The 106142-nt window shown below is 41.2% G+C and overlaps 2 protein-coding genes across 8 annotated transcripts; one reads left to right on the top strand and one right to left on the bottom strand.

Moving 5' to 3' along the window:
• Positions 1-13173: 13173 nt before the first annotated feature.
• On the bottom strand, positions 13174-36091 carry micu1 (mitochondrial calcium uptake 1). 3 transcript variants are annotated; one of them, XM_058058829.1, is made up of 13 exons: positions 35953-36043; positions 31319-31374; positions 30928-31095; positions 30093-30261; positions 27305-27467; positions 25901-25944; positions 19699-19813; positions 18494-18576; positions 17824-18024; positions 17031-17168; positions 15358-15466; positions 13870-13959; positions 13178-13780 (listed from the first exon to the last, which is right to left on the bottom strand). In XM_058058829.1, exons 3-13 carry the CDS (start codon positions 31092-31094, stop codon positions 13620-13622), a joined length of 1440 nt encoding a protein of 479 aa, XP_057914812.1. In that variant the 5' UTR covers position 31095; positions 31319-31374; positions 35953-36043; the 3' UTR covers positions 13178-13619. The 3 variants fall into 3 exon arrangements, with proteins under 3 accessions (XP_057914813.1, XP_057914812.1, XP_057914811.1); XM_058058828.1 differs by lacking the exon at positions 31319-31374 and having other exon boundaries at positions 13180-13780; positions 35953-36091; XM_058058830.1 differs by lacking the exons at positions 25901-25944; positions 27305-27467; positions 30093-30261; ... (1 more) ...; positions 31319-31374; positions 35953-36043 and adding an exon at positions 20509-24762 and having other exon boundaries at positions 13174-13780.
• A 4536-nt stretch (positions 36092-40627) lies between these two features.
• On the top strand, positions 40628-105002 carry mcu (mitochondrial calcium uniporter). 5 transcript variants are annotated; one of them, XM_058058170.1, is made up of 10 exons: positions 40842-40990; positions 67655-67768; positions 77337-77358; positions 95223-95286; positions 98462-98632; positions 98990-99094; positions 99165-99325; positions 99864-100067; positions 101466-101582; positions 101668-105002. In XM_058058170.1, exons 2-10 carry the CDS (start codon positions 67704-67706, stop codon positions 101746-101748), a joined length of 990 nt encoding a protein of 329 aa, XP_057914153.1. In that variant the 5' UTR covers positions 40842-40990; positions 67655-67703; the 3' UTR covers positions 101749-105002. The 5 variants fall into 5 exon arrangements, with proteins under 5 accessions (XP_057914152.1, XP_057914151.1, XP_057914153.1 ...); XM_058058171.1 differs by having other exon boundaries at positions 40843-40990; positions 67658-67768; XM_058058169.1 differs by lacking the exon at positions 77337-77358 and having other exon boundaries at positions 40628-40990; positions 67658-67768.
• Positions 105003-106142: the final 1140 nt, after the last annotated feature.

Raw genomic sequence — 106142 nt, 5'->3', positions numbered from 1 at the left:
AACTCCCGTGCAAAGAGGATAGTCTAGCAGTAGACCCCCTATATTATTGGATAAAATAGCACAAATTAAACGGAAAATTATCCACAGCATGTATTAGGGAGTTACAACAAAACATAGAAAAGAAATGTAAGCAAAACGAGAAGAGAATGAAAAACAAAGTGAGTTGTTTGGTCTTGTTGAAGGTCAGGTTATGAGGGGCTTGGTAAGTCAGGATAAGAATAAAGATAGACAGATGGTACGTAAAACATGGGAAGTGTGAGATGGACAGAGTTGGGATAATATTGTGAAGGTTCAGAGTAAGTTCAGACAGGAGGAGGAAAAGATTATGAAATAAATAAGACAGGTGGAGGAGAAAATTGAGCAGGCATCATTCTGGCAGAAGTCAGAACTTAAGAAGACGCTGAAAAAATTAGAAGATTCCAGGCGAATAATTCATTCAATGGGGATGGCAAGCTTGGCTTTGGCCGCCCTGTACATGACGCGGGAAAAACAGTCGAAGGCGAGAAAGGCCCTAGTGGTCACGCCATCGGCACCCCCGCCCAATTCAAACCCTCCCAGTGGAATCTATCCTACTCTAAGATTCCAGGGAGAAGTCGACATTAATGGGGAGGAGTTAAATAGACACGTTCTGACCCTACAACAAGCAAGGCGCCATCCCCCAACAGACATAGGCAGCCCCGCGCCACAGGTTGGCGACCCGTCAGTGGAGACTGGCGGTGCGACTTCCTGCACGGGCGCAGCGCAAAATATGTCCCTTATAGATTCGGCCAGACACAGTAAAAGCATATCTAAGATTTTAAAACAAATTGACATGTCTAATGTGTTGCCAGAAGGCAGTACCAGGCGCCGATACACTGCTGAGACAGATTACGGCAGGCGCCAGCCGGCGACACCTACGGCGGAACGGGATACCCAATCGGAAGATGACATATCCCTAACGCCGTCTTCACCAACCCCTGTGAGAAGGGACAACACAGGGGCTCGATCCAAAACAGTTATGCCTTTAAAAGTTGACGTGGCGAGCCAGCACACGGTATACACACCTTTTACCATAACAGACATTGACAGCATGTGTCGTAAGTTGCCTCCACTAGCCCATGGAGCAGACCCATGGATCAACGAGGTATTGCGCCTCACAGCTGGCCTCAGTTTGGCCTGGGGAGACGTCCGCTGTCTGTGACCACACTGTTTCAGACAGTGCTAGCTCGTCAGTGGCTAATAAATTAAAAGATGTTCCTAATCTGTCAGTCGAAACAGAAAAATCATACAAAGCGATCTTGTTACACCACATGCGCAGGCACCGTCAGGAGGAGGACGAAAAAGATAAAACACAAAAGGATTTAGCAGCACAACTGTTGAAATTATAATTGGCTAAAGAACGAGAGTTCACCTCAGATAAAAAGAGAAAAACATAATGTGGCAGGGGCGTGGTGGCATGTCTAACCGAGGTGGGAGAAGGGGTGGACCGTCTCAGGGCTACACTAGCTGTTTCGTGTGCGGAGCTCTTGACCACTGGGCACGTGATTGCCTCACCTGCACTGGACAGTGGCCACCATCAGGACCACCGCAGTCGCTCCCATAACAACAGCAGCAGCAACCATGGGCTCATCAACCGCAAGGCATGCAGTCACAAGGAGGCTCACATGGGCGGGGCGGCCCATTCCACCGACCTCAACAACAGCAAGCAGCTTCTCAACCTTCCCCTGTTGGTCAATACTACCAAGACCAGGACGGTGGTGCCAACTGGTTTGAACTTGATTGGTCGTGACATATTGACTGCTTCTAATGCTACTATTTTGTGCACAGACTCTGGTTTAACCCTGACGTTGCCAGATGGCACGACAGTGGACTGCAACAACCAAAGTACAGGAGGACAATACCTGCTCAAAGAACTGCCGGCAACCACAACAGCCGACATTTATTGGTGCCTTCTGACTCAGACTTCGTCACCGAGCAGTGTGGTGTCAGTCTATGAGACGTGGAAACCATGGATCCTGTCCAAGGCCACGTATATGCCTCCCACCACCCCGTTACATTGCACATTGTTTTACAACACACAACAGGATAGGACATATCAGGAAGAATTTGAAGGTATGGAGTAGTGGTTAAATTATTTCTCGTCTTTTTGCAGGTCCTGAGGGGGTGGCGGCCAGCATCTATTTTGTTAAGTTGGAACAGGCCTGGTACAAAGGCACACCTGATTCGGTGCCACACATCTCTTTGGCTGTGGCCCCAGGACATGAACAACGGTCCTTGGGTCCCATGGTGAAACGGTTGTTGGCAGCTAAAGACTGGACGCCGCTCCCTGAGGTACCGCAGGTACAACACTCACCCTCGGAGTCGGCGTATCGTGTGGTGTGTCAATGCACAGACGTGTCCGTTGTTCAACATCGCTTGATTGACAGGTACGAGCTAAAAACACTGACAGATCACGAACACTCCGGACCCATGTTGGACACCATCCCGGAGGGGGTGTGGTCCAACGGTCCATTTGACGTAGGTTTTTGTGAGTTGAAAGTATTTTGCTTTCACCTATCATGGCCAACGGTTCCAGTACACCCGCATGCCCCAAGGTTTCAAGAACAGCCCTGGTTTGTTCAATCATCAGATGGATGGACGATCTCCTCCTCGCCACTGACTCTGCTGATTGTTGTTTGCAGGCCACGGAAGCCGTGCTGCTGTGCCTGTACGAATTGGGTTTCAAAGTCTCACGCAAAAAGCTACAATGCTGGAGGAAAACTGTCTCCTTTCTGGGTCGTGTTCTCTCAGCTGCTGGCTACGCCATGTCGGACGCCCATCGTGCGTCCATCCTCAGGCATCCCAAGCCTTCCACGGTGGGTGAAATGCTGTCCTTTTTGGGACTGTGTGGTTACAGTTGACAGTACATCCCCTGCTACGTGGAACGCACTACACCCTTGCGCGCGTTAGTGCGTGCCAAGGGCTCTAAGCATGCCAACGTCAGGCTGGACTGGGACTCGGAGCCTTTGTGACCCTAGTTCAGTCGCTGGCCTCTGCTTTGGCTCCGCAGACAACCGTTGTGTACTCGTTACACCGTGGGGGTCGCGACTCTCATCCAAAAGACCACCCTGCCCCGGAGGATGTCTCATCTCTTAGGTCGCTTCGGTCTGCATTGGATGCAGCCCATGAGGGGGGAGGTGGTGAAGATGTCGCTGCCCTTGGCGATATCCCGAGCCCTGGGGGCTCCTCCTCCCCAACCAACAACTGAGGCGATTTCTGCATTAACTAACACACACACACACACACACACACACACACACACTGATAGTTCAGCACCTGATTACACTGATACTGCACAACATACATGCAAGTGGCAAACTATATTACATGACACTTATGATAAGCTTCCTGGCTTTGTTTTGACATTTTTGTTATTAGCTATAGCCCTTTATCTCACTCTGTGTTCTTTTCGTCTGTAGGTGTGGTCGGAGGCCCAATAACTGCCACGGTGGTCCCAGACGGAATGGTGTCCACCAGTGCTTCTAAATGTTACAAGAGAGTTCCAGACGAATATAAACTAGTCAATCAGATTGCGTCAGGTTTTGAGTCAATTATCCTTTGGATCACCGTTAATAAAAATGTTGATTGCATCAATTATGTGCATTACAATCTACAGCGCCTCTCCAATCAGACCAAAGAAGGCTTCAAGGCGGTAAGTGAACAGTTGCGGGCCACGTCTTTGATGTCCTTTCAAAATCGTATCGCTCTCGATATGTTATTGGCAGAAAAACATGGTGTGTGTGCAATGATTGGTACGGAATGTTGCACTTTCATCCCAAACAATACGGCACTGGGTGGTCGTTTGTGTCGTGCAATTAAAGGTCTCACAGCTTTGAATAAAATCACATGAAATCATATGTCGGTGTGGACACCAGCCCGTGGGACTCGTCGATGAGCTATTTTGGTAAGGGGAAAGAGTTGGCCTCCGGCATTATTATTACAGTTTTAGTGTTTCTTGTTTTGGATGGTCTTTTCGTTTGTTCGTTGTCAGTTTGCTGTTGTCTCTCGTGTTCCAAGTGCCTTTTCCAGCTCATCCTGTCCAGGGTGATGGCGGCCAATACCAGTTGGCCCGCTTGCATCCACTGCCCCCACAGGGTGACCAGGTGCTTCTTCCCTAACTCTGATCCGGTATTTCACCTTGTGGCCTCTGTTGAGGCCATGAGGGGGATTGAAGGATTTCATATATGTTTGTCTCCTATTCTTTACATCTCGTATATGTTTGTCTCCTATTCTTTGCGTCTCATATATGTTTGTCTCCTATTCTTTGTGTCTCATGTATGTTTGTCTCCTATTTCTTGTGTCTCACTCATATAACTATGCACTACATTTAATCAAGTACAACCAAGTAGCCTTGGGCAAATCACAGGACACATAATCGCTTTCAGGCACATACAGTTCCGGAGCTCTACTACACATCCACAATTTTGACTAACAACAGATAACGGGAGAGCATGACGTCGGCAGCCATGGCCTGTCGATAACGGCTGGCTCCACCGCTCCACCCCGCCCGTCCTGCGTTGGTGAGAAGACGTCGGCCGAGGAGAAGAGGGGGGCCACCTGTGATGCGCCAGAGATCTACCGACATTTCTTAGCATAATAAAAACCGGGCAGGGACAGTTAGCTGTACTCATTTGTTCTGACCTGTAAGTAAAGCCTACGTCTCTGCAGGTGTTAGGGGAAGACTATGAGCCCGGAGCTCCGTGTAATCTGACTGGTCTGAGAGTAAACCATATAACTGACAAGTTTGTTGTCATCTCTTGCCTCCAACACGACACCCACAGGAATCACTGACCTAAGAACAGGTGGTCAAATTCCAACACTATATCACCACAATCTGACAGAAAATAAGAAAGTTACAGGGGATTTAGTGTTTTGGAAAACAGGACCATCAGCATGTTGGTTCTTAAGTAGTGGTTTACAGAAGAAACAGCACGCTAAGCATACTGCATTTCAACGCCTGACAAGGATTTCAATTTAAAAAAAATTGTTTGTCTTGACAGATTCAGACAGCAGCTCAGAAGATGAAGCTCCAGCAAAGCCAGCTACTAAAGCAGCTAAAGCCAAGCCTGCTGCGAAGGCTGCTGTTCCTGCTACCAAGGCCTCCACCACTGCAGCAGAAAGCAGCTCAGACTCTGACTCCTCATCTGCAGATGAACCAGTGAAAGCAAAGCCAACATCATCTAAGCTTTCCGTCCAAGTCACTGAATTTGCTACTCATGCTGGAAAGCCTGTTCCAGCTAAGGCAGGCCAATGCAGTTCAGACTCGGACTCTTGAACCACCCGCAAAAGCCAAGACACGCACAACTAGACCTGCTGCAGAGGCGGCTGTTCCTCCGGCAAAGGCTGCAAAGGTGGCTGCAAAGGCAGCTGTGAATGCTGCTGCTGAGGCTGCTGCAAAGGTTGTTGTGAAAGCTGCCGCGAAGGCTGCCACAAAGGCGGTCATGAAAGCCGCCGCAAAAGCAGCCGCCAAGGCTGCAGGAAGCAATACAGACTCCAGCTCCTCTGAAGATGAGGAAGAACCAGTGAAAGCCAAACCAGCAAAGGTTAAACCTGCCTCTGAAGCTGCTGAAACAGCCACTGTAGCAAAAGCTGTTGTGCAGTTCGGAGTCAGACTCACCATTTAAGGATGAAGAGCCAACAAAAGCTAACCCAGCCACAGCTAAACCTGCTGTAAAGACTGCTGCTCCTCCAGCGAAGTTTGCTGCTGCTGCTTCCTCATCAGAGGAACCTGACAAACCTAAAGCCAAGCCAGCTGCAACTAAAGCAGCTACTCTTGCAGAGAGCAGCTCAGGCTCTGACTCCTCTGATGACGAAGCTCAAGCCAAGACTAAACTTGTGGTCAAAAAAGCTGCAAAACCTAAAGTGGCCAAGAAACCTACCACAGCTCCAGCAGTAGAGTCCAGTGATGACACCTCTAGTGACGAGGAACCTACCAAAAAGGCAAAAGTGGTAGCCAAGCCCGGAGCTACAAAGGTAGCCGTGGCAAAGAAGGCTCAGGAGACCAGCTCAGACACTAAGAACAGCCCTGCCAAGACTGTTGTCGCCAATGTTAAATCTCCCAAAGCTGTATCAGCTAAGCCTGCAGAGTCAGCATCCAGTGAGAGCAGTTCAGAGGAAGAAAAAGAGGTCACGAGAAGAACTATTGTTTAAAACCTCCACACATGCTGCATATACCAAGACACCACCAGCTGCTAAAGCCAAACACCGCAGAAGCTTTTCCTCAGACAGCTCAGCACCCAACACTCCCAAAACAAAAAGAAGTGAAGAGATTGAGAACGCCGTACAAAGCCATAACTTGGTTGACAAAATAAAACAAACAATTCCATCCTCCCCAATGCATGCTGGTACCAATAGAAAGCCAAAGGATGACGTGTCATCTGAAAGTGAAGAAGAGGAAGAGACAAAAACCAAGACACCAAAAACCAAGAAGCCAACCGCTACACAGATTCTGAACATGAATAAAAGAGTAAGAGCAACAGGTTTTATGAAGAGTTGTGGAAAATGTTTTAAACTGTGTTTCAAAACACATATGAAAATATGAGCTGGAAGCCTCATATTACAAATATACAACATAAGGTTCAATATTTGTACTTACTTGTTCAATATTTCAATATTGAACAAAGCAAAATTTGTTCAGAAATCCACACTCTTTATTGCTCTCTGGTTCTACCATATCTTACTTATTGTGTGGAAATATGGGCTAATAACTATAAAAGCAATCTTCACTCGCTAAATGTACTGCAAAAAAGGTCAGTAAGGATAATTCATAATGCCGCCTACAGAGAACATACTAACTCCTTATATCTAAATCACAAATACTTAAACTTGCTGATATAGTTAATTTTCAAACAGCTAAAATAATGCATAAGGCTAAAAATAACCAATTATCTAAAAATGTCATCCAATACTTCTCTGCAAGAGAGGAGAAATATGATCTCGGGGAAGAACTACATTTGAAACACTTCTATGCTATGACTACGTTATGCTAGCCATAGCATTTCAGTATGTGGAATCAAACTATGGAATGGATTGAGTAAGGACCTCAAACAATGCACAACGATGAGCCAATTCAAGAAACAATACAAGCAGTTGATGTTTGCTAAATACAAGGATGAAGAGTCTTGAACCAGTCATGATGTGCTATACATATCACTATATTGACACTTACTATGGTACCCATTATGGCATTGGATGGTCATATCACCTCCTACTTCGGTACGGGACAAAAAAAAACTATTAGGAAAGCAGGAAGTGAACAAATGTAACAGTTACTGATTGTAAAAGTACCAGATGGAGGGGTAGGATTTAATAAGCTTTGCTTCTTCCTACTCCTTTTGGACATGTGGAACTGTGAACTAATTATGGGATGCACTCAATTGTAATCTGATGCATGTTCAAATGAAATCAAACCATAACCATTACCAAACTTCATAAGCTAAATTAAAAAATGGACTAAGTAACTAAATGCACAAATATGAATGCCCTTCCAAATGGACTGGCTAAAGAAATGCTTCACCAATGGTGTTTTACACCACTGCCACTTACTGGCTCAAAAGTAGACAAACATCAAGGCCTGAAACCTGTACCATGACGATGTCTACAACAACTGTAGTATTTTCATTTAGCAGGAAACAAGTCATAAATATAAATTGTGGTATTGTGTTTTCAGTCCAACGTACAGTTTGAACGAATACGGGACGAAGACCTGGAGGATGATCCCTGTTGCACAGCTTATTCTCTTGATGTTAAGGTAAGCTGATAAAGTATTTTTGGAACTTCTCCTTTAGAATACTGTCTTGAGCAGGGATTGGCAACCTGCAGCCATCCCTTCAGCCTCCTTGTTGTGGCTCCCTTGGTTATTTTCATCTGTCACATTGTTTGATGCGGAAGATCAGCCTTCACGACTGTTTGATCGCCTTATTGTCAACTATCTCATGTCTTTCTGCAACACACCATGCACACTCACACAATTGGAGCAAATACTTCCAACGTCACGCATGATTATTCGCTTTTATTTGCCAAACATTTAAGATAATTTCTATGTAGTCATATTAAATATGCACCACCTAAGCGTCAGAAAGGAAGTGACATGGATGTCTATAGGTCACATGTTTGTAACCCAGCAAGTGGATTGGATAACAACAAACTGATTTATGAGCATATTTAAGTCAGTCATTCATTTTCTACCGCTTATCCTCACAAGGGTCGTGGATATGCTGGAGCCTATCCCAGCTGTCTTCAGGTGAGAGGCGGGGTACACCCTGGACTAGTCGCCAGCCAATCACAAGGCACATATAGACAAACAACCATTCACACTCACATTCATACCTAATGACAATTAGAACATTTAAATGCTAGGAGTCCACAGTTTGCTGTGGCACCTAGTGTCACCAATAAAATGCCTAGTGGCGTGCAGTGGCTCAAACTGCCTCCCACCTGGCTCGTGGTGGCCCGTAACATCGGCAAAAATTGAGTTTGACGGCAAGAAAATTTGAAATGTTTAACATTTTTGTTGCGTCACTTCCATCAAGCAATCAGTGCAAAGTGTCCACCAAGTGGAACCAAATGTTGCAAACAATGCGCCTGGAATCCACTGGAATGTAATGGCACAATCCAAGTTGCGCCAATGATGGTAGGAGTCCACTGGGCCGGCGCCAGTTGGTGGCAGTTTGCGCCAAAGGTTATGTGATTGGCGCGTAGTGGCTCACTGTGGCACCGAATTAACGGTAACATGCCAAGCAAACATTAATTTGGCGCCACAGCGAGCCACTATGCGGCAATCATATAATTTCTGGCCCGAACTGGCACCAACTGGCGCCAGTGGACTCTCTTCATTAGGGAAGCTTGTGCCAAAATGTATTGGCAGAGGTACAGGCGAGACAATTCTAAAAGTTAGATAGGATGGAGTATTATGGCCACATTGAAATAATCGAGAATAATTTACAAAAAAATCAGAATATTATTTTTCCCCTTTTCATAGCTGTCTCAGGCAATTCCTGTTAGGAGGGAATATTAAAGTAATCAGATTTTGAGAATAAAGTCGTAAGTTCACGAGAAAAAACTTGTAACGAGACAGTTATGGAAAGGGGTGACTTAATGTGACCTTTGGCCTTGGGCATGTGGTAGGGACGGGGTAAGAAAGGCGAGACTGTTTGTCTGTTTTTGGTCAATTGCTCTGTTTTCAACTTTCAATGATGGCTTCGGGGCTGCACAGCGGTCGAGTGGTTAGCGTGCAGACCTCTCAGCTAGGAGACCAGGGTTCAATTCCACCCTCGGCCATCTCTGTGTGGAGTTTGCATGTTCTCCCTGTGCATGCGTGGGTTTTTCCGGGTAGTCCGGTTCCCTCCCGCATTCCAAAAACATGTTGGGTTAATTGGGGACTCCAAATTGTCCATAGGTATGAATGTGAGTGTGAATGGTTGTTTGTCTATATGTGACCTGTGATTGGCTGGCCACCAGTCCAGGGTGTACCCCACCTCTCACCCAAAGACAGCTGGGATAGGAACACCCCCGTGACCCTTGTGAGGATAAGCGGTAGAAAATGAATGAATGAATGCTCTTTCTCGTAAATTTACAACTTCATTCTCCAAATTTCAGATTTTTTTTTTAATGCGGCCCTAAAACTCCCGTGGTAGTTTCGTGTATGTCAGCGACAGCCTTTTTGGCTCCTTTCGCCTGAACTGTACAGCACCTGTGTGAAGCAAGGCTGCCACTGACTTGATGTTCCCTCTGCTGACAGACATCGAAGCAGCATATAACCTGCTAGGTTGCTTAGGATGCTAAGGATGCTAAGGATGCTAAGGATGCCCACATATTGCCACTAGGTGTTGCTTTCGCTTCATGTATGAATTTTGTTTTGTGTTTTCTGTTTGTAATGTCTTTCTTCAACTTTAATGTGAATACTGGAGAGAATTTGTACTCATTTTGCCTGAAACATCACATGGACGAAACATATGTTTTATAATCTGTTTGAAGTCTTATTCCATTTCACCCCTAGGACCTCATGTATCGATGTTAAAAGGAACTTTTTGTCTTTCCTGATGATTGTTAGACATGAACCATTCACCAGTGGTTAAGAACTTGCTTCTGTTGAGATGACTGTACAGTTTTTTTTCTATCAACCCTAACTAATTAAAAGATTAACAATATCAAGACTTGCTTGCCATTTAATTGCCACTTAATCATCTTCGTTCCAGTTGGGACTACAGATGTCAAGAGCGTCAGCCTTGCCGTCATTTAGCAGGTTTCTTGGGACTGCATGATGGTAGAGCGTCTAAAGTAGGATGGAGGTGCTGAGTGAAGACTAGACCCAGTTGACCAGCCAGGAGCCTTTTGTGGGAGGATTGGTAGTAGTGATCCATTCATAGTGTATTGGCATTAGATCAATATGATCGATATAAGAGATATGAGATCAACACATGACAGAAAGGGTTAAAGAAACAAGCTACACATGTTTAAAGTCATAATCAGTAAATCACATTGTTTTTTCTGTAATCCTGCTATCCACTGTGGGCTCCCAGTTGTGGAGCCCTCGCGTGGAAGTCACTGTACCGTGTTGGTGGGCATCCATAATCTTCCACTTGATTTATCGATCATCTATTATATATCATACCTTATATCTTCCCAGCATTTCATTCCCGGCGAAGTCGGACTATGGCGCCAAGCCATACTGGCTAATCACATCACTCGCCACCAGATCCAGCCTTCAAGGTCAATATTGTTGAGGCAAAATGAGCACAGAGAGACAAAAGAATTTTAAAAATCCAACAAAATAAATTATCCCAAAAATGTGAAGAAAAGCAGCAGAGGAAAACTGACTGACCTGAAGCATTCATTCATTCATTTTCTACTGTTTATCCTCACGAGGGCCGCGGGGGGTGCTGGAGCCTATCCCAGCTGTCTTGGGGTGAGAGGCGGGGTACACCCTGGACTGATGGCCAGCCAATCACAGGGCACATATAGACAAACTGACCTGGAGCAGTACTTGCATATTAATGATGTCATAATAACTGGACAGGAAATAAACACGAATGCTCACATCTTGATATGGAACAAACTGGTGAGTGTCAAGTAAACAAATTTCTGCCTGCTGGCTTTCCCACTTTTCCCAACATCCCCATATTTCCAGAATGTTTCCCACTTTTCCTGACATTCCTTTCCAGCAATTCAGCAACTACTTCCACATTTCTCAACGGATTCCAACCGTTCCGACATCAACATGGACACTTTCCTGCTCATTATAGCCCCCCCCCCCTTCATCAAGCTTACATTCACACTTATTGTCTCCTTACATTGCATCTCGTAAAATGAAATAAAATAATGGGCCAAAACATTTTAAATAAACCATATTTTCCTGACATTTCCCTCCTGTTTGTAATTATAACATTTGTGTGTTTCGTTCCTTTCCCCGAAATTGTGAGATGGGGTCCATGGAGGGCATCCATCTTGCTGCTAAGCTTCACTAGGGTCATTGAAGTATCCCACATATCGCAGCTGTCTTCGGGCGAGAGGCGGGGTACACCCAGGACTGGTGGCCAGCCAATCACAGGGCACATATAGACAAACAACCATTCACACTCACATTCATACCTATGGACAATTTGGAGTTACCGATGATGTAATACAAACTGCAAATGAAAGTGAAGGAATTTTTTTTTTTTGCTACGAAATCATCCACGCAGAAGCCAGATAAAATAACGTTCTATAGCTCTTTGTGCGCCATCAGAGGTATATAAACAAATGGCCATTGTAGTAGATGGCCAGTGTTATCAAGAGTTGTTTCTTACAGTATGAACAGCAGCTTAGCTAAAGGAAGAATTCTGTCATTCTTGTTCGTCTGTGGTGATGGTTTACTGCACTCTAGTGAATGCGCTTGCTGCCTCTAAATTATTAATACTCCATTCTAAGTATGCCAGATTGCAGATCACCCTAGGTGATCATCATAGGAAGTATAGGATTGTGATAGATTTCAAAATGAAACCTGCTGACCTCTCCCCAGTCAGACTTGTCAAGTAGGGGGAATGAAGCTGCTCTTACGGTGGGTGCTATGGTGTGTTTCAGGCTCCAGTTGTTCTGGTTAGACTTATATTGTCTACGCACACAATGCTGTTGGTCACACATTCATAATATTCTGATATGGAGGGATACACAACTGGACCTGAAACAATGAAAGCAGGTTCAGTGTGAGACATTTTTTGAGTCTAGACAATATTGTGGGTGGCATGCAAAAACACTAAAGGATTCGGGGGCCATTTTTATATTTTTCATTTTGTAAAACAGATAAAACAATCCAAGCAGATATGCTAAGATGTAATTCATATGTATTTAAAAATGAATATCAGAATCAGCACCTTCAAGTCGAGTCCATGGTTCTTTCCAGGAATAGGGTGGAGTGCCATCTCTGGCTCCGGGATGAAATCCTTCTCCAAATGGAGGAGTTCAAGTACCTTGGGGTCTTGTACACGAATGAGGGATGGATGGAACGTGAAATCAACAGGAAAATTGGTGCGGTGTCTACAGTAATGCGGACTCTGCATCAGTCCGTTGTGCTGAAGAGGTAGCTGACCCAAAAAGCAAAGCTCTCCATTTTCCAGTCAAGCTACATTCCGATTCTTACCTATGGTCATGGGCGGCCAAAATGAGTATTCTTTGTTGGGGTGGCTGGGATCTCCCTTGCAGAGCTCTGCCTCTGCACTGAGAGGAGCCAGATGAGGTGGCTTGAGCATCTGGTCAGGATGCCTCCCAGACACCTCCCTCCCTGGGGAGGTGATCAGTACACAACTGTTGGTAGGCCTCAGAGAAAACCCGGGGCACGTTGGAGAATGTCTCTCAGCTGGCCTTGGAACGCCTCAAGATCTACCTAGAGGGGCTAGACAAAACCTGCTTAGGCTGCTGTCTCAGCGACCCGACTTCGGATAAACAAATGTTTTCCAGTTTCCATTTTAATTCTATTTTTTATAATACACCACAAGCCAATAAAAGGCCGGCCCTGGTCCGCACCTTGGACACCCCTGGTGTAAACCAAGTCAATATGTAAAAGTGTTACTTAAAAGTCAGACTCCCTACAGAAGTGACGTCTTTGCCGCCCCACAGGTTAGTCTTGCTTATTCCCAGCAGGAAGAAGTCCTATGCAAGTATAACAAAAAAGCACAGTATTTTATCAAATACAAACCTTTAATTTGCATAACATTAATCTTAAAAAGTGTTTCAGTGAGCAATATAATGAGGAGAATATACATTTTGAACATATGAGAGTGACATCCTTGGAGTGGTAGAAGTATCTTGGGGCTAGCTATGAACACAAAAAAAATAGTATTTAGTGGTGACATAACAGTTTCCATTTGCTGTTAGCATTTAACAAAGTGTCACATGCGGTTGAATGCAATGAACAATGGCGACAAATATAAGGTTGTATATGCTTCTTATACAAATATGCGTGACAAACTCATGCATGGTTCAGGTTTACTGTTGGCCTGAGTCACACCAACATGACCAATGGTGCTGCTCAAAGCTGCAGTCTCACTTCTATTGTTTCAATTTGTTGGAGAAAAATGTCTCTAATGGTGCTGTTACTCCCACTCGCACGTCACCTTTGGTCCCCATTATGTCTTTGGCATTGCAAAGTCCCAGGCAGTATCCTGGGCACACTTCCACATGGCGCGCACAAGGCGAGTGAAGCCCATATCCTTGGGTTTCTCCAGCCCACGCATGAGCCGTTGTTTCATGATTGCGATGAATTCCTTATTACTGAGCTCGCCGTTCCCTGAAGAAGAGAAGTAGGGGAGAGTGGTCCATATTTCAGAGTACAAAAAAATAGCAAGAGGACTGACGTTTAAACGATCAGTCGCTTACCGTCGCAGTCAAACAGCGCAAACACCACATCGCACACGTGATCCGACAACTCCACCTTGGCTACGGTGCGGGCCACCTGTTTCATGGTTACTAGGAGACGGAGAACCACAGACTGATGAACTCATTAGTGAAGAAGCATAATAGTGTTTTGTGGATGACTGTCAGGACACTGAATATCTGCCTTTGCATCAAAAGCAGGGAAATGCTGCCATTGACAGTGAGCACAATCTGATAGGTATGCAAACGAGAGAGAGAGAGACTGAGAATGACTGACAGAGGATGATGAAAGGGTATTAGGAGAAAAAAAGACATTAACAGGGAGTGGGGAAAAAAGCCTCAGGCAAGATGATACAATATTAAAAATCTATTTAATCTAATTTACAGTCACTGATGAAGACTGGGAAAGAGCGAAGTTGGTGAAATGTTTGCCATAAAATGAATAAAAAGGATCCCGTTAGCAGCCTTTTTTCCCACCTCCAAGAGAGTCCATGAGTGCACCTCCACACACACAAAGGGGGTGTAGTTTAGCATTATCACAATCATCTGATTGGGGAGGAATAAGAAAAAGCCAAAAGCAGAAACAATAATTGCTCCTTCAGACTTGAAAAGAGGGAATGCAGTCAGACAACTCCGACGGATTGAAATCATGTGCAGACACAGCTGGCCACAAAACCGTAGACAAGAATACACAATTGCTATCACTCAGCGAGTTCCTGTATATATACACAAGACATGCGGCTGAATGTACACGCTGGAAACAAGCACCTTAGGTGTGGACACTGTGCTCATTTCTATTAGTGAGTGTTTCGGCAGTGAATCACAGCCAATAAGTGTGTAGACAGGTAACATATGGAGGAAAAACTAAAAAGTCTCAATCAGTACACTGAAAGGGGAATAGTATGTTGACTCATTAAGCAGATGCTAAAAAGGCGTCAGTCAGCCTCCGCACTTGGAATAAATAGACTTGATTAGGTGTGTGTATATGAATAGACACACAGTGACAGAATGATAAGACTATATCTTGATTCGCTCTGCATCTAAGTAGGAGTGATGTCGGCTATGTGGCAGTATTTTTTCATTAAAATCTGAAAAAGACGTTGCAGCTGAGTGCAAAGCTTGTCATTCACAAGTTTCCCATGGTGGCACAGAACCAGGGAAGTTTAATACGACCAACATCATCATGCAATTTAATGACGCTTAATTAAGTACCTCAAACCTCGTTATATTACACTAAGCTGCCACTACATTGTAGATAAAAGTATATACCAGGTACATCATTATCGCTCATTCACGCTCATTATTGTTTTTGTGTGAGTAATATTACTTGAGCAAACATTTTGTAATATTCCATGCTAAAAACTGATGGACAAATTGAAGAGCACAGGAAGAAAAGGGAAGAGATAATATCTGGCAGGGAATTCTTCCACATAAAGGAAATGAAAGTGCTCCAATGAGGAGAGAAGGGGGAGAGGAAACGTGTGTGTGTACCTTTATCTATGGACGCTCCAGCCATGTGGTAGAAGCTCAGTGCTGTGTCCACATCATTGACATTCTTCAAGAACGTAAAGAAATTCTCAACTTCCTCAAAAGTAATGCCCTGCACAAAGAAAAACACGGCTGAAAATAACTGAAAACTCACACAACATGAAAGCAGTCATGACCAGGTCGCTACAATGTGATGAAAAGGTCATCCAAATATTGCCAAGAGCTGCGAGTACGGTACAGCTCAGCAGTGTGACACAAATGGGCAGAGGCGGTAGCCATGCATGGATGAGTAATGTGCCACAGAGTGTCAGCAGAACAGGCCCACATGCATAATATAAATCGACTGCCACACTGCTCAACTGCTCATTTGCAAAGACAAATAAACAATTCAGGTTATAAACGTAGGTTAGGTAGGCAAAGGAAGAGAGCGAGATGGTCAGATGAGAAATTATTGACCTCAATTCGAGTCTTCTCAGCTAATTTGCAGCATTGACCGTCACACTTGCCTTACCCAGCTCAACCTGCCATCTGTGAAGACTATTAATGTGATGTATGCTATCTTTAAAAAGAAGGAAATGTGACGCATTCTTCTAGAACAGCAATATAACATGCTTAAAACAGGGCATTGAAGTGAAGCAGATCTAACATGAAACCACAGTCCATGGAAGATGCTAAGGGGGAGAGAAGAGAGCATGCACATCCTAAACTTGACTTGAATATTTTGCGTGTTTTTATGCCTCCTGTTGTTGTCAGCAGTCAATATATACGCTTTAAGCTTCAACTTCCTGCTTGGTGTAGAAATGTCTGGGTGGAATAAAGTTAAAATTCTCTTATGTAAAAAAAAAAACCTTCTGGTGTCTTTTTGAAATTCAGTGGAATAAAGTGAAGAAGCAGTCGAGAAAAGAAAAAATGGGAAAACCCTGAGGCAAACAGAGGAGGCAAACAGATGAAAAGAGACTCGCCCTTGTGCTGCGTACTCTGAGTACAGATGTTCTGCCAATTGTCATAAGCAGATGATACAGGGCGAGGAGTGGGACGCTCTGTTAGGTTGAATTTGGCTTTTTTGTGAATATATTGTTAAAAATAAGAATCACATGACATCACTATCACTAAAGCGAATGCACCAAATGCATGACAATTGACATCCATGTGACTAACTTATAACATGCATTACATACGTAGTGCTAGGTGGTTATACAGAGTAAATAAGTGGTCAACGAAGAGGGAGATAAAGAGACACCACGACTTAAGCGATTGCAATGAGAGAAGACCGGCGGGACAACTGGTATGTACCAACTACTGTTCTTAATTGGATGCTCTTCTTCGTTGATTCAAGGTTATCAACTGAACCTGAAAAACTCCTGTAAATAGTTATAGGTAATAGGTATAAAACTCCAGAAAAACTACTGGGGTTCAGTTTATAAGGCGTCCTCGATGATCTTCTCGGCCTTTTCCAGTGCAGGTTGGCTTAAGTCAAAAAGAACTTAACATGCTATGCAGGTGGACAACATTGTCTGTGTTAGCTCCCGTTATGTTCTCTCCTACACGCTCAAACATCTCCCTCTGGCACATACAGGTTGTCATGCATCTCCACATGCAGGTGAATTAGTGGAAACACCAGCGGGTTACTCTCAGAGATTCATGTAAACATAAATCAAACATACACACATCTTTACCTGTGCATCTTTAAACATCTTCTTCAATCCCTTCTGCATCTGCTTAAGTTTACGAGATTGAACACCACTGTAGGCCAGCAGCATGCCCCCGAACTGTCTCTCGGAGATTCGTCCATCCATTGGATCATTCCTCTCAAACTGGATGGGGATGCAAGCGTAAGAGAGAGAGAGTGATGAGGATTGAGTGCCATGCACAGGAACAAACAAATTCTTCGGTTGGCACGGGATGATGAGAAACAGTAAATTCCGATGTCAGGCTTCAAGTTGAATCGGGCACGGGAATGGAATGGGGACATTAAATCTCAGTATGCATTTTTCACAATGTTCCAGCGAAGCATGTTTTAGCAGTAGTAGGCCTTGGCTCTGTCAGGTCAATCCTGACGATTTATATCTACAGCTGCTTGACAGCCACATGGTGGCCTTCCTTCTTTCACTAAGAATGTGCCGACCTCTCAAAATGCTAATTCGTAGCACCTCCGAGAAGCAGCTTGTTACAATGCAAAACATAAACCAGAAAGGAATACTTGACCGTTGATCCTTCATACAACAATGGAGCGTCTACCTTTTAGAGGATAAAGATCTACAAAAACACAAACTGCAAAAATGCTATTAAAAAAAGAGTGAGGAAAAGTGTTCAAAATTGGAATACACAAAATATGTAAGCAGTTGAACCAAAGTGGCGTCATTAGCACGTCATTGACACCATGTGCTAAGATGACACCAGCACAGATGATCTGTTTGATGATTGTTGATGTGTTTGAGTGGATTAATAGCCTCGATGTAATCACATTACCTCTAGTTTAAGCACATCATGCTGCAGCTTCCTCTGGAACTCTAGGAAGCTGCCAATGGTGAGTTTTCCCTTCAGGTCTCCACCAAAGAAGTAAGTGGTGAGTGCTGAGCTGCAGCCTCCTGTCTTCAGAGTGTTTCCTGTGGTGGAGCGGTCGCGGTGTCTCATGCCCATGCTCGTTTGAGAGCGGATAATACTCTGGACCTGGACATTGAGACAGTGAATGGATAACGACAATACTATAAATGTAACACTGATACTGCTTACTGGCACTATCAGGGGTGTTTGGGGGTTGTGACTCTTCTTGGCAACAGTGGCCCTGTAATATGAGTCTATTATACATGGCTGGTATTGAGACCATACTTCACTTTGTTCATACAAATATCAACAAGAACTCTACAAAGCGAGTAGAGAGGAGGTGAACATAACGGCCCATCTGTCAAGGATCTCTTGCAATAAATCTTTTTTTTTTTTCTTTACATCATGAACATTACTACCATTGCCTATATTTGTTATTCTTGTTAAAAGGTTGTGCCCCTCAAGTTGTAATTTGTTTAACTGGTTAAAATGATAGAAACTTTATTCCTTTTAGTGATCCCATATAGCCTCATGTTTTTTTGGATGTGGCAAATGTCCTCCCGTTTAAGTGTGTGACAAGCATTTAGAAGCAAACCTGTTCAAACTCCTCCAGGTCCACCTCTCCATCACCATTGAGATCAAACATCTTGAAAGCAATCTCAAAGTTCCTCTGGGGAGCTGGACACCACAGGACAAACAGACAAAGGGAAACAAAGTCTGAAGTCAATGTAACACAATATTGAACAATATTGAAATGATATGTCACACAGTGGCAAAATTGCATATACTGTAGAGTAGGGGTGATTGATCGTGAGCTCAGGTTTGCAAAGGTAGTATGGGTCGATTGCATACAATTCTCTTCATAGATGTCATATGACATCAGACAGCTGACCTCCTTATTTAACACCCCCCAACTCCGAATATACATGTACAACGTACATAAATACCACTTTATAAATATAGTACTAACTCTTTGGGACTTGGTCATTTTGACTGAAAAATGTGGGCACCCCTGTTGTAGCGTTTATTTGCCTGTTGTAGAGTTCATCCATGCCTGATGATGCAAAGATATATAGTATGCCTTGTCCTTCCCTATATGAACAATGCTTGCATTAATGATATACCAAGTTGTATTGACTGGAAACACTGACAGTGTGCAACATAGTGACACCGTCCAACATTAGTCAATACAGCTTACCGCAAGCATGCACTAAATCAATTTATTATATACTCATAAAATACAAATCATTTGCTGGTAATAATTCATTCTAAACTGTTCTATTTATATGTAAATCATATTAATATAAGGTTTCAATGCAATCTTTCTTGTAAATAATCATACAATAACAGGCTTTTACTGTGTGCTGAAATGTATGGTGTGGATCACAGCATGAAAATGGGACAAATGTATGCAATTTCAAGATGTGACAGTGTGTTCATTATGTAATGCTAAATACAGTATGTCCTTCAATGGTGGCCGTGTTAAATGGATTGAAACCAACCAAAAAGCCGTCTGCTTAAAAATGACACGTCCTTGGAAACTTCAGCAAAGACTTTCAGCGTATGAACAGATTAGAATAAATAGAAAAGCTAAGCTGGGGATACAATTTTTGTAGATATTGGAAATGAAAAAGTCAGCCTCATCGCGGTGAAACCTTGAGCTATTTCCAAATTGTTTCAATTCTAAAGGCTGAACAAACCACCAATTAATATTTTTGAAAGAGACAAGATTGGTTTGTTATTTAAACAGTACGAGAGGCTGAATAGGGCAGGTCAACAAACAAAACAATGTACACTTACTGGACAGCACAGTGGTGAGGAAGATATAGTCGGAGAAAGAGATGAGGCCACATTCTCCCAGAGAGTAAAAAATGCTGTCTTCATCTGCAAACTTCTCCCTCTCCTGGGCTATCTTCTGCTCACCGTGGGCAACACAAGGACAACATTATATTAAAAATGCTGCATCTTCAAGGGGGTTCCTAATATGTATCTGTGAGTTACACTCAACACAAGCTACCCTCAATGATAACAAAGAACAACTTTTCAACCAAGAAAACAGTGAGCATTAGAGTGAAATGTAACAGTGATGTAGTGCAATGTCAGTCATGCAAGTGCTGCATACACAGTAGGCTATACAGGCAGGTGAAGGTGGTGGTGACAAATTAGTCCATGTACAAACACATCATACACCAGAGGCTGTACTCACAGAGTGAAAACTGACAAAACAAGAGAGGAAACATCACAAAACTGCAGCACAAACACACTATTAATAAAACACATCTGGATCACAAACCAAATGTATTCATTATTATACAAACATTGATTTTGTTTTCTCACACCAATGCACACACTCACAGACACGCACACACACAGGTACACAGTTAACTAATGTTATTTTCCTGTTAGCATGTGTATATTCAGAGCCTTGCATGACAAGTGTGACCTAAACACATGCACACTGCACACTCAGTGAGGAAAAGGCTAGATAGACAGTTTCCCACAAGTGGGACACTCCACCAAACAAGAGTGGACAGATAGACAGAGCATGCCTCGGGAAGGGTCGTGGCGTTGGGGTTGGTGGATTTACAAAATAAGCCCTGGTGGAGTTACCTCCGTCTGTAAGAGGTCCATTTCAGAGGAGGAAGGAGGAGGAGAAACAACTGTTAGAGAACATTGTGACCTCTGCTGTCTTTAGCAGGGCCTTGAACGACAAAGACACGCATATGTATTCATACTGTCTTTCCTATACACTCACACACACGTATACGCTCACCAAAACAGCTGGTTCAAAGCAAAATAATAAACAGGGATGCCACCTCTCACACATCATTGCCCCAAGCTTCATTTTAGTGGATCACATTATTACTGTGTATGTATTTTTAAGTATGGATTTGATGGACATTTGATTATAAATATTCTGTGGCATCCACTCTAGTAGAATAACATAGCCAGATGCATCCACACATAACTGATTGCCTCAACCTTAGGTAACCAATTTATTGAGTACAAGTCAGAACTAATACAGTATAGAATACAGAAGGTGTGCAGTTTTGCTAAATAAATATTCACACACTCTCCCTCCTTAACAAGAGAGCCACAAATGGTGAGTCCATCATCAGCATCACCCTTTTAAGGGATATTTAACAGAGGATAAAGGGATGCTTTAATGCAGTGCATTTGTTTTATCTAGGTGTACCTACCAATTTTTGTATCTCTCTCCAACACAAGAGTCTACAATAACAGTATTGTGATTGATCCATTCACTGTCACAGGATAAATGGAGATGGAAGTCAGCAAGAAAAGACAGAAAGGTGAACGAGAGGGAAAAAATGCTGTGAGGTGATTCCCTGTGTGGGTGTGGGTCAAGGAACAAAAGCTGGCAAAGTAAGGGAAATAGATAAAAGAGAGTGGGAAGTGGAAAGTCAAAACATAAAAGAAAAAGATGAGGGGTTGGGTTTTGGGCCGCATGTTAACAACAGGGGCGATCGATTCCTGTAGTGCCAGTATGATCATCATGGAAGACACTCCAGAAACACTTTTTTAGGCTGTAACATTTGGAATTCTTTGCTGCAGGGAGACTAATGGAGCAAAGCAATCCCACAAAAGAGCCTGAATTGAATTTAGGTGAAACAGATCCAAAGTTACTAAAAATGACAATGGAGTCAGCATTAAGTGCTAATTGCAGCGTTATCGCAAATTAGTGATCCGCAAATGACTGAAACCCTCATTACTGTAGTCCTCAAGTTAATTAACAGATAGCGCCTCATTTGAAAGTGCATGTCATCTGATTGGTGTCAACATCGCAGCTGTCAGAGTGAATCGAGGCATAGGTCCTTATTAAATCTCTGTACTGAGCCAGCTCATGTGTTCATACTATTCTCTGTGTGTCAGGCTAAGCTATAGCTGCAGGAAAATGATGGAAAAAGCGCCTCGCCTGCCAGAAGAGGCACAAACACATTTTGTGAAATAGCTGCTGGTGATGCTGTCAAAATGTACAGCTGTTATATACGTATATATATATATATATATATATAAGCACACAACTCACAGAGGAGGTCAATGGTTTGGTCAGGGCTAATCTCTGTTCACTTCATGCTAAGCCCGAGAGCTGCGCTGGATACATTTTAACTAAACAAATCCAACAAATCTGATTTATCTTGAGGTCTTGTACCGGTCAGGGGCTTGCATGGTAAGTGGCCCATTCCACTCATTTCACACGTGGATAAAGAAATTGTGTCTTAAGTACCATCTTGTGGCATACAAATTCAGAAACTAAATTCTAATGCAATGAGTGTTGTGGAAACATCCATCCACCCATTTCCTATGCCGCTTATCTTTAAGGGGGTCGCGGGGGTGCTGGAGCCTATCCCAGCTGTATTCGGGCAAGAGGCGGGGTACACTCTGGACTGGTCGCCAGCCAATCACAGGGCACATATCGAGAAACAACCATTCACACTCACATTCATACCTATGGACAATTTGGAGTCGCCAGTTAACCTAACATGTTTTTGGAATGTGGGAGGAAACCACGGTATCCGGAGAAAACCCACGCACGCACGGGAAGAACATGCAAACTCCACACAGAGATGTCCGAGTGGAGATTTTAATCCAGGTCTTCCCAATCTCCTGACTGTGTGGCCAACATGCTAACCACTCGGGAAATCGTGTGTAGCTGCTCTATAGGAGTCCACAACTGCAGTCCACACAGCACCGAAAATGAGCATAATAGGTCCCCTTGAACAATACAGGCCCTCACAGTGTCTTCCGAGAACAATTCGGCCTGGTTAAGTCCCCTTGAAGGGCCAGGTACTGAATGCAGCGCCCGTCTCTGGTATAAATGAATTCATTTGTGAATCTTTATATGCCTGGAATCCATCTGAGGGGAAAACTCTCCATGCCATCTCTCGAGAAATCCTGCACAAGACCTCATTATGTCCCTGACATTTGGCCGTAAAAACACAGAATCTAACTCTGATCTTGAGCCCTATACAGAATAAATGCTCCCAGTTTGTATGCACTTGTATTTGGAGCAAAAATACCACTGTCAGCATGTGAAGCCGCTGGTACAGAGCGCATATTAACTGTCTGGTCCTTGGGGGACCCACAAAGCAGGTGTGTCTGTTAATAACTCCTGATTATTTTGGGAACATGACTAAACAATTCAACATGATACAGAATGCTCAGCCATCAAATTATAGAGGAATGGCAGCTGCCTCATATGAGGATGAGGGAGCCTAATCAGAAGACTGCCAGTTGGTGACCCAAAACCTCTTCTAAATGAGGAGAACATATAGAAATGAAAAGAGGATGTGTGAGTAGGGTTAAGTGAGTTTTACAGAAACAGAAAGGGTATTAAGGAAGTTTAATACAGAGAGGAAACATGGAGCACTGGAGGCATTTGAATTAAGTCCAACCAGTGACCTTATGGAACTTCCTGTAAAATAAGAGAGTCAAAACATAACAGCAACAACAGAAAGGCACACCCATACACACACACACACACACGCACACACACACACACTATGTGAGCAACAGTTTTTTTTTTAGTGGTAGTCATGACTAGTCAGTTGGCACACATTGTTGCTTTTCATACAGAAGGCCACACAGCATGTAGGGAACACTTTTTAACCAGTAAACAGTTATTAAAAGTACAAAATACTGCCTTCAGTAACTTCAAACCATGCTCTTCAGGCATCATGCAGTACTGACATTTGAACAATTTAAAAGATGAATTGGTGAATGCTACCAAGCACATCAAAACAGCCTCAATGCTAGATAAAAGAGCCATTTCCTGGGTCGAAAAAAACCCTGTGATGCCACCATGCGCAGAAAGGGGGCGCCACCACCAGCTACTTTCTGTGGAAGACACTGGTAACACAGCAAGGCATGCTGAGGGAATGAGTGCCAAGGCATGTGTGGAAAGCTAGTGCTACAAGGAGATGAGGAAGAACACTTAAAAGAAAATTTTAAAAAGAGTGAGAGAGAGAGAGAGAGAGAGAGAGAAGGAGGATGAGTGCAGGGGAACAGCAATCTTCTCACAGAAGAAAAAATAATGTGCCAAATCTATTTTAAAAGCTCCAAAGAAGGTGCCTTGTACCGGACACTTTTTAGTTGCTCTTCCCATCTCAGCTTTGCAAGATACATTAGGAGCTGCAAGTCTTAGAGGAGAAAAATGAAGTTTTAATGATTCAGAAGAGAGTGCACGGCACACATCTGTGGACACCAAATTTACACCGAGAGCACTGGGGAGGTCTTTAACACAGTGACCAACACTGAGAGTATCAGTGATACAATGGAGAATCACTGGAAAATAACTGTAGCAGTAATAAGCCGGCCATGATGAGCATCCTCTTCACTATAAAGAGATGAAGACATCACCCGACTGACCTGCTCCGAGCCAAACCTTTATGTATATCACCTTAATACAGCTCATATGACAATAAATAATAAAGTACATGGTCTTGGGTTTCTGACATACCCTTGGATGAACTTCACATTCTGTTTTGAACAATAATGCTGCTTAAATGAAGAAGATGTAGATTCCCATAGTGGGTATATAGTGTCCCAATAAACGATGATTAACTGATGATGCAGTAATACTTCATGGATCCATTTATATATTTTCCATATCAGGATCATTTAGAGTCATCAATGGGCATTCATAAGAGCTGAGATATGGAAAACAGTGAAAAAAACGACGACTTAGCTGTTCCCCTGCACTTACAATAGTGAGTATATACGCCGTCCACATTACGAGGAAAAAGTGAGTCATAAAAGGAGAGGCACAAGTTGACTAAAGGAACTAAGAGGAGTAAGTACTGACTACAAAGTGCAGCATTTCATTCAGGTGCACACATGCCGCTCAACACACACCCCATACCTGCCAGAAGTCCTGAAGAGGGGGAGGGGCAGAAGCAGGGAGGGCAAGGGCGACAGAAAAAGCAAGGAAGAAAAGGGGTGTGGAGTTTGTAGGTGGGTAATGGGGGTCAGCAGATGGAATTATTGGGGATTGGGGGTCAAGACAGACAAGGTGGAAATTGGGTTTGAGGTTGATGGTTATTCACCAGGAGGGGAAGAGAGAGAAATGGAGGGATTACTTGTTATGAGAATGAGAGAGGGTCGACAACAGCATGACAGAACAGTTAACAATGGCAACATTGGACCACAATGTTAGATTGGGGCAGCAAAAAGACCACCCACATGGACACTGTGAGCCAAGACAATAATGGTGGACACAATGAAAATACTGGTTGAGCATACTTTTACAATAGCGCGGGCTAAGTCAGTATACACGTGAGTTGTTCACAGCAACACGGGGTGTGTTGTGTTTGCCTTTACATGTAGAGCCTGGAACAAATGAGCGATAAGCAGAGAGGAAATGTGTCGAGGGACAAAATACATCCATACTTTCCTTCACATTGTTCCACTTCAATGTAGCAAAATAGTGTTGCAATTGTTAAGTATTGTAGTTGTCTTCATTCATTCATTCATTCATTTTCTACCGCTTGTTTGTCCAATTTGATATCAAATCATAACAAATGATAGAGGTACTCTACAGACTATTTCCTCCTCTCTGCCCAGCTGAAAGGTTCCCTTCACACTGCAACGACAACGCTTCAGGACACACACAAGGCCATGGCCATTTCATCTATCCTGAATGCGACTCGCGTGAGAAACAGTTTGGCAGGAACATTTTGGAGACAACAAAAGCTATATGAAGAATCAGACAAATTCATATGGACGGAAATGTGGCTAACAAATAAAGGGAACACATGGCTTGGAAAAAGAACAACAGAGGTAAAACTACAACAATATTGTATATGCTGAGTCTTTATCTGGTGATTATCAAATGGGAACAAAATTCTGCTTTTGAGGTCTTTAAAACATATATTTTTGTATTTTCCTAATGACAAAACTTACAATAAATGAACAGCAAAGTAAACCACATCATATCACAAAACACAATGTCATCTCCCTCTTTATCACAAAGACAAATTCTTACCTTTCCATCATAGCGTTTCACAATGAACTGATCAAGGCCAAGATCTGAAAAGCAGGGGGAAAAAAACGGTGAGATGGATAGAAGACATCGTAGAGGTGCAGTAGTTACACAACATGATGTATTATAGCATGAAGCACAGCAAATGTCATTGACATTATTCGCTCTCTGCCGATCAGTGACACATGCAAGTGAATAATAATAGTCATCAACAACCCATTTCCATGTTGCAAATTCTTTAAAAGAATCATCTGCAGTCAGAACCAATACATGTACTCATTAGTCATTAACACTCTGTTGTCTCTGAATACAGTCGTGGATATGTTATCTGAATCGGCAGCATAAAACCTTGATCGGAGCATCCCTACTAAAAAAGGACTCTTCCATTTCCTACTCATTTGTTGTATTAAATGACATTAGGTAACAAGATCTGTATCATGTATTTAAGACAGGGTAAGTCACTCTTCCATAGTGTAGATACTATTTGCACTTGCACCTACAAAGCAAAGTTTCCACCAAGAAGTCCAGGTCTCTATGAAACACCAGTGAAATAAACCAAGACAAACATGACAAAGAGCAGTGCTGCATGCTGACACGCTCCTTAAACAAGTGAGACATAAATTTCGCTCTCTGTTGTCATTTATATTATTTATGTATTTATGTTTTGTGTTTTGAGGAGCCTTACAATGGAAACGCCAACAAACTGAATTGACCATGGTTTTGGAACAACTCTTCCTCTCACTGGTTCTCTGATTGAAAACTGGTGATTGATAAAATCACTTATCTGAGCTCTGTGGAATTACAAATCCCAAACAATTACACCTATTCACATGTGGGTGGATTTCTGTTTTTTCAAGCAACATAAAGAGCAAGTGTGCACTGGTCGTGTGGAGCTGAATGAGCATAGGGCAGAATGTGTGTGTGGGATAAGGGGCTCTACTTTTGGAATGACATGAATTCCCCACATTGATATCCCACATTGAGGTGACATTGAAATAATGGCATGCATTTAATAACAGTAGCATGAGACCTGAACTTTTACTTCTGAACATCTAATCATGCCATAGAGAAAGAATTACACTTGAACAAGCACATACATTATTATATCCTCCTGAGAATTCTGAGGCTTCAACCCACCAATGTAAGAGTCCAAGTGAATGGCAGCTGAACTACCTCAGAGATAAAACTCATTTTATGAGATACTAAACTACTGTGAGGAAGAGAAGATGGCCAATAACGCTAAAATGCAGCTTTGTCATTTTGACCCAATCCTTCCAGAATGCAGTACAAACTAGGTTTCTTTGGTCTGTCTACTGGGCCAAAGCCCAATATCCAAATCTGGGCAGTCACAGAGGTCATAAAAGGGTCATAAAATTCTGTTGTGATGGGGGTGGAAACGTGACTCACTCTCGGGCTGCTTTTCGTTGGGCGTGATAGAACGTATGAAGTCCTGGGGTGTCATGTAGACCTCTGCATCTCCATGCTCCCCAATAATCTTCAATGTGGCAAAGTAGCGGAAAATCTTGTCTGGCGTCGAATAAGCCCGTATCCTGTTCTCGTACTCCATCACCTGGGCAAACACAATCGGTGTCATTTATTAGAGCTCTCTAACACAGCTGCATATTGAATTCATTCATTTATGAATGTTTTATTTTTTTGTCAGTTGGCGACAAGTTTGGCTCTTCTCAGGTAAGTAACCTTACAAACACACTATAAACATTTTCCAAAATACATGGAAAAAATACATGGTCTGTACAAAAAACACTGAGACATACAGTACAACTATAAATCCAACTTAACCCCGCCATCTGATGGGATACAATAGATTTATTCTGTTACAGCCACCAGCGACATTAATATTTGTTCTGAGACAGCCACCCTCCTGCTTCAAATGGCAGCAGCATGGCAGAGCATTTGACAAACCAACAGCTGTTTAGGACACAGGCATTTATTCTATGTGACGCTGAATGACTGAGTGGACTATTTAAACACTCTGTGGGCGACACAATGTAAGATTTGACTTTGTCAGGTTGTTAGCCGCTCTGATTTAATAAGAGACACGCACAGATGTTGAGTTAAAAAACAATTAATACATGGCTCAGTGTTGGTTCAGCCTACTAAGCTGACATTACTTTTCACTGGGGATATCTCTGGCAGTAGGCCAAAGAAGAATCACTGGGACGGAAGTGTTACAGTTCAGAGATGACAGAAAATCTTTATTTCCAAATGATATCTATCCATCTGTGTATTTTCATGCCCATATCCGATATATGTGTGTTTACATTTACTGCCCTGAACAATAATACAAATATTTAACATGACATACCCTTTAGACGGCCAGGACCCATAACCACATTACAATTTGGAGCAAAACATTGGCTTGTGTCTCTTCAGCCAGGTAAGTGTGTAAAGTCTCTTGACAATTTTTATTGTATACTTCAAAAGATGGTGCCATGTTAATCATATTTGTTCTACTGCATGTACTCAGTGGTTCTCAATGTTTCTAATTTGTGTTTTTCCAGGTACCCTGATGGTAAAATAGGCTCGTCAAATAAAAGGGATTGCCCAATTCCCGGGCCACTTCCTTCACCAGACATCACAACCCCAGACTTCTTTCTATGAGGTTATGTTGAAGACATTATCAGACAAAGATAGCTGGATGGAAATGCAGGAGGCATTTGAGGAAGATGGATAGAGGACGACCTTGCTCTGCAAACATTCCGCGATTAGAGATAAAAATATTGTGCTTCAACACATTACACCTCATCAGCCCTGGTGCCAAGGGCTTTTTCCTATCGCCCGCTGTTTGAAAAGTGCAGAAAAGTTCATCAGAGACGACCCGAAAGCTGAATTGACTGTGATTTGGATCAACGACTGGAGAATCAACCCTACACCATCGTTGAAGATACCGGCTTTTGTCGGCTAGTAAACGTCTTGGAACGACTGAGCTACTGCAATCTTTCAATGTTTTGTTCATAGTAGTGATGTCATAATATTTGGTAGGGACAAATCTACAGGTACAGTTTGTCAAATCCAACTTTGTTCTTACCTTCCTAGTCCTTCTTACCTACAGGTGTGCACAAACTCCAGTTAAATCTAAATGTAAAAAATAATTTATATAAAAAGTTATGCATTATCAGAAGCAGGAAGGCATTCCTAATAGATATTTTATTAATCTTCAGGATAAATTCACATGGCCATTGGCATCACTGATGAGGCTATGCCAAATCAAATACAGCAGAACCTCTGGTGTCATATGCCTTTGTTGTTTCAGTTTTGGTAGAAAATTTACCTCAACATTTCTTCTTGGTTTGTGGGACTTTTGAATTCAAGAAAAAAGTCTTTGAAAAGTACGAAGGATGTACCCTGAGAAGACCACAGCAACTTACATCCTGAAGAAGAAACTGAGTACTGTACCTCCTTGGTATGCTTTGTGTAACTAATGGAAATGACGCAAACAAACTGCAATCTATTCCTCACTCTGAAACCATTTTGACAGATTTCACTATTCATTTACTTTAGTAAAAAATTTGTTAAATTGTAAAGAGAATTTCTTGTGTCAAATCGAAGCCATGTCGGCTATTTAAAAGAAAACATTTTAAAAGGGCAACCTGTGATTGGCTGGCCACCAGTCCAGGGTGTACCCTGCCTCTCGCCCGAAGACAGCTGGGATAGGCTCCAGCACCCCCCGCGACCCTCGTGAGGAAAAGCGGTAGAAAATGAATGAATGAATGAACTCAGAAGGCGTATATAAAGAGGAAGTCAAACGTTGATGGTAATATGAAAGTCATCTTTGATATTGACTTAAATGCTTTGACAACACGAGCGAGATGTCAATCACAAGAGCAACCCACTGGTGAAAAAAATGGTGCTCTGGTTGCCAAAAAAAGTTTGATCCAGATATTTCAGGAGAATCATTGTGCACTTACCATAAATTCCCTCACCCTAATTTTCATACACTAAACACATCGTAAAATCAACAAAAAAAGACAATTTATTATTATTCTGCACCCATGAACCAACAACACTGTTGTTTATGATAGCAAAAACACAAGCTCTGTAAAATATTCTGTCTAAACATCCTGATATTGCACATTGAACATTGATTAGGGAGGTTTTGGATGAGCCATAGTAGATCATGAATCAAACAGGAGAGAGTGGCTGAATAGCACAATCTGTATTAGTTATTGATTACCTTGCGGTCACGGAATCCAATGCGTGGCTTCTTTTTTTTCCCATCGCCATTTTCACTCTTGGCCTCCACTGACTTCTCGGACTCAGAGTCTGAATTGCTTACAGAATCAGCTTCCTCTCCATTTTGCATCTCGGTATGTTGCACTGATGGCCCTGCATCAGCATATACTCTAGTTTTTAACAGCAGAAAGAGAGGAAGCAGATGAAAAACCTGTGGGAACTCAATATGCAATATGGTGGTTAAATATAGCAATAGGATACTGTACAGAAGAACTTGTGAGGTATGATTGATCATCTTACGGAGATGAGAATGCATTGATGATAGTGCATTTCATAGTGTGTCTTTGCTACGCTAAGCAGTTTAACACAGCCAACTCCCACACTGCCATTTTTCTGTCATGACTGACAAATCGGAATACTAATGAATAACTGAGCCCATCTGGGGTAAGCTGAATAATAAACTTGGCTTAATGAGATACAAACAGTGGCTGGGGTGAGGGCCTGGAAACAGTCTGAAACACCCCATGGCATCATCCATCATGCTGGCTCTTGCAGCGTGGTCATTGTATCCCTATTGAGCTCTCATGTCAACTGTTGAACTTTGCCTGAAGCAAACACCAGCCTCCTTGGAGAGGATCTAAACAGCACAACACCTTTAAGGCGGTGGCTGTCACACTGTTCATACTGTTTGGTTCCCTGATCTGACTTTTTGTTAAAGTCCGATCTTTTACCAGTGACGCAAATGCACAAAAACGTCACACGCACTGATTAAAAGTAAATTATTATTAGTTATTATCATTATTATTATTATTATTAGTTTTCTGGAATAACCCTACCTTTTCCAGAGCAGTCCAGCACTAGCAGAGACACCAGTTACCCCGGCTAGAGCTGCCATCAGTAGCCTCTTTCGGCCAGACCCTTGCACTGTTCCATTGTGGTGGTAGCGTCTGGCGAAGTGTGCCATGCCAACCCATACAGAGGACAATGCCCGCAAGCGGAACATTCTGCAGGCAAGAAAATGGTAAAGATGAAGACACTTTGCAACAACAACAACAACAACAATCCAAATGTCTCTCCCTTGCTTTGTTTGAAATTACAGAAAAACAAACAGTGCTTTGAAACATAAATAATCTACAATGTCACCAATGTCAGTACACCTGACACATTTCTACAACCATTTTTATTATTCACAGGGGACAATACTGTTGAAATGAAACTTAGACATACTGTACTTTAGAGTCGTGGTTCCCAACTGGTTTTGCCTGCAGGACCCACCATCACCCCTTAATGACAAGCAACAACACAGACAATGTGTTGGTTTTGTTCACACCGCAAGTAGTATAGGCATCTGTGTCAATGACCTCCTGTCCGTTTGTGCTGTGCTGGCACGGAGTAATGTTGGCTCATCGCTTTCAGATAAAGAGCACTTCTTTAAAGCAAGCTGAAGATGCCTCTGACCATTTCCTTTGCTACTCAAGCTCACCATAGTATGCCGTAAATTCCGGTAAGCACATCTATAAACTGTACCTATAAATGTAGTTAGAATGTTGTATTGTCGTGTTAAACAATGCAAAAGTTTCAGATAATGAGGTTTGCGCATTTGGAAGTGAGCCCTGAAAAACATTTGGGATGGCTCAAAAGGCTCTGTGATGTCACAGAGGGGTGGACTTCCTTATATGGTTCATACTGAGAAAGCAGTTTGAGCATCATTCGAGTGGGCATGCCCGGAGGACTGTTTTGGCGGGAAGCACAAATCAAAGGAAATACAAATACAAATAATGCTGGAATAGGTGCAGATTCTGAAAAATCTAAAAGGTTTTCTGTGCGGGTTATTGTGTGTAGCTGCTCTATAGGAGACCAAAACTCAATACAAAGGGTTGAAAAATGAGCACAATAGGTCCCTTTTTATACATCTTTGTAAAAACAAAATGGTGACGTGAGGGAGTGATGTTCGAACTACAATGGAGCGAGGGATAATTGTATAGATTTACGATCCATTGAAAATGACAGCACACAACCATCATTGTCTAAATATCTGGCAACACAAGAGAGCACCAAGAGAGTGTGTCTTGCCTGCAGTCAAGCATGGAAGTGGGAGTGTTATTCTTGAGATGCATGAGTATTGCTGGCACAGGGGAGCTGCGGTTTATTAAGCAATTCCAACATGCACTGTCACCATTCTGAAGAGGAGCATGACGTCCTCCCCAAACTAGGCCATACGACAGTTTAGTAACTCCTTTACATTGTATGCAAGTTTCATTTCTGTAGTGCAGTATTATCCCTTGAAGTATAATAAAATGGTTGCTGAAATGTCAGGGGTGTACTCATCATTGTGAGATACTGTATGTGGGCATGTTCTTCCAACATCAATGGACATGTGGGGAAGGATTTTTGAAAAAGAAAAAAAATCCCCAAAAATGTACTCATACTAAACTCGAGGCAAACCTTAAGACAATTGGATTGGCAGCTAATTACTGACACATGCTGCTGCAGAATTAATCAATGTCACGGAACATGACTGACAGTTATGCATGATTATAAAGCTCCCCTGTGTAACCTTTTTAAAGTATGACGCACAGGCGAGACCCTCAATAAAGCAATGGATGAAGGCAAATGTTATATCCGGTTGGCAATGATTGTCAAATTAAATGCAGGGAGTCCTTAAAACTATATGGAATGGAACTGAAGCTGAAAGGCTTAAACAAAACTCGCTGTCCTAAAAGTGTTTCTTAATGCCTGAGTGAAACTTGTTTGTCGCTTCTGTGCTCAGGTGCAGAACAGATTTTCACCACTGCAACAAAGATGAATAACATGACATGAATAGGCAGACAGGCATAAATAACAAACTAGAATTAGAGGGGGGAAAAAAAACACAGAACTATTTTCCTTGAATTGATTTTCCGACTGCCAGCTCAGGATTGTCCATTTCAAGTATGGTATCTGTCTACTGAAGGAGAAAGAAATTCAGCATTTTTTAAGTTACCTGAGAGGTGAAATAGATTTTTTACAGCCAATGCACAAAAATGTTTTTTCTAGCCACAATAACACCTAAGTTGGCATCCAGGCACACCTTGCATAAGATGGGCCCAGTCTAGCCTGAACAAGTTTCATACAAGTTTACTGACGCTTAGCAGTACAAATGTTTTCCACCTCTTAGCCACTCTTTCCCATACATGCATTTCTCAGTGGCAGCCCACCACTAATTAATTTTTGCCTGTGGTCACAGACTTGGAAACACTTTATTATCATAGCATGATATGATGGCATCATATTGTCATAATAAATAAATAAATAAATAATAATGTAAAACAAAAACTATAAAAGACTCCACCTAAACTCATGTCATGACATGCAGTACCATAGCTGGCCAGTGTTTCCCATACATTTATGTCTCAGTGGCAGCCCACCACTAATTAATTTTTTCCTATAGGGAAGACTTGAAAACACTTTATTATCATAGCAAAGACTATCCCCAAGTGTAAATCTAAGATATCCCCTGTTAATGAAAAAAAAAAAAAATAAGAGACTCCAACTTAACTCCATAGCTGAAGTTAGCAGCAGATTTCACCATCTCTTGGCTCGTGGTTGCCTTCTGAAGCAGAAGGAGAAGCAGCTGCTGGGTCTTCCCCTTGGCTATCAATTATCAACGATCAAATCCTGGCTAAACATTGCATCTTTTCCAGTTGGCATGGCACAGAAAATATCCATCTCCTAGTTAGTCAAATTCAGAAATTTTACTCATGCATCTCGGCCAATCATGGACTGCTTGCTGTCGCAAGTCTGTCTACTCCAGCATCGGTCACACCTGTCACTCTAGTCAAGCATATGATCACACCAGGCATGAGTGTCTTCCTGCTCTTTCTATTAACTCTTTCACATATCCTGAGGTGTATAATTTGTTCCTTTAGTCTCAACTTCTTTTTGTACTGCAAAAGCGAGAACATAGTTATTCCTTTGACGCTCACTGAACTGAGATCTCACAAGATTGCATGACATTATGTGAAATGTCATGAAGGATGAGGGCTTGAACTTTGAAGATCTGTGCCACTTTAACACAAACCTTTATATTTTTCCCAGAAGATTTGAGTGGAATTTCTAACAGGACAACCTTAAAGGTTTTATGCTTTTGGTCCTTTGTATTGATTTGTGGACTCCTATAGAGCAGCTACACACAGTAACCAGCAAAGACAGCTTTCTACATCTTCCAAAAAATATTCCAGCTGTATTTCTTTGGATTTCGTGCTTCCCGCGAAAACAGTCGGTTTTAATTTATCCCATCCACAGCCTGCCTCCAAGCACGCCCACTCTGCTGTGGATGGTCACACTCGCAAGTGCTCACGAGGATCTCTGGATCGCTGCCGAACCCATTTTATAGAAGCTGATAATAAACAGGGATTTATCTTTTTTTTTAATGTCCGCTTTTAACATATAGCCATATGTGTTATATGTGTCCAATGTTTCTCAAGAAAGGAGGTTACTTCAAGACGCCGCTGAATGGTAGGTAGCTTTAGCATTTTAGCGTCAACAACATAAGTAATGTGGTCATGACACCTTTTTTTTTTTACTTGGGTAGATGCACTGATTGTGGTGGGATGGCTATTAGCAACTCTAGACTTGGTAAGTCCAGTGTCTACGTCCACCACTTCACATAGGACAACTTTGAGAGGAAAAAAAAGCAGGCTTCGCTATAGCGCTAAAAACATAGCCAGGAAATCACATGTGAGTACCTTTCCCCTAGTCTCGGCAATTAACGGTCACTGAGCTACTGATTGCGACTGTCTGAATTCTGCACATATTGTTTAGTGCATTCTTATTTACAGCGATTACACAAACCAAAAAACTACCACCAATAATGGGAGTCTCTTTGTGACACCAGTTGAGAACCTCTAATCTACAGGTGTCAAAGGCAAGGCCCAGGGGGAATGTTCAGCCTGCCGTATCATTTTATGTGATCCACAAAAACGTGAAAATTATGGAAAGCAAAAAGACACATATATATATTTATATTTTTCATATTATATTATATATTTTATATAAATATTATATATATTATTATATTAGATATATCTTTATTGAAATTATATTATGTAATTATTCTCAAAATCCAAAAGACATAATCTGTCTTAAATATATTTTAAATGTATTTGTTCTGTCAATTCTGACAAAACATTTATACTGCATTCAATTGGAGTCATACCCCCATTTAACAGAATCACACAATAGTTATACTTGAATTTGTGCTTGTCACCTTGACTTCCTATTTTAATATAAGTAGGTAAATCAATGTTGAAAGTAAATAATTAAATGTAAAACAATATAATGAGACAATTATACATATGGTTTCAGTTACAGGCAGCCCTCTGAGGGCAACCATAACCATATAACTATGAATAAATGTAAACAAGAAAACGCAGTAACCCCAGTAACAGACCTTGAGGCACTCTGTCACCAAAAACAATCCAGCAAAGCTTCATATCCACAATATATTTTAGCTACTCGGCAAAATAATGCTTTTGCTGTAAAACAAAAAACAAAAAGAAACATTGTAGTCTTAAACAGTGACAGAGGGTCTTTTACATTATGATTTCTATGAACAGAAACAAAAATGACAACGAGCATTGTAACATTGGCGTCTGAATCAGCTTGGTGTGCTGCTACCAATTAAAACATTTCCCATTATCGTTCGTGCGGGTGACGTGTGTCTAGAATCGAGTATATTACCGAATTTACCCTGATTATATAGGACCGCTAAGGCTAGCTAAGACTGAGTGCTAACAGCTAACGTTTGGTAGACCACGGCTGCCGTTTTACTCTACTCGGTTTGTGAGCACCTTTAGCTTTGAAAAGACAAGGTTACTTACGTGGATGACAACACAAACACCGGCCAGGGAACGATAAAAGTGTGCTCGGCGTTTCCGAGTCAGTCTTTCACATGAATGCCTGCAAACTGCGATGGAGCAGAGCGCAGCTCATTTCCGTATTCCCCTTCGAGCTGTCATTGAGGGGGCGGGGCTTCACCTCTTGGCCACGCCACATGTATCGATTATAGCATGTACGTACTTTAAAAGTCAAGATGTACGGTAGTCGAGTCAGGACTTTACTTGTGTAAACACTGATGCGGATGGAAGCTAAAATATGTGAGAGCTTCTTAAAAGTATTACATTGTACTATTTTTCAGTATATATCCAAACTGTAGACGTGATGCTGAACTTTTAGACAGTTTGTTTTTGTAACTTGGACGTCTTTGTAATTAACTGTGTTTGTTGCCTGTCTCCCATATTGTGGCCATAAAAAGCGATCCAAATGTTTATGTTGTTGATACCAGAATAGTAACATATGGGATTGGTACAATTGCTAAAACAGCTAAAACAGCATGTAATAAAAGGGAACGAGGTAACAATTTTTTGTTAGCCTCAAATATTAACCATGTGTTTAATCCTGAATACAATCATTATAATCACAAATTAAACAAAAAAAATCACAAAATCATCCAATGATCCTGAAAAATGCCCAAGCAAAAAGTATCAGTATCAGAGATAGTGGTTCTGTATTTACCTATAAAAAACAGAATTTGTAGTATCACCCACCTACTGCACTTGTCCAATGTAAAGATGCCCTATATCGGGTACAACTATGTAATATGGATAAGTGGATGATGACATAAACCTTAAGCCTGGGTCACCATGAGATTTTTGGCATTCCCCAAATCGCTGCCTTTTTCATTCATAGAGACGGTAGAGTTCAGGTGACCATGAATGAGTAAGATCTCGACACACATTGAGCACGTATGAAATATCTGTATGTGCGTTGGCCACACTTATTATGTATGCACATGGGTCTGCAAGTGTGATGTCCAAAAAAATGGACATTTTGACACCACCAAAATATAGAAATGATGGCCATACGGACGGTGCACGAAGATGTACGAAATACATAAGTTTTTATCTTGCAACTTGAAAAAAACATAAGCACCTCTAGAGTTTATTTGATAGTACAAATAACATCTGCGGCTGGTTTGTGGCCAGTCTATGCTTCAGAAATCGGCATGTCACACTCACACCCTTTGTGCGTTTCTTGGGTATTTTTTGCATGTAGACCAGACATAGGAACCTGTATGACCGGTTGTCATCTAGGCTTTAGCAACACAATGGCTGTACGAGCTCCCTTCTTATTTTAACAGCAAAATCTAAAGGTTCTTCTGTGTTGAACAAAACTTACAACTCCAAAGTTAACCGACAGAGAGGTGACAAATAAAAAGCACAAATTTCCAGGCTTTATTTTAAGATGTGCTGTGAAGCATGCTTTTTTACAACGCTGTCCTTTGTGAAGTGGTGGGCTACTCTAGCGAAGGCCGAGTCAAAGTCCATACGGAAGGTGTACTTTTATTTATGATATCATAAAAACCCAGAACTTCCAAACCAAGCATTTCAGCCCCTCTTGCCTTAAAAGTGGAATAAACGAGTTAGGCTAATGATCTTTCTCATGTTTGATGATCTTAAACAGGCTCCAGGGATATTACTGATATAGCATAATTAAAAAGTCAATTTTGCATAATAGTTATCCGACAAGTGAGAAAGATTGCTAAAGGCATGCCAGTTTTCTTGCTGAGATGCCCTTTACAAGGCACCGACGCGCTACCTCTTAGCGTTCATCTTACTACTCTGATATCTTATGCATGTCCAACCCCTCTTAAAGGTTTGGTGGAATTTCATTACGTGTCAATGTATTAGATAGAACAGACAGTTGACAGTACAGTACAATGATGACCAACTGGGCCCTTCAATGTAATCTGTTCCTTTGTCACAGCATTAATGGACACAAATGAATTCCATCTTCTGAGTCAACATGTTGTTAGACCAGCCTGTACATTTTTACAGTCCAAAAGGCAGGAAGTGACATGTTGGACACATTCTTTGTTCTTGGTGTGCCTGCAAACTTTGTCAATCCTACTGCAATGTTCACAGCATGCTGCTGAAATTAGAACATAATTTTGTCATTTCATCCATCAGAGGCATCTTAAAATCAATCATCCCAATTTGTCCCACCTCATTTTAAATGTTGGTTTATTGATATGTATCAGTGTCAGATTAAAATGTCACAATATCCAAACCAGTTTAAGAGAGTTCCCCATGTGCTTTGGTTCAGTAACAACATGCTCCATAGAACAACGATGAACAGAGTGAGCCCTCTTGTCAGTCATACATTTGAAAAGCCGACCATACGGACTGCCAGTGAGAAAACACACAAATCCATATTCTGAATGAATCTCTGCTCGATTATTGCAGCAAATATCTCATTTACCCTCCCTGCACTATACTAATATTGAGACAGCAATATGTGCTTTTTTCAATAAGACACATTGCTTTGTACGTATGATTGCATTTCCCCGGTGCTGTGGTAATAATGTTGACAATCCATCCCAAGAACCTCATGATACTGACATTTGATGTGCTTCACATTGGCAAAGGTTGCATCGGCATCCATCTCATTCACAAACTGCTTTCATTCTGATTATTCTATACTGTCGAGGCACCTGATATCTTATTGTATATCACATCTGGAGTAGCTACACCAATGCAAATACATTATGTATGTCCTTCTAAAGGTGAAATATGAGATAACAGGCCAGAAACAGAGTGTCAGTATTCAGACCCTAATAAAAGTGTTGGTATGGCCGTGACTTTTGAGTAACATAGTCTTCCTATCTGGAGAGCTACATCAGGCGCACACTTAATCCATTAGGGAGTGTTCCCTTAACAACAGCAGCACAGCCCAGCGACAGGTCCCAGTTGAGCTACTTTGCAGTATAAAGGCAACAATGAAATTTGATCCATGCTACACTGATGAAAGATGGCCTATCTACTGTAAATGGACCCACAATCAAAAGATGGCTCAGTTTTCAACACACACGCTGCTGTGTAGTGTACGTACTTCAGGCACTGTGTGCCTCAGTAGAAAAAGCAAACACACCTTGTATAGAGTTTGTTTTCCGCATTAAAATAATGACATGTGTGACATGCAAGGGGAACATGATGTAGTTTGGTTCTGTATATGTATACATAACCTGTAACATAGTACACAGACCATAGAGTTCAAACTGTCACTGAGTCTTTTTGTGTACCATCTGATTCCTATTTTGCAATTACAGTTATTTTACACTTAAGTAAAAATGTGCCCTGTGATTGGATGAGAACCAATCCAGGATGTAACTTGACTCTCACCCAAAGCCAATGATGATGATAAAACGGCACAGAAAATGAATTAATAAATGAAGCAATAAAAAAGAAAAATCTTGATGTTTGCCTATTATGCATATTGACTTTTGACTATGTTATAAGATGAATATGTTTCCCTAAAGCCTGTTTATGATCCTCCTGATATATGTAATCCATATATCCATAAATCCATATATACCACATATACTATGAAATCATACATACATTTTTCAATTGTATATATTATGTGTATGCATATATTTCGTATACAGTATATTGTGGCTGCAAAGGACGCAAAAGAGTGGCAAATGACTGAAGTTCTGTTCGACATTCTTTCCTACATTCATATCCTTGATGTCATCAAACAATTTTGAGGAAAAAACATATTTTGCAACATTCAATCACTAGAATAACTATAACCCTGCCATGGATGAGATTTGTAACCGTAGCTTCTTGCTGACACAGCATGTTCAAAACACATACTAGCATTGTCTAAACGCAGCAGAAAGGTCTATATGAGAAAGCGTGTAGACTTTGTAGTTCCACCAACAGGGAGTGGTGTGAATCGATACTGTTTTGCCCACATATAATATATAATACCATATGATTTCTTCTGTATATTAATAATTCAAGCGTTACTTTACAAAAGGTATGTCATCTCCTCTCCTTTGACCAATATAGGTGTGTCACTTGGTCAAAGATTAAGCAGAGATCAGGTTACATTACACCAAGGTGATTATGCTTGACATTCATTAACCAAAGGGTGTCATTACCTGGTCTATTACTTGTGTTTACAGGTCTTGAGTGATAGTGATTCTGGACAAACACCTCAGTTGTCGTTGTTTTTCTCTTTCAGTCTCTTTATGACGCTGTGAAATACTTCCTTGTCCATAAAGCAACAGAGGGACATTGTTTATTAAGTCACCAAAGATCAGTTTAATTAGAATAAGGACATTGTTTTTTGAAGTCACACAGGATGGGCTTAATTAGACAAGAAATTGGATCTGCATGATACTCTATTGGGACAGACATGGCAGCACCTAACTATGTGTATGTGAATAAGTAATCGTAATGTTATATTGTGTTATGCTTGCTTTGATAATTCAACTCAGAAACTGGCTGTTGATATTAGCCATATTGTACTGAGCAGCCAGGACACTCACTACTCCCACAGTTCAGTCAGTTTATGTGAAACAATAAAGGCTGGGACTTGATCACTTTGTTCTTTGTGATGTTTTAAAGATGCTCTTTAACACCAAGGCCAAGTATTGTCGCATACAATAAGTTTGAGAAGAAATGGGTTAGAATTGTTGTTAGTGGAGACCATAAAGGGAACTTTGTAAGCGCATTGATCACTTGGAATCTAGGTAAAAATGAGGCACAACAGTGGAATTTGTCCATGAAAGGTTGATGCAAATGTTTTGCCGTGGTGCTGCCACACTGGGCATGTCTACGAGACCGTAGTCCAGCCCCGCAAACCCGCCCACCACCCTCCCTCTTCCCCTTCGGTGAGTCTCCGTCCGCCCGCCCGCAGCAGTCTCCTTCCCGACGAGCTTTCACTTCAGAGATGGCTGTGAAAGTGTGCAGATCAGTCCTGCTCTTGTCCCGGAGCGGCGGAGCGGTGGCCGGCAGCCTCCCCGCACTCGTCTTCCCTTCTCAGCGGCACCAGCAGCACCTAAGATCGGTAAGTCCCAGGACGTGTGCGAGGTACGGGGAAAGAGGGCGGCGGAGGAGCGGGATGGCCGAACCGAGAAGCGCCGTGGCGGCGGCCGGTTGGGCTTGCTAAGGAAGTAAAGCTAACTAGCGTCAAGGTTTCCCCGCACTGCTCTTGTCCTGATTGCGTAAACGTTGGTGTTCGTTTTGAATCGGGGAATGTCGATCCGGTGTGTGTGTTTTCCACACAGAGTGGGACGTGGGGCTTTGGCAAGGAGGCAATGCAGTTGTTTGGAGCGCCTGATGAAGCCCATCATCAGCCCCACTGGCGCTGCCCCGCCGCTCACCACCAACTAGCCCTCATTTCTCCTCTCATCTGCCCTTCAACTTTGGAGGCTAATTTCAAAGTGCACGAATCGAACGAGTGTTTAAGTTTTAAGGGTGGAGATTGTATTTTAATACAAGTGGTTGATGTACTGTGGGGCAACCTCCATCTCCTTCCTTCTATAGGCTGTGAAACTGCAGCGCGTGAGTGGGATGGTAATGCAGCAGAAACTACACTATCATCACAGCCTGAAAATGATGACTCCAGTCGTGCTTGTGTGCCTTGGATGGTGATATTAAACGCATTAACATGATACTTGACCCAGACATGAAAGTCCACGCGTGCATGATGTCAGACAGCCTTGCGGCTCTCCCCTCCCTGCGGGTATTTCCCCATTCATCTGGGAGATCCATGTGTTTATCTGCAGGCGGTTGCAGATTTTTTGTGAGGCTACAATGCCGTAGTTGCTCATCTTGTTCCTGCTTTGCTTGGAGCTTTTACAACTGCAGTGACCCAATGAGGGAGCAGACATGCAGCCTGGAATGAGGAAGTCCATGCAGCCCCTTTTACTCGCTTATGCCTCTGTTTGGCTTACATTTCTGTCTCATTTCTTTGATCCCGACTCCTCCTTTATACAGACACTAATGCAGGGCATGAATGGAGCTGGAAGATAAGTTGATATTGGTAGACACACTGCGTCCAGTGTGTTCTGTTACCCATGAGTGACTTAAAGTATATCTTCATTTGCACAGATTTCATTACCTACTTTACCCTATCGGTATGTCAGCGTTCCTCCCTGCAGCATGAGAACTCATAGCTTGTGTCTATAAAGCTTCAATGGGATGCTTACTTAAGAGTCGCCATTATGCATATGCTTTTTTTTTTGTATTAAACAGGATATGTTTGGTGTGTATGCAGCCTCCATCTCTTTATAGATGCAAAAGCAGCATCTGGACTCTAGAGGCTCACATTTAACCTCTACCAGATTACTATTGAGTCTGTTGTCATATAAAATGCAGCTCTCCAAGTATAGCAGGGGAGTTGAATCATTGCGGGCAAACCGTCCTTATAAAAATGCATATAAATCAGTGGCAGATTTTCAACAATATGAAGCTGTCTGGAGTCAACATTGCTATATTCTTTAATTCTAATATACGGACTCATTGTGAACCTACAAATAATCATTTATTGTGGTAAACCATTAGCTAGATAATTTTCTATTTTCTGTATTTAAGCCCTCTGTGTTCATTAAATCTGAGCAGCGAGGGATGTGGTGGTTGGAGGGCCATCGGGTCAAGCCCCCCTTGCCTTATAATCCAATCAGCATAGGAGTAAACTCATTTATCCAAGCTGCCTTTACTGACTTAGTGCTGAAGTTATCCAGATTAGTGTGATAAGAGAGTGGCTGTCGTCTGTGAGGAGGCGATCCACTTAAGTGACTGACAAAGCTGTCTTCAGAGCTGTTTCTCCCCTATCTTGTCTTTGATGGTCAGCCTGGTGCCCGAGGTACGATTTTCTGTCTGCTAGTATTGCTGAGCAGGGATATTGGTACCTTGTTTTTTGGCAACAAAACATTTGACACATGATTTATTTTTGGGCTATGTCTAGAGTCTAAGCCGGTTCTTCTGCAGGTCTGTAAGTGTATTTACTCAAGCTTGAACAATGCTGGTGCCAGGAACTCATCCAGTGGTTTGTACAGATAAATAAACACTGTCAGGTTCTTAATAGTTTTTCAAATCAGAGTGGGGGGGGCTTGTCAGAAAATAATTGAGAAACACTGGTCTATCAATTAATTCAAACTAATGCTGTACTTAATGGCATCGCTCAGTTAAGGTCATCCAAGATGTGCAAGTTGTTACTTTTCTTAGTCTAAACACAAAGCAGTGATACAGAAATGATGCCATGTCATCATCTTTGACATATTTGGCTTACAACTTTTGGGTCATTTATAGCAGCTAAAATCATAGTTAAAGGATACCTTCCAAAGACAAAGATTGTTATGATAACCATAGAATGGGAAGTAGCGCTCGTGTAGCAAATATGTATCTTGGCTGCTCAGTACAGTATGGCTATTGTGGTCAATCGATGGATTTATATGCTGTTGATAGACACTAATGTTAATGATGTTTTGACAGTCCTTGTCTTATGATGAATTTGGTCATATTTCTGGACGTTTATTGTTTACTGATTTTTGTTCATCTCATCATTCCATCTTTTATCTTTGGAAGTGAAAGGACATTACGTGCATGAGAGAAGGTGAAACATTGATCTGTGTCTTCCTGGAGGGTTTAATACGCTCACAGTCATTGTTGGTTAGTGATATGGCTGACTGTAAACTCTACATTACTCAGTTTACCAGCCGATGGGACACTTTCCACATTGCTTACGTCACCTGCTGTTGCCAACTGTTGTATTGACGAAATTGACATGACTGAAAGATGAAGGACAAAAAAATTGCCATTATGTTGATAGCGATCCAAGGCAGTGTGTGTCGACTGTATGTGTTATGTCATAAATGTCACTTTGTAGATACCATATGACATCAGTCAGCTGACATTAAGCTCTTCACCTAATTAGCTGATGTTGCTCCAAGTCATCCGTTCACTTGTAGAATTTGTTTGATGGCACTGATCTGCGTCTTGAACTGCACTATAGAAACATGTGTTTTCTACACTTTTGTTTGTGAAAGTAATATTTTATTATTACTTGGAAAATGTGCCCATTCCTGCAATCTTTTTAATATGTTGCCTTGACTTCAGCTGGATTGTCTTTTGCAAAATCATTCGTTTGATAGCAAATGCTAACATGAACTATGAATTGTGTATAACTATCTTTATTGCCATATTGAATTTAATTTATTGAATTATATCAACTATTACCTGAAAACTTTGAAACTGTGAATGTGAAATACTCATCATTAGCAATTTGAAGGGGTGTCACAAGATCAAGATTCAAATTTAAGATTTCTCCTTCAGAATACAATACAAGTCTTGTCAGCACTATCTCTGGGTTGATGATAAATTAATTAATCTCACAATAAATGAAAATGAACTTGACAATTTTTGCGAGACTTAAAGGGGACCTTTATCTGGAATCTGTACCTATTCCAGCTGTATTTCCTTTGATTTGTGCTTCCTGCCAAAACGTCCTGTTTTAATTTATTGATTGGGCACATGCCCAGAGTGCGTTCTACTACGAACCATATAAGGAAGTCCGCCCTCTGTGACATCATAAAAAGGGGCAGTTTTACCATGACTTTTGAAACTGACTGTTTTGAGCCATCCCAAACGTCTTTCAGGGCTCACTTACAATTGCGCAAATCTCATTGGTATGATTTAACACGAGAATACAACATTCTAACTACATTTACGGGTCAGAAAAGTGGAAAAAGCATAATTAATTTATTGCCATGTGCATGTGTGTCTGTTTTGCTGGTCTCCTTGGAAGGCAGGAAGAGGGCTCACTCTCATACTGTGCATTGGGTTCAGCACCTTGGAGTGTTTGTTCCATAGAACAATGGCATAAACAGCGTGAGCCCTTTTTCGTTCTTTGTTCTGTGCGTGGAGGCGGGGCCACTAGCATACACACAGATTACAGAAGAGTATTGTACTTGTTGTTATGTGTTGTAATGTTAAAATATTGTCTCGCGATAACCCTAGTATTTTTATACGTAGTAATTTCAAAGTGGACCGGTTACATTTTCATAGTAAGAGAAAAATCATTTTGACTTGCAACCTGTATTGAAATACACATATATTTTATACGTGACTTATGTTTTGACTAAATAAGAATAAATGTTTCTCATGGAAGTCCATAGACAGGCTATTTTAATACCTACTTTTTCAGGTTTTCAATGACGTTTTCAGAGTAGGCTGCTGAGCCATGAACAGGGAGTAAAGGGGAAACAGCTGTTGTACAGTATCTCAAGCAAGCCATGTCCGTTCGCTCTGGATCCCTTAGCCTTGTTTGGTAGCGCAAACGCATTTCATTTTAATTGACAGATTTCTTATAGAGGATACTGTAGTTCAATAAATTGCAATGTTTGACAAGCGCAATGACTCCGTAGTGTTTGTATGGTTTGTCATAGCAGCAGCCTTCCATAAAAAGCAGACCTTGCTACTGCAGTTTTATTTCCTTTTGTTTTGCTATAGCACATATCCCATTTAATGCTGATGTTTACTCTTATATGTATGTGTGGGAGATGAGAATGAAGGGTGGGACCTTTGCTATACACACACCGCAATTATTCATTTGATAATTGCACAAACAACTGGTGTAAGTTATTAGCAGAGCAGGACACGGAATAATAATTCCACAGCCATGCAGAATCTGAATGTTTATTAAAAACGCCTAGCGACTGGATATCTTATGCAGGGAAATATGCCAGAGGTGACAGACTATTGCGCAAAATTGTACTTGTTCAACACTGAATGCTTCGTATTCAGTATCTCACCGTTATTAATGTTCTGATTTAATTAACATGTTGGTATGTTTCACAAGGTACCCATCATTGATTCGTCGTATTTACCAAGCTTAGTCTCTTAACCTCACAAGTATGAACTTGATTGTGAGAGCTCGGTGACACAGTAGAGCGACTCGGGGGTTCACTCATACTTAATTCTGCAAGTGCCTTGCTGTGCGTCACATTATTAGGAAAACACCCTACACACACACAAGTATTTGTTATCTTTGACCAGTGATGAAACCTTGGCTGCCTCTCCCTCTGACTGACTTCCTGTCAGCCGATGTGCAAGAAACCGACAAGCATGGTCTGCTATGATTTGTGAGGAGTGCAGTAGTACTGGCAAGCTCTCTGCTCTCCAATTAAGAGCACTCCATTGTTGAACAAACCCTACTCTTATTTCACACTATTTTTATAGGGGTTCTGTCATCCTTTTTTTATAATTAGGTAGACATCTCAGTGACTTGTTGAAGATGGAGAAAGACCTGTTAGTTCATATAGAAACATAAAATAGTAGCTGAGAACATGTTCACACAGTACATCTAATATATTGAATTGTATTTCATTATACAGTGTATCAGATTTTTTTGATAGTGTGCGATTGCATGCACTCTTTAGTTCTGTAACTGACATACTGCAGTTTGTTCTGTTCATTTGAAATCTTATATATGTATATGTATGTATGTATGTATGTATGTATGTATATATATATGTGTGTATGTATATATAACGATCTTTGTCTGCTTTCACATCACAAAGTGGAAATATCAGCTTGCATAGTAATTATACCAATTGACCTATACAATCACATATAACCAAGAAACCTGCTGTAATGCTTAATATTTGTACAAATGTGGCATTTAAGATAAGATATGCCTTTATTAGTCCCTCAGTGGGGAAATTTGCAAATCTCTCCAACGAGGATGGGATTCGAACCCACACATAGCAGTCCATCGCCTTAACGACTTGGCCACCTCGTCATAAAATTTGAGAACATTGCTGCCACGTGATCCTGGAGTGTGCCAACAGTGCACCGCTACATTTTCGTTTGTGAAAGTATTAGACGGGATGTTAATTACGAGCAGGTGATAATTTGAGAAAGGCTGTTGAAAACTTATTAAAAATGTATTTGTTTTTTAACTTCAATGTTTTGGAATGCATGAGAAAGTGGTAAACATAGCTCACTTTGATCACATGATAATTCATTAGCAGTATACATTAGCAGTAAAACACATCAGCAACAGAACCAATGTTGTAATTAGATATGCTACAGATTGGCTTTTTACTGATATAACCAATATCATCTGATCCCAATATAGGCAGCAGTTCTTCTTCCTCAAATTAATGCCATCTCATTCGCTTCTTCGACTGTGATGGCAAATGCTGCTATAAATTTTAGGGGGAAAAAAAGAGGTAGAACTTAATTTTTACAACATTTTTCTCAACAAAGTAGTCATGATCTTGATTAAAAGTCAACTAAAATGACATGTTCTACTAAATTCACAAGAATCCAATTAAATAATGCTGGTAACGATACAATTTGGAAAGCTGCATAATTTTGATGTGGCACAAACATCCATATAAGGACAAGGTCAAGTGTGAAGTTGAAACAATCTGATTAAGGAATGAAAACACATTCAGCTTCAACACATAAAACCTTATCAGCCACCAGAAATGGCACCATTGTGACGATGCCTGGGGGCCAGGGCTTGTTCTTATCGCTGCGCAGTTTGCCAGAGACGACCTTAGGGCTAAAGTGATCTGGGACTTGGATGGATGACCAGCCAGTACTAACGTTGACGATATTTAGCTTTTGTCAGCTAGTAAACCTTTTTGAGCCACGGTTTGTATTTCTGAGCCGCCGCTATTTTTTAATGTTTTGTTAAGAGTATGGATGTCAGGATATTTGTTTGGTATCAGTATCTTGAGAAGCACAAAGTTGGTATTGGTATCAGTATTGGCTTGAAAAAAAAGTCCCCAGTTGTAAACAAAAGCTATAGGGACAGATTGTCAAATCGGCACATGGGGTATGGAACTGCACTGTATGTCTCCAGTCATGTCATGACCTATTTTCTCTTTACATTAAGTTCACAAAGCCTTGTCGTCCATTGTGTTCCATCCATCCTTTAATGTTGCATGTACCGTTTCTCACGCACACCAGCTGTTTTCCTGGAGGTTGAAAGACCTGGACGACGAATGGTTTCTCTCTCTGACTGCTGCCTTATTGGTATGCACTGTGCAGTGTTATTTGTTCTCCAACTCCTTGTCAGAAGGAGACTGCTCAGACGACATGTCCTCCTGCCACTGGAATCTACTGCTCATCTTGCAGAGGCTGGAGCAGTAATGGATGGGACTATTGTGATGGACCAGGTCGGCATTAGCGTGCTGGAAGGGATTACAACCTTGATGTGGTAAATGACTGGTGAACCTCAGCTGTTGGCATGGACTAATTAGCTGCTAGCCATGTTTCTGTGTGGCCCAGCGTGTTTCCAGTCAAGTCCGCAAAGGACATTAAACTAGGCCAATGGGTGCAATATGGTGATGGATGGCAGCACCGCTCGGTAAACCTGCATCTTGAGGACAGCAAGCAGGTGGCCTGTCCTCTGCCAGGAGGACAGGTGAGGCCTGGAAATGAAGGTCATTAGCTTCACGTCCTTTGCTGTAATTGGAGATGGAGCTCATTACTGTGACATACACAAATCCAGAATGAGGTGTGCTGTCATTTTGTATTTTATATTGTGTTCCTATATTGTTGAGAAAGTGGTGTAGGAAGAATCACGGCGATGTGCTTTTAAACCTTTGCTCTGCTCATTTCTCTTCAAGGTGCTTCTGTCTCACAGTAAGTGCAAAGGCAACAGGCACACATTAAATGTTATTTGTGCTAAATTGTGGATGCTCAAGCAAAGAGGTTGTGCTTTCTTATCTGCAAATGCATCCACCTTGTTGGCTTTCCTCAAGGGTCAAATTGATGGAGCTCTGATCTCCAAAAACATGAAGACTTTTTTTTAATTAATGCAGCTAATTACAGAGAGACAGAGGGAGGGGGCGACCTGTCCTTCACCAAGTATTGATTGTTTGTGTCCTTTATTTATGCAAGTTCACCACCACAAATGAATATAGGCGGCAGAGTAGAATTGATGCTGCATGGAGCAACAGCACTGGGACTTGGGAGTACCTGTGGGGTTGATATGAATCCTACTTGGTCTTGTGTGCAAATAATAGGTATGGGCCTAATAATTGATTCATTGTTAGTAGGGATGTGCAATGTTTCTTTTGTCAATCTGATGCTGATAACAGCCTGCTTTTCAAGACTGATACTGATAACCGATAACTTTTAATATCTATGTTTGTTGTCGATGAAGGCCCTTTCATCGTTCACTTTAGCCCTGGGCTCACACTTTTTAAACACCACAGTTATAGGCACAAGCCCTGGGCGTGATTAGGGGAAGTTACGACCGGATTTTAACTTCACAGACAAAAAGGAGCGCTTGATTTTCTCACCAGCACTGTATGGGTAATTTCACCTCACTACAGCATTTTATTAAATTATCGATGATCTGAACTATTGCACCCCTAAATCGTTAGCTAATAGTTTTGTGATGCAACTGTATTACTCTCTTGAACGGATATTGATTTGAAAAGCAAAACGGTTTACTTAAGTGACCCCATCAACCAGCCGGAACTACTTTTGTTAAATACCAAAAACTGAAAGAACATATCTCAGGGGATGAAGTGAGGGAAAAGTCATCGTTTATGCATTACACAATGTTTGCTGGTGGTTGGAGAGGCCGTAGGCGCAAATTTGCACCCACGTTTCCGTCAGGCTATTGGGGTTGCATGAAAGGAAAAAAAATGGGATCTTGATTGACTAATTACAGGTCGGCATCTGCAATGTCCGATAGATTATAGAAAGCGGCCAAGAGAATAGCATTACCATTTGCAACTCATGCACAAACCAGAAGTGAAAGTGACACTTTGGACGTAAAAGGTTGTGTCCAAGTGACAACATACTGTAAACATGCCTAGACATGGAGAATTCTTCATAGGTATGCAGCCACATTAACTTCAGTTTGCATGGGCATTGTAGTCTAATGAAAGGAACAAAACATTTCTCCGATTTTTATGCATTAAGTGTCTTTCATAACATTTTCGTAATTGAGATATATTCTCTGATCCTATTCCGTGAACCTCTTCTGTCCAGATTTCCAGTGCTCTACTTTGTTGAACTGGAAAACCTACTGGATTGAAAATGTCAGATGCATAATTACAACCGCGCCTAAAAAGAGACAATGATATCAGTGCACAGCAGACAGAGAAGACGCATCAATGATTGGCAGCAACAGAGGAAGCCCATCTTGGCAATAGTGAGGCGTTTCTTAATTGGTTGCTATTATGTCTGAAACAGGCCTGTTAATAATAGCAGAGGATTCCCTCGCCCTGATGCTTCCCTCTTTCACCCAGGCCACAAGCACTATGGTAACGTGAACGTATGACAGACCAGTTAAGTTAACATAACATTTATGCCACATTATTCATAAGCTAATTTAATGTTGAATTTTACGCATTTGGGCACTTGCAATTGGATAAAAATCATGAACATTCATCAAGTAGCTAATCAGCAACGCTACTATTTTAAGATTCTGATTGACTGGTACAGCTTATCATAAAAGTGTCATAAAAGTCCCATAGAAATGTAAGGAGTAATGGTCCATTGTCGCAGTTAAAAGAAAAAGAAAACTCACAGCAGACCAACAATGTCATGTTTTTTTGTTCTCTGTAAATAGGGACTTTAATGCTACTTTTCCCACTGTGCAGCACTCTTCTCAATTGCGCATTGAATGCATCAGTCAAAATGAAACACACTTACTAATAACAACGAAGGAAAACGAGGATCTCCTGTATATACTAGCGGTGTCAGGAGACAATACACAAGATTGGGTTTACGAGAACGAGAATAAGCAGGACTTTAACATGACTTAGTAAGAAAAGTTCAATGAAAAAATACAAAAATTATATGAAAATATATTTCAGTCTCTTAATATACTTTCTACTGCGCTACACTGTCCTGCACTCTGTGTGTATGCTAGCGGCACCGCAAAGCGACTATATGACTGACACAAGTGCTCACTCCGTTCATGGATGGAACGATGGAAGAAATGCACCAAGGTGCTGAAAACAATGCACTGACTGAACCTTGAAACTGAAATGTAAAATTTATAAGTTCATTTTCATTTATTGTGTGATTAATTAGTTAATTAATTATTGCCCCAGGCCTAGTATAAGATATTTTTTATGAACAGGTTTTAATCCCTCAAGAGATTGATACCCCTAGTATTTACTTCTCTGCGTGTGGATGCTTGGTCACTACGGGGAGATATTTTACTCAAGAGGAGGAGCAAGGAAACGGACGATACTTATAGGTTATGTGATGATGTGATGATCTTATTATCACATACTATTTAATCATGAGCTTATTGTCACGTACTATTTAATCAAAAGACCATTTTGTTTCCAGAAAATGTTCAGTTTATTACATGTATTATATCTAAACAGTGTAAACACAACAATTGCAAAAATATTTCAACAATAACATTTTATCAACAGTCTTATCTTATCAATGTCTGACAATTAAAGTTCCATTAATCAAGTTTGGGTTTTTTTTGTGACTGGAGAAGCACTAGGCACTAAGCATTCGTGTGCTGTTCTCTGATTGGTTGTTTCACGGGCACGATACCAGAGCAGCGCGCTCTGAGTGGACAGCTACGGGGGCTGATACTGGACATGGTTAAACTCTATATTTTATCAGTATCACTGCCCTGGGCTTTGACACAGTATCATTTGGGCCTTTTCCCGTATCATTCATGGGCGGTTTCTAGGGTACAGGGCCAATTAATACTGTAGTATGTGATAATATGGTATATACTACTATTAGTAGTACTAGATTTTGGCAATGGAAAAGCATCAGTTGCGGGGAGTGTGGTGTGGACCAAAGTAGTTATCAATCAGTGTTAAAGTGCTATAGTGTCTTGTCTTTTTTTTTTATTTCAAATACACTCCACTATTTTTATTGTATTTATTTCTACAGGGCAGTATCACTGGTATCCACAAGCAAAGATCAGGCTTTTGTGTTGGTAACAAATCTGCATGCAGACTTTTCCCTGCTGGGTGAAACATAGTGGTGTAGTGTTACCAAGGCAATGAGGGCTTAGCCGGTCACAGTTAAACAAGATATATGTGACGTGATTTTTGTGTTCAGGGCATGGTGGCTAATAGGAGTGCAAGTTTGTTTCCACTTGAGAAGGATTCTCCCTCTTCGGTGGCTTAGAAATGTGTGTTGCCAAGCAGACGGCTGTTTTTTTTCCCTTTTTGTCTGGTCCCCATTCACTCCCCAGTATTTGGCACATGTTAGTTGTAGCCGTCACTTAGGCGTTTTATTGCTACTCTACATTTAAAGCCCGGTGCGATTAAATGAGCGTAAAGATTTGACACGTCTCTTTAAATGGAACTTAAGAGGAATTCATTTGCCATCAAACTCTGATTAATGCAAATTAGAAGTTCCTAGAAAACTGAATATGGCTAAAACAGAGAGATTAGTGTAAGAGTGTATTATACTTTTTGTTTCTAATGTCCATCCATACAAAAAGAAGTGTCAACAAGTGGTACTATGTTCACAACTGTTTTGCCCTTTGTCCCTTTTCCAACACTGCTCTGAAATTATCCTCATGCATTTTTCTTGTGATGCAGCTGGCGACCTCATTAGAGAAGCAGAAGTCAAGTACTGAGTCTTAACTGAGACGGATCTGTCTCTGAGCACATTCAGGGATTCGATGAGGCCCAGGGAGCTAGACATGCATCGCTTGTCTTGTTTACACTTTAATTACACATGTTGGAGTATTGCCATGGAAGACACACACAGGAGATTCCCAATGTATGGGGAAAATAAAGATGCTTCCCTCTTTCCAACAAGCCTCCCACAACGTGAACCTAAAAGCATTTAAGTTGCATTCAGGCTGACCCAGGTGGTAATTGCTCAGTCTCCTGACTACCTAACTGCTGGTTTTAAATGAATTTACTGATTAAGCTCACTTTTAATTAACTCTTATATCAGCAAGTGGATCAATGGCCAGGGGAACATAGAATTAACATGCCTGTCTCAGAGAGCAGAGCTGGCTGGCAAGAAGAGGCAGAAGTGGTAATGTTGGGGCAGTTCTTTTTTTTTTTTTTTGCTTCTTCTGCACTTTCAAGCCTAATTCAGATCAATCAAGCAATTAATGGTGTGCTGTATGTCTTTGTGGCATAGAGGTTTTAACCATATAATCCTCTTTGAAGGATATTTCGGAACATGATACTGCATTTAATGATATTCTCCATAGCAACGCATGTTGACTGTTGTGTATATTGGGTTTAGCGTTCTAATTCTGAATTTGACCGGATCTCATTTTCACCGTAAATAGCACTACATTAGAGTTTTGGGTAATTTCTACATCCACTTATGTAATTTGATTAGTGTGCATCCAGAACTGTAGGGATGACATCTTCAATCACAAGTCAGTACTGCACTGTGACGTGGCAAAGATAATGTAACGTAATTTAAATCTTCCTGCTGCCATACTATACATACCAATACTTCTTATATTGCTTTCTTTTCAATGAGCATATGCAACAAGTTGAAATCTGTCATGTTTTTTAAGCAGACTGAGCTGCAGCATATTGAGATGCTACTAGTGTTGGGAGTAATAAAATCTACAGGAGACCATATGTGATGTATGTGGCAGCCTCTTGCAATAAGGCTAATAGGCAAGACACAGCAAGGTTGCATCATCAACATGCATTATCACGATAGAGTGAAATTTATATTATTCCTATTGTATGTTGCTTATATCGGCCATTCCTAGATACTACTAAGTTGTACTTCTCTAGTGTTTTTGTGTGTATGTGCGCAAAAAGTGTTTTTTAAATTACTGGAGGCTCCTTAATGGCTTTTTCCATTGGTTTCTGTATGGAGTTCCACTGGGGAGAGGTTTCTCCTTTAGAAAGAAAGCAGCAGATAATCGCCATTATAGCAAATACCCATTCAGAAAGCTGTGCGATTGTAAGAACAAAATGTTGATATGAGATGCAAAATACATGTAATAAACTATATTTTTTATCGCAACTGAAAAAGCAGAAGCAAAAATAATGTGACACATACATACATAACGACATAGAATACTTTATGGCAGCATATTTCTCTGCAGATTTGTGCAAATGTCTTTTTCATGCTTTCAGCAAAGCCCAACAAGAAGCAGCCTATCATACACTATTTTGCACAATATCAAGCAACATATCATGCATTATCTTTACTATTATCCACATCTCAGGCAGACTACGTGAGCTAAAACCCAACCCATGGGACTCCATCTGGGTATGAAGTGTCATACTCCCTCCTTGGACTAGAGTGTTCTCTCTTGTGTCATATGAAAGTCAGGTGGGTCTAACAGGATGATGTGATGGTTACAATCCTTTCTCTTGTCAAAGGCACCTCCACAAGGCTGGCCAGTAACAAGATTGCTTATGTGACTTTAATCTATTGTTGATGAGGTGTCTTGACAGATGCTACATACAGATTTGGAAATTATTTTGCCTTTCCTTGATTTGGAGCCCACCATCAGCCATCTCTGTGTGGAGTTTGCATGTTCTCCCCGTGCGTGCGTGGGTTTTTTCCGAGTACTCCGGTTTCCTGCCGCATTCCAAAAACATGTTAGGTTAATTGGCGACTCCAAATTGTCCGTAGGTATGAATGTGAGTGTGAACGGTTGTCTATATGTGCCCTGTGATTGGCTGGCCACCAGTCCAGGGTGTACCCCGCCTCTTGCCCAAAGACAGCTGGGATAGGCTCCAGCACCCCCGTGACCCTCGTGAGGATAAGGGGTAGAAAATGAATGAATAAATGATTTGGAGCCACTGCCAACTCCCTGCATGACTAGTGATCGTTATTTGGAGTGTTTATGTTCAAACGACACATAGTACATAGCGCTTGTGCAAATGAACATTGTGTAACTTCCCTCTATATTGCTTGTACACAGGCCGTCACAATGCATTACAGACATACTTCTTTTTGTTCAAAATGGAATGTTACAGCAACAGCCGTCAGGCATGAGAAGGCTGTAATTGTTAATCATAATTGACTTGGCATCATGCTGTTAACTTCACCTTTATGGTCCATACCATTTTAATTATTTTTTTTAGGTCTGTTTAATACTGAAATGTATGTTTCCTGTCAGTGCTCTGCTGGGTCTCTTAACCAAGCTTCAACTTTGCTGATGGACAATGAGGAAGAAGTGGTTGGCCCACAACACAACAGTGGTTACCCCAGCCTCAGCATAGACTAGACAGCATAGACTTGTGAAAACAATTCACAAATATGCTGAATCTTTCTATCTCTTGCTACAGGTACTGTGGAACTTCTAAAGCCTAGGTCACTGCAGGTCACTTTGTATATCTTTGTCTGTCGTTCATACGTTTTACTGATCTCAGGTTTCGGCAAAATGTCAATGTCTCCGTACATCGCGCTTGCAGACTATATATATATATATATATATATATATATATATATATATATATATATATATATATATATGTATATATATGTGTGTGTGTATATATATGTGTGTGTGTGTATATGTATGACGTGATGTGCAGAACCATCATGCCATCATCATGTTTCCAGTATGGATCTTATGTCATTGGTACGCATGACGTACAGCTTTTGCATAGTTCTTGTACCCATCATATGAAGCCCGCACAGAACGCACAGCCAGTACTATAATTGCAAGTTTTGCCGTTGGTCGTACAACTTACAACCAGACGTCCAAGCAGCCTTGATTTTGTACGCGGTATGCACATTTGACTTACAAGTTGTATGTTGGGTGCGCAGCCAAAGAAAAAGCAAAACTCTCCTTTTTGTGCCTGGTCTCTTGAGATATGCTGAAGTCCTGCTTTGGACGTGTATTTTTCTTGGAATTTTTAGTCTATTTACAAATTGGATGAACTCTGCGGCATTGATATCCTGCAGATCTCCATCAGCTCCAAGCACGCAGCCTCCCATGTTTCATACACGTCAACCTGCTCTTTGTTATAACACTAAGGATTGTTCTGCTTGTTCAAAGCCTTTTGTTTGATATGAACCCAGGGGAATAAATCCAAGCAGCATGCAGGGTTGCAGACAGTGTTTTCAGTTTCACTACAGTCTTACTCATCCTTGGCCATCCAGCCAGTCATCCACTAGTCTATAAATAGGATGGAGGAAATGTTGGAGAGGACACTTTTGCTGGAGAATGTACAGTATTACCATGGAAACTGTGTACATTGGTGTTGCTTTTATGATTATAAAGGATTTAGGGCAGCCTTCAGGGTTAGTTTTGGCAAAAAGAAGTTCTGAAATGTCTTGTTGTTGAGTCAGGACCGGGTTGCCATAGCAGAGGGCCAATTTGAAAGCTTGTCTTCGTTTGGTGGTTGCCGAGGTCTGAGTCACCCCGGTCCTTAGAGACTAGAATAAAGACTGTTGTGAATTTGGGAAATAGACCAAAACCTGAAGGTCATCAGTTTCAAGGAACACAAGCAGTAAAATACATTTTGGCCTGTTCCTATCTCAGTGTACTCAATTCCGTCTTCGATCCTAATGTTCTAAAATATCACTGTTTTTTTTCCTCGAGCAGACAAAAGTGTTGACAGAATTGACAGGCTTGTCTAAATTCAAAAGCAACATGTGACAGGTTGATTTTAGGCCACATGCCATACCATTTTAAAATAGCATTGTGTTCCATTGGTACAGTGGGGCCTCTATTTATGGATATGAGACAAAGTCAGCTGATGTTATTTATGGATTACATCTGTCCCTCGTTTATCGCGGTTAAGGCAATAGATTAATTTCTGTGAGGTGGGGTTCAATATTAATAAATTGAATATTTTCGTAGTTATAGCATAGAAAACCTGTTTCTGGCATTCTGAAACATTTTTTACATTGGTAGAGTCCTGTAAACATTAAATAACACCAATCTAGAGTCTTGTGACATCCATTTTATTTTTCCCAAATTCTGCTTCATTTAATTCCAAATTCATCCTCGGCCATCTCTGTGTGGAGTTTGCATGTTCTCCCCGTGCATGGTTTTCTCCGGGTACTCCGGTTTCCTCCCACATTCCAAAAACATGCTAGGTTAATTGGTGACTCCAAATTGTCCATAGGTATGAATGTGAGTGTGAATGGTTGTTTGTCTATATGTGCCCTGTGATTGGCTGGCGACCAGTCCAGGGTGTATCCCGCTTCTCGCCCGAAGACAGCTGGGATAGGCTCCAGCACCCCCGCGACCCTCGTGAGGAAAAGCGGTAGAAAATGAATGAATGAATGAATAATTCCAAATTCTGTTTTTTCTGTTCAGTTTGTATAATTCTGTCTTTGGCCTTTTACACTTTTTACCGTTTTACCCTCTGCACATTCATTCATTGATTCATTTTCTACTGCTTATCCTCACGAGGGTCACAGGCGTGCTGGAGCCTATCCCAGCTGTCTTTGGGGGAGAGGTGGGGTACACCCTGGACTGGTCGCCAGCCAATCACAGGGCACATATAGACAAACAACCATTCACACTCACATTCATACCTATGGACAATTTGGAGTCGCCAATTAACCTAGCATGTTTTTGGAATGTGGGAGGAAACCAGAGTACCCGGTAAAAACCCATGCCCATGCTTGTGATTAAGGAAGATGTAATTACTCTAATCTGATTTACTCAATTAGATAAGCTGTGGCAAACAGCGCTCTTAATTTGAAGGCCAGAAGTGTGTTTTGTTTGTGTGTTGGGAATGTCTATTGGGAATGTTTATGAGCTGGGTGCAAGAATAAACGTGTCTCTCTGCTTTTTTTAACTCCATAACCTGCACATCAGCGTGCACTGTATTATATTGAAGCGGTAACACAACACTGGGTCAACACTCATGCAGCCCAAGTCGCACACACATAGTCGCACTAGCATTCCCTGCTAAAATAAGCTAACCCAGCTAGCAATTCATGCTCCATAAAAGGGCCTATTATGCAAATATTTCCCTTCGTATTGAGTTGTGGTCTCCTATAGAGCAGCTACACACAATAACCAGCACAGAAAACTTTTTAGATTTTGCAGAATCTGCACCTATTCCAGCTGTATTTCCTTTGATTTGTGCTTCCTACCAAAACGGTCTGTTGTAATTTAGTCCACCCACGGCCCGCCTCCTGGCATGCCAACTGAACTGTGATTAGTCACACGCCCAAAGTGCCTCCTAAGTATGAACCATATAAGGAAGTCCACCCTTCTGTGGCATCACAAAGGCACAGTTTTGCCACGCCTTTTGAAACCGAGTGTTTTAAGCCATCCCAAACTTCTTTCAGGGCTCACTTTCAAATGCACAAGTTATTTATTTTGTTGTTTTAGGCCGTTGTTTTGACATGTTTGGTTCGGAAGTAGTGGGTTAGTGTTCGCTGGGGAAATACTTCCCCAAATGAATGTTCGTTCTAGCCACAATTACATAATTTCTTTCACACTATGACACCTTCCGCAAGAGTCCGCGTTTCTGTTTGTATTAGCCAATTTGGCAGTTATCATTGATATCATAGATATCAGAGATATCATACGGCCCTACTGTAGTCACCATTTATACTTGGATTACCTAATATAGTACACAAAGTTCCTTGTACTAATGTGGGTCAATCACGTTGCATAAAAAAAAGAATAGCATGAGCCTATTATCCATCCCCACTATGATGTTTGAGCATGAACTGATGAAGCCTGCATGGGGAGTACATAAACTCCACAAAGAGAGGTCCAAGTCAAGGTTCAAACCCAGAACCCCACCTGGCTGTAAGATAGATGTCGTCCCGCAGGCTTCACCACAATGCCTTAGCATTAGAATAAACAATGTGTTTTCAATTTGCACTGCTGATGCTGTTACCACTTAAGTCTTAAAGCGCATACCTGGTTATGAACTTAAACATGGATAAAGCACATGAATGGAAGGGAATAGAATTGTGACGGGAGATGATTTTACTGCTTTTGATGTCAGCCTGGGGCAACATTTGTAATCTAATGTTCTCGAGATTTATGTGAGTATTGCCCAGGCGTTAGCTTTTCTGCTTTCTGGTTAGCAACAATAAAGATGGAAGAGTGTCTGACAGATTTTTAGATAAAATGTCATAATGTTTTGCTTTTCAAAAGTCTTGGTGCTGCTGTTGCCAGGGTAACTGGTTGAATGCTGAAAATGTCCTTTTCTGCACAGACTGTGTGAATGTTATCCAGTATTGTTTCCTATCTCAACATGTTCTTCACATATCATTCATTAGTTTCAATAGACACATTTTCTACACAATAGGTGACATGCCTCCCATTTGTCTATTAGCTTCCTCCACTTAGATGCAGTCCTACCAATTGTCCAATGTATATTATTTAAATTAATAAAATGTGTAATGCAAGGTGGGTGATGGGGTGTTTCCTATCATATCATAGCAATAATGTAGTGCCATTTTTTCTTAAGTGAAGGTTTTCCTGAGGGAAGCCATTCAGCATAGTATGTCAGCCAAGCAGAGCCATAAAAATGACACTGATGTGGCAAACTAGTTACGGTCCAGACTCATCGTGTCAAACTGATTGACCAGTTTGTCATCTTGTGGATCTGATTGCTCACAAAAAACTATTTCAGTTCTTAGTAAGGATGGGAATTTGATCAAATTTTATGGAAGGACTGTGGAAACACTCAATCAACATTACAGTCAAATCAATATTATTGGATTTTAATGAGAGAGAGTAATCTAGATTTGATGCCAGAGTTGCATTGATCAGAATAATTCACCAAAACCACAGAAACAAATCAGTGAATCAACTGCAGTTATTAAGGAAGACCTTTGATTTCTGTTCTCATATCGTAATTATAGTCGAGCAGTTTATTTCCCCAGTTTATTTTACATTGGATGGGATGCATGCCTAAACTTATTTTTTATTAAACCCTATAATGTATGTAATCACTGTGGGATACCTACCAATATATATGACAGTATCACCGAAATATCATTAAAAAACATTTTGTTACAAAACCGGAGCTGTGCAGTTATGCTTAAATAAATAAATATAAAAACAACTTAGTGAGCTGGTTGGGGCAGAAATAGACCTACTTTACCTGTTTGCTTTTAGTTCTATAATTGACCTTGGTGACGCATATACAGCATGGTGGTAGTATGTAGTTGATGTTGAGAATGAGTGCTTTGTAAAGATAACACAGGCTCACAACAGACACCCACAACGCCAGAATTTTCTCCTTCACCGTCCTGTCCTCATCTCTCTGATGCTCATTCACTCACTTCCTCTGTCGTGTGCCTCCGCTTCACACCCACGCTTCTGCTCTCTGTACTGCTGATCTTCAGCTCCGTGCTAGTGGCCAGAGGGGTGTGTTGGTGCCTTTTTTTGTATGAAATTGAGCAAACAACACATTCCATGCAATATTTTTGGGTGTCCCCTGGGCTACTTTTAAATGTTTTCTGTCCTTCCCTTCCTCTTCATATTGAGTTGATCCTTACTTACAAGCCCCCAGGAGGGCCATTTAAAAGCAAACTGGAACAGCAAGGCCTTCCAAAGTGTATTAAACCTACAGGATGTTCCTCTGACGTTTATGGGAAAATTGATCTTTCAAACTGTATACATGATTTTGTATTTAGATGAAATATCGAGGAATAGATTAGAATTGTATCCAGTGACAACAGGAGGACTCTTTTGTCCTTTTAGTTTCTGTTGTTATGCCCCTTTTGTTCTCCAACACAGACAGTTCTCAACACACCTGGGATGAAGCCTCTTTGTTGCTGCTCTCGCTTATGAATGAAAGCGCTTTGGAGCTTCCCCATTCATCATGACTGCAACGGGTGATGCTACGCTGACAGCCTCACTCACTGCATACCCGCCTCCATAATCCCAGTTTTGGATATGCATACGCGTGAAAGTTGTGATTGTATCACACGTGCGTGGGCAAGTGTTTCCATGTTTGTTTCAGCGATAACTTCTGAAGGCAGAGAGTTGACTGTGAAGCCCTCGTCTTTTCTGGCTTGTTTGTAGATTTCTCACAGCATCATCCGACCTTCCCTTTGCCAACTTTCAATGCCCACTACTTACACATCACATTCGATATATCAATATGACAGGGATTGTTACCATATCTTGTTACCATATTTTTACCATATGTTAACACCCTGGAGGTGCAACCGGGCAGGGGGCCCTGGGAGGTGTGTGTGTGTGGGGGCGCACTATAAAACACATTATGCTCATACATGACATATACATTTGTAATGTGTGCACACATACAGACCTTAGCGCCAATAGAGTTTCAGCTAAAATGAATGGGAAGGTGAAAAAGACTGTGGTGAGACCAGCCATGTTGTTTGGCCTAGAGACAGTGCCACTGAGGAAAAGACAGGAAGCAGAAATGGAGGTAGCAGAGATGAGGATGTTGAGGTTCTCATTGGAAGTGACCAGGATGGATAAGATCAGGAACGAGTACATCAGAGGGACATTATATGTTAGAGGCCTTGGAGATAAAGTCAGAGAGACCAGTCTGAGATGGTTGGGACGTGTCCAGAGGAGAGATTGTGAATATATTGGTAGAAGGATGCTGCCACGTAGGAGGCGCAGAGGAAGACCAAAGAGGAGGTTTATGGATGTAGTGAAGGAGGACATGAGGGCAGTTGGTGTGAGAGAGACCGGGTTGGATGGAGGCGGTTGATTTGCTGCTGCGACCCCTGAAGGGAAAAGCCCAAGGAGAAAGAAGAAGAAGGGAAAATACTCTATATTGTGTTTGCTGGGAACATGTGATGTATTACATTAAGCTCAGTTGTGGAGCCAGACATTTTCATTGGGATGGCCAAGGTGAGACGATTACTCACATAGGGGTGGCAATAAGTTGATACCTGAAATGTCTAGATGGTCATGGGGTGGCCACAGAGTGACCTGTTGCTCCGCCACTGATTTAGCTGGTCACACACTTTGGAAAGTAAGCCTCTTTCAAGTGTTTTTGAGTTTTCACATCGATGATGTGACCGATTGTATGATGATCTGTTTAATTTCTGGTGTTGAAGGAGAGTCTATCACCTATCACTATACCCTTGCAAAGAGGCTGAAGGTATACAGTATAAAGTCTATTGTATATTGTATGTGTCTGTCTATTTTAGAAAAGTGATAACAGAAGCATCTTATCTTTTTAGCATTATTTTAGCATTAACATTCCATGTCCCGAGAGAGCTAAAATGTCTTCTCCTTGGTTTATTGTGACACACAGATTGAGCGTACAGTGTGAGCAGTCGCGGTTGTCCTGCAACCATGGATCCATACTCTGAATTGCAAGCTTTCTGTTACAGGTGATTTGCTGGTGATGTGTTAAACCTAAAATTCCACAGTGTATTCCCAACTTTTTACAAAGGTCTATTATGTTTCATTTGCATTGGCAGTGGCTAGCAAGGAGCAGCTGTTTGTCTTCCAAAAACGAAAGTAGCAGTTTCTGCTGTCTCATATGTGAAAACTGAAAAGCAAGTGAAATGCAGTAGAGAGCAATGCTGTGTAAGTGAGAATTTCTGCCATCTTTCTGGGAAGTGCCTCTGCAAATGCAAATTACTATATCTGCTTGCTTTTCAAAAAATTGTATTGTAGTTCATTGGGAAGGAAATCTGGATTTACGGTTCAATCTCGAACCCCTGGTTTCCCTGAGCAAGCTGTTTTATATCCTTGAGCTCCAGCTTGTCATCAGTTAAGTTTCAGGGAAGCCCCTCTGACCCGATCAATTCTCCTTTGCTCCAAAAGCCCTTTCATTGCTTGCGGTCTCAGCAGTTGACCACACTTTTTACCCTGCATGGCTAGCCACTGGTTAACTATATGTGCTTAATGTGTTGGAAATTTCATTTAATTCTCCCTTTCCTATTTCATCTTCCACTGTTCATTCATTCAGCCTGCTTCTTTCCCTGATTCTTGCCTCCCGCAATGTTTCCCCCATCTCCCTCAGGCTGACTGCCATTCTTTTACTAAGGCGGGGATGGTGAATGAGCAATGCAAGGAGAACTGAGACAAAGATAAGAAAACGAGATGATCAGATGTGAAAGCACATCACATCATTTCTTTAGTTCGTTGTCATTTGGAACTTTTACACTAAAATAAAAAAAAAATGCTATGTGGGTTCTCAATATGCCAACTATCGTTTGCTATCACAGACAATGCCGATCTTTATTGACAGCTTTTCATTGACCGGCAATTGTCCTTAAATAATATTTCTATTCATTAGTCTGAAACTAGCCCTTGGCAGCATTTACCTGCACTGGCCAGATTGGATCTGTTGGATGCCAGACTTTTATCAGATGTCTTATGGAGTCTTGAGCCATGTTTCCTACATGCTCTGTTCACTATGTTTTGGCATTGTAAACTCCCCGTCACATCATGTATTTCACTTAGTTGGTGACCATCATATTTCATGAGATTACCTGGGAATTTGAGAATATTTGAGAGATGGACAGTTTACATTACTAATGTCTACCTGTACATAGTTTTTTTTTAAAAAATACATTTAGGTCCATTTTGTGTTTAAAAAAAAAAAAAAAAAATTACAAACTAAATTATGCTTAAAGAAAATAGTCCCGTGTTGATAGATGTATTAAGAACTTTAAAATTATCCTTCAAAAGTAAGCTTGTTATATATAAAATGAATTTATCTGTGTTAACTATGGACAAAATGTGATTATTGCGATTAAATATATTAATCGATTGACGGCCCTGATTATACAAGCCCGCCGTGGTGTAGTGATTAGTGTTCTGCACTTAGGAGTGCATGTTCGAATCTCCACTGGTAAGCATCAACGGTATTCGTCAGGAAGGGCTTAAGCCAAAAATCAGTATGCTGATCTTTGATCCGCTGTGGCGACTCCGTAATCAGGAAACGCCAAAACAAACAAAGAGCCCTAATTATATAATGATTAAAAAAATAAATAAAACGTTTTCTTTCTTTGGTGATGAATTAGTTAATTGTGCATAACATGGGATTAATCATATCAGCCCTACATACAGCATCAGTACACTTATTTATGTCTCCAAAGACATACACTCAAAGGTTCAAAAGTTTGGGATCACTTGCAATTTTCTCAAAAACACATTTTCATGCATTTCACAAACATTTTTATGAATTTCACAAACAATTAAAATAAAATTTCAAAGAACATCTACATTTTTGCATAGAGGCCTACTTTCAACAACTGTCAGTCCTCTGCATCAATCTCCTGGTATGGCTGCTAATCCAAGTTAATCATTTTATAAGGCTAATAGATTATTAGAAAACCCATCTAAAAAATCTAAACTAAAACTAAAATATCTTACTTAGTCTCTTACTATTCCCTTCAGACAGCAGCACAAACTGGGTCTAACAAGGACAGAAAAAGGAGTGGGAGGCCCCGATACACAACTGTGCAAGAAGACAAATATCTGAGAGTGTGTAGTTTAGGTCGTCACCTGGCAGCTGCACTAAATAGTACCCGTCAACCACCAGTGTCAGTATCAACAGTGAAGCGGCGACTTCAGGATGCTGGACGTCACGGCAGGACTGCCAAGAAAAAACATATCTCAGACTGGCCCAAAAAATTTCCAAGTGATCCCAAACTTTTGAGCGGTAGTGTACCTGCAAGACAACCACAGGGATGAAATGATCTTTCGTTGAATTCTTGCATTCCTGTTTTTATTACTATATTTTAGATGTCCTTCATGTGTTCTGAGTACAGTGAGTGATGCAGGAGTTAATTGAGGTTTACAGTGGGTATAAGTTTCAACTTTCACTAAAATACTTGTACCGCAATCTATGAATGGAAGTCGTGCGGAACAGTGGATCTTTGCATATTCACATTCACCGTACATGACCCCACTATTGTGCCCATAACCTCCATAGTTGCGTCATTAAACCCATCTCATTTGCCCTACATTGATAAAACTTGAGTTGCATAAAAAGTAGTCAGAGGCAAACTTCAATATGCTAGAGGAGGTGTTCTTTATACGCTGTGATTTTTCCAAAGCTTGATATTTGCAGCCTTAATGACACTTTACAAACCAATAAGAGCTTATCTACCCAAATCCTACCTAATTCATAATGCCATCAAAAATAACACAACATAGACCACACAATGTAACTGAACCACACAAATTATGCACTAATTTGCATGCAAAACAATACAATTTTATTTTAAAATATTGTATATTTATTATATTATATATTTTTTATTCATTAACGTGCATTACAGGGGACAGCATTAAAGCATGCTGACAGACCCAACATGCCTTGCGTCTTCAATTAGTATAAAATGGTATTGTTGTATGGTAAATGGTAGTGGGTAAAATCCCTTCATAAAATCATTAAATACAACATAAAATCATTCAAAAACCATCACATAAAATTCAATAAATGATTCCATAAAACAAAAAAAAAAATAAAGTGTACAGTGCAGATAAAACACTTTGTTGGATGTGAACATTGCCAAAGTTGAGCATTGTCGCACATCTTCTGGTAGACTTCCAGATTTGGCAGCATAATACTGAAATGCGGTCTCATCATGTTGAGTATTAGCTCTGGGCATCTGCAGGAGACCAGTACTTGTGTTTCTTGGAGCCTGAGATTGTTGACGTGCATGTACACGAGCAGAGCTGTCTCTGAGCGACAGGAAGCCACGGCAGTTAGGAAAAAAAAGCTTCTGTTCTCTGACAGTCATCAGTGATGGGGACGGGGGGGCTCCCTTCACTGACCAACAGGCCTGATGGTGCAGATAGGCCACATTTAATACTCTGCTGCTGGTATACTATATGGTCGTATACTGCACCATTGTACTTTGCAACTTCATTGCTTGCCTTGAATCACAATGACCTGATATGATTACCTGAGGTTCATCATCTCACAGTAAAGTGTTATTAAGTTGTTAATAATACAGTACTCGGAAGCACTTTGGAGTCACTGGAGTCTTGAAGGCACACCCCTCGTATGGGTTCATGCGGTATGCCTGACTTGGAATAGATAAGGTAGACGCAATAATCCTGCAGCAACACTCGATCATAGTACCAAGGTTCACTGCTTATCTTAATGGTGAGCTTTAGTGCAGCCCTCTGTGGTACCGGGAGTGTGGTCAGGCATTGAATTAGCCTTGTCGGGGACTAACAAAGTAGCTTCAGTTTGTTTTGCAAATCCTACTACTGCTGTATATCGGTTATTAATACTGGGAAGTCTTTTTATGAACTGCCTACCTCATATTATTTCAAGGACTAACAGCCCTTATTTCCAGTTATTGGCATTTATCAATTCTCACCAGTTTTATAGCTTCCTGAACCTCTGATTGCACTTATGTTTACTTTGATGCGGGACACTGCTATAGTCTTAGTTGATGTTAAACGACACAATAGACATGTTATGACATAATCTGTGTCAGCCTCCTTTCATATGTACGCAGGGTGATTACCATTGATTCACATGAAGTCAGGTGGCTCGCTGGATCAGTGGTTTTGCTTATGTCTGAAAGGCTGTCTGTCGTGCATCGTTTTACTCCTGCAGCCCAGAGATTAGTTGGCCATGAAAACCTGTATGATGTTTTGAGATAAATTTGAAATCATTTTAATGGTACATTGACTTGTAACAAGGAGACTAACTTCCCTGTCATTGCCATGGAGAGTCCGGATCACCTACTTTAATGGTCAATAATATGTCATGTGTTATTACAAGCTATTGTTCTTCTATATTTCCTCAAATACTGGCTTCCAGTCTGATAGATTCCCTGTTTCATAGAATTGCTGGTGTGTTGGTCATTTGAAACAAATAAGTTCAAGTAACAAATAGTAGTTAAGTGCTTTTCCGGTTGCTTACAAGAACAGCGGCACCCTCCTAAGCATATCAACATCTCTAATATAAATTAGTGTCAAGCCTGTTTCTGGTGAACTTTGGCGTCCGCCAACGCTGCTCTTTTTCGCCAAGGTGGAGTAGGTCAAGTATCTCTGGGTCCTGATCAAGAGTGAGAGAAGGTTGGAATCAGGATCATCAGGATCATCACAGTGTATGCAGTAATGTTGCAGCCGAGTGGTTAGCACGCATGCCACACAGCTAGGAGACCCGAGTTTGATTCCACCCTCGGCCATCTCTGTGTGGAGTTCCCCTCGTGCATGCGTGGGTTTTCTCCGGGTACTCCCGTTTCCTCCCACATTCCAAAAAAACATTCTAGGTTAATTGGTGACTCCAAATTGTCCATCGGTATGAATGTGAGTGTGTATGGTTGTTTGCTATATGTGCCCTGTGATTGGTTTACCCCGCCCCTCGCCCAAAAACAGCTGGGATAGGCTCCAGCACCCCCGCGACCCTCGAGGATAAGAGGTAGAAAATGATTGAATGAAATGAAATGAAACCATCACCTATAGTCATGAGATGTGTGTCGTGAACAAGAACAAGATCGTGGCTTCAAGTTGCCTAAATGAGTCTGCGCCAGCAATCACCCTTAAACAGACGGTGAAGGGCTTTGTCATCTGGGAGTGGCTCAGTGGTCTCACTGGTCTAATCTACATATGCTAACCAGGACAGGACATACACATTAGTTTGCGCTGAATTTGAATTTGATCATGTCTCGCAGACATTTGCAAGCACATTCTGTATTTCATAACAGCAAAAAGTAAACTGCAGAAGTCTGTGATGAGAACAGCTCCCACTTTCATGCTTCATTATCTTAATCCTCTTTTCAGTGCTCTTTTTAAGAAGGTACTGTAAGCCCTGCTGCTGTTTCGCTGTGCTACATCACAGCCACTTCATTTCCACTTTGAGCTGATGACAATGTCCCCTAACTTGTTGTTTGAACTTGTGTGTCTTCTCATCAGCAGGAAGTACTGTCGGCTCCGTTCACTCGGCAGACTGTCAGAAGAGCACATGGCCTCCGGTCAGCAGCCCACTCCACAATATTTACTCAGCCTCCCACTGCCCTGTCTCCACAGGTTAGTGTCTTTGTTTGCATGCGGGTTTTAATAGAAAAAAAATTGAAATTCATTACAGATATCGTTGACATGTACGCCACATGAGTCCTATACAAAAGTCCATAAAAGGGCTCCTTGGCACTCCGGGGCGTTCACTAGGTGATTGCACAATTTAGATAACTGGAGGCCATTATTGCCTGAATAACATTATTTTGGGATATATCTTTTTTTTAGTGAATCTTGCAGCTATTATAAAATGTATCTGTTTTAACATCCAGTTACAGTTGCTGTAATGATCCGTTTACAAGTGATTAGTGTGCAGGTCGTATATATCACAGCAACTCCTTTGTAAATCTCATTAACAGGAGAACTCTATTGAAATGTAGTTGCTGTGTTCAAAGCAAAGCGCTCCACCGGGGCGTCACTGTTTTTGATTTACTGTTGTGGATCTGAAGCAATCTGTGCCATCATATGGAGACAGTTTCTCATAACAAAAAACAACTTGGGTTGTAAAACGCTGGCTGTAACTAAAAAAAACACACTTGGTAGCATATGGTATGGATATGGCTCTGTCCATATTCCCATGAAAAAGTTTTTTTTTTTAGTTTTGTTGTCCCAAAAAAAATAATAATTTTGCCTGAAAACAATCAAATCGAAATATGTGTTTTAAAAATATTTTTATCAGGCTGCTGTGCATCTGAAGTATTCTGGTTCTTCTAAGGGAGCTCACACTTTAAAAATAGTTGCGCTGAAGCAACTACTGAATAATCTTAAGGGATCATTTTTATTACATTATTATATACTACATGGCTAATCTCTGTCATACATTTCTATTAGAAAACTGTTACAGTTGCTAGTATGTTTTATTGGTGCAGCAAGCAGCCCCTATGTTCTTAAACAACCATGTCAAAAGATTTGGTCAAATTAGTAGCAAAGAGAAGGAGCCAGATTCTAAGGAGATTCCTGATACTCTTATAATTGGGTTAGGAACTGCCCAATGCATTATTAAACTCTGTCTAGGTCTTTTTTGCCCCACTTATGTTGTGTACCAAAAAAATTAGGTCAGCTGACTGCTCGAAAATACCTTTTGAGCATTTTTTCCCCTACCTTTCTTGATGGGGCGGGTATATTTCCAAGATGCCAGGATTCCCCGGGCTCAATGATTGATTAAGGGCACGCTCAGCAGGATGGAGCAAGTGTGGTTAGCACGTCTGCCACACAGCTTGTGGGATACTGGGTTGGAATATCTGCTTGGACATCTGTAGGTTTTCTACAGGTACTTTTCCCACAGTTCAAAAACATTGATTTTACGTTAAATGGAGACTCAAAATTGTGCATCTGTGTAAATGTGAGTGCCGATTGTTGTCTATATGTGCCATGTGGTGACAAGTCTAGGGTGTACCCCATCTGTTGCCCATAGTTGGCTTATCCTGATCAGAATATGAATGAAGGATTCAGAACATGCATCATCACAGCCACATCACAATCCAGTCAACTTTGAGTGAAACCTCCACACTACCAATGGCCCTCAAATTGCACAGACAATTCACAGGTTTATTGAAACAATGCTAGTGTGTTGACTTTGGGGTACTTTTGGATGTACGACTGGACAGGAAGTGATTTCGGAAGTTCAGAATTGAGTTTTAGCCGGATTATGGCCGCAGCAGTAGCCGGTGTTCTGATTCTGATTAAACTTACTATGTTATTATTGTGCCTGTTGTGGGATAATTCAAACCTGCAATAATAGCCTGTTGTTCAGGCGATCAAGTCTGGATATGTAAAAAAGAAATGAGCTCAAATATTTTTTGGACAAGGCCGTAGTCATTCATGAAATGGCAATCATTTATATATTAATAAATGTTTGAAAAACCGTGAGAGTGAGGGCACGATGTTTGGACCATGAAGTGGCGAAGGACTACTGTGGAGACGAGATTAAACACATAAACACAATATTTCTTGTCATGCGAGTCTGGCTATTGTACATGAGGCTGAACTCTTTTGGAACTCTTTTTTGACTCCTAGAATGAAAAAACCTAGGTCAGTTTGCTTTACATTTACTTTTATCAACACACTTAATGTAATATTCTCAGGAGACTTTTGTATATCAGTATTCTGCCTCACTGCAATTACACTTTATCTCAACTGTATGATCAGATCACAACTCTTTGTATTTGGTATCTGCGCACATGAGCTTGTTTGTATGCAACCAAGCACGCAAATGCATTATATTGCAAAGATGAACTCAAGGGCAAGAGTGCATATTCTTTTTGACAAGGTAAGTAAGCCCTTGGTCCACAAACCAGTTTGCGTTGGATAAAAATTTTATGGTGAGAACAGAATATTTCTTCCTTGAGTGCTTACGGTGCTTCTGCTGTGGAGCACATTAGCTCATCTTCTCGTACAGTGGGAGGTTTGTGCTCGAGGGAGGGGAGCGTATGTTTAATGTGCCTTATTTGCATTTGTGCATGTGTGTATTTTATGTCACTGGGCTATGAAATGTAGAAGGCAGGGAGGGTGGGTGTGGTTGTACAATGAGAAATGTGAACGGGCTGCCTTCAACCTGTGTTTACATTTGACTGCAGTGGACTGTCCACAGAGGCATTAGGAATGGTTGGTGAATGGGAACAGAGGAAATGTTTTCATCTCCTGTTGGGAAGTGGAGAAGTCTTATGTCACCCAACCTACCCCTTCATGGGCCTGTTACACAAGTTTTTAAGTGGAAATGGACATAAACGCTGTCTCTGGCGCCTTGTTTTCACACCAATGGCATTGGGGAGCTTGAACATGCAAATATTTGAAAAAAAACTTAACGTTTTGGAAAATGACATCATCAACGGACCATGTTTGCATAAGCAGAAAGTACTTGAAATATTTCACCAGCAAAGTTTACATTTAGTACACTGCTGATGTGTTAGCAAAGTCAAATTACTCATGTGTGGTATGTTAAATTTTACACCCAGATGCCCATTTTACGACATTTCCTTACTTGACAAATTGGGGGGAAATATATATTATTGATCATTCTTTTCAGTCTAGATAATATCCTGATCTGATATTGACATCGGATATTGGGTCAATACGAGCAAAAAAGCAAGTTTTGAATTATATCTAGATCTATTCTGATACAAGCAGTCGATTCCAGACCAATGCCTAATTAATTAATTAAATCCCAGGCATTTTTCAAAAGCCAGCCCTTTTTTCGACTGATCATTCAAGACACACAGAATATAGACATGGTATATACCAAAAGAAAGGATAGACTCTTTTCTGTTCTTTAATAATCAGCAGTAGAAATTAGGTAAGATTCAGCTAAATATCAGTTCTCAACAAAAAAAAAGGAGAAAAGATGTTTGTGAAAAGATAAATTTCAAGCATGACTTTGACACAGATTTAGCCATATAAATTTAGCCAAAATATATTTAGCATGTGAATGCATTCACGTTTCCCCTTAATGTCTACAAGATGCCACAAGACTCTGTGTCTTTTCACTTCCTGGCTGCTGTGCAGCAACTGCATTTTCTCTGGCAAAATTACAGGCTGAGTTCTTATAAAAGGCACATCTGCCACTTTGTGGCTGTTTTTCTGGCTTAAAAATGCACCAAACATGCTCTCTTCTATTGTGTGGTTATATCATCACCTCTTTTTGCCTGTGGCGCAAAAAAAAACCATAAAAGATGTATCAATACGTCTTTGGAAGCAAGCGGTCAGGTTGAAAAAAACATATGAATACGTCTTTGAGTATGAATGATTACTGTTTCCTGGTTCAATTCCTGTTATTGGTAAGGAAAATGTGTATGTAAGCAAATTGTACTTATTCATGGCCTACATTAAGCATTTTAAGCACAATGGAATGGAATGGAATGGCCTTTATTGTCATTATACAAGATGTACAACGAAATTGGAGAGCTTCTCTTTTCAGTGCAGTAGTCAAGTTTAAAAAACAAAAAAGTATATAAAGTAGAGTAAAATTATGTAACTAAATGAATTGAACTAAAATACAAACACAACGCAGAAGAAGCATTATAATTGTGATTTTACTACTTATTTACTGTGAGCAGGACTTTATTTACGTACATCATGGCTTATTACTCTTATGATGATGAGTAAATGCCGTATCCTGAGGTTGGTGTTTTCTTTTTATATCCCTGGTTTAAATGTTATGCCAGGGTCGGGTATGAGAATGTCAGGATATTGCCACAAGATCTTTTGAATTCTCACAACACAGATTTAGGAAGTCCTTGTATGACCGCTTTTTGGCATTTGTTCAGATGAAAAAATGGAGTAAGGGAGCAATCGGATGATTTTTCATTTTCTGTGGAGCTAAAGACCTACCTTATGATCATTGCTCTTTGCTCTCATCACTTCATGGACTGATATTTTTTTTATGTAAATGCAACAACACAAAATGAAGTATCTACAACTTTGGGATTTGAGAGAGAAATATTAGCATGTCAACATGAAAGCAGACAAACGTAAACAGTTCACGTATTGAAGAGCCTTTAGTGTTTTTCAGTTGAATAATTTTGTCCGTAGCAGAGGTCATGCTCTTCTTCATGCCACAACAGCGCCTCTTTTGATTCTAGTGAGGTCTCGTCCATTTTGATTGCTCAATGGTCACTGGTTTAATCGGATATAACACACAACCTCGCATGCTTACACCAACAAACAAGCATTTGGATTGTTTTGTTGTTGTCTGTGTGAAATGTCTTCATCTTTACTTGGTTGTCATGTAATTGCTCAATGCAACACACCCAAGAATCCCTCTCCCATCACGTAACCTCCAGAGGGAGAGATGTTTGTTCAGGGAGAAGATACAGGAGGCTCAGATGGGAGTGTTTTCCTTGCCAGGGCTTGTTGTGGAAGGTGGACCCAATCAGCCAAGCTGTAATGTCATACATCAACCTGATTCAAGGTCAGTTCACCTTGCAATCATCAGCTCAAGTACACCAGCTGCACTGCATTGTTTTTTCTTTTGTCTTTTTCCATTCCATCATCCTTCTCCATCACTACTTAGTGCTGCGTAGACACTTCGTCCTCCCCTTGGCAAAGGCATAGCCTCCCGATTCGTCCATCCATTCTGGCCTTGTTCTTTGGCATCCATCAGTTTAGCTGCAGCTTCCTTAGAGACGTACGCGCACACACATTCATGCACACATACTGCAACAGCATTCATGTACCGAGTAAGCGCTCAGCTTGATTGACTGTCAGACTATTTCCTGCTGACACAGGGACGTAGTACATACGCTGGCAGTGATAAACCAATCGGAGAACAACACGTAATCCGTACAGTACGTACGCTGGCAGAACATTGCGTAATACAGTACGTTTGCTTAACCTCCACCGTTAGGTATACTACAGGTATGCTGCTGCAAAGTAACATTAGCCCATCTTTGCGCTACTGTGAAAAAACAAATGAAGCAAATTGATTCAGAGCTTGCCATCATTCCAGGAGGATTAACAAAAGAACTAGACATTGGTGTAAACAGGGCGTTCAATGTGAAATTGCGAGCATCGTGGGAGCGTTGGATGAGAGATGGCGAACACACCAAGACTAGGAGGCAGCCAACATATCTGAATGGATGATGGATGCTTGGGCTAAATTATCTGCTTTACCTGCCATCCGAGCTTTGGTGAAAGCCAGCATCATTGCTGAACAACCAATGATGAGAGGGTATAAAGTGCTTGAGCAAGAAGACATACTTTGCAGGTTCCTTGAAGTTGACTCATGTTTTCCTCAGCTGGACTGAAGGCCTTTGGTTTCTTCTTGAAATATGAAGGATTTCTATTATTGTTTCAGAACTGTGCATACGGTCAGATTGCATCATTGTGATATAATTATAGTAAATAATTCGTTTTTTTTCGGTTAATGGTTTATGAAGACTGGCATAAATGGAATTGGTTGCTATGAGGTTGACATTGCATTGTAGTAGTGACTCCCTCTTTCCACATTCCAGTTTTCTGAAGTGCATCTCTCCCTTTCCTTGTATGGCAACAACCTTGTGCAATGACATATTTATTGTGATTGGCCGTAAACTGTGTATATAGAACTGGAACTTGAACTTTTCCACTCATGACCCATTGAGGGGGGGCAGAATCGCATTTCTCACACAGTCTACAGCCACTTTGTTTTGATACCCTGATGTTATTTTTATGTAGCTCCTGAATTAAAGCCCTGCCTATCTTTGTAGACTGCACTGGAAGTGGACACGACAATTATTGATTATGTATACAAATATATATATATATATGTTATATACAGTAAACCTGGGATATATCGGACTCGGATATATCGGAAATTCGCTCACAACGGACAGATAAAAATGAACCGATTTTTCTGTAATGCATTTCCAATAAAAATTCATTGCATATATCGGATTTTTTTATAACGGATTTCGCCTATTTCGGACAAAATCTCCAGTCCCGTTCCAATGCATTTCCCTCTCATATATCGGATGGCCGCATCGTGGCGCTCCGATTCGCCGAATCGTGACAGGCTGCTATACGACGTCATTTGCAGCGTTTGCAGCGTTGCCTGCGCGTCCAGGTACATTGGAAACATAGTCAAGGAAGTGCCTTTTTAACGGATAAAACGGATAAAATCCGATTTACGCATATACCGGATATAAATCCGATATATGCGTAAAACTGACATTTTCCGGTATACGCATATAACGGATTTCACTTATATCGGACAAAACCAGTGGGAACAATTGAATCCGATATATCCGAGGTTTATTGTAAGACCATTAATTTGGTAGAATATGATAACTTGGATACCATGCACAGACCATTACATATGAAACATGATTTCGGACAGTAGCCTTGCTGGCGTTTACTGTAAGCCTGTCTGATAATGTAACGTACCTTTCTGTGCTGGCGTGTACTTGTTTACTTAAACACATGTATGCTGTTTCAGAGATTTGGGCACTTTAAACCTGGATGGTAAATTCATCCAAGGATGCTAATGAAAAAGTGCCCTTTTATATGCTCACTTTCAGAACAGGTTTCTATCCAAAATAAGGCTAGATTTTACTCTGTAATCCTGAAATCGATACTGATACTGGTACATTAGAGGACAGCAGCAAACTCGGGTATACCTGTGTGGCCTGCGTGCTAACCACTTGTCCGCCGTGCAGCCGTAATTATATATTTCCAACATATAATATCAACACCTGTATTTATACATCTTGTTTTGCGTGAGAAGCAAAAAGAAGTAATGATGCAAGTGCACAATAGAAGACATATCATTTTTAGTGCAGTTTTAAGCAGTAAAAACGTCCACAAGGTGGCAGAAGTGTATTGGATAAGATCTCAGCATGCATCTTTTCCATTTAAAGCTCTCCACGGCAAGCAAGAAGCATGGATGAGTGAAGGATGCGGAAGGTTTTACATTGGAGGGAAATTTTAACACATGCACACACATTTCAGTTTCAAGTGTGAAACTTGTCAATTGTTCACGCTGTTGTATTTGTGAATGAATTATTTTGGTGTGAAACCAATTTTTTGTGTTGTTGATTGTGGCATAGTTGTTTAGACAATTTGGCAAATTTTTTATGGCAAAATCCGTGTCAAATGTATCTTTTCATGTCCACCCCCCCCATTTTTTGTTGGAAACTGATATTTTGCTGGTTCCTACTAAAGAACGGAAAAAGGTAGCAATAAACATTTTTTTCTGATGAAAGACGAGAGCCTAATTTTTCTTTTGCTATGTTCCATGTTCATATAATCCAAGAGCATAATGTGCCTGGAAAGATTAGTTCAAATCTTCAAAAATGGCCGGTACTGGAGGTCGGATGTCTTTTGAAAAATGTCGGAGATTGAATGAGTTAACATGTTTCAATATTTCATTTACTTTCCCTGCAAGACAGGGGAATGTGTGAAAGTGTCACTGTCATTAACCAAAAAAAAGGTGCTGTGCAAATGCTGCCTGTTTGCCGTTTGTATTGCCTGGTGGTGTTATTATACCAAAGAAGGTGTCGGGGTGTGTGTAGGCATTGCTCAAGCGTGAGCTTTAGAATGATATCCTGACGAAAATGCCAAAAGATTGATGGGCCTTTTTTTTGCTGGCACTAAAGGTTCCTTTTCATTGATGTGCACAGTACTTTCCTGGGGGAGGAGTGAGCTAAATCTGTTCTTTCTGACAGTTGTATTTTCTTTTTGGCTGGGGAGGTAAACAGAATAAATGACATGAAATTGATTTTTCATATTTTTTGCAAAAAAGTTGTATACTCTTTTCTAGGGATGTCCAAACTTTTTCTGCTTGCTATTATTTGTTATGATTGGTATCGACATTGCAGCTTCTTCTTGTTGCATTTTGTCTTCATGCTCTGTTTTTTCCCATTTTTTTGGTTCAGTTTTATTTCTACAATGTGCCACAGACAAGAAAACAAGCTGCAGGCCGTAAATGACTGTATTTTGGACACCCTGGGCCTGTTCTACTACTGTTTCTATTGTTGTAATCATAATAATTATATCAGGTGATTTTTGATGGTGCTTTTTAAGCTGACCAAAAAGTCTTTCATCGCTAAACTGTTCTATGACCGTGTTGTTATGCTGCTTTTGTATCATTGAGCTTCAAATAAAAATTGATTATTCCATCATGTCACACGGATCAGTAACACTTGACGGTTTAGAAAAGCTTACAATGGCCTGTAAAGCTGAGATAGCATTACGTTGTCTAATGATGTTATTGATCCATTGTGTTGCGTGTGTGTTTCTTTTCATGCCTATCCATTGAGATCGGTTTACATTTTCCAGCTGTGGTTTTGCAAAGCGAAAGGACATTAGGTGTAGAGGGGTAAATACTGTACAAGACTTGAATTTGCTTGCAAAACATGTTTACTTCCACCACTCAGCAGTCTCGCACATTTTCCTTCATAAGTAGAACTCTACATCATTTTAGAACACTAATCTGCTGGAATGTAAATCATCTAGAAGACAATTGTGCACACTTTTTTTCTCTATACTGCTTATCCTCACTAAGGTCGCGGGTAATTTGGTGTCGCCAATTAACCTAGCATGTATTTTTTTTGAATGTGGGAGGCAACCGAATTACCCGGAGAAAACCCACGCATGCACAGGGAGAACATACAAACTCCACACAATCCCAGTTCCCAATCTCCTGACTGTATGGCCTACATGTACATAAATATACCAAATAAGGCAAAATGTTTTACAAGATTGGGTCTATGAGGACGAGACAAGATTTAACATTGCAAAGATTGCAACATTTACTAACATTTACTTTTATTCCTCCTCACGAGGCGCCACTCTTCTGGACTCTGTGTATGACAAAAGGGCTCACTCTGTTCATGCCATTGTTCTATGGAACAAATGTACCCAGGTGCCGAAACTAATGCAAAGAGTGAATCCTCTTCCTGTCTGTTTGGAGGTGGGAAAATGAGGATGACAGAAAACAAAAATGATGGAGTTCATTTATTGTGTGAATAATTTATTCATTTATGATCGTCCCTTGCTTAGTGGCCATTTTTTGTGTCACTTTTTAATCTCACAAGATCTTGTGTCATTTTAAAAGTATCTCCCAGGCTGAAATGAAACTATTTATGCTTTTCTATTCTTCCCTCCCTAGATTTTGCAAATTGGCCATGTTGGTAAGTTCAATGTATTTAAGAAGCCAAATCTCAATATTTCTATTGTACATCTCTATTGTACGTCCTCATCAGTAGAATGTAGTATGACCTATTTTCATGGTTGGTTTCATGTTAATCCATCTGTTATACAAATGTCTGTGTATATTAATCATTTGTATTAATAAAAAATACTTTGATTTCAAGTAGTAACACCATTTATTCCATATAATACTAATTTTCTTGACAATCAAATTGACAGAGCAAATTATGTATAACTACACTAATTCGTAACTCTAACTGCATTACTGCTTTCCCTTGATAACAAGATGATTTTGTGTACAATGTCTTTGGAAATAGGACACGCCGTACGCTTCCAGGCTCCCTCTTCGGTTATGAAAGATAATGCCGTGAATGCTCAGATTCAGGCATCAACATGAATTCTTTTGTTATTTTTCTTTTTAGTTATCATTCTTCAGCTCATTTTTAATCTAGCTTATTTTTAGCGACGCCTTCACTCAACATAATTCAACTCAACACAGAACAAACTGTCCTGCTTGCTCCCACAGATGAGATATTTCTCAACTGTTTTTCAGAGTGGGGTTCAGTACCTCCAAGGGGGTAGGTGTGTCTGAAAAGGTTTGACAACCTCTCTCATGAACTCTTACTTTCATCATTATGCAGCTCACATCCTCCAGTGGGTATATTTACCCATGTATGTGTTAAAATAATACATTCATGTGTATTATTTGGCAACAGAGTCTGCCAGCATTCCTGTTATGCATCTTTAAATGCAGAGTTTGTGCTCATTTTAGTGTGGCTATGTTTTTACAAGCAGCACTGCACACAACGTTAATACCAAACCTAGTGATAACACAACATGATTCCCTAGAGATTCTCCTTACAAGCCGATGTTAGGCCAAACATCTGCTTTGCATTTAGGTGGCAATATAATATATATATTTGCAATTCTGGTGAGACCCCACTGTGTCAAGCAACAGACAACATAGCAGGAGAGATGCTGTAGCTGAAACTTTGCCCAAATCATCTGTGGGCAAGAAATATGGAATGTTGCGTCCCAGCTGAGCTCATTGGTCAACATACAAGCTTGATGGATGCCAAGAGGAACAACAGTGAAGTAGGCTTGGTTGGTCATAGTAGCCACGAGTTAAGAAGAGTCCCATCCTGTGAGGAAGGGTGACAACTTGTTCTGCATACCAATGGTGAAAATGTAGATACAGGGAATGGATGTAGTCAGGCAGTGAAGGCAATGACTTTGTTCTGAGGATTATGGGGGCTTACTTGCTCAATTTGAGGTCACTGTGTCATTTAGGGAGCATGAAAGGGCAACAATGAGAGGAAGCACTTGAACTGAGATTAGACGAAAAAGAGGGTGAATTTAATAATCGAGCCAAGGAGTCGGATCCAGCACTATTCTCAGTTGACTTTATTAGCCATTTTCTAGCATTATCAATCCTTTCTGCCTCCCGTTGTGTGGTCTGTGGGCCGTGTTTGTCATCACTCCCCGAGCTGGCAGAGCGGGAACCAACACGTCACATTCATAGACACACACAGAAAGCTATGAGATACTGCCTAGGACCCTGAGAGGGCTGAAAATCTGCTTATTCGACTGCTACATCCATTTTCCAAACCCTGCAGGTGGGCAGAATTATAGATTTACAGATGCTGGTCCACTTTTCAACAGGGGGCTTCCTGTACTTGCTGGAAAATTTGAGAAAATAGGGTATTCTGTTGGAAATGTATTGAAAAATGTCCCACAAGGCAAGGGAGATGTACAAAAATTTCCCCGTTTGTGAATTTTATCACAACTGGATGTCATTATGATCTAACAAAAGCAACTAATAACTAAATGTTAATCATCCATCCATTTTATATACTGCGTATCCTCACCAGGGTAGCGGGGCGTGCTGGAGCCTATCCCAGCTGCCTTCAGGCGAGAGGCGAGGTACACCCTGGACTGGTCAACAGCCAATCAGGGCACATATAGACAAACAACCACTCATATTCATACCTATGGACAATTTGGAGTCGCCAATTAACCTAGCATGTTTTTGGAATGTGGGAGGAAACTAGAGTACCCGGAGAAAACCCACGGGGAGAACATACAAACTCCACACAGAGATGCCCAACGGAGATTTGAACTCAGGTCTTCCCGATCTCCTGACTGTGTGGCCAACATGCTAACCACTCAATCACCGTGCGGCCCTAAATGTTAATCAAACAGCGAATTTTGAAAATGGCTATTTTTATGTTGTTGTTTTTTGGACATGTGGAATTTGAAGCATTAAAACCATAAATTTGCTCTTCTACCTGTTCCTTTTGGAAATTGTAATTGTGAGATGGGCACAGATGTGAAAGAAAGTGAGGTGGAAATTTCTTTCCAGAAATACAGTTCCATACAAAACTGGAACTGTCAATGTATGATTAATTAGGAATGGAAGGCAGACACGCTTGGCAAATCATAGTGCTAGCTAGCCAGCATGCTAGCCAGATGGCAACTTATTTCAGCTAATTTGGTTTTAAATATGGCAATAAAGTGATGGTTTACTTAAGATATGTGACTACACTCTAATCTAACAAAACTGTCTTTCAGTTGTGCTGTGTTTGTGGCATTTTTGTCATGCTTTTAGAAAGCTAATGAGCTAAGTTAGCATCTTTCTCTTTGTCTGACAGTTGCTCACATGTGCATTTTTATTTCCAACTATTTTTTTTTTTTTTTACATCCGCAAGATCTTAATTTAAGCCCTAGCCATGTATTAGTATGTATTATTACATACTAATACTAATACATTACATATATTATTACATGTATTATTATGGCAAGGAAAATGAGGGGAACATTTAATCGAAACTGCTGCATGAAGTAGCTAATAATATTTCATAACAGTGTTGTTCAGTTTGAATGAATGATTCTTATCAGTTGCACTCATTGGTGTCCTTTCCTTTGTTTCAAAACACAGAAAATGTCTTCTTTGGGTCCATTCTCCAAATTATCACAAGGAATAACTGCCAGTTGGTACTACTTCTGCTTCTATGTGATTACGTCAAGGCAATGTTACAGGCGTTTTCAGGGGAATTTGAAAACCACGTAGAGATTTGGTGATTTCATTATGATAGCGCTGTAATTTCACATAGAAAAATAGAAAACATGATAGAAAACAAACATAGATAATCACCAGGTTCTTTATTTGTCATCTTGCATGTTACACAAGGCTTTGAATCACTGACCAGCTCTTGGCAGGTAAAGCTTCACCAGAGCCAAGCACCCTCCTTCCACATTATGTCCTCTCATTGAAACCTCTTGCTTTCAGGTGGAAGGAGCAGCTGGTCACTGGGGTGGGAAACGTGTAGTGGGAGCCATGTGGTGGTACCCGAGCGCTCCAGAAATATAGATTGCATTTTTTGGAAAATTACCTGCACTGGGGTTGTGAAAGCTTATCTGATTCCTCCACATAGTTTTCCAAGATGTCCAAATTTAAATCTGGCATTCATTAACAGGCTGTCCACTCAGAAGCCATTTTTAGCCATTATCCTTTCACCTCTCATCCAAATGGCATTCTGGGTCCCCTGAAATTGTGTTTTTTGAAAATGGCTTCCAGAGTCGGAAAATCTCAAAAGTCTTCTGTTTTGTTTCCGTATAGATGAGTCATCCACATGTTTTTTTTTAACGATGACATCAGTGACCCATCGCCGTCACAAGTGAGCTTTGACGACAAGCCAGCATAATCTGAATATTTTGAATGTCATGACTCATATCAGTCAACATCTCCCCGGTATTTTCTTGTCTACGCACACGTACAGTGCATCCGGAAAGTATTCACAGCGCTTCACTTTTTCCACATTTTGTCATGTTACAGCCTCATTCCAAATTGTATTAATTTAATCTCTTACCTCGAAATTCTACACAAAATACTCCATTATGACAATAATATAAAAATATAAAATATAAAAAATAAAATAAAATAGAAAAATAGAAAACTAAGAAATCACATTTACATAAGTATTCACAGCCTTTGCCATGAAGCTCAAAATTGAGCTCTGGTGCATCTTTTTTCCACTGATCATCCTTGAGATCTTTCTACAGCTTAATTGGAGTCCACCTGCAGTAAATTCAGTTGATTGGACATGATTTGGAAAGGCACACACCTGTCTATATAAGGTCCCACAGTTGACTGTGCATGTCAGAACACAAACACCAAGCATGAAGTCAAAAGAACTGTCTGTAGACCTGCGAGACAGGATTGTCTTGAGGCACATATCTGGGGAAGGATACAGAAAAATTTCTGCTGCTTTGAAGGTCCCAATGAGCACAGTGGCCTCCATTATTCGTAAATGGAAGACGTTTGGAACCACCAGGACTCTTCCTAGAGCTGACCGGCCTTCTAAACTGAGCCATCGGGGAAGAAGGGCCTTAGTCAGGGAGGTGACCAAGGCCCCGATGGTCACTCTGTCAGAGCTCCAGCGTTCCTCTGTGGAGAGAGGAGAGCCTTCCAGAAGGACAACCATCTCTGCAGCAATCCACCAATCAGGCCTGTATGGTAGAGTGGCCAGACGAAAGCCACTCCTTAGTAAAAGGAACATGGCAGCCCGTCTGGAATTTGCCAAAAAGCACCTGAATGACTCTCAGACCATGAGAAACAAAATTCTCTGGTCTGATGAGACAAAGATTGAACTCTTTGGTGTGAATGCTCATCACCAGGCCAATACCATCCCTACAGTGAAGCATGGTGGTGGCAGCATCATGCTGTGGGGATGTTTTTCAGCAGCAGGAACTGGCAGACTAGTCAGGATAGAAGGAAAAATGAATGCAGCAATATATAGAGATATCCTGGATGAAAACCTGCTCCAGAGCGCTCTTGACCTCAGGCTGGGGCGAAGGTTCATTTTTCAGCAGGACAACGACCCGAAGCACACCGCCAAGATCTCAAAAGATTGGCTTCAGAACCACTCCGTGAATGTCCTGGAGTGGCCCAGCCACTCCAGGACATTCAGTCCAGACTTGAATCCGATCGAACATCTCTGGAGAGATCTGAAAATGACTGTGCATAGACGTCTCCCATCCAACCTGATGGAGCTTGAGACTTATTGCAAAGAAGAATGGGCAAAACTGCCTAAAGATAGGTGTGCTAAACTTGTGGGATCATATTCAAAAATACTTGAGGCTGTAATTGCTTCCAAAGGTGGATCAACAAAGTATTAAGCAAAGGCTGTGAATACTTATGTAAATGTGATTTTTTTTGTTTTCTATTTTTAATAAATTCAAAACATGTCAAAAAAACCTTTTTTCACATTGTCATAATGGAGTATTTTGTGTAGAATTTTGAGGTAAGAGATTAATTTAATACAGTTTGGAATGAGGCTGTAACATGACAAAATGTAGAAAAAGTGAAGCGCTGTGAATACTTTCCAGATGCACTGTAATTCCACTTGTCATAAGTCGAGACAAGTCATAGAAAGCATGCATGCTTTCTTCTTCTATAGTTTTGTGTGTCACATGGTTCAGTCTACTTGACTGTTCATAGCGGCCACACAGGACATGGACCGGGCCTTCATTTATGGTAGAAGTGCAATGCATCGCTTCTAATCAGTTTGGTTCTTGTGCGATGTGAAAAGCCTTTATTGCTGAGACTTTTGTCAATTTATCATCATTATTGCGTCATGAATTTCATCACATCAGGAGTCTCACTTTGCGTGTTTTAAAAGTATCGTATTGTTGGCGGATGAAGGTGATGCACATTCTGTCAATACTTTATATCCCGGGAATATGTGCTAAATCAAACATATGCAGCCACCTCCACTTACCTCCACCATGTCTGGCCCAGTATTTGTCAGGTAATTAGCTAGCTGCATGCCATGCCCTGTCCATGTGGACTGGAGCAAAATAAAACTCAGTCAGAGCTGCTGACACAGTCAAGAAGGCACAGAGCAGCAATTCCATGGAGTCCGATTTCCAGGCGTCTCCTCCTCTCAGTTTAGCACAAAGTGATGTAATCAGGCATCTACTGAGGCTGATTGATGGCAAAACTCTTCTGTTGTATGATCTGGTGTGGAGCATGAGTGAATAGGTCACACACTGTCAGAGGAAAGAGGCTTCCATGTGGAGGAATACTGTCAACGTTTCCTCAAAAGTAACATTCCCAGGCTCCGCTCCATAAATAACAGCTGCTGCCTTGGGAGGAATTCATTGCCTTAACTGGAATGATGCAGTTCGCCCTGAAAGTTACCCTTACACGCATGTTAATCGCAGACACACAAACACACACTTGCGTCCAGGGAATATTAATTAGGGATGAGCCAGATACTCGTGGATATTCGTGTGTAAAGAAAATGCTCATTATGTATTCACTCGCTCTGTGATTGGCCAGTTCAGTTCAGCTCAGCTGTGCCTCATTCAGGTACACGGTGCATTTGGGAAGTTAAAAACGACTCTGCATTTGTCACGATGCCTCCACAGAGGGCCCCACTTGGCTGATGATCATCCCAAGACCCGCGGCTGAAGTAATCTATGAACTGGACTGTTATGTTAGGGATAGAATTAGGTTCTTAATTGTTCCATTATTTATTATTCATTGCAATAGCTTTATGCACCATTTCAAGACTTAGAAGGATGTAGAACAAAAATGGTGGACTGAAATTTGTTGACATCCCATGTATTCTAAGGTTATTTATTAATTAATTATATTTTAAAAAATATACAAACTGTGTCTGGGATAGGCTCCAGCACCCCCCGCGACCCTTGTGAGGAAAAGCGGTAGAAAATGAATGAATGAATGAATGAATAAACTGTGTGCCCTCTCCGTTCTTTTGGAGTGATCACATTGTTGGCGAATAACAGAGTTGGAACATACTGTTGTTAAATTGGTGTATAATTGTCTCCTAAATCTTTAAGAATATGTTGAAGATATTGACATTGATACCGTGTATCTGAATTGTGAACCGGATAATTTGAATGCATCTATTTAAAATTCTACAGATTGTGTTTTAAAAATAACTTCAGGTCAGGCTTTGAAAGTGAGGTGAGAGATGAAGCAGCAGAAGCAATGGGAAAAGTAGGACATCTAACACCCCTCAGCATCACAGATAAGAGAAACTGGTGATAACTTAACACTAATGTGGGTTTTAATAACATTCATCACAGACCTCCCCAATGAATCCAAATGTGATTTATTTCTTTGCTACAGGACACTTCCACTGTGTTCTGTTCTCGGACATAGAGGTAATGCATTTTCATTCAACAGACTGACCCAAAGCCCATAATTTATACAAAGTCTTTTTATTGATTGCCGAAAGCAGTACCAGGAACATGCTCACAGAAGCAGCACAACCGTCCCTCGTTACAATGCGGTTGGAACATCACTTCCTCACTTCATTGCAGTTTTTCAAAAAAATAAAAATAAATGAGCACTGTTTGGTGGTTGGCCATGGCATTATTGAATGGAGAAAAGTTCTCCTCCCATTCCGTGTGAAATGGGTACGTTTTTAGCTTCTTACTGTTTTGAATGATCCCATAGCCTGCAAGGATCCCATAACCTGCGCATTAGCAATTTGGTGTAAACAAAGAATAGGAGTGTAAAGGTGACTGTAGGGTGTTATTTCATGTCAACATGGCTTTAATCATGTTAAAAACCATATTTAGAAAGTCATAAACAGGTTTTCTTTGCTTTAGCTGCAAAAATAGTCAGTTTATTAATATTGAATCCCTCTTTGTGGAAATGTACTTATCATGGTGGGATCTGGAATCAATTAACTGCAATAAATGAGGGACCGGTGTACATCCAACTGGATCACAGGCCGCATGTAACCACAACAGCCCAGGACAGCCACACCCAACATCTTCACCTCCAAAATTGTCTTCGACCAGCCACCTGGATAGGTTCTAGAATCGGTTTGCATAACCAAATTGTGCACAAACTGTCAGTAACCATCTCAGGGGAGCTCATCTCCATGTCGTCATGCCTCATCGGGGTTGTGAATTGACTGCAGTTTGTCATTTTAACTAGTTCGAGTGGGCAAATGCTCACATTCGATACCATTTGGCATTTTGGAGAGGTGTTCTGTTCACAAATATCCCGGTTTTCACCTTAGAGTTTGATGATGTCAATGTGGTGGATGGTTAGAGTTGGGTATCGTTTACGTACAGCATTATCTAATACTGGTGCCAAATTAGTACTTTTGATCTATTGCTCATTGTTGTGCCATTCATCCATGACCATCACCTCATGGTTGAAGCATGATAATGCATGGCCCTATGTTGGAAATCTTTGTACACAAACTCTGGAAGCTGAAAACATTGCAGTTGTTGCACGGCCAGCATTGTCACCAGAAATGTCACCCATTGATTCATGGTTGATGTTCTCGATCGGCGTAAACGGCAATGTGTTCGTGTTCCTTCCAATATCCAGCAACTTTGCACAGCCATTGAAGAGGGGTGGACCAACATTCCACTGGCACCAATCAGCAACCTGATCAGCACTGTTGCACTGCGTGGTCACACTGTGATCACATGCCTTTTTAGTCTTTACTAGTTTCATGTTGCACCACTGCAGCGAAGAAAATTCCTAGTTTGTGAAACATTTTCACTGACAATGGCAATAAAATATTCTGATAATCACAGCGTTACTGGTGCCAAATTAGTACTTTGGATCTATTGCTCATTGTTGTACCATTCATCCATGACCATCACCTCATGGTCATGGATGACTTTGAAACTCACCCTTATTTCACACTGAACTAATGTAATGGTTGGATATTCTTCGATATCAATTAACTTAATCTAAGTTGACTCATCACAACATTCGCCCTTGTAATGTTGTTGGAGATTGCTGAGTACCCAAACTTAGAAGAGCATTAATACTATCAGTTAGGACGCTCATCGAGTTACATGTGTACACATGTCTTTCTCAGTTGGTTGACAAATAATATTCAATATCGCTAAATACAATTGTGTGGCAAGTCAAATTAAATGCTCTTTCCAATTTAGTATTTTTATTATCTTTTTGCAGGAAATATATTCTTACATTTAAGTAATGCAAAATGAAGGACATCAAGGACAACTATTATTGGACAGAAAGTGTTAATGGTGGGAAGATGGTGAAGCGTGCATAATAAAGCTCAAACAGTGCTTATTCAGCAGCATTGATTGGGATACAAGGTGCCTGTGGTGTAGAGACTGCAGGCATGCCGGATCACCTAAAGATCAGCGCCTGGCTGACAGAATACTAAGTATGTGCGGCATGCATGTGCTTGTCCGTATGTCTTTGAAAGTCAGCCAGGTTTGAGGAAACCTGGTAAAAGAATATAATGAAGAAGCATGGAGATGCTCTGTAGCATTTCTGAAGGCTGAGTGCGCGTGTTGCATGACTTGCAATGCAATGACCACGGACACAAGCAGCAAGTGCCATCTGTCGAATGAGCGATCATAAAGGGTCATGTCGTGCCTGTGTGGACTGACCACCCACTCCCATATTTCTATATGCATCATACACGTAGTGTATACTGAAAGAACATTATGTGTGCCATTTATTTACGCTCTGCTCTGATCTCAAAAGAAACCAGACCACAAGAGAAATGGCATTCCTGGAAAATTAGCCACACATGCTTCAATGGAGCACCGACTATTTTCAGGGCTAACCCTTGAAAGCCTGCTGTTTAATAATGCAGCAGATTCCCAGGTGAGGAGAGCATATGCATGGGTGCCACCAGGAATTCTGGGCCCCAAGACAAAACAAATCACATTTTAAATTACCTATTTTGGGGGGCCCTTGGAATTGGCCTTTTTAGTGTCCCTAGGCACTACGGTTACCTAAATATTATAGAAACGGTTTAATCTACAGATGGGAATTATCCTGGGGATTATGCAAGGGATGATCTAACATCAATTAATCAACGCATATCTAGTGTGGTAGGCAATTTATAAAAACGGTAACAAGGATTAAATGTTAGAGTTAGCCTGTCAGCTCAGAAAATCAGATTTGTATTGTCATACGTCTGATATACTGCGCTTTGTAACTGTTTGCTCAGAATGTGAATCTGTGTTATATTGTTGCATTAAAAAAGGCAGGAGATTACATTATCTGTCAATGGCTTTCAGCTTTTTCATTACTACATAGTTTGGCTGTGATAACTGTCGCACTTTGCTTTCCTCTCTCGCAAGTGGCATGTTTCTGTTTTATCTAGAATGGAGAATCTAGGTGAGACTGCAGATTGATTTTGTGTCCAGTCGCAATGTTTAACCCCTGCAGCATAGGTCGCAAGATCCCAGGAGGTGGGGGCTCCAGATGTGGATCAAATCGCTGATCTGCTTTAATATAGCCATTTAAGAAGGGTAAAACCCGTGAAATTTACCAGAGTAAAAAAAACAGGAAGGCATTTGCACTGTTAGTGCCATGACCAGTGCCCTAATTACTGAAAATTAACTCATGAAAATCAGACGTTGGTTTTGAACAGGCAGTTATTTTGAAAAACAAATGGATCAAATTGGCCCTGACAAAACAGAAACTAATATTTTGTGACATTTCTGTAACTCTCAGGGAGACTTCGGCACCTGACAGGTATTTTTTGCTCACCTCTCATGGCTCTCAACGGCTCCAGCTGTTTCAAACTTGAAGGTAGCCTTCTCCAGATGGCAGGTTTTATGTTCCTCCCACAGTGTTCAATAGGATTCAGACTGGGGCTGGTTATTTGTTGGAAGGCCCCCTGAATGGGGGGGAGTCTTGAGATTTCATTGTATCCTGCACAGATTCAAACCACCTCGTGCTGAATGCTGTAAAGCAACCTAAGAACATCCTGTAACTAAGCCTCCACCATGTTTCTTAGTCAGTAGTGCTTGTTCCTCTGTATGCTTAATTTTTGCATGTAAGTAAACACAGAGCAAATGTGACTTGCTAAAAAGTTCCAGCTTTGGTATCAGTATGCATTTTGCAAATTGAATTAATTAATTAGAAATGTTATCAGTTTATAATTTTTTTCATGGGCTGCACGGCGATGGAGTGGTTAGCGCGCAGACCTCACAGCTAGGAGACCAGGGTTCAATTCCACCCTTGGCCCTCTGTGTGGGGAGTTTGCATGTTCTTCCCGTGCATGCGTGGGTTTTCTCTGGGTACACTGGTTTCCTCCCACATTCCAAAAACATGCTAGGTTAATTGGCGACTCCAAATTGTCCATAGGTATGAATGTGAGTGAATGGTTGTTTGTCTATATGTGCCCCGTGATTGGCTGGCCACCAGTCCAGGGTGTACCCCGCCTCTCGCCCAAAGACAGCTGGGATAGGCTCCAGCACTCCCGCGACCCTCGTGAGGATAAGCGGTAAAAAATGAATGAATGAATTTTGAATTTGAATGAATTTTTTTCATGACCAATTGACCGTTATGGATTAGTCCTTCAAAGCAGGGTTGTTTTCCCACCGATTGCCGCATACAGCATGTTGGCCAAAAATGGCTCCTGCCCATGTTTTGGACAGCTCTATTCTAAGGGTAGTAACAATTTAATCTATTCCTGAATATGGTACATTTTATACTGATTAACTACAGAAATGCAAAACTTTGCTGCTTTGCTTTGCTGTTATTGCTGCTTTTCCTTATGTTGGTTAGCACAGTGCTATACCACTTTGCTTCAACAAAGCATCGACTGGCAAATAAATTTGACCTCCTACTAGAAACAATCACCAGCAGTACATCCATGATTAAGCCTGTCACAATCAAGTCAGTTAATCGCACAATAAATATAAACAAACTTAATAATTTTGCCGGCCTTGATGAATTGACATGTGCATGCGTCTTTGTTTTCCTCTTCTCTCTCTCTCTCTCTCTCTCTCTCTCTCTCTCTCTCCTCTTTTCTCTTTTGGAAAATTAGGTTGTGGGAAAAGTTACATCAGCATAAAGTCACAATATTAAAGACAATTTAAGAAACCTATTTAATAAGGGGTAATAAGTTCATGCTAATAATACACTTTTGAAGCTGAGATGCATCCTTTCATTTTCAGAGTGTTGCCCTCCCTGGATGAGTTAAAACACCCCTGGTGAATACAATATAATATAATAAACGTGCTCAGTGTTTTGTTTTCGTTTTTTTAAATCTCAAATTGAACTGATCCAGTCTGTGACCTCCAGTGAACTCCACCTTGACCGTGGTGCTAGCATTTTTTTTGTCATGACAACATGATTGAACACCTAATGACATGGCCTCTGGGAAATTGACCTAATATCCTTTCAACTGTAAATCTGTCCTTGTCTTGGGACTTTTACCAGCAAAGGTGTCATAGTAGGACAGTTTCCATTTCCAGTGATGCCTAGTGCTTCTCTAACATGTACTGGGTGGAACATGATGCTGAATCTACTGTACAAATAATTTCATGAATGACTGGGAGACCAAACACGCTATCTGCAAAGTAGCTGCCTGAGACCATATATTAGCACATAGATGGATGCAGCCATTGTGTAGATAAATGACAGGGTGCTCCACATCCCTCTAAGGGCACCACGAAATGGGAATTATGTCAGTGACATTATTCCTCAGCACTGGTGTCTGTGTCACGTTCACACACTTCACCAAATGCTGAGGTTTTTATTCCCTGCAGGAGAACAGATGTTTTAAACTTTGTCGTTTTATATTCAGTTAAGCCAAAATAAAGCAAACCTGTCAGTCCGTACACGAGAGAGTACAGTGGGAGTCAGAATACAAATAAGGTGCGAGAAATCAAATCCAATTTTGTTTTATTTCTTTCACTCAAAAAGTATCTCTGTTGACAGCGATTTTGTGTGAGGAATACATTATGAGAGCAGCACGTAGGAATGTGGTTAGCACGTCTGCCCCACTGGCAGGAGGCTCTGATATCACTGATATCATTATGTTGTTCAATTAAGCTAATAAAGTTTATTCATTATGGTTGCTGGAATGTATTGCATATGGAAACGGATTATGATGGTTCATATTTCAATAAACGCGTGTAAACACATTAATTCCTTGCCTAAAATCAAAATTTTGCCAAATTATTGAGAATGAATAATGAAGTATTCTGGAAAATTTGTGTCTTCATTTATATACTATACTTCATACTTATATTGTGACGTCAAATAAATGGATGAATTGGTTATCAGGAGGATCTCTAACATGATCCTTACTGTACAATATACACTACCTTGGGTGGGGGGGTTGTTACATTCAAGGAACACCAGCAAATGGCGAAAAACCCACCAGTAATTGATTGATCTGCCCATAAAAATGTCCCGCTACACTTTCTTTCAACCAAAAAATATGTCAACTCCACTACCGGCTTGCATATGTTACCAATAGTGGTTTAAAATATCAGATCTAACACATGAATGTCTATATTTGTAACAATAGACTATATATTCAATGATAATTGTTTTTAGTAGCAAAACCTTGCCAAATCACTTTTGTTCACTGATAATAAATCTAGCTCTTGCAGCTGCGGCAAGGGTTGAGGGTTACAGCCCCCAGTGGAGTTCCTAACCAAGGCAGGCAGTACTTTTTACTTGTGTTCGTCTCAATGCAAGTACATAAATACACGTTGTAAATTTTAAATAAGTTTATAAATGATTACCAATTTTAAGTACCTAGGGTCAACAGTCCAGAACAATGGAGAATGTGAAAAGGAGGTGAAGAAGCATCTGCAGGCAAGATGGAACGGGCGGGGAAAAGTGTCAGACATGATTTGTGGTGGAAGAGTTTCAGCTAAAATGAAAGCAAAGGTATACAAAACTGTATGAGTACTGAGACCAGCCATGTTGTTTGGCGTAGAGACAGTGCCACTGAGGAAAAGACAGGAAGCAGAACTGGAGGTAACAGAGATGAGGATGCTGAGGTTCACATTGGGAGTGACCAGGATGGATAGGATCAGGAACGAGTACATCAGCGGGACATTACATGTTAGAGGCCTTGGAGATCAAGTCAGAGAGGCCAGATTGAGATGGTTGGGACATGTCCAGAGGAGAGATAGTGAATATATTGGTAGAAGGATGCTGTGTTTAGAGCTGCCAGGTAGGAGGCGCAGAGGAAGACCAAAGAGGAGGTTCATGAATGTAGTGAGGGAGGACATGAGGGTAGTTGGTGTGAAAGAAACAGATGCGGAAGACAGGGTTGGATGGGGGAGATTGATTTGCTGTGGCGACCCCTGAAGGGAAAAGCCCAAAGAGAAAGAAGAAGAAGAGAAATGATTACCAACTTATGGTGATTGAGATGTGTTTTCTGCAGTAAAAACAGTCTGTTTTTGGATAAATAATTACAAAAAAAAATCTGCAGATTTCATACATGAATGCTGAATACATGTTCATCGTCAACAGTGTAAATAATTATACTAGGAATAGATGATTTTTTTCCCGCATGCAAAATATGTTTGCCGGCTACTATTCTAGCTCGTCAGTGCCTAAAAAAAGCAGCAGTTCCCCTTTGTTTGTCTCTAGTCTTAGTCCAGGAGTGGGCAAACTTAGTTGAGAAGCGGGCCACAATGGCTTAAAAAGTTTTGCGGCAGAGCCGTCCATATATAGGTGGAATCAAGCAGAATGACATACTTGCTCACAGAGCAATAAAACAAAAACACAACACATCCACAGCAAGTTAACCCATCACATCGATCAACAGCTAAGCGCTAAACACAACACGTAACTTTAATATGTTATTTCCAAATGCCCTCAAGGCATGCTGGGTAGGTAAGCAAAGAGCTACCCACAGCATGCCTTGCAGTATATATGGGTGTTTAGAAATGCCCGGTGGGCCGGATTAAGACGCATGGCGTCCTCGTGCTGCAGTTTGCCTATTTCTGCTCTAGTCCTTACTAAAGTGAATTATTTAATATGCATTGGATGCATTTAGGCACGTCTGACCAATTGAAGCCATGTACTTACTGTTTTAACGCTTTTCAACATAACATCATTACATTGTTAATGTAGCCAAAGAAGCATTACAGGGGTTTCTAGTTCCTTTGTTTTCATCTGCCCAAAACTCAATTTATGCAACAAAATAGCTACCATTTGTGTGGACACTGACTTAGTTTGATTCCTTTAGACGACAGCGAGGTTCCAATTTACATAACTGACAGGCAGTCAGGAAGTACACGCAATGAAATGCAGCCTGAAGTAAAACGCAGTGCAGATGAGGAGAGTGAGATGTTGAAACCAGCACGTCAGGATTCAGAGGGGAGGGGGAGGCGAGGGGCAACCCCCTGATTCAAAACGAGGGATTCCTTTACTGCAGTAATCAGCAGTCTCCCCCTCCCCCTTCCCCTCCCTACCTCCTCCCAAGCTACCATCTCCAACACACATGGAAGTCACGTTTTAAACGCGGGTGGGGTGTGTGTCTGCTGCAGGCCACAGTGTACGCAGCAGCACATGGTTGGAAAACGCAAGCGCACTCGTGACTCTCACTCTAGCCATCATCTATCTCCATCGCTCCCTTGCTGCTGTTCCATTTATCCTCTCATTCTGTCATGTCCTTGTTGCCTCCCTTCCAGATCATCTGTCCGTCCTCCTGTTTGTACTCTGCGTCTCTTTCTCCCACTCTTAGTCGTATGACATTGATTCCAAGGTTGCTGTGCTATTGACTGCAGCTGCGCTCTTAAATATTTCACGCAGCATCTCGGTGGCTGCGTGCTGAGGGAGTGAGGGGAGGTGGGAGTGTGGGACTGGTGGTGGTGGTGGTGTTGGGTTTGCTTCGCTCAGACATTCTGCAACTGCTGCTGACAAGCAGGCTGGTGAACAGACGGGTGGCCAAACACACACGCCAGCTGCAAGCACACATACATTTCTCGCCACAGATGGACACACGCACATGCGTGTCATCGTCATATTTGCGTATGTCCATGATGCCACACATCTGAAATCTTTCTGTGTAGCTTAAAGATGATGAATGGGTGCTCTTTGCAGAGTGTGCAGCCGAGCTACACCATTTTACATCCGCCTTTTTCAGCTTGTCATCTGATCGGCAGCCTAATCATTGTTTGGACTCCCATGATACGGGGACACTAATCAGCATTCTCAGTCGGGACACTGAGAATTTGTGTGTGTTTGTGTCTCCCTAAACACAAATACATGCACTGACAGTTTGTTATCCTCGGGAAAAGCATCTTAGGTTGACTTGCAGGTCTCAACATACAGTTACTGCTACTGAATGTTATGCCTTTTTAATGACTCATATCTGATATCACATTCATGAACTGAAACAACTCACATGCTAGAAACACAAAACACAACACTTTGTCATGACTGCATAGTCGTACTTTCTGCTGTCATCCATGCAGTAGACGCAGGTTTGATTCCCAACAACCAGCTGTTGGCAATGTCCAGTGCCTGTCCCCAACCTAGATAGGTTACAGGATGGGCATTTGGTGGTAAACCCTGTCTATGTGTCACTGACGGGTGCTTTTTGATGATTTTCATCTCTGTCCAGTATGCTTACACTGCCGGATAATGCCATGATGAATTTGGTCACTAGGTATCATCTTTTATAATTATTTTGCATTCTTTTGCACATGGCTGCATGGCGGATTAGTGGTTGGCGTGCAGGCCTCACAGCTAGGAGACCTGAGTTCAATTCCACCCTTGGCCCTCTGTGTGGGGAGTTTGCATGTTCTCCTCGTGCATGTGTGGGTTTTCTCCGGGTACTCCGGTTTCCTCCCACATTCTAAAAACATGCTAGGTTAATTGGCGACTCCAAATTGTCCATAGGTATGAATGTGAGTGTGAATGGTTGTTTGTCTATTTGTGCCCTGTGATTGGCTGGCAACCAGTCCAGGGTGTACCCCGCCTCTTGCCTGAAGACAGCTGGGATAGGCTCCAGCACCCCCGCGACCCTTGTGAGAATAAGCGGTAGAAAATGAATGAATGAATTAATGTTTTGCACATGTAAAACAATGATTATTCTCTGTAAAATGTATTTTTATGTTATTTTTTATTAATTTGGGTGTTTGGAATGGATTAATTGGTTTTACATTATTCTCTATGAAAATAATTGCTTCAGTTTTCCTATGTTTCAGTCTTTGGCTGAAAACTGAGGTACCACTGTGTATATATGTATGCAGTATACAGCAGGTGATCCACTATATTTGCCTTGGGATTGTTTTGGAGACATCTCAGAGCTGCCAGTGTAGATTGGAACCCTGCATTCCTGTTGTTGATTGGTCTGTGTTATTATGGAATAAGTAGATACAGTAGATGTGTGTGTTGGCCGAGTCAATGAGACAAGTCAATCTTCCTGAGGTGCACTGGATGCTGAGCTCAATAGTCATATCAAATTCTCACTTCACTCTAAAGGCTCAGTGGATGAGTTATTGCATGCTCGATGCGCTGTTTGCGCTCCACGCAGACTTCCTGCATGCATAGCGTGTACAACTTTATGACAAATTGCACCTTTTTGACTCCTCATTGTAGCATCAGGAGCAGCAACAATGTGTCATATTTATCTACTGCGCATGACATAGCATAAATCAGAAAGGTTTCCCACTTTTTGTGCATTTTTGTTTGGATCTCTTTTGTCTCATAATCACCACACTCCACTGAGGAAAAGGGAAGCTCCATTTAACGGCGTAAATGGCGAGATCGATGCGCTGCAGAAAGCGTCACGAGCCGTGTGATTTAAAACGTGCAGCGCATACACAGACTTCTACTGTGCAGCATAAAAAAGTGTGGGGGGGGGGGGGGGGGCAAGGGTTTCCCCCGCTTGTCTGCACCCCCCACCCCTTTCCCCACTGAGCACAGAGGCATGGACTGTATCTAAGCTGCCTCTTTGCCATTCACTGCAGTGTGTTTTGCTCTGGAAACTGGTATTTATACAGATGTGTGTATCATGTTCAGTTTTTTTTACTATCCCTAAATGACTAATGAATTAACCAGACCAATTTGTCTCCCTGCCTGCAGGTTTGGAGGGGCTCCCCATCATGGCATAGTCAGAGAATGTTGTGTTCCCCCGCTGCTTCCGAGGGTAAGTTCTCACTTCCTCTCAATTTGTGTGCCAATCTACCGATCTCAGGTTCCCTTTTTGGAGGAAACCCCTCACCTCACCTCTGATCCTGTCTGGAACAAATTGTGCTTTAAACCCACAGCAGAGCCTGGTGTCGAAGCTAGCTGTCGTTATAGAAAATCTCTCAGGGGTGCATCTGCTTGTCTGTGTGAGGACTGACACCAGGGACAGGTGGGAGTCAGGAAAAGTTGGAAGGTGAAGAGTTGCTGATTTGAACTTAGTCAGCTTTAATAGCTGCGGGATTGTGAGATTGGAGATACGATAAAGGGAGTAAGGAGAAGTGTAGAGACGCTCAGAGGCGGTTGAGAAATGAAAATCGTGTGTCTCTGTGTATTTGGTGGCTATCCAGAATAGTTTGGCCCGACTGGTGCCGCCTGTGCCAGATGATGATGTGCTGATTCACTGCAGTGGTCCTGAGGAGGAGGATGAGGTTGCTGTGGGTATCGCAGCAGCACTGCAGTTTGGATTACCTCCTCACTTTGAATGCATTGCCCTGCCATTAGGGCCCACTCATGATGTGAGTGGTGCTGGCTGGTTCCAGTTACAGGCCATCACCATCCAACCCTGACGTGGTATTGGATGATCTTTCCATAGATCTCATTTTGCCGCAATGAAATTTTGTTGTGAATAAATTGTATATTCTTGAAGTTGTCAGACTTATCACACGGGTATCATTTAGAGGTCTAAGCGTGTCCATGGGAATACAAAACATCAATCGCTGGCTTCAGTGAATTGACATTACTGCTCTGAGAGGGAAAGGTCAGCAATATTATATTGTATTGATCTTCGAGGCTTGGCACCGTATTAAGTGGGCTTATTTTGATGAAAGTCAACTTTTGCATGTGCACTCCATGTAACGGATCACTTGATACGGTTCCATTTCCTTTACAGCAACTTTTCTCATGGCCATGTAAACATGAGAGCAACATGTTTTTGATTACCACTATAATGGTGTTCTTTGGGTTACTGTGATGTGATGTCAAGTCCAATCTTAGACCTAAATCAGCCATCAATAGCCATTTCCCATATTTTGTGGGAAATATGGGAAAAATAATCATATTATTGGCTGCACGGCGACCGAGTGGTTAGCATGCAAGCAACACAGCTCGGACACCCGAGATCGATTCCACCCTTGGGTGGAGTTTGTATATGTGCCCTGTGACTAGCTGGCGACCAGTGCAGGGTGTACCCCGCCTCTCGCCCGAAGACAGCTGAGATAGCCTCTAGCACCCCTGCGACCCTCGTGAGGATAAGCGGTAGAAAATGAATGAAGGAATAATCATATTATTATGCTCGCGACAACCTGACAAAACTCACATCATACCAGGGGAAGTATCCACCCAAGTCGATGCAAGACCACAGAAAATAACTGCGCTTAGAGCCAGTATGAAAAATCCAAAGTCCATCCATCCATTTTCTATACAGCTATTATTGTTTCAGAGAAACCCTTGCCGTCTTATTTCACTTAAAAATAAAACCCTTGTGTTCATTCATTGTTTGTACAGTTAAGCTGTATTATTTATTTGAAATTGAGTCCTGTTTTCCTTTAAATGCAACTCAGGTGTGTTGCAGGGTGATGTGCAGCATTTCATTACATTTGATATTCATATGTTCTGTTCTGTTAAAAGAAGGTTTGGACATTTGCAATGTGAAAAAAATGGACCTTACTCAATTTTAATTGAAGTACCCCTGGCCTAAATTATACCTAAATGAACTTCCAAGATAGTCACACACATAATACATTAAGGACATACAATATACAATTCATTGATCGTGGCGTAAAACTATCAAACTGAGCATACAGAGCCATTCAATATCTCTTTCAGGGCTCACTTCCAAATGTGCAAACCTCATTATCTGACGCTTTGGCATCGTTTAACTCGAGAATACAACATTGTAACAATTTCAATGTAAGCATGTTCTTTATTAAAACATAACAGTTGTTGATTATCACTACCATGCTGTGAAATGTAGTTCATTTTATCAGTCAAGGCAGAACTCCATCGGCTGTGACGCTATTATCGCTACAACAATTGTGTGTCTGGCAAATTGTCCTTGTTTAATTGCCTCCACAACTGTAGTTATGTAGCACAACGCAGGCGTCTATAACAGGGACGCTTTCAGTGAAGCTCAGTCAAATGCAATGCCAATGTCCTGGCCATGCCAACATTCTCACACCATTCTTCCAAAATAACGACATGCCTGTCAAAGTTGTCTCGCCTGCTAGAGGTCTGATCTTGGTGTTCTAGTTTTAGAGAGCAAAACAGCAGCAGGAGAGTCTTCCAAAGCCCATAGTAGCACCTTTTTTCCATCAAAGTGAAAGTAGTAGTTTACTCTTAAACACATAAAGTTCAGTATGCTTGAAGTCAGCAATGCAATGGGTACCATCCATTGCACACATTAAATTATACTACAGGCAGTGTGGAAAAAGTGGCACATAATTGTTATGTCATAATAATAATGCCAAAATCATCGATCAATAGTCCAATCCGACTTCGTGTTCGTCAGCAATCCAATAAAACTAAGAATGATTGAAGCAAAATATTTTATTCATAGTAATTGAAACCTTATGCCATTTAAGAAACTTTTTATGTTTTTATTACTTCCTGTAGCTGGCATCGTCCTGTATGAATGTATTCTTGAAATCTGCTGTTGCGGTCCCTCATTGACCGCTGAAACATCTCAGCTAGGATACTGTGAATTTCATCCTGAATTCTCTGTTTTAACTGATCCAGAGTTCTTGGTCGAGTCCAAAGTTGTAAAAACGTCGGACCTCCCTCTGTCTGTCAAACCAGCACCGTCTGTATAATACATTTTTATGGCTAAGGCACACTGTTCCAGGCTTACTAAAATGGCGGAGTGTTTCAATTTCAGCCTTTTCTCTTTATATTGTGTGGGGGTTTTTTTTGCTCAGTTTTTTTGCTGATGTTTTTTTTTCAAAAATGTTATTCATCTGGAGGGCCAACTGGCCGCCACAAATGGTCCCCAGCCCACACTTTGGAAACCCCTGCTTAGTTAAGTCACATGGACTGTACAGCTGCTGCGGTGTTGCCCTCTGCAGGCTCTTAACCCACATTTAATAATAACATTGATAATAATCTTGTTATTATTTGTCGGACTTTGTCCTCCCTCACAGAGGTGACCGTGGTGTATCAGAATGGCCTGCCAGTCATCTCAGTCAGTTTGCCGTCCAGGCGAGAACGCTGTCAGTTCACTCTCAAGCCTCTCAGTGACTGCGTGGGAGTTTTCCTCCAACAACTCCAAGCAGAGGACAGAGGCATCGATCGGGTAGCCATTTACTCCACAGGTACACACGCACACATTGTGTCCATCTCCTCTAGTAGATTACATACATACTGTACATGCCCTTCCAAGTGTATTCTGATGCTGTTAAGTGTTCCTGCCGCTGCAGCTTCACATCAGAATATATAATCTCATTGTATGTGTTCAAGCGCGCTCACTCCGCTCCAGTGCCTCATTATACTAGAACAATCTGCACTCTGAATTTTTCTTTCAGCGTGCAAGTGCTTCTGCTTTCCCCTCTTGTGATAATCGCTGTGAAACGAGGCCGATGGTCAAGAGAGCTGGAGGGTGTATGTGGAGTGGTTAACCGGCATGGATCCCATCGCTCCACTTTTACACCATTTGTCTTTTTTTTGTGCAGATGGAGCCAGGGTTGCCTCCTCCACAGGCATAGACATCCTCTTATTGGATGATTTCAAGCTCGTCATCAACGACACCACGCATCTTGTGAGACCACCAAGGAGAGGTGAGGACAGTCCGTCACTGGGGTATTGTACTTTATGTCTGACATGGATGGACATTTGTCTTTTGCTCAGAGTTGCTGCCTCACGAAGAGACAGAAAGGCTGAATGATGTTAAGTTCCTGGTGCAGCAGCTCTACACCACCCTGCGCATTGAGGAGCACCAACTCAGCAAAGAGCGTGAGCTGATTGGACGACTGGAAGACCTCAACTCTCAGCTCCGCCCTCTAGAGAAGGTCAGTTGTATTATATTATATACATTATGTCCAATCACTGATATTGAAAATGTGATTTTTATGAAAGTTTTTCCATAAAACATGCATACAGTAGGTGTTTGAGTGATATTTTTATAATGTTTACAAGGACTTGGGCTCTCTTCCACTACTTTTGGAAGGCAATGTATTTTACCAATAGTGTTGTATCACAAAGAATGTAGGAACTTAAAAGTTTATTACTTACCTTTCAATGTATTGGTTTCTAAATCAATATTGTTTGAAATCACGGTTGCTTTATTTATAATCCTTTTTTTCTAGGGAGGCATATTTTAATTGTCTTCTGTTTAAAATGCCTGCACAAATGAACTGATTAATGAGCCTCATTGTTTTGCCTTAAAGGCTCTAAAGTGGTGTCGAATGAAACTTGGCCCCAAGTAGTAGCTGCTTTGTCCTTAAAATGTTTTTGATGGAAGGATATTGACTTCACTTGAATTCTCACAAAATGTTGTGCCATGATATTTGCTGAATGACTTCCTCCTCCTGTTTGCTTCATGTGTAGGTAAAGCAAGAACTGAGTAGGAAGGCGGAGCGGCGTACCACTTGGGTGCTGTGGGGCGGCATGGCATACATGGCCACCCAGTTCGGCATCTTGGCCAGACTGACTTGGTGGGAGTACTCCTGGGATATCATGGAGCCTGTCACCTACTTCATCACATACGGCACAGCCATGGCCATGTATGCCTATTTTGTGCTCACACGCCAGGTAAGAGAATTTACATTGATATAAATTCAGGAAAAGGGGAGACACGGCCTTGAAATGGAAAGGCAAGGATGGCTCATTCAGAGTATGAAAGGGGTCACTGAAGGATTTGATGAGCAGGAAAATGATGTAAATCATATTTGGCCTTTGCAGTCACCCCGATTACTTTCTAATTTGGATGGTCTTTCTCTGTGGGCTCCACCAGCATCACCACAACATCATTTGGTAGAATGACCTCCCTTTGGTTCCTCCTCTAAAAACCTTTTTACCGACCAGTTCCACTCCTGTTCCACCTTGCTGCACCATTAGCAAGCAGCACACTAACCACAATGGACTGATGAATATGAAACTAGAACAGCCGAGATACTGTCGACACCTCTGGGCCTGATTGAAATTCACACGCAGGTGAAATATATAGTAAACATAAAAGTTAGTAGTTTAATTTCACTCATACACATCAAATAACAATAAGGGGTTAAAACAGTAATGTACATCATGCTAATGCAACCTACTACACAAAATGGCAGATGTGTTATTCGGCCCCATTCTCTTGTTTGCGCTGATGTGTTGTTGTCCATGCTTGGAATAAAGCATGATTCCCCAACCGTATTCTCCCATCCAGACTCCTATCACTTCCATCGTGCATAGGCTGTGGTTCATTTACAAAGGAGGTCGACTCCCAAGAAGGAGAATAAATAGTGATACAGAAGTAAAACTGACATAACATGTACTTTAGTCCTTCATTTACCACGTTCAATTAGTTCCAGACCCTACTGCAATATGTGAATTTCCCCCAAGTAGTAAGTAAGGAAGTAAGAAGTCAAAACATTCCACACGGAATGGGAAGAGAACTTTTTTTCCAGCCCATCTGGTCAGAGAGGCCATGGCTGACTTCATGCAGTGTGACGGTAATGTAATATAATAATCAATGACCTGCCTAATGACCAGAATATTTCATGGAACTTGTCTTCCAATATTTTTTGACTAATAGTAGGCCATAGTCAAAAATCTTGAAAATTATCAGGGGTGCCCAAACTTTTTCATACCTCTTTATATATGTTTGAGCTATATACGTATATGCTGTATGTGAGCTATGGAAAAATACCAGACTTTCCCCAAAGGAATTATTAATGTATCTATCTGATATAAACAAACCAAATAGATCTTACTTAACAATTGTAAGATGAATAATTATGATATATATTTTTGAAATTCTGCCACATTCTTGTGAGATCATACACAAAAGGCATGCATGCTGAAAACACATTACAGAATCCTAGTTTTACTGGTTTTAGCTATTTAAAATCCTGACCTTTGATTCATCATAAGTCATTCATAAATCCATAATCTGATCTGCCAAAGAAGGCTCCATAAATTGTTGCTTCCCTTTCTAACCTGCAGGAGTACGTGTACCCTGATGCCAGAGATCGTCAGTTTCTGCTCTTCCTCCACAAGGGAGTGAAAAGGACACGCTTTGACATCGAGAAGTACAACAAGCTGAAAGATGACATCGCTGAGGTACATTTGCCTGCAGCGTGTCTTTTGTCAAATAACTGTTGGATTTACAATACAGTACATAAAATATCTCAATTCTTCCTGTCAGGTGGAATTGGATCTGAAGCGTCTTAGGGACCCACTCCAGCTTCAGCTCCCAGTACAACAGCTCACTACTGGTAAAGATTGATGGGAAGAGTAACCTCCCTCCTCTCCCAGTGTTCCCTTTTCTATCCCTATCAAAAACCACTCGTCTCCCTTTCCCCGCCTTATAGTCACCCTACTCGCCCCCACATTTCTCTTGCATCCCCCTCTTAAACCTGGGAGTTTCCCCTCTTTCTTGTCCACTTTTTACTTCCCTGGCTGAACCAACTGCAGTGGAAAATTCCAAGATGCATGGTGAGCTGAAAATCTCCCAGTGATGGTAATGATGATGATGGACAGCCTGCAGAGAACCAGAGGGGCAAATGGGAAATGCTACCTTGACCCACCAGGAGAGAGCATATGCAAAGGGGACGCCATTGCTATGTGTGTGTGTGTGTGTGTGTGTGTGTGTGCGAGAGACATCCAGGCAACACCAACCTTCACCATTCGAGTTCCAACACACACACACACACACACACCTGCTGGGAGCAGATTGTGTGGAGCATCTATCCCACACGTTAAAGTTTACAATCAAGTCTTGGCCTCTCCTGGCTACGGCTCAAAGAGACGTCATCTTCCTGTGGCTGAACTCTGCTGCCTCTCCACACTTTGGCCACGCCTCTCCAGGTTGACAGACAAGCTGTTCGTTCTCACGTGACCTTTTGACAGGAGTCTGCCTCGCAACCCATTTCCTCTTCCTGTGGCAGCCCAGCCTGCGCAAGTATGCGAGTACTACCGACAACAACATCACTGTGTTTTCTTTTATTCCAAGAAAAATATTTTGGCACTTTTTATTTTGAAAGCCATAATATATTTGTTATGAAGTAAATATAACTCTCTCTCTCTCTCTCTATATATATATATATATATATATATATATATATATATATACACACATACATACAATCAAATAAATGACCACAACTAGTTGTTTTACAGTGGGGGGAGGAGTTTAAATGTTAAAATCATTGTGTCGCTGAAGGATCCATCATGTTGTCATGCACTATATACCAAATGCATTAAATACATCCTATTTTTTGAATAACAGTATGTTCCACAGTAACATTAAACATTTTTGGTTGGATGTCCTCTTAAAAAAATCATTATTCAGAAGTGGGATTTCTCCCCCCACTGTCATTGTACCGCCTCCTTGTCATTGTACCGCCATGGAAGGAGCAGTCCTTCCATGGCAAGGCAGGCTAGACTGCATGCTGTGGTTGTATGCCCTCAGTAGAAATTTGTGACTGTGTAGGAACATTAAGAGACATTTTCTACTCAATCGGACACTTTCCCTTGCCTTGTATAATTGTAGTATGGGGCAATCACATCCCTTGATTGGTCATAGGAGCTATATGTCTATCGTGTCTATTTAGGACACGTTTTTCATGTGGTTTTTTTTTCTCTTGATTGAGGATTGGTGGCCCTCTCTGACTGACTCTTTTCCTCCACAAAATATAAAGGAGTATTTGGGCCACACTGAAAAGCAGAACAAAGATTGATCAGTAAGAATGAAGTCATAGCTTAACAACGGTCAAGTTGTTTTTGCGGGAAAAGAAGTGTTTATTATGAGGGAAAAGTTGTAAGTGTTACTACAAATTTGATTTGAGGAAAACAAAGGAAAGTTTTCAGAATAAAGTCACACTTTTAAGAACAATAAAAGCAATTTTTCAGGAAAAATAAAGAACTAGTCATTTTATGAGAATAAATTGTAATTTTGATATATTTGAAAAATTATTAAAATACTAGGATAAATATAAAATATTAAGTTATTTTGAAAAATATGGAAATCAGCTCATATGAATATTGAGGATATTAAAACAAAAATAGAAACGATAAAAATGCTTATAATATTATTGTAGTTATTGTATGGCAAGTCTGTGTGGAATTTTGACATTTATTTCCCAAGTAATTATTTTAAGTATTACGTATAAGTATTTCCTCGTAATATTACACTTTATTTGCGTAGTTTAACTTTTCCCCGTGTGGCCTCAATACTCCTTTGTACAAAAAGGTCTAAACACATTTGTGTGTGTGTGTTCACCCCTGCGGAGTTGGCGTGCAGCAACATGCGGTCATGCCATCGCCGTCTCTTTGTATGTGCGCAATGAATCAATCCTACGAGCAGATCCGGTGTTTAACAACAGATTTCCTATTAAAATGCATGAGTTGAGAGATCTAATCAAATGTTAACCATGCAGCTCTTACAGCTGGAAATGGTCTAATCCGTTTAGTGTGTGCGCTATCTCCAGGGATGTGGTGCCTTTTGGGATGCTGATGAAGGATTTTAAGAGAGTTGACGAGGAAGCAGATAGGTCATTGAAGGCCTCTGAGTAGGGCGTGAAATACAGATCAAGGACTGTTAAACTTGCAATCTTTTTAATGTTTGTTGATCAGATATCAGACTAGTAATTGAAGTCCTTCGCCATCAGTGCTGCTTTTCTACTCTTATGTTTGTTTCTGGCTTACAATGTTGATTCATCCTGCACACACACTGAATTGCTTTCCTTGACCGTCCTAGTTGGAGGTGTTTTTTTTTTAAATTTTATTTAATCCCACCGTCCATCATTGATTGCCTTTTCCCTCTCCCTTCATGTGTTTTAAACATCTAAATACATCAAATATAGAGACCTTTATTATTAAGAGGGTGTTGCATGAATGTCTGTTTACATGGAAAATTATGTATAAACAAAAAAAATGATTTATAGGAAATAAAAGGCAATTTACGAAGGATGTTTGTCGAGATTCCTACTTTGACCGGGCAGTTCACAGGGCTACATGTTGAGAATCATGACTTTTCCCAAACTCGATTCTCACCAACCAACCCACTCGCCATCACACCTTTAACCTCCGGTCATTTTCTTCCCTCCATAGCCGCACATTAATGCTCCTCATAAAAGACAGCGTACATGCAGCAGTAAGGAGGCTCTTAAAGAGTACCTGCTGACCTCACTAACATCCTGCTTCTGACCCAAAAGGAAAATGTCAGGTGCCATGCAGTAGCTTTTTAGGAGACGACCCTCTCTTGCTGTTTTCATCTTTTGCTTACTTTGTCCAAAGCACTCTTGCGTTTTGAATGCGTGGTTTTGAAAATCTGGTGTGCACTTACAATAAAATATGCTTAAATGGGTGAAGCATATTTAAGTGACATGTACTCCATTCTGACCTCTTTTTTTAGATTTCTGTTGACATGATGCTGTAATATTGGCAAAAAAAGTGTGTAAAATCCTGTATCATTTATGAAATATGTATAAAAGAGAAATGTAATTCAATTATCAATAAAATCCTTATCCAGGTTTTGGAGCTTGTGGTCCGCCTGATGTTTTTGGAAAGTCTAATTGGTCTTTCCCGTTCTTGATTGTGACCAGTAGTTTCTACCTTGTCATGGTTCTGTTTATGCTGCTCTGCTGCCGCCTGTCTTCCTCTGTTGGCATTGCACTCTGAGTCAGTGGGAGGAGTCACCCAGCACACCTGCAGCCAATCTTCCCACGTGCTACCTAGTCTGCCTCCTGTCTTGTGTTCGTCGTCAGATTATCATGTTTACCTAGCTTGTTCCCGGTGTCTCCTTAGCCTTATCCTCCCCTTGCTTTCTGGTCCATTTTTCCGTAACCGTGAGTACCTTGTTTCCTTGTCCATTTTTCCGTAACCGTGAGTACCTTGTTTCCTGCTCTTTCAGCAGCGCTTTTTAAAATTTTTGCCACCTCCGTATTAGGATCCTATTTACCGGCCTTGGCCACCTGTGACAGTTGTTACTGTCTACTAACCATTTGAAATATTTATTGGATATCAAAACGTCTTTCTGACAACCCACAATGTGTACAATTTCAGTGAAAAGTATTTGCAAATTCCCACAGTGATCGTTCGTCAACCAGCTATGATGTGGTATGCTTTGGGTCATGGGTTGGACTTTGTCTATAACCCTTCTGTTCTCTTGATGTTCATGAAGTGGATTAAAAAGATCCGCGGTGGCAACTCTGAAATACATACATACATATATGACAGTGAAAATGGAGGCATTGGAATATTTTGATGTCATTCCTGCATTCTCTTTTATTATTTTAAATGCAACCCAGCCTTCTCTGTGTACATGTACTATAGTTTGTGTATACTACTACTGAGCCAGGAAGGAAATCAATGTCTTATTTGCAGGAGTAGTTGCAAAAGATAAACGTGTGACATTTTCCACCCCATTTCCCTTAACCAGCCTCTCGGATTAATGTCTTGATTGATTTAATTACATATAAGGAACAAAAACGTGCAAGCCTCAGGTTACTTCTAGTTGCTACTAAATGAGCTTTGAGTGTTTGTCCAGTGTCTGGTTTCTCATGGAGCTTAAAATGACTTAAGTACCCTGTTATCTCTCATGGTAAGTATCTCCTACACAAGCTGTACTAGCTGTAAAGTCTGGCACAATGACAGTAGGCTGGGTTCCTGCTAAGGAAG

Source organism: Doryrhamphus excisus, chromosome 20, assembly GCF_030265055.1.
Source record: "Doryrhamphus excisus isolate RoL2022-K1 chromosome 20, RoL_Dexc_1.0, whole genome shotgun sequence".
NCBI classification, from domain to species: Eukaryota; Metazoa; Chordata; class Actinopteri; order Syngnathiformes; family Syngnathidae; genus Doryrhamphus; species Doryrhamphus excisus.
The sequence above is the reverse complement of the archived record's forward strand: the minus strand, read 5'-3'. Positions and strand labels throughout refer to the sequence as shown.

Coding starts and splice junctions, on each gene's coding strand:
- micu1 (XM_058058828.1), bottom strand. CDS start 31,094: ATGTTCCGCTTGCGGGCATTGTCCTCTGTATGGGTTGGCATGGCACAC. Junction 27,468..30,092: donor TTGGATTCCGTGACCGCAAG/GTAATCAATAAC, acceptor GTGTTTGCCCAG/GTGATGGAGTACGAGAACAG. Junction 13,781..13,869: donor TGCGCTGTTTGACTGCGACG/GTAAGCGACTGA, acceptor TCTCTTCTTCAG/GGAACGGCGAGCTCAGTAAT.
- mcu (XM_058058168.1), top strand. CDS start 40,874: ATGGCTGTGAAAGTGTGCAGATCAGTCCTGCTCTTGTCCCGGAGCGGC. Junction 100,068..101,465: donor ATTTTGTGCTCACACGCCAG/GTAAGAGAATTT, acceptor TCTAACCTGCAG/GAGTACGTGTACCCTGATGC. Junction 101,583..101,667: donor TGAAAGATGACATCGCTGAG/GTACATTTGCCT, acceptor TCTTCCTGTCAG/GTGGAATTGGATCTGAAGCG.